This window comes from Tympanuchus pallidicinctus, unplaced genomic scaffold, assembly GCF_026119805.1.
Source record: "Tympanuchus pallidicinctus isolate F22 unplaced genomic scaffold, pur_lepc_1.0 scaffold8, whole genome shotgun sequence".
In the NCBI taxonomy this organism is placed as follows: domain Eukaryota; kingdom Metazoa; phylum Chordata; class Aves; order Galliformes; family Phasianidae; genus Tympanuchus; species Tympanuchus pallidicinctus.
In genome coordinates, this window is record NW_026294802.1 from 54,020,381 (window position 1) to 54,162,229 (window position 141,849).

Here is a 141,849-nt window from a genome sequence, read left to right on the forward strand (position 1 = left end):
CATTATGCACCAATTCTCTGATCTCAGTGCTTCACTAAAGCAGCTCCACAACAGAAGCCAAGGAACCCATTGAAAGAAAGTAAAGAGAAGAAATGTTTCTCTCCACCATGGTGTCCCAGATTGCTTCCTATGCACAGTACTACTTGAGAGTGAAAGCATCACAAAGAGAGGACTGAAGCTGCTTTTAAGCCACCTATCACAGATCTGTGACAGCAGGGACTTGTTGGTGGCACACCTGTGTCACTGCATCTCTGCAGCAGGAGAAGCGCTGTGCATGGATGTCTGCAGCTGACGTGGGATGGCTTTTGGCAGCCTCAGCTGGTGAAGTTCTGCTTTCTGCTGCAGCCTGCCTACATCAAGGGTCTGCTCTGTGCTTGTGGTTGTGCTTCTGTTTCTCTTAACACACACAGAGCCTGATCTGAACTGGAAAATTCTGAGCTGCTTATTTCCATTCTTACTGCTCTGGAGAGAAGTCAGGGAACGGGAGCTGAGCCCAGCAGGAGCCTGCCAAAGAGCTCTTCCAAGGTTCTGGATGTAACGTGAAGAAACAAGCTAAGATTCAACATTTTCAGCTATAAAGCAGTTGGCAAAGAATGGATGTTCTATTGATAGCTCAGTTCATTGGTACAGAGTGTTAGAGAAACGACACCGGTAACAGAGATCTCAGCATATTTGGGACTAATTAGTGGAAACAGAAAATGGAAACACATTTCTTTAACAATGTCTTCATTAATTCTCCTTAATGAGAGAAATGGAGGAAAGAGTGAAGGCCACAACTACACCATAACATTGCCAGTAGTTAACTCACGTTGTTAGTAAGATCACCTTCATCCTAAAGAGATGTTTAGAATATTATAGTGGGCAGAGGCAGAACAAGACAAAATCAGATGCATTTAAAGAAAAATGAAAGAGAAATAAAAAGATCTTTTTAACACAGGAGAAGCCTGAATGAAAGAGGGAAGTTGTAAATGGGAAAAAGCAGGCACAGAGAAAGATGGGTCTGTATTGTGCACAGACAGAAGCAAGCAGACAGTGCTTTAATGAATGAGCAGAGTCCTCTCATGAGGACAAGTATCTTGGCAGCTCTGCCAGCGATGGGACTCCAAAATCAGATCATCACAGAAAAGTTCCCAGCAGTGTCTTTGGTATTCGGCCAAGAAACCAAACCTTGAGACTCCTTGTTGAACATCTGCATCACAAACTGGGCACTGAAATCCCACAGCAAGTGAGCAGGGCACAAAGTGCTTAGGAAATGTCTCTGTGAATGAGACAGCAGCCCTGGCACAGTGAGGGCAGCTCTTCTGGTACAGCTGCAGCTCATGCCCAGCCTGTCAGCAGCACTAACATTCAAGCCTTACACTGCACGTTATGTTTCATCAGGTATAAACTGGCGTGGAGTAACATGAATCTGTGTGTGGGGGGAGTGAGATGCTTTAAAAACACTTCCTCTTTGAAAAGAGGTTTTCACTTTTTTTGTGACTCAGTAGTAGAAATACTACAACTGCAGATCTGGATATCAAATGTAAGGAGTACAGCTTCTCCAAAATAATCATAACAACGCTGATTTCCATTAGCTCTGTGGCCTCACTGTTTAACTTGCAAAGAACACATAATGGCCAGTGGAAAGAATGCACTGTTGAGGTTACAGTCGTAAAGCCAAGCGAGACAATGCAAGCCCACGTCAGGGCTCCCTTACATCGTGCTACATCCAAGCACTGAGCCTCTCTGCTTCTTTTGGAGAACTTTTTTGTGGCGCCAGCGGGGCTGCTGCCATTAAAAGACAACTGATTTTCCACTGTAAAGCCCAATTTTTGTCATTCAATATCTCTGCCGATTCAAAGTGCATCACGTATAACTTTCTGTTTGATTTATTTATAGCAGCAATTGGCATTTCAGTTGTCAGGTAGCAGATGAAGGAATCACAGCCTGAACCACAGGGACAGCCTGCACTTCATGCCTTCCAGCTACCGACACAGTTAAGCACCTGTGTGTAACTGATATTTCCTGGGACAGAAAGGAAAACAGCAATCCTTACTCAAGATTTCTCTGTGATTGTTTTCTAAACTTGAACGTTCTTTTTATGACAGTTGTGGCATTTAATGCAGTTCAGTATTTTCCAGGAACTCAGTTGCTGCTGGTCTGAGTTCCAAGTTCATTCAGAACTTGAAAAGCAACATTTAACACGAGGAATGGAATTCTGTAATGACCCAGCAACTGGCAAAACCAAACTCTTGGTTCCCAGGGGAATGAAAGAGCCAAACCCAGAAATTTCTGCTAATTAGAGGTGAAAACATTACTAAATACCTTAAAAATTGAAAGCATATGCAACTGCTATAAGGTGGTTTTTTACTGGAAAATAACTGGTGGCTGTGCCAAATTTCAGTGTGTTCTCATGTAAGAATTCAGCAGGAGATTAAGAACACATTTTTCTAGGAGACATGCAGAAATGTTAACGTTCACATGGGCTGTAAATAAGCCTCTGCAGGTAGGGTCAGAAGAAAGCTCAGAAGAAAGCTGCCAAATCGGCAGCCCTCAGAAAAAGGACTTTTTAAATTACAAAATGATTTTCACTCTTATGAAAAAATGTTCATGTGTTCTCTCATCTCTTCTGCTCACTTCTACACACATACTGTAAGTGGATCTGCTGACATGTGGAAACAACAGCTTGAGCTGAGTTTTGAAAAGACCTCTGAACTTGAAAGAAGCCTCACTGAGGATTAGATTCAATTATTTTACTGCTGTCTTTGTTTCTCCACCCTGAATAGAATCCCACCTGCAGGCTCAGAACGGAGCCTATATTGAACATTTCTATTGCTGTGCACAGATAGAAGCTAATTTCAGTGCGATGTCATGGCATTGCATTGCCCAAAGTGCATCTCAGTGGCTCACATAAGCAGTTTTCTCTTTCACCTGGTATTTAGCATGGTATGTTTAGCAGTCCACCAAGAAAGAAAGATGGCAGTCACTTACAGATACTCAACTTTTAAAAAGCAAGGCTTGTCACGTGCTGCAGGGACTTAGCATTAGTAAAACTGTGGGGTATTTCTCACTCAGAAGAGTTTTGGCAGAACTAATCTGGCTCAGTCTGCTTAGGCCTCGTGACGCATCAGGAAAGATCATATACATAAATCATTTCTGTGCTGCTAATACAGCAGTGTGGCACCATTTGGCTTCCTTCCTACATTAGTCACAGTAGTTTGGTGCAGCACAAAGCTTTCACGACCAGACCAAAGAAGTGCAAGTTTCACGTGTCACCATGCACACCAGGGAGGAATTTGATCTGTTCAAGCCATTTATTAGCTTGGATCAACTGGATAAATTCCTGGTCACAAAATGATTTCTTCACTTCATTGCAACATTCAGTTATCTAAAAATTAGTAAAATGCAAATAGAAATGAACAGAAAAATACTTCTTAAAAAGCAAAATAAATAAACTTAAAACTAACGGGCTTGCTTAGTGTTAACCCTTTGTTGTTGTTATCCCAGAATTCAACCAACTCAGTTCTCCCATATCTGCCAAGAGTATTCAAGAGAGGAAATCACACTAGAATGGCATCTGGCAAATCTTCTTATTCAGATTCTGATCTGGAAATGTATTAAAGGAGACTTAAATTACAATGACAAACCCCATTTCATTCACTTCGGTGGGTAGCGTGCATTGCTAGAAGCAACCTGCAATTCACTTCTAGAGACAAGTTTGACTGTCGTGTGCCATTGTGCCAATAAATGGATGTCAGAACAAGCCTGTGTGCCAGCAGCCCTTGTTGTCCTGCCAGAACCGACAGACCCAAGGCCAGTTGTCTCTCTTCTGAGAGAAGCAAGGGAGGCAATTTGGACTGAAGCAATGGTCCCTGGACAAGAGCATTAATGTGTAGACAGACTGGTAATCCCACAGAGGCCAGCCTGAGGATAAAATACAGAAATATAGTATTTGAATGCTTATTTCTCTGGAACCACTAAAGCTATAAGCCTATGATTCAGAGCCTGGAACATTTGGAGACTCGCACACCATGTACACAAACAACCAAGGAACAAAAAAACTGCACAATTCAGATTAAATGCCCTTTCTAATGTCCAGAATCCCCGGTAAGTATATAAGTACAGAATGTGTCTTGTAGTAATTCCCATTTTATAATACAGATGAGTCATCTAAACGGGGATTTTTCCAGGAATTTCTGTTCTTTTCTGAGATTAGTTGAGTACCTCGGGCCTATATGGCTAGAAATCACTAAGGTAAGCATGGCAGAATGTTCTAAACTCACCCCTATTCTACTTCCATTTTTCTCCTGTCTTACTGACTAGGAGATACAGAAGCCTGCCAACATAATTCACACGTGTCAAGCGGACAAAGATATACCCGTTTTATACAATGATATCATTGCACTTGAATCAAATCAACGAGTTCTACCTCAGCCACGGCAGCTGAGGCAGCATCTCTGTATTGAGAAACAAGAAATGTTTCCCAGAAGGTGTGTTGTTCTTGGAGATAATAGGGTTTCATAAAACACAGTTACCTTCACTACAATGTCATGCAGTTTGGAAGCTGGTTTACAGGTGGACTGCCCAGGCAACCTCACCCAAGACTTTAAGCATGTTTCACTTTGCAGTTTCAGTTTATGCCTAATCAATATTAGATACAGTGGTATCTTCTCATGCTTCTTAGAGAAGTACAGAAGATCCAAAAAAAGTACTCACAGAACCAACACTGAAATCAGCCATGACTGTCTTCTTTCCAGATATTGAACAGTCTGGATGGAGGGGATTCCTATGAGAGAGAAAACAGGGAATTTAAGGCTCTTGGACATGAGGCTTTTGGGTAGCCAGTCAATAAAAATGAACATGTGCAACTGCACTTTCTATCAAACTGTTTTGAGTTTTACTAGGAATCAACCTGGCCTGTGCCAGCAGCTGCGAGAGTGAAAATTGTCCCTTTATCTGCTACTTTCCTGGAGGCAAGGCAAAAGTTCTAGTGGTCAAATTCAGTTATCAAGTGCCAAAGCAACATTTGTTGTAAATGATTCAGTCTACTGTGCCTTAAAGTGCAAATGAATGGCACAAATATTTTTTTCAGACTTGTTTTATTTTTTAAACAAGAATTCGGAGCATAGAATTGAGTTCATGTCAAGAAAGTGCAATAGAACACCTACAGAAGTTCAGAAAAGAGTCCAAAAGGAAAAGCTAGGGAATAAAATAATTTATGTCATAGACAGTAAATGAACTGCCTCCTGTTCAGTACAAAATGTTTTAACTTGTAGCTTAAGCCCCGGTACCATTACCGTGTGCACATACTTGCCAGTGCCCAGGTTAGTGCAGGAGCATGGACATTGTCAGGCTGAATTCTGAATTTCCTTCTTTCTATGGTTTTAAATTAGACTAGATTCTCTCTAAAAGGCAGGAAGCAGCACCAGTGCACATTTCCTATTCCAGGTTCTCAAATACCACATGTCTTTCTGGGGAGAAATGAAGTAGCTCTGTTAAACTCCATAAAGCAAGTGAGCTGAGCAATCGGCCCCACTGCTGCCTGCAGCCACTCCGTGCTCAGAGCTCTGATCAGGAGAGGCTCTGCATCCCCTGCCCAGGCGTTGTCCCACAGTCCCAATTGTAATGCTGGCAAATCCAGAATGTGCCCAGCAATCCCAGAGATCACAGCTCCTGTCCCGTGGTGCATTTGTGGACAAAGATCTCTGCAGAGGTGAAAGTGGTTTTTCCTGCTGACACAAAATCAACTTCAGAGCTCTATACAGTAAAGTACATGTGTTCTTCATCCACTAGGAAATGAGTGGAGCATTTTCAGTAGTTGGACATTGAAACTTTTCTGTTACAGTTCTTTTTTTCAGGGAGTGAGGCAGTAAAGCACTAACGTTTATAGGACCTGCACAGAAACTGTGTTCTTGCACTCCCTCTACTGTTTCTATCACAGTGGCAAACTGGGAATGCTTCAAAAGCTGAGTGTATTCCTTTGTTTAAGATACATGGATGCCTAAATAAAAAGGGGAAATAAAAAGTGGAGTAATGTTTCCTAGCAAAAGGACTTTCAAAACTAAAGCAGCATGGTGAAAAACCTAAGGATAAACAGCTGTATCTACTTGGAAAACAAGATATTATGCATGATTCATGGGCATAGCTGGGCAGTCTTTAAATTAACACAGAGCTCTGCTTTGTTGTAAAATTCCACAGGAGTTTTACATATTACTGTAATAGAAACTATAGTGTTGTTACTTATTATCATAATTGTTCAAACAATTTTTTAACCAAGACTGCAGGGTTAATATCCAAAATTTGGTCTTCATAAAATAGAAGCTGTGAGAAATACAGTACAAGTTTTAAAATGCTCTTTTTTTCTCTACATACTAACAATATCAGGAAAAAAAACAAGCCATCACATACAAGAACATTCAAAGTTGGTTCTAATACCTCATGTAACAACTTCTCTGGAGAGGACTTACCAAACCAGGTGATGACTGAAATTCTTAGCTCAGCAGCAGCAAGGGGAACCCCTCGATCCAAGCTCTCTCAGAGTGAGATTCCCCTGTAACACATGCTGTACTTTTCATTGTAACAGCATGACTGGTTTCTTTTTAGCCTTAATTTAACACTGCCATTTTTCAGTCACTGGACTAACACAGTTTGCATTATTTTAAGGGGATTTTCTCGTATTACAGCAAAATAATTTGCAAGTAACTATCTTCAATTCTTCAGTGCAAGCAATTATAAGTTCATAACTGAAACATTGCAGCTATACTGAAGGTCATATTGACTGTTTTTCAGCATGATAAATTCAGTTTGTTTAGTTACAAAATGTGAAGTTTCTGCCTATTGAATATGAACTGTAGGTTTCCAAAATGGCTTCTTCCTGCTGCAGGGAGTGGGAGCTGTTTGTCTGAAATGCACTGCAGTGTTTCAATGCATTGTTAAGATAAATGGACTAGAACAATCTGTAATTTCTTAACTTAGTAAACCTTCAGCATTGTTTAATTTAAACATCTGTTACTCTGTCCAAATGTTGAATGAAAAATGTTAAGTGCCTGGATACAACCAAAGGTTAAAAAAAAAAGCAAGATTCTGTCATCTGCAGGTCTAAGAAACTGAAAATTAAAGCTTTAGCAAAATTATTTAATAAGCCATTTTATTTTTCCTTCTGTAGTGTGTGTGCTGAAGGCAGGGTTGTTTTTACAAGACTTCGGATTTCAGTGTTCTGAGGCATTTTTGCTACTGGCAAAAGACAGTCTTTTCCATGTTATTTTTACAATCATTCCTTTTCAGTTCATCTGACTTCAAATGTCTTTGAAGTCTTCTGCATTATTCTCCCATCCAAGCTCAAAAAACATACTTTGAAAATTACCAGGTAATAAAAAAATGGCTATGAAATACAAGCCAAGAGTTTTTTCCAAGGTAATAATCATGACAGTTAAGTTCTAGAATTACTAAACAACTGAGGATTTCTTAAATGAGATGTGATCTGTGTTTTTAATTTAAAAATTCTCCACGTAGATCAACAGCCACTGATGATGAGATCTTCAACAAAATCTTCCATTCTGTTTAAAAACTCCTGACAAAATGCACACGCTGTATTTGAAGGCCACCACTCAATCCAAGTGCTGGAGTCCAAAGGATACTGGAATCTTAAAAAAAAAAAAAAGAGGATCAATAATGCTCATATTTTAAAGTAAGATTTGGGGAGAAAACCGTCAGATAGAAAAAGAAATGCAATAAGAAATAGCTTGCTTTCTGTTCATAGCCCTATTTTAAATTTACACGGCTGAAAACACATTGGTTGACTGACTGCTGGTTGAACTGATGCTTAAAAAAACCACATCAGACACTATGTGAGATTTATGGCATACAGGAACTTGCCACCTGACAGCACAGCACATTCTGATGGAAGATTCTTACCTGAAACTGTAACCGACGTTTATCTTTAAGGCTTCTTTTCCCATGATCAAATATTGCATTCCAGGGCTCAGCTCAACATCAGTACAGGTCTTCTTTTTAACAAAGGTAATTTCGTTATTTTTTTGAGCAAAAGTCTGTCCTGAAGTAGAATTGAAAGATTGAGAAGTACATAAGAAGAATTTCTCATCACATTTGTATTAGGAAACACTAACGTGTCCTATGCCATGGGACAGTGAGCTATTTGCCACTTACTGCATAACAGGAAAATTTGCTGATGTAAACATGTTTCCTGCAAATTATTGCTAAATGAAATAGAATGGTAAATAAACCTTGTACAGATTAAATAATTTTCTATTAATTAAAACCATTTACCAATTGATTAAACTCAAACAAAAAATGGGTGAAAAACAGCAGGAATATGTCCATCTTGTTTTATCTCTTAAGAGATGATGAACTGATTACGGTTTAGGACTGTTAACAGCTATAATACAGAAAAACTTTCTAAAAACATCGTGCAAACATTGCCCTTCTTAGGACAAGAATGTTCAAAGTCTGTATTTGAGGCTAGGGTTTTTTACTCTCCTGAAATGAGTAGGTTTGACTCTTGATTTTTGTCATCTGCTTCAGCAGTATCCACCAAACAGCACTTGCTCTAAGCGAAATAGTTACATGCAGTAGAAATGGGACACTCACCTCTTTTATACAAATCCAGAATAGTTGCAGAATACTTTACAAAGTAACCTTCCTCACTGCGGGATAAGATGTTCACTTTGTAAACTGCAAAACAACACAAAACAAAGGTTTTTTATTCCTTTTTCCTGCAGTACGTTCTAAATGTCGTACAGATGCTCAGGCAGAAAATACAGCATCCCTTTGTGTTAAATTCTGATAAAATTATGATTGCAGCTGTACACTGTTTGGCTCTTATCTGATGATCCACAACTTCTCCTAACCCCTAAGTCACACAGAATCATCTAGATTGGAAAAGACCTTCAAGATCATTAATTCCAACCATCAACCTCACCCACCGAGTCCTATCACTAACCCGTGTCTCTCAGAGTCATGTCCATGTCTCTTAAATATCTTAAATTTTAGCAAAAGCATGAGAAATAAGTAATAACAATTCAAATATTACCATATGCAATATCATTCTGGCATGCAGCTTCTCTCCTGGTATCAGCAGTTATTGACTGGTCTAGTCTTTCTTGTACTTTGCTACACTCAGCTACATTGAGAGAGAAAATACAAACGGTTAAGGCAGTGTCATCAAGCATCCTCCCAAAAAACATCATGAGCTTCTACCTGATCCAGATAATCTGCTGTAACCGAGCAACACCGTAATGATGGCAGTGCATGGTGTAACAATAATATTTTGCTGTTGTTTATTTGTTTGGTTGTTTTTTTTAATGCAATTAAGGTGTATCTTTACAGGACAGAGGATTTTCCTTTGTGGTTTAAAATGATTTTGTCCAAAGCATTAAACTGCACTTTCACACCAAATGAAATAGAAGAACATCTTTTAAAAAGTTTACCTTCCATGCATCTGCATTCATCTCCTTCACACAACCTCACAAGTTTTTCATTTCCATATGGGTTATAAAATACAGTGCATCTTTTATCTACAAAATCCAAAAGGATACAATTAATAAATATAGAGAAACCAGGAAAATAGCACTGAAATTCTGTGAGTCGGAAATTACCTGTGCTTAAAATAACAAGGACGAGAAAGCTGTGGAAGAAGGGAAAAATGTAGCCTTCAAAAAAGGTATAAAGAGCTAAAAAGCACAAGGTTGGAGACATGGAATACATACCAGGTGCATGATACTCATATACAGTGAATGTGCCAGGATTTAGCATTCCAACATGGAAAAGCTGACTTATTCGGAACCCAACACAGAGGAACTGATCAGCTGGCACCTATTTGAAAGACACATGAATGAAGAAGCTGTGAAAAGGAAATATAGGAGTTAAAGTTGTTTTTGCAGTTATGATAGAGGTAACATACAGAGTCTATCTGCAGAATAACATGCCCATCTTTTATCTCATAATCAGCTACCAACTGGTCCACTCCACTTGCAAGCTGTAGGGAAGAAAAACAGAAAAAAAATTGATAAAGTTTTCTAGATGGCCTTGAAAATTTTTCAGTCAGTAGCTTTGATACAATTTTGAGACCTAAAAAGCTATTTTCCAATTGCCTCTTATGATGCTTATACTCTCACTTTTTTGCCTTTTTTTTTGTTTAAAGGAAACTTTCCTTTTACACATTGCATGAAGACAACGAAGAGTTACAACGCTAACTGTCTTTAAAGGGATACTTGTGTCCATTTCTAGCACCCCATTTAAATCCCATAACTCGGAGTGCCTTCATCTTGCAGGAAAGGTGGACTGATGCTGCAGTGGAGATTCATCTCACAGATTTCAGGCACCTAACAGGTGTGAACACTAAGAGAATCCTCTCTACACTTAGCAGATAAAACCCCTCCAGAGGTGGATTAACATCATCCTAACACAAATGGCAGCCAGTCTCTATTCACTTCTCTCTTTCCACTGATCACAGAGGGAGCCTGTATTACAAGCTTTAGTTAGATGTCTGGCTTCTGATCAGTTAAAGGAAGGTGATCTGAATCTACAGATTCTACACTTAGGTAGACTATTCTCATCAGCATTAGAAGTACTTTGCAGCAACGAAAATAGAATGAATATAATAGAATCTGCACTACTAGTTTGACAGAGAGAGAGATGAAGAACAGTAAGTATCACAGTTGTCAGAAAAATCTCCAGCAGAAGGAAGATGTTCTTTGATACTTACAGTAGATAAGTCTTCTCTATTTGCTTCCAATCCACTAACCAAACTTATGTCCATCACTGCATGAGCAGATCCTGATTGTGGCTCCCTTGTGCTGGGCCTGTACCTAAAATATATTAAAAGTAAAATTACTTAAACACAACTGAAACTAAAAATAATCTTCAGCGTGCCACCTCAGAAATCTCAAGGAAAATTCTATCAACGTTCATAACACCATCACAAAGAAATATATGCAGGATGAATCATTTCAGATTTATGAAAGTTCTCATACTTAAAGGAGTTTTTCTTAATACTTATTTTCCTGGAGCACTCAGATATCAATCAATGAAAACTATTTCCCAAAAGAATAATGACCTTTGTCTTGATTATTGCTTACACAAATGCATAGAGAAAAATGAAGAAAACAAGATCAGAAGACCAGATGTTATTATTAACAAGGGAGGATTAGCAGACAAATCATTTTAATCTCTCTTGGAATAAAAAAAAAAAAAAGAAAAAAAAAGATTTGAATATAAATGTCACTTAATGCAATATGAAAACAGTAACTAAGAAATAATATAAGAGCAGAAAGTCCTTATAACGTTCTTAGAGAAATTTCATTATGTATACATACAGCCACAATATATTTCCTTGCACAACTCAAATCCCCTAAGAGATGGGAATTACTCCTTTGCAAATAGGAGTGCAGAATGTTCAGCAATCCAGGATGTTTGGAACCAGCACTGAGTTTAAATGACACATTTAAAAACAAAACTTTGGCTCAATCACTGCAGAAATAATAGCAAACTACCCAACTAACCCCCACCAGCTGTACTTACTTTGCACAAGCCTCCAAGCGCCCAAGTGGCTCACCATCTTCCCCTCTGTAACCTTTTAAATCAACAAGAGTCAAAGAAGTGATTTGAAAACACTTCAGAAATAGCAACCCCAAATTCTTGTCAACTGTTCTCATAATTGAAAGAGAGTTTTAAAAACTGCTTTGGTAGCTGTCACACATTGTCCAGTCACAAACAAACAACACCAAAGTATTTTATAATGTGGGAAAAATGTCAGCTTTAATGCTTAATATGATTTATCATGTACTACGGTTGTTAAAAGTGCTTCACAGCAAAAGCTCAGAATGCATTTGCACACCCTGCTGTACAAGTCTCAGTACCTCGCAGAATTTACCACAAACCACTCTCCTATTATATTTCTGTCTTCTGCTAGAATTTCATATTTCTCAGTGCCTCAGTTGTAACAGCACTTCTACAAATGAGTAAAAATGCAACAACATAAACACACTAAAAATATTTCCATTCACAAAAAGACAATAGATTCAAAAAGGGCAAAAAAAGCTTCTAGCAATTTGTTTTCCAGTGGAAGAATTCATTAATATCATTCCTAATAAAAAGCACATTGACAAACAAAACAAACTTCCCCCACCTAAGCACTGACCCAATCAGCAATATTCAAAACCACATTAACTCTTTACCATCATCTCTCCGTGGAACAATCTTCAATTCAAAGTTACATGACTCTTCAGAGGTGCCCATGACATTATACACTGTCCTCACCTACAAACAAACAGATAGCACAGTACAGGAACAGCAAACAGTGCTCAAATATGGCATACAAATGCTAACATTGACACGACAGAGTTGGAGACAACTCTGAGACAACTCTGGCTTGGTGGTGTTTAGAAGACTAAAAGTACTGCATGAACAAGTCCTGACTGTTTTGTGAATGTAAATACTAGCCCACATGCTGTCCTACATCAGCTCAGTACAAAACGGCCAAAATGACATCCATCCCTTCAGTGTAAAAGTAAGGGCAACAAGAGGAATAGCTTATGAAAAGCTGCATGTTCTTTCTCAGCAGTCATGTTAACAAACAGGAGATACCAATAAGAAACTGGTTGCATGCTTACATTTATTGTAGCTGTGCCAGTGCTGCTGCCTGTGCTTATGTATATGTCATCATCCAAAGGTACCTAAGGGATTGGTGTTAAACATAAATAGTTTTAATAGTAAAGAAGATAACTGAAGCCAGATGAACTGCTTGTCTTTTCTACATTCAGATACAAATTAAGGCCACAAACAGCTTCTACAAAAAAAAAAAAAAAAAAAAAAACACCACCAAAAAACACAACAACACAACTTGAGAGGAACAAGCAGAGATGAGTTGCACAGTAAAAAAACCGAAATGATTAAATGTAGCAGATAAGCAAATTCCTTGAACACTTTCTATGTCATATTAATGCCAGTTTACCAATAGATTAAGCTAATTTGGTAGTGCTTTTAAAGTTCATAGAACTACTTAAATTAAACAGAATTCTGCTTTGGCTTTTCAGAAGAGATGCCATTCACTCACTGTCACGGTTCTTCCCACAAAATTATCTTCTGTCAGTTTAAATAGATGCAGGTCTCCATGATTTTTGTATGAAACCTTAACGCCCATGTCCAGATGAAGCCGTTTGACAAGAAGGGAATATTCAGTCAAGGCCTCAAGAGCATTAACAGTATCCTGTCAGCAAATGATTTTAAAGATTTACTTACAAAAATATAAAACTAAAAAAAATGGTTACAAAGCAATTCATTTTCTGCAACTTAAACAGGATGACACTTGCAGGTAACCATTACCTGCTGCAGAGCTCATGCAGCGTGGCAGCACACTCCAGATAGAGCTAAGCTATCTCACAGCTATTCTCACAGGCATAATCGTGCAACTTAAAGAAACAAATGCAAGCACTAAAGAAAAGACAAGCAAACAGTAAATAGCAAACACCTGTCATTTTCTCTCTGCAATTTGTTCTTTCTCCCTTATAATTTGAAAAGATCAGGAGCCTTGTATGAACTGGAATGTTCTACATAGTATGATCACTACAGGCTTCCTGGAGAGGTGGTTGATGGCCCGTATCTGTCAGTGTTCAAGAGGCATTCAGCACCTGAAGTTCTCTGGCAGCTGGACTCAAAGGTCTGTATGAGTCCTTTCCAACTGAACTATTCCACTCTATTCTAATACAGTTTTTGCATAGGAAACAAAACTGCAAACCCTCTTACATTGCATACCTCATTTTGGGGGGAAAAAAGAACAAACATGTCACAAAATGAAATATTCTGTTTTATAACTGGCTCTGATTTATGGTATGGTCTTCTGGTATGACTCCTTTCGTTCAGCTTATCTCAAGTCAGTGGAATCAGCTTGCAAATTTCTGTTTATAATGAACTTCACAAAAATATGTATTTCCAAGAGACAAAGAAAACCATGGCATGAGAGCTGTTCAATGCTTGTGCCATGTACAGGACACTGTCAAGCTGGGTCATCTAATGATAGCATCCTCTTAAGGTTTCTCAGATTTTGGCACTTGAGGAATGGGAACAAAGTATTTACAAGCTCACCTGAGTTGAGTAAAATCCTCCACTGTATCTTTGTTCTTCAGACAACCACTTGATGATCGGATTAGCATAGCTCTTGTCTCCTCTTAGCAAAGCAGTAAGCAATGCATACGCTGTAGTTTCAACCATTTGTGCAGTAACAGAACTGGGAGCATGCAGGTCTGGTGTTTTAAAACCATCTTTCCAAAAGCGATAGATAGGAGGGTCACCTACACAAGTACAGAAAAAGGTTTCAAGTTGTCTATGCAGCTCAAGAAGAAAAGGAGGCACCCTCCCTGCATATGTAAGAGATGAAGATAAATGACATTTATTCTAGAAGCTGATGATCAGAACAATCTACTTGGGGATCAAGCCTGATACACAGTTTGAGAGAATTTAATAAGCAATACCTATGACAGATGCTTCCCTCTTCAGAGCAGAGAACAACGATCTTGCAGCCTGATGATTCAAATCCACAAGAGCTAAAGCATATGAAATTATTGCCATCGTAAAGGAGCTTTGAGCAGCCTGTGTGTTTTTCAACAAATAATCTCCTGCCTTGTTTTTAGCATCATGGATTTTCTGAAAAAATAAACAGACTGCAGCTTACACGTATAAGACATTTGTATATGTGTGTATATGTGTATACTTTACATATACAATGCATATTTAGATACACCTATTACACACATCTATCAAGACAATATAGGATTGCCTAGTATCATCTATAATTTACCATAAAGTGATCTAGAATTTCATTGTTGTTCTTTAACCAATTTTGAAAGCAACTAAATCTTAACCTCTGTCACTGTAAAAAATCCTGCTGATTTCTTTAAACAAATGTTAAAGAAAATAGAGAAATCAGAATCCCAGAACGTGACTGCAGGCAGAAATAAAAATGTTATTTACCTGAGTAGGGCACATTTTAATTGATTTTTCAATTCCAATAACAGAAAATGCTGTGAGATACAAAGATTTTTCTTTAGCTTCTCTGGGTAATGTACCCTAGAAAATAAAATATCTGAATATAATTATATAGAAGTATCAGTTAATTTCAATAATTACAACTTTTTATGTTTTAAGAGAGGAAAGAAATAGGAATTCCTGTAGGAAATATCAATTTGATTTTACCTGAAAATATGTGGAGTCTTTTGTAGGTAAGAGCACATTAGTAAAAGAGACAAAAACATATTTATCCTCAAGCCAGGTCTATAATTTTGTAAAATCAAGCTACACATTTATTTTTTCGAAACATTAAGAATTGTCACACAGCTACTTTTAGTGGGAGGACAGGAAAACTTGTAATGTTGTGTTGTTCTTTAAATTAGTTACAAAGAGTTACTGGCAAAATTCTCCCAACTAGATTCCTGGTGAAATGCAGCCTGGAAAATCTTGCACTTTCTGTAACTTCAGTTCTTGCTCTGCACACACAGCAAACATGCAGTTTTCATACCTGTAGTTTCACTGGTTGATAATCTGAAAATTCACTGAATGAACCATCTGGCATTTGGCAGTTGTCAATGAACCACAGAAGTGTATTACAAACAGAAATTTGATCAAGATTTACATATTGATTCACTTGTCCAAGAATCCTTAAAGCAAAAGCTGTCAACCTGACAAAGAAATCGAATACATTATTTTTGTTTTCATTTGCAAATGCTCTCAAATTGCTCAATAATCTCAAATGAGATTAGACAGATTTGCATTGTTTATGATTTAGGTATGTAATGCACTCCCACAGTTCAAAGAGATATTGGAGATTAATTTTAAATTTGATAAGTGGGCCATAATTAGTGGTAAATAATGTTATAATAGGGATCAAATACCATACTTCAGGATACAAACTCACTATAATGCTACACATCCTATTTGCAAATATCACCCTTTAAAAATGAGCTATAGTATGAAAGCAAAGGACTGACTCAAACCTCTTCCATTCATGCAAATCCAAAGACTTCCAACTCACCATGTGCTAGCTTGCCCATTCTTCCACATGCTGTATGAGAAGTCAGAATTTCTGAATGATGAGATGCTTACAATTCCTAAGGGATATATTAGGCAGAAAGAAAGTTACAAAAAGAGACATTAAGGTTACATCTGCTCACTCAGATACACTACCTTTCTTATTCAGCAAAGTCCATGAAGATCTACAAATCTGAAGCAAGAAAAGTTATATTTTTCTACCTTCTTTCATCTTCCTCCTCATTTGAGTTCTTGAAGTTAAGGTTTCAGGACCCAGTACATGCCAGTTGTCTGATGCTTCCAAGTAGTGAAACACATAAAATATTGGGGCAATACTCATGAGCTCTGCCTCTGCACTGCCCTTCGGCAGACTCGTAAGAATACTGAGACCTTCAGGACTGAGGACTGTGGCAATTACTTCACCCAAAAGATGTCCTGTGGAAAGAATAATAAGAAAACTGACTTAAATGAATGATCAGGAAAGTGAATCCAAGGACAGAATCTGACTGACTTATAAGCAATCATTTTTTATTAAGTGATCTGCAAAGCCTTTTCTAGAAAGGTAAAAAAGCAAAAAACTAAGAATAAATGCAGGCAAATTTAAAGGGAGATTAAGTTTATGGAATAATAGTACACCAAAAGCTTCAATACAATTTACCTTTTACACTGACACTTCTATCAATTTTTGTTTTGGGGACCAGGTTTAGTGGAATTTTATAACGAAATTCTTGTCGTCTCTTGATTGAGCCTACAAAGGAAGATGCACATATAGCACAGCAAAATCTATATCAGTAGAGAATTAAGATAAAACAGTTGGATTTAATGTTTCAACTGTCTAAGATAGCAGCAAAAATAAATGACATGAAAAGTAGAAATATGCATGCATACAATATCATCTGTTGAAAAAGAACAGATGCAAACACTGTAATTGTACTTTTGTCTTTACTGTTAAGAGGAAATATCTTTGAGTTCATAAGTCAGCTGTGATCAAATGAGTACATTCCATCTTCAGTACTAACATACCTGTTGATCAGCTTTCAAGCACACAAAGAAAAAAGTATCATTACATCGTATTTTTAAAATACATAATGGTTTATTTCTAAAGAATGTATTTTTTCAAAGGCTAGATATTCAGAGCTGGATTTGTTAGCCAATGGGAGGACAAGACATCCTTGGACTCGTCCCACAAAGAATATGTCAGAACAGAGAAGTGCCAATCTTTTCATATCACAAAAAACTTGAGCATCGTAACTGCATGAATCCAGAAAATGAGAAAGTAAAGAAAATATGTACAGATGCATAGAATCAATTTTCATACCATAAACACCTTGTGGATCCAAAGTGACACCCGCATGAAGTTCTCTTTTAATGCCTTCTGGCTGTAAGCATTAGGAGGAAAGAAGCAGAGAACAGCAACACTGTTACACACAAATACATTAATTGCCTTCTGCATCCTTCTGTAGAGCTGAGTTCTACTTGACTGTTCCACAATGTATTGAAGTTAGTGATCTGTTTCCCAAAAGTATTTGAGAAGGTTTAACAAAAGATTTAAATGAAAGCTCAGGAAAGTGTAAGATCCCCCTCCAAAAAATATCTTTCAGTGAAATAGGATTAAGCATTTGAAAATCAGAACCAAGTAGCTTAGAATTTCACACTCCCCTCGCTTATGCAAATTGGATACACATGTATATTTCTGACAGTCTTCATGTGCAAGGTATAAAATGCACACACTCAAATACCCTGCTATGCATTTTTCCACTGTGTACACTTCAATTAATTCTATGATATCACATGGTATTTGGGAGTAAAATAACATCAACATAAAGCAATATTCATATATTGATTTCATATATTTTGTTCTTTTTGTAATCGAATCAATATGAAAATCAGAAATAATCATTTTTCTCTCACCTTTACACGCAATGTTTTAACCACAGTTTCACTGCTCCCAGTTGTCAGCAGTGTGAAGTTGATGGTGTGAAGCCCTAATTCCAAAGGAAGAATCCTGAACATAATTGGTGCTGAGGAACCAGCACCCAGATTCTTCAAATCACAATTGTGCATCCTTGATCCAGTAGTTGCAGAATCTCCAGAAGAACAGATTCCATCTCCAGCTGCTATTTTAACACAGAACTGAAACATTGAAAGATTTTAAATGTTCATCTTCACAACAGGAAACTACCAGAGAAATATTGAAGACACTGAACTATCATACCGAGCATTCTATTACTGTAATACTCTATTTCTGTCTACAGTGAACAAATATTACTGGTATTAATTGCAGAATAGCTGCTTTTTGCACTAGAGACACACTAACAAATGTTCCTTAGCAGTGTCTGGTGATTACAGACATCTTTACATACTTTTCAATAATCTTGCATCTCACTTTAAATGTACTTCATTAAAAGAAGCTCTTTTGCATCAAGTCCCTGGACAAAACAACCTGCTAGTTCTGGAGCACATTATTCCAAAAATCCCATCACTTACTTGATATCTTATCCCAACATTTGGAGTAGAAAGATTGTATTTTAACTTTTATGGGACAAATTTGCTACACAAATCCATGACAACATCATAGTCAGTGGAATGGCTGGAAATGAACTGATTAACTTATGTTACTGTTACATAGTGTAGCAGAGCATACTTAACTCTTCCTGAAGGACTACAGAAACCTGATCAAGAGATCTGTTTATAATAGGTACTCATAGAGGAAGTGCTTTTTTTTCAGTTTATTTGTTAATATTTCAATAAAATTCAGGAAGACAAATTACCTTAATTTCAGAAGCTCTGTGGTTATAAACAGATCCTTTTAATTCAATTTGTTCTCCTCGCACCACAGAATAAGGAACATGAATGCTGAGGAAGATGTCTTTCACAACTTGCACTTCCAGTGGTGCAGCAACACATATACCTAACAAAATGAAACACATAAAATCATGCTACTTGTCTTCCCTTCTGGTAAACCATTCTTGCCACCTTTACTGATGATTTATCATTTTTAAAAATACACCTTGAAATAGCCCTGTTTTTTTCCAAAGCTGTTGCTTCCTGTTCTTCACATATACTTTCTTTCACATACTCACTTTCAAGTGCATTTCTTTCATATGCTTGCTGACATCGTAGTCCTTTTGCTCCTTCTATTCATTCCCAAAACTAAAAGAAACTCTTCTGTTTAAACTACCATATCTAATGGAAAACCCATCTCTTTCTCTCCTCAGGTTCCCAAGATATTGATAGCAGGTCACAGCATAGGTGTGCTATGGAGGAGTCACTCATTATTTGTGATGTTTTAATATTCTTTCTTAATTCTTTATTATGGCCTCCATCAAATACAAGTCATTAGGCTGGACCTAATGACTTTCTCTTTCTCCTAACCTTTCTCTTGCACGGCCATTTTTACCCTCATAGCAGGAAATGAAGTAATTTCCTTTCCCTAAAATATGTATTTTTATGTTGTCTTTTCCTCTTTTATAACCAGAAAATGAACGTTTGAGAATATGCATGGGAACTAAACTGAGAGGTTTTACAAAATCCAGACTGAAAAATCACCTAATTCTTTGGCTACAACTGAATTGGGTTGCAATACCTACCTTTATCAGAAATGCCAACACCTTGAACCTCCCAGGTAGTCAGCGAATCAGGCAGAGTGACAGACAAAGTCTTTGACCTGTGTTTGGAAGTGTTTTTCTTTACAGTCAGCACATTCATACATTAACTATTTGCTAACACCAACAGCTGATCAACATAAAAACAGCAGGTGCACAGAAGAATTGCAGTAAGGCAAGATGAGAGCACTGGGAACTGAAAGTCTGGGTTTTGTTTGACTAAGCTTGTTTTTAGCTGACTTCATGGAAGCTGGTGTTTAGCAAGGTAAAAAGTGAACAGAAAAGGGACTCAATCTGGGTGCCAGACAGCACCTCCTGCATGTAGAACATGACAGGAAGAGTGTGCCTACACAATACTGCATCCTAGCACACATTGTGACTGTGTGTAAAGTTACACAGGTTATCTCAAGTTAGCATTTACTTTATAGAAAGTAACCTGATGGTGTTAGTAATTTCCTTGAGAAAAGAAGTACCGTGGAGAAACTTGATGAACTTCCCATAACCAGCTTTCAGGAAAATAGCTTCGAACTTCTGTCTCATCTAGTTCCAAGAGAGCCTCAAATTCTGTAGAAGATGAGTAAATCAAGTGAAAAATAAACAACCAAAAAATGCTTGACAAAGGCCTTCCACTAAAGGCATGAAAATAATTATATCTTCCTTTTGTGATACTGTATTCTATAAGCCTATTTGCCTCAGGTTAGTCCTGATACAAAAAAAAGTACCTGAATACCCAAATCAAGAGCCTGTTTATTCCAGTTCATCTATTTATACATATGGACAGCCATTCAGTATCTGGACAGATTAGCCTGTTAACAAGCAATTATAGGGAGAGAACAGGAGACAAGACATTTCACATTCCCACTGATCATTCCTGAGATGTTATCCATGGCTGTTTTAGGCCTAGGCAAAGGATTCCAAGTTCAGCATTCAAACTAACATTCTCTTCATATGATCAACACATTTTTGCTTGTTCTAAACATGGATGAATAGAATACAGCTCTCCAGCAGTCCTATCAGAACAAAGAACTGCTCTCTCATCCCTCTGTAGGGGTAACAAATCAAAGTCTATGGAGACTGGCACAATACCTTCTGAAAAAAGGAGGTAATCAGAGAGGGTGAACAGATTAACTAAATTGTCACCTCTACATTTATTCACACTCTAGTAGAGTCTAGAGTGTCTCTACACGTCCACACAAGAGTCAAAGCTCTTCTACTTACGTTTTCTTGCTAATATTAGGAGTTTATTAGGCTCTTCTTCCCGCAGTCTGTTTGCAAATTCACAGCAATTTACGAATGCTGAAATGCACTTTGGATGACTCTGAATTCGCCGGGCTCTGTCACTGCAAGTCTCACTTACTGGATATACTTTTACTCCATGCATACAGCATTTTCGAATTTCTAGATGTTTATATTTGGATGCTGAAATAGCAATAAAACAATTCCCTTCCTTAACATAAAGTTTTAATTTTCACATGCATTTTAATTAGCCACGCAACTCTTACTTCTAAAATTTGCTGAGTCTCTCTGGAGGTACAGATCTGAGGAAGAACACAAACATGTATTTTTTAAAATGCACTTAGTCACAATTCTGAATTAGAGGAGTTTTAGTACAGTAAGATTTAAAAGACAAAAGCTGTTCTATTGGCCTTGGTCACTGGCAGGAGGTGGCTGCTGTGTGTTTCCAAGATCTGCCTTTCCAGAAAATAAAAAAACCCAACCCTACACATATGCTACATTCTCAGTGTGTACCAAATTCTGCTGATTTCAAACCAAGCAGATGTTTAAGAGGCTTTATAAATGGGGTCCTATTAAATGCCATCTTCCATCTTTGTCAGTCTCTCCATTACATTACACAAATAACAGTAATTTAAACTATTACACAAACACTCATTTTCTTGATGCGTAATGGGCATGGCCCTTTTGTCAAAAAATATCTTTTAAAGAACTTTGTGAACACCTTCTTTAAGTACTCGCTCCTCAAAGTCAGACCGTTTGGTTCTTATAACTTCATTGCACTTTTCACCTGTTTAAAAAAAACAATCAAGTAAGTACAAAACACAGGACCTCTTTGATAATAACACAGACCACTTAGAAAGATACCCATAAAGTCACATTCCAGATTTGGGAGACATTTTAAATTTATTGCATTTTCTTAAAAATAAGTCAATTGCAATAACCAACCCACAAACCATAGTGCTTTTCTGCCTGAAAACTCCATTTTGTATTACATACATTCCTATGAAGTATTTTTTAAGTTCCAGTGTACTCTGAGTCTCAAGAGAATATTTCAGGAAAGAAAATCCATAATTTCACATTTAAAACCAGGGAATATACCTGCTTCATTCGAATCATCAGCATTTGCATTAGTTAAAAATGTAAGGCCAGCCATTCGGAACACATCAACATTGTTTTGTCCTCCTCCAGCACCACATCCAAGGTCACTCTTTTCCAATTTCAGCATTATCTGAGGAATAAATACATTAGCATCTAACTAAAATGTGGAACAGATTCTGCATTTCAAATGATAAATGAGAGAATTAGACATGCAGAAAGGCAACCTTAGTCTGGAAAATGTCTTCACAACACCCTGAAGCTTACCATTTAAAAAGATTGAACTAATTCAACCACCAGAACCAACACAGTCATGCTTCTGTGGCACACATCTGAGCTAATAAGTCATTAGAATCAAGGCAGAGGTGTATTTATAACAGTTCTGATACTCAATCTAGCTTGTTTAAAACTTTTAGAAATATTCTCCTATAAAACTCCCTTGTATTTTGTATCTGACTTTTCCAAGGTGTCAAAGAACTGCTGTACTGTACAACAGGAATGGAATTTTTTTCAGTGATATGTATGTTTTCTTAACATATACATGTATTGAAAACTCTACTAGGACTGAAAACCTCTATAATCCAATGAACATGATAGCAACTGCCATGACATTTTAAAAGTATGCCATAAAAAAATTAACCTGAAAAGATTATAGGAAGAAATAAAAAAGCAAATATAGACTTTGTGCCTCTTTGAGCACAGGGCTCTCAGACACCACAGCCTATTTTTGACCAAGTCCGAAGGTTTCTGATGAGACCTTTCAGATCTGGTTTCAAAATCACAATTTACTTTTACTGGAAATCAAGACATTGTAAATTAATTATTTTTATAATTCGGAACCGTCAGAATTAAACCCACAGATTTTATTCTGGATTTCTCTTCTATTTTTAGGCTTATTGAAGGCATAAAATGTAACAGTGATTTGAATAGGAACCTAAAACAAACAGCAATTTATCTTTCTTTTTTTGGCTGCTACTTAACTTTTTCCATTGCTCTCTTTCCTCTTCCTGTTACTCCATATATTGCCTTGTCAACAGATGACAAAGCAACATAGGAATGGAGTTGTGTTTTCATGCTAAGTGATACAACTTCTGCTGGCTTATGTGTCTCTTTGCTCGATAGCAACTTAATCTATAAACAAGAAACAAATGTCAGTAATCTTCAAAATACATTGTTGAAAATCAATGCATCCAAAAGTTGACATTTCAACACATCAAGGAAGTGTTAAAGAAGTTGTGTAACACCAAGTTAAAATCTGATCATAAAATGAATGCAAACCCACAAATTTCAGTGCCTATTTTACTACTCACGTCAAGACTACTCCCACACTTCTGTTCCACATTTAGCCAAACAGAATCAGCTACTAACTCAGCAGGTTCTTCTCCCACAATATAGTAAACAATAAGACGTGCTGAAGGAACCATTTCTTGAGTTATCTGTAAAGACAGATGCTCATATTCCAAATCTTTAATTCTCTTCTGAGTTCCGAAGCTGACTATCTTCCCTTTTGATGTGATCTGTAATAGAAAGATGATGGAGAACAAAAAAAGACAAATTTGAAGTTGAATGTCTCTCATGCATAATACTTATTTTCATTTAGGTATAATCCAGCTCACACAAAAATGCACTTAGCACTAGTGTGTCTAGTTCAAGGGAAGGCAGCTCTCCCTCGTTCCATAACAACAGCTGCTGTCTCTATGCATCTTTGTCTTCCTTTCCTTAAGGTGATTCAGCTCATGAAATAGCTCTTGAGATTAGCACTACTACTTCTTAATTCCAGCCTACGTCAGACAAGAATTCATAATAATTTACCACAGGTCTGGCATTTTTACAGAAGGCAGTATGCATAATCTGAACAGCTGTGTGAGCAGCATGCATCCTCTGGTGATGATAGATCCTGACTGTCGAAGTCCTTCACTTAGGATGATACATCCACTCACAATTCAATATTTCATGTGGAAACACCACTGACTTACCAAATAGCTGTAGTGATGTATGTTGTGAATGTATCGACTTCGTGGGTATATGTTAATACTTATGAAATCCCCTACATTCAGTACTTTGTGGTTTGAAGCCCAGTCGATATAAAGATAACTTTGACTTAATGATGAATAAACTCTTGCTTCATAGGTTTTGGTTGCTTGGTTTTCATCTGAAAGGTGTGGATCAGCAGTTCTTACCTGAAAAGATAATTAAAAGTCCACAAAATTTTGTAGCAGAGAAGGAAATAAGACCTGCGTGTCCTGACTTCTGAATAGTTAAAGTAGCAAGCTACGCTTCAGAAAATAAGCACAATATTAAAAGCATTTTGTAATATACTGTTCAGAGAGACTAATAAAATAAGCCATCTAAAGGCTTTCATGTCTTAATAAAAATATTTATAAACACAAAATCAAATAGAAATTGCAGTATAGAAGCACATACGTAAGTAGAACAGAAAATGTCAATAATACACCTCTCCATAACAAAAGCAGCACTCAGAGATTAGTTTGCATAATTCAGTTATTAAATAAAACATCTGAGTACTATGAAATAACTACGTGATTAACTGGGATGTTTTGCTTCAGAATTATTTCAAACACAATTAAATATAGAAGTAATGTTTTATTATAGCATTTAGGTTTCATAACTGACTATTGGGAACAACGTCTAAGTTTGTAAACTACCTGTTGAGAGCAAAATCTTACCACGTGCTGAACACTGGAAAAAACACACAATTTAACAGTCTAAGAAACAAATTAATGAAAGAACTTAACTCACTTGAAACTCCAGTAGGTTGCTATCTGGTGGGATGTTAACAACAAACAGAGCAGTTCCATCATTTATGCTTGTTTCTCTTCTCCCAGATTCTGAACCCTCTGAAATCAACTCTGTCTCATCCATCTGTTGACTAAAGGATTTTGCAGTGATAGTTAGAGGGATGTTTCCAACAAAGTGATCCACTGTATCCTTCACCTGCACCTGTTCATCAGAAAATATTTCTTTCAAGAATGACATTTTTCAAACAGAAAACAAGGGGTTAACCTTCTACAACAGCAAATTTAGAAAGTGTCAACAGGCAATGGAAATCAGAAGCATGTTGAGATCTACAGTAATATTCACAAAAAATAATAAGACTGTAACACGATGGGTTTTATGTTGTAATGAGCAGTAATACTTCCTTTAACCAACCTTAATGAAGAATGGAAGTCCAGGCTTTATGAAGAGTGGAGTAGCAATCAAACTCAGTGTGTAAGGAGACACAGCATATTTGACTCCAGAAAATTCCACTTCACCGCTGAGGCCACCTAACAAAATGTTATGCCTCTCTTAATAATTGCATCCTAGGGCCACTAATTTCAATTGAAACCAGTCAGAAAGCAACTCACCCAGAGACTCCGCTACTGATGCTGCAATGTATAAATATGACCCATCCAATTCTTCCAGGCTTTGAAATCCTAAAGAACTCACTGCTTTCTTACTGTTAAAATTGATCTCGGCAACTCCATTTCTAATCTTGAAATAAAATGAAAATTATTCATTTACAGTGAATAACTTAAAATAATAGATAGGAAAATTATACCTAAATTCTATTTTCAGCATGTTTCTGTTCACTATTTTCAAAGAAAATCAAAGGTGGACATTTTTAAAGAAGAAATCAACAAGAAATAATTCTAAGGAAGAAAGAATTCTAAGTGATTAAAGAATCAATTGCACATGTTCCAAAATCTGCATGCAAGCCAAACACAGATTTCTCTCTCCTTATTTAGAAAAGACAATGTCATTTCTTCAATGACTAAATCAAAAAGACCAAACTAAATGAGAAAGAGAGAAACAGTCTCTGATTGTGAATTGCTATTACTGCATTGGTCCTATGTTTGATTTCTTTTGTTCTGTAGTAGACAGCAAAAAAATGTACTTCACAGCAATTGCAACTCAAGTGAACAAATGAACCAGACTGCAGTTACACTGTTTGAGATGCTGCTTCTGACTTCTATTGCAAAGTATGTTTCTGTGTGGCTGGTGAAGGATTAGAAAGGAAAATTTGACACTGAATAGCTGCCAGTGCAAACTAAGAGTTGGGACACGTTCTTCCCAGCCTCAGTAGAATTGGATCAGTACTGAATTAAGCAGGTGAAGTCTACACAATTTAGGCTTCCTTTTTCTTACCTTAGTTACAAGCATTGCACGAGGCATCATTCTTTTTTCAGTTCCTTCAATTATTCCAAAACGTAGAAAAACATCAGCCTTTGCAAGTCTTTTATTATAAAAGTAGCTGAGAATAAAAACCAATACATACATGTTTTTAAGACTTCCATTCCAGTGACTGCAATAAAGCATGATTTTTAAGAAGAGCAATTTTTTAAGCAAGGAATGGAAAAGAAATGTCTACACTGAAAAATAATCACTTCCTAAGAATTTTTAAATGGTTCACTTAATTCTGTAGCAGAGCTCAAAGAATTGTAATGATATGATTTCTAGGGAAAGAGGAAGCTTCTCAACACAAGAAAATTGTTCTTGAAGTAAAGAAGAAAAATACACCTTTTAGAAATCAAAGGCAAATTTCCTTACCTAGCTTTCACAGCAATCCTGAAGTTCTCAAACTTATCAGAACTAATGAAGTTATTTTCTGGCTCTATGACAATGGAAAAGCTTGGCATAGCTGAAAAAAGGAGTAGAAAATAAAGGCACTTTGAGTGTTTTTAAACAATGACCAGAAGGTACTCAGAAAGATACCAATGCACACACTGACAGCTGTCAGCTTCTCCACAGTGCAATGCAAGTTATAAAGCCTAAAGTTATTGGTTTCTGCCCTCTCCACATTTCGTATCAATGCAACCATGCCAAAACTACCAGCACACAGAAGAATAACTGTTAATAGGGAAGTTGCATTCATACAATCTTGAGCTGATATTGCCACTTGGCACTATATTGCCTCCTATAGCTGTTCAAGTAAGCTGTGCTACCTTAAGCATTTGTGAGTTTCGTTACTCTATACTGCATGGCTGTCATATTTAAATGTCATGGAGAAGGCACATAAAAATGAAGATTCACATTTCAGGCATTCCTTACCATATTCTTTTACTTCAAACTTTGCAACAGCTGAAGTTATGAAATTCTTCTTGTACTTTGCTTCAATCTTCCAAATTCCATACCTACAAAAAATCAACAATCAGGCTGTATTTTTAAAATTAAAAAATAGATACTGAAAATGAAAGAATTGCTACTTAACAAGAACTCATGTTAACAACCACGTAGAAAAACTTGGCACTGACTTTTTGCATGTGTACAATGCTTTTTTGAGAAGATTCTACTATTTATTTGAAACACAGTAATTGACAAATATGCTCCAAAGGGTCACGCAGGCTTCTGCTAGGGTCCTTCTCTCTCCAACTACAGCACTGAAGCACAAATATAATTTACTTTAAATAACCTATAGGAAACCAGTTCCTGTAATCTTTTAGGTTAATAACAGCAAAATAAGAACTATTCCATCTACTATTAGCAGATACTCAGTTTCAAAGGGGATTCAAAATTATTTTGTGTATGGGTTCAGATTATTGCTGACTTCCCAATGAATAATAAATTGGTCAGAAAACATTCTTTCCAAGCTAGCATGCCTCTGCCAACTCAGTGTGTCTTCAGCACCCTCTCAAGACCAAAGGCAGAACTGTAAAGGCATGTATTTTGTGTGCTGCTCTTACTGGAAAAATGCTGGTTATTTGAATGTATGAAATGGCAGACAAAAATTCATGTGAAAGTCAACTAAAAAGGAGAATGCTTCGTCATAACTTCTCTGCCTACACCATTGTAACACATTATGTGAAATGTCACAAGTTACCCAGTTGCAAGTTACACACACTCTGTGTATCAGCAGAGAACACTCTGACAGCCTCTAAGAAAAGGCAGAATTATGCTAAAGGTTCTCAAAGAACATTAAATATATTTACTTGGGATTAGGAGGAATCTTGAAGTCAGGAAAAGAAACTATTCCAGTAAAGTCATTTTCTTCTATGATATCCACTTTTACACCATCTGGATCCTTGAAATCACAACAGAAGAGAATGAGCAGAAATCATTCTGAGCAAAAGGAAAAAATCTTAATTCAGTGACCTCAGAGGAAACCTGTGCATGACATCATGTTCTAGAAAGTTACTATAAGAACAATACCTATTTAGCTAAAAAATACAGTACAGGAGCTGCTGATAAGTTTTCTATCTTAAACGAAATAAACAATTGTATAAAAATCATGTTATCAAAATTCTCTCACAAACTGTCTCCCCAGATATTAAGGATAATTTGTGCTTTTTCTTTCCTCTGTTCTGTAACAGTTTTACATCACAAAACTGAAAAAAATCTAAGAGTGCAAAGTCCTCTTTAGATCTTCTAAAAGATACCTGTAAAAACATTTATCTAACAGTTTTCTTGTATGCCCATAGCACCAATTTCCTATGTAACTAGGATTCTTATTCTTGTGAGCTATGACATATTGAAATTAAATTCAGTTACAACATACCACAACAGTCAGGACAGTCTCTCGCCGAGCTGGCTGCAGTTCTCCATTCAGAGAGTAAACCCTGACTTTCACTGTAAGATTCATTATAACAGATCTCAAAGTCATACCACTGTTGATATTAAAACAAAATAAAACAACAACAACAACCCAACAAAACAAGCCCATCCAAAACTAAAACTTTTAACTTATTTCTTCATTAGAGTTGTTTATTAATAGAGTTATTTATAGAGTTTATCTGTATTAGAGGTTATTAGAGTTTTGTCTTTAGTACTTATGGAATGCGCTTGATCTTTGGTCAGCACGCTGCCCAGACAATATTTGTTTGTGCTAGCAATGAAAGATCCTGCACCAATACTTTTCCATATTTTATTTTCCATCACAGTCAAAATAGTTTTTACCATTGAAATCCTAGCATATCATTTCTGCAATAAAACCAAGGATTCATGCATCACTATTTCTACATAAACGTGTGTATTTTCAGTATGTTCTCAGGACAATTGAGAGGTGAGGACCCAGAGGAGAGGATATGGTGAGAAATTATTAATTTTTACCATATGATCAAATATTTCAAAGTATTATTCCACTGATTAAAAAATTAAACAGCAGCTGATGGCAATACAACAACTCTTGATCACATGAGATCATATGAGCCAAGAGTTTAAGGACATTTATATCTGAATTCCTTGGCAATCTGTAAATGGCTTATAAAATACAAATAATAATAGCAGCCAGGAGAAATTAGCATTATTTACCTGACTGATCTGGAGTATAGATTGGTTTGTCTGTGTGAATAAAAAGGAATCCATTCTCATAGGAAACAGGGATTTTTTTTAAACCGGTAAAATGCGGAGAAACAGCTTCCAAATACACATACTTGACTGAGTCCTCTGGGCCTGCTAGATCTGTTGGCTGAAGCTGGGAGAGAACAGTTAAAGAATATTATTATATTCTTCAGGTAGATTTTCTGCACTATTTCTTGTCAAGAAGTGGGATGGATTTGGATGAACAGGGAAGCAGAGTGAGAAGCAGCTCCTGGGAGGCGTCACCTCGAGTTACACCTCCCTGGTGATCACAGTTCAGCAAAAATCTGTTGTCAGCTTTCAGTAAAACCTGCTGAGCTTCCTGCTCCCTTGGCCTCGGGTCATCAAGGTTTATGGTTACATCTCAGTTTCTTTAGAGCTTATCAGTGCCAAACAAGATGAAACTTTGTTATATTTTGGTTTACTCTGAATGCTCAGATGAGGCATCTTGTCCGTACCAAGCACGTCTCCATTCCTTCCTCTTTATATTTTTAATGTTATTGAATCTGATAATGTTTCTGAAATAATTTGATTAAATTATTTAACTTTGATTTCATTCCTCTGCACTAACTTTATCCAATATAATTTCAATTTCAGACAAACTAAAATAAAAGAAAGTACACAAAGCAATTTGAGGAATGAGGGCCGTAGGCTTCCCCTCTCATTTTAAGCAACCGGTACAGTCTTTTCTTAAGACTTCCAACTAAATGCAACAATAAAAACATGCCAAGAAAAGTCAGAATTCCTTACTGTTACAGTTACAGAATTTTGGAAGTTGTTGTCTGGGTTTAAATAAATGTGGCCAGAAGAATAAGCAACAAGCTTATCTGGAAAGCTTCTTAAGGCAAGATTGACTGCAAATTCATTTTCATAGCCAAAAGCTTGAACTACAACTTTCTCAGATGTCCCAACTCGAAAGACTCTTGGTGCTGTAAGGACGTATCTGTATATGAAATGTAAAAAAAAAAAAAAATAAAAGGGTAATGGAGCTATACTTTCATGTTTCTTATTTTCATTTGCAATTCATTTACGCAGACACTGCCAAAACCAACCCAAACGAACCCTTAAAATGTTAATGCTCCAAACAGTACACTTGTATAGTTTTCCCACCAGCACAGCTCTTACTGGAATAAATGGGGCAATTTACAGTAAAGGCAAATGTGAGCAAACTTCTGTAGGATTACTCTAATTTCTTCAGTGCTTTATAAATTGAAGTATGCATTACTCCACAAACCAGGCTTTAATACATGAATACACAGTCTATCTCAAATATATATGAAGTGCTGCTGAACAATAAACATTCATCTTTTTCTGAAACACCGAGAGCACTATGATTGATTCTTTTCTTACACACCACTGTTAACAGAAGAACCAAAAGCACTGCTGAATACAGCCACAAAACAGACATTTAAATAAGAGCTTTCCTCCAACCTGCAGCATAATATCTGTCTTCAGGCACTACAGAGAATCCAGTGAGCACAGGCTTCACTTTTTTCCGTATTTATCTTGTCATCATGTTAAGAATTCATTGCAGGAAAGGAGTTGACTCTACGTCTTTTGCTGACAGCAAATAGAGCAATTAGAGATGCATCAGCCCTTTTTCTAGTGTTAGCATAAATCAGTGATCTTTGCTGTGAGAACATGTTTATTTGGATAGCCTCTGTTGTAGTGTCTCTACTGAAATTTTGCACCTATTCACCTAATACAGCTGACAGCAATCAAGTAACATTTCCAGTAAACACTGCATTTGTTTTACTTACGTTTTTTCTTGGCTAAAAGCTGTTCCAGAAAATACTAAAAGAAAAAAATATATTAAAATAGCCATAGTGCCTCAATCAGCACACCCACAATGCCAACAAGTCGGGATTAAACTGTGTTTCACTGCTGCTGCAGATGAACAAAAATACCACTGACAGTGGTGATACGTGCCACTCACCGTTAATAATTAACTGCAGGTCTTGCTTTTACTGAAATGTCATTGCCCTTCCAAATTCATTAACTCTCACAGAATTCTGACCAGCTAACGTCAGGATTTTTATTTTTTTTTAGTTTAGGATTTAAAATATTTAATATATACAGAGCAATTCTGTATCAACCCTAACATTCTCCCACTAGATAAGTGCCTAGAAATTCCTTTTCAGAGGTAGCAAAAAACAGCCTGATTCTGTTTGCTGTTCAGAAAAGCAATCTTTACTTAAACACAACCAATACGATTTTAAACTTTCTTCTGAAGAAAAATCATTTGAATTATATTGACCACACTACCCTGATATTTCTCAATCAGAAGCTTTCCTTTTTTTTTTTTTTTAATTTTTTTTTTTTCTTTCTTTTTTTTTAAATAACTTTTCACTTGCAAATGTCTCTTCGCTCCTGGTATTCCTGTAGCTGGCATTCCTTTTAACTACTGGTATTCCTGACTGACAACTTTCTGAGTACATACATTGCAATGTGAAAACATTAGGGGGTGGTATATCTACAACACCTACAGCCATAAAATGTATCTGCAAAAAAATAAAGGAAAACAAAAAAAACCCACCAAAATTCAAACTTTTGGTGTAAAGACTTTCCACACTTCATATGTAAGCATAGGACCTAAGGAAAAAAAAATTAACCTGAAACATTAAGTTGAAGTTGTGCAACTCAGCCCAAGCTTAAACAAACACTGGGTGAGCTCTTACGGGAAAGAATGGCACAAAGCTATTTCTGGTCAATATGAAAACAAAGCAGGAGGCAGCCAACGTGGGCTTCACAACTACCCAAAGTTATCAACAATAAGGAGGACATCACGGTATGGAATATAAGCCTATGAAATGTTAAGGTGGTGATTTCATTAAATCAATGGCTTCAGTTTCTATTGCTGATTAATGAACTAGGAGAATGCTTGTGAGAGTGGAAAGTAAAAAAAATAATAATAATAATAATAAATAATGCTGTAAGACTTTAAGTTCCAAAAACATTTTAAAATAGCATTTTTAAACCTGTGTTAGTTACAAACTCCGTGGTAGATTTTCCCACACTCCTCTTCAGGTTCGTTTCACAGTTCTGTTTCACAGCTGCACACACACCCTCAGCTCACACACAGGCCAGGACCGTCAGGAGACCTTTATTTAAGCACTTGCGTGAAAACGATGTGTTTTTAGCTGTTTCCCATTCATCGTGACCAGAGTATTGTAGATTCTATTCACGAGGCTCCACATCGAAGTCCATCTAAAGCAATTTTAGAGGCTAAAACGTGATACACGCATATGGCACATACAAAACAAAAGCACTATTAATAGCAAATACTTCGTTCTGTATGCAGTAAGCCAGGCTTTAATGAAAACAAAACACCTAAAGGTGAGCAGCGGGTAGGCGCTCAAATTCCCTCAGCGCGCGCTGACGCGGACACGGCGGCGGGAAAGCGCTGAGGGGCGGGGCCTCACAAATCCCCGCCCCCGATCCCGTTCACCCATCGCCGGCCAACAACCAAACAAAATGGCGGCTGCTGGGCTCCTCACGCCGGGCTCTTAAAGGAGCCGCGTCGCCTCGGGCCTGGCGGTCGGCGAAGGCGCCGGCTGTTCGAAGGAGGAAGGGAGGCGGTAGAGGTGGTAGAGGTGGGCCGCTGAAAGCCGGGGTCTTCGCACGGGGGTCACTAGGAGGCCACCTCGTCCTCCGACGCCGAGCGGGAAGCGGCGAAGCGGCAAAGCGGCGTTGCCATGTCAACCCAGGTAATCAGCACGAGGCCTGAGAGCGGCCGCTCTCGGCGGGAACCGCCTTCCCCTCAGCGAGCGCCACCGCCTCACCGTGGGCTGAGGGAGCGGTCCTGCCGCAAACGGGGCTGGGGGTAGCACCGCGGTCGCTCTCCCGTCAGTTGTGGGCGGGCTGTGGGCTGTGGGGCCCTCGGGCTGCCTGCGAGGTGCGCCCCGGGGTCGCGGCCACGGCCCGGTTGTACCCGTGCATGACTGCCGTCCTTTAACGGGGAGTTCTGGTGGGCTTTGCATCACTGGAGTGCAGTACTTTCCGAGAAATCCCATTAAAATACCTGACTGCTTTTCCTTAAAACACGAAGGCGTTTCCCGTAGGTGCTTTTCACTTGGTCTTACCATCTTCCATCTCCTCTGGCCCGGATGAGCAGTGTCCCCGCACAGTAAGACTGAACAGAGTGGCTTTTACTTCCGTTCTTTTCTTATTTATAAAGGTTCAGTGAAACAATCTATTTAAATGACAGAAATCAGCTTTCTGTAGTATGAGTGCTTATACATTGTGTCTAAGTTCCCACAATAGCATATGCTTCTGAAAGGATGTTTGAGAGTGTGCTTTCTGCACGAGAGTGTACTTTTCCTGGTGAAACTCCGTCCCTGGGAGATGGTCGCTATGAGGAAGGACTCAGAGCAGAGCGTGGCTCTTTCTGTGCTTGTCCCTGGGGAAACCACATTCTTCTTTGGTGGAAGCTTCTACTGACGGTTCTCTGGAACTCCCACACAGCCACAGGACAGCTTGTTGGTAGGAAAGGAAACACTGGGTCAGTGCTAGACTTCTTTTTAATTTTATTTTTTTCTCTTTTACTTGTAGCTGCTTTTTTAGCTGCAGTTTGGTGATTTCTAGCCTTAGTAAAAGCAGTTGGGATCCTAATTGTCTCCTGTTCTCTACCAGTTATGTTACTCTGAGCTGAGTGTCTCCAGGCGCTGTAAGCCATAAATTGCAATACAGGTACCCAGATGAAGGTTGTGCTTTGGGATAGCAGAAGTAAACAGCTATGGCATTCCTCTAGATATGTGTTAGCCCCTGAAGAATGGAAGCTGTCACCCACTGGAGAACTAGTTTGAATGTGTTTTTTGGCAGCCTATTATTGCTAGAAATATTTCTTATCCTAAAAAGACAACTTTTCAAATATCACCTCTGCGTTGTCTCAAACTGTCAACAAGCACCTAAAATTCTTAAACAACGTACTTCTGTTGGCAAGCAAACACTAAGAGTTCAGCTGATGCAGGTAATTATTTCTTTCCTTACAGATACTGATCCAATGATATTCTATATTTTTGGCAATGAAGAAAAGCTACTTAAAAAAAGAACTATGTGGAAAATCACAGATGTCAGCTTTTCGGACACCTACTCCAATGTCTTCTGTTGGTTCAGGCACCAGATCATCATCTCCCCTAAGCCAACAGGCTTCTCCACCTGCTCGCAAAAGTAGGGCATGGCAGAATCAACAGCTTGATACTACAGCAAATGTAGAAGCTGCTTTTGAATCTAAGTTTTATGAAGGTAAAAGTATGCACTAAAACCACAAAAAGCCCATGTTCTGTGAACTTTGTGATAATGGTTTAAAGATAAATGATTTGTTGGAAAGAAACATGAGAATTTGCTTTGCTGTTTTGATGCTCAAATGTGTAAACAAAAATAATAGTGGATCTGTATAGGAAAACAAGATTTTCACTCCTTGAAGTCTGCTCCAGGGGGAGAAGAACACTGAAGATGGGCAATATGTACTGTGTCATTTTTGGGAGAATACACCCTCTTACTGTAACATGTCATTTCCTGTAAAAGCTTCTGGTGTGCTGTTTCTTCTCATGTGGGGGAGAATAATTTTCAGTGCTTTTCCTGTATTCAGTGTGAGGTACAAGATGAATATAACAGTCACCAGTTCTTTTACCGCTGAAGGTAGTTTCTCTGTTTAATTTCAGATGAAAATGGTGTCAGTCCAGGTGTTCGGTACATTACAGAACCCCTTATAAAAAGTCTGTCAAAACAGGAAAATTTGGCATATATAAGCTCACTGAATCTTTCTTCACCAAAGGATGGGGACAAGAAATTCAAGGTAAGTTACTGAACGTAACTGGTAATAAAACAAAGTGTGTATATACGTGTGTGTATATAGCATATTCAAATAAAGATGTGTTTGTAAGTGGATATAAATAGTTATGCTCTGTTGGCCTCCTACTATAACCAGCTTCTGTCAAAATAAAAATGATAGAATGTCAGTGGAGACTTCTGTGCAAAAGAAGGTACCATGAACCAATTACAATGAAGTTTAGAGCATTAATTTTTTAGGGTTTGAATTGTGGTGGTATTTTTTTTTTTTTATAGCAAATTCCCTTTAATATAAGTGAAACTGATTCAGTGCAAACTTAAAATCTAGTTTTCTTTCTCCAGTATTACAGAACATTGAATTTAAGACTTTTTGAATTCAACAATGAAAATGATTAATGTTAGAATAATGCACTTTTTTAATGAATGTGTTTGTTAAAAATATAAATCTGCCTCATTTAAAGAAAAAGCTAAAGCTGCAGTTCTAAGGGGTGAATCTTCTGTTCTTCAGTACATAGAAAATTTGGAAAGATGCTCTAAACTAGAGAGACTGAATCTAAGTAACAATCAAATAGAGAAGATTGAAAAGCTGGATAAGCTGTTGAAGTTGCGTGAACTCAATTTGTCTTACAACAAGATCAGGTAAGCAGAGATGCTGCTTAAAGCTTTGAAAACTCCAGATATGACAGAGCTGACACTGTTATTGTTTGAGTGGGAGCTGAGAAGTATGGACAGCTAAATAGCATTTCCCATCAGTTACATGTCAAGACTATAAAGCTTCAGTGAACTCTTCATTGCATAGAAGCTTGTGGCTTTTAATATCTTCAAAACGTATCTGAAGGAGTTTTGAGAAGTGCTGTATTTTCTGTTATCGAAAGTTGAAGAGAAATGGTTGAAGCAATAGTAAAATTTTGTTTCCTTTACTATCTTTAGTTACTAAGTTTGATCTTTACATGGGATCAACTTTGTAGAGAAGCTGCAGTGTTGGTTGAGAAATTAACAGTAGGAAGTAAACAAGCATTTCTACACATTTACATTCATACAACTTCCTCATTTAACAGGAATTGAAAAGGTCAGAGTAGTTTTTAGCTATTGCTGCATGTTTTCAGACTTTCATTGTAGACAACTGGTTTTTACTTCAAGAAGATTAAGGCAACGAGCATTTTCTACCCCACTTTATGATACTCATCTCTTTAGATTAGTGCCCAGGGAAACTTCAACCCAGCATTTTCCTCACCAAGCAGTTCAGTATTTTAATGAATATACTTAAAAAGTAGTTCTTTACAGCATCAGTTTAAGTTGATTCTTGCTTTTATATGGAAAAAATGTTTATTTTGGTTCAGCTGTGTCACGTAAATGTGCAACTACATTTGGAGGATAAGAAGAGCAAAATGGTATATTAAAATGGCATAATCACTTATGTAAATAAGTTTTTAGTGGAGAGGTGTAAAAATGAGACTTTGGTCACTGTAATAGAACATTGCTGTAAAATTGTTGGGTTTATTTGTTCATAGCCTTACCATAATATGTGAAAGCAAGATATTCTAATTTCATTTGAACTGTGAATCCATTGTTCATTACAATGTTTGTTACAGTGCTGTTGTTTGCTGTTTCTTGAATGGTAATTAGTTGAAATAGATTTTCCATATCTTAACCATAATGCCTCAATTGCACCGTGAATTTTTATATGCTTCACAATGAGTTTTGTGTTCTTATTTTCAGTAAGATTGAGGGCATGGAACATTTACGTAACCTACAAAAGATGAACCTTGCAGGGAACGAGATTGAGCACATTCCTGTGTGGGTAGGGAAGAAACTGAGATCCCTGCGCATCCTTAACTTGAAACAGAATAAAGTATCATCAGTAAGTGATCACACTTAAGGAACAGTCTTTTAATGAACTGGTAAATTTATGTTGTTTGACCTACTCTGAATCACTCAGTGTCTCTTAGTACAGTTGTTGTGAGCCTACCAAAGCTGGTTCTGAAGGATAAACTCTCCAGTTGTTCCAGTTATTTCAAGTGTAAACATGCTTTGTTTTTCAAAATCTTACAGCTTCCTGAAGAAGTGGGAAAAGTTTGCAGATGTGATGCCTTTTTCATGTGGTGGTGTCCCTTATGATAAGTTGATTTCATGTTTTGGGAGACCTGCAGATAATATACTTGTTTTTGTATTTAGGGCATGACTAAATTTACTTCTGTGGTCCAGGTTAATTTCCATGTTCTATATAAACAGAATGTCTATGAAATTAAGTCAGTAGTACAGTTTCTGAAATAGCCATCGTATTTAAGAAGAAAGATAAACCAGCTTTGAGTACTTTCTTCAGTTAATAAAATCTCCTTTCTTATGAACCAGTCTGGAGGAATGGAAGGAATGGAAGTTGGGTGTATCCACAGGCTCTGTGATCTTGGATTTCCCAAAGTCAATCTTGATGAAATTTGCTCTTTTTTTTTTAATGGTAGAAACAGGTTGATTTTTAGGCAGTTGTTTTAGTCTTGCTATGGCTCTACCTTGTAATATCTTATACAGTCAAATTCAGTGATGTGTGGGTTAGTTGTTGTTGGAGGATGTCTAATCACTGTACCATTTGCCTTTCATTTAGCTTCATGAAGTAGCTAAACTGAAGCCTCTACAAGATCTGACTGCTCTGTTCCTTGCTGGTAATCCAGTTGCCAGCCTGCCTCACTACCGCCTGTACATCATATTCCACTTGCGAGCACTGGAAAACTTGGATGGACAGCCAGTGACAAACCGTGACAGACAGGAAGCTCTACAGAGGTTTGATTTAGGTAATAATGTTGTATTAGAACTACAGTAAGTGACACCAAATGAATTTAGCTGGAAAAGAGTTCTATTTGAATGGGTTTTTTTACTTTGTTTTTCAGAAGAGATAGAAAAATTAGAGAGGGAGTTGGAGAACGCAATACAAGAGATGGAGAACCTTAAACTTAACCAGTCTAAAGTACTTGAGCAGCTTCACCATCAAGATGAGGTCAACAAATCGTTAAAAGAAAAAACCTTGCAGCAGAAGCAAAGCTGTGAAGATCTACAAAGGGATGTGGATACCAAAAATGAACTGGTAAGATAATCATTTATTTGGAACAGTTTTGTTATCAGAAACAGATGCCAGTGGGAGAACTCAAATGGCTGTAGGATTATGCTAAGAATTAAGACGAGTATTTTGGAAGACGTAAGTTAAGGCACTAAAGAGTGTTCTCAATATTCCTTCTGTGGAAAAAGTAAGTATACTGAACCAGCAATCAGTACCAGTCTCACAATTTATAGTTTATAGAAACTTTCTGTCTGTAGTAATAGGCTTTTTTACTTGATAAAAGATTAAACTGCTCTAAATTATCTGTGTACTGAATCTCCTTTGTTCAGAACTTTAAATGCTGCTGTATTGAGGGGGGGAAAAGGTTCACTATTTTTATAGTAACAAGCTATGCATAGAAGTTCTACTCTAGTAATGCTTCTTTTTCCAGGCCAAGTGTATTCGTTTTCTTGTATTTTCTTTACATCATCCTAAAACTTGCATCTGACAGTTGTCTTTCATTGGTAGCTATAAAAACTCCTGTTGACTGGAGAACACTCAGTTGCGAATGACTTTCTGGGAGTGCAGCGTTTGGCTTTTAATCTTTCTTGTTAGCCTTGTCCTCTCGTTTTATCCTTCAGATTCTCTACTGCTAATATTTATGTAGCTCTTTCTTGTGTTGAACATGCTTACTACCCAGCGGCCTATTCCTAAAAGGCAGTTTTCAGTATAGTGAGATTTGGCAGCAGATGTTTTGCAGCGTAGCCCCCTCTTATCCTCTGGATGACAAACTCTGCTTGCTTCTCTCTCCCTGTAGCTGTGCACTGGTTTGTCACAGTCCCTTTCCGCAGAGCCTTTATTCCTCACTGAAGGTAGCCCGCTGTGCTCCTGGGCTGCATGCTTATTTTGATTTCGAGGCTTTCTTTGCATGTTTAATAAAGTAGAAATGTTGTATAGAGGTCTGGTGAGACTGTATTCACTGTGTGGTTTTTTGGTTGTTGTTTTGTTTTTGCATGACATGTTTCTTTAAAATCTTTCTTTAAGCCTTCTCTCCTTTATTCCAGTCTTACCTATTTCTTTTTCTCCAGTAGTTTTGCTTTCCACTGTCTATTGGAGTATTACTGCATGTTCTCCCTCAGGTATTCAGCACAGAAAGTTGATTTAAAAGGGAATCACATGATAGACCTCTTTAAAAAAAATAAAAATAAAAATAAAAAATTCCTAACTAGCCCAAAGTTAAACTAAAATGAAATGCTTAGGCTTTATACACGTGACAATGGAGATAATACTTCTTTTTTTTTTATACAGCTTAAGACTGTTAGAAATAAGATCTCATTTCTCATTAATAACAGGAAATATATTCAGTATAGATTTTGCTAAAGGTCTGTACCCAAATTACTCCTTGGAGTAGAGACATTTTCTTTCAAACCTCTCATGCTTGTAAACTTAAGAGACCTTTCATGTGATCATTTGTGTTGTACTGTGGAATTTGTCTGCTCTTAGTTGTCATGTTGCACCTTGTAATGAAGTGGCACTTTGTGATATCCTCGACCCAAAATACACCATCTTTCTTCTAATGTGAAATTTGTTTTGAAATCAGTGTTCTGAATTGAATGGTGTGTGATAACAATGAGAATTCAGTGAATGCATCTTCCTTTGCTTACTGATTCATTAGCTAAAGCAGAAAACAATGGAGCTGACACGAGCTTGCCAGAAGCAATATGAGTTGGAGCAGGAACTGGCATTTTATAAGATTGATGCAAAATTTGAGCCATTAAACTATTTTCCATCAGAGGTAATAATTTTAAAATTATGGATCTTTTTGATTTCTTTTTCTGTTTCTTTTCAGTTGCTTGGAAAATACCAAACTTCCATAGTTTTTCTTTTGTTCTAACAGACAGAGGTCTACAAGGAGTTCTAAAATACAAAAATCTCATTCTAAAATCATGGGTTACATGATTTGATCTAAAGTGAATCCTGAGTGACCTTTAACTTGCTGAAAATTAGTACATGTACGTTTTAGCTGAACAGTCAGTGAACAATCATTTCACTCTTATTAATGATTAAGTAAATGATCGCTTTCATTTCTGGCTTAATTTTGGAGGCCTCTCAGTCTGAAAAACTGTACAAGCCAGAATGATCTTCAGTTAAACAACATCTTAGAATTTCTCCCTTTTTCCCCCTTTTCCCCACCTAATTAATGAAGCTAACCTCTGTGATACTTGCAAAATTAAAATGATTGGTGAGAGAGTCTGCACAAGAAACAAAGCCCACTGAAACATAGCTAAAAAAATTCATCATTCACGATTAGTGAAGTTGAAATATTTAACTGTAACAGTGTAATGGACTGAGTATGGTCTATGTTACTTCTACATCTAAAATATCAAGAAAAAGTTCTCCAAAAGTTAAATACCCTCTTGCATTATTGACCACTGGCAACAAACTGAGCACATCCCAAATACAAATGTATCTGCTAATAGTCTGTTCATTTCTAATGGCACTGTGAGAGTGTTTAAATGCATTTTGTGAGCTGACAGCAACCCTGTTTCTGAGGCAGATGAGTAGCTGACATAACAGCTGTATTGCTTTAACACTGCAGGATGTTGAGCTTGACAGCGTACCTGGTGAAAGCCCATACATTGGTAAGGCCAGGTACAAAAGAAACATGTTTATAACAGAAGGCTACATTGCTAGTAAAGCTCAGCAAATGGGAACTGGAAAAATGCAATTAGACGAAAATGATCTGTGTATGAAATCACAGCTGGAACCTCAGTTTCAAACTCTAGATGAGCAATTGGAGAGTAAAGAAAAAAAGATTCATTCAGGTAAGCTTTTTTTTTTTTTTAATATTAAAAAAAGTACATGTAGCAGTACTTATTCTACTGTTGGAACTGTTGACATGTATTTGACAAGAGAATGGCAACAGTGTGTCAAAGGCTGTAACTGCTGTTGCTTCTCAACCCTGTAATTGATGATATGGTGGGGTCAAAAGTGTTTCATACTGAATTATCTTAAAATAATAGCAAAAAATCTTGTAATAATTACAGTTGATGATATAAAAGAATGCCAGGGGAGTCTCCCATCTGATCTGTCAGTTGGTGTCATTCACATTAAAAACTGGATTTACTCTGTGAGTAATGGAGATTAGCTTTGATTATCACCACTTAAAGAAAACGCATTCTGATTTTGCTGATTAGTGAAAAATGAGTCAGTGTTGTATGGCACATTAAAACATACATGTGGCTTTTTTTTTTCTGCAGCACAGAGGAGATTAGAAGAGCTGCAAAATGCAATAGGAAAAGCAGAGCAACAAGTTTTGGAAGTAACAGGGGAACTGCAACAACTGGAGGGTGTTCTGGCTCAGAAAAAAGTACGCAAAGGAGTTACTATGTGGATAGGAGGGAAAAGTGTCTGAAACATTTTTTCTCTCCCCATCCTTTTTTAAGGGGCCATTGTACATATGTGCAATGAAGAACCAAATAATTGGATCATATTCAGACAACCTGTTGGGCTAAGCTGGTTTAATAGCTTCTTGATCAGCTTCTTGTTTCCAGTATAACTGTTTCAGCCAACCTCCTGCTGCCATCCCCAGGTCTCACAGGCCAACAGGGAGGATTTGGAGCAGCAGCTGAGTAAGAAGATACAAATACTGCATCAGCTACGAGAGGAAGCCTTAGCACTGGAGAAACAAATGGAGAATCAGAAAAGAGAAATAGGGAAGAAGCAGAAAGAGCTTGAAGACTTGAAGAGTTCTCTTGCTGCTGTAAATTCTAAAGATCCAAGACATGTGAGTAAAACCAAAATCTTCAGTTTTCATTTGCTATCTATATTCACAGACTGAGAAATGTAGTTAAGTGGATTATACATTATTTAGCTACTTAGCAATGTCTGTGGCAGTTAGGAGAACTTGCTTCAGCTGTTACTCAGAATACATACAACTCCTCAAACCTAAAACCAAGTAATTGTACAACAACTGAGCAACCATTTTCAGTGCACGTCACACATGGAAGCTGCTCACACTTTAAGAACTGGGTCTTTATGATTTGTACAGACGTGCTGTGAGCCTTGGAAGCAGAAGTTTTCTGCTTTCAGTAAAACCTTTTCTAATTCTGAAAAGATCTCTAATAGCACTTTGGTAGGGACTAATAACCTCCTGTGCTGCCCGCGTCCTCCTGCTGTTCCTGGAAGGCTGCTCTGTGTCTTGGAGGCCACTTGTTGCAGTTAGGGAGCAAAGCTGGCACCAGGCATTGCCCTAGCTTGACAGCCACCTTCTTTTGTGCTGCACAGAAGCAAAACTAATGATATCTGAGCTACTTACTGTGTTCAGCAACAGCAAATGTTTACACAACTACGAAATTGAAATGTTTTTTTCTTTATAAATACCGTGTTTTTCGTTTTTTAAAACAACACACTTTTTAAAACAGGGAGTTTTTCAGGCCGGCTTCACACCCTGACGCACACAAAGTCAAAACGGCTTTCAGCTCCGTTCCCGTTTCGAGCCGAGCCGCGCGGCCACTTTCAAAAAATGCGTTAAGGCCGGCAGGGCTGGGCGCGCTCGGCACGGAGCCCAGGCCCGGCCCGGCCCCTCTCGCCGCCGCCGCCGCGCTCCGAATCACGGCGCAGGAAGCCCGGCCCGGCCAATCGCCGCGCTGGTGCAGGAGGGCCGCTCCCGGCTCCCCGCTCCCTCCCGGTTCCCCTCGGTCCCCCGCTACCTCCTGCTGTTGGGGTGGCCGAGGAGCGGGAGGCGATGCCGGGTATCGTGCTGGAGGCGGCGGGGCGATCGGACTGACTTTAGAGCGGGGGTGGGGCGGCCCTGCACGTGATCCCGAAGGAAGAGGAGACAAAGGCAAAGCTGTAAGTGTTTGTTGTTTTTAAACAGGGCTCCTGTGACATCCAGCAGCTCCGGCAAAATGACTCAGCAGCAGCAGCACCTCGGCTTGCTTTCTGCTTGTTGAAATTTCACTTCTGAGAGCTGAAGGGTAGTTTGTTATTAACAGGTGGCAAGTTGAATTGTGCTGATGGAAGGGTTAAAAGTAGCTTTCAGTGCATTAAAATAGAGAAATCTACTTTTTTTTCCCTTAAACAATTACTTTGTTATAGGAGGAACTTTACAAGCAAAAATTTTGAGAATGCACGCTTCTGTTAGCTTGATTTCTTTTTCAAGAAGAAAGAAGAAAAGTGCTGTTTTTTATGACAGTATAAATGATGTACTTTCCTGAATTCTATGGTATTTAAACTGCTTGTAATTTTGTCTGATGGGAAGCATGTAGCACCATATTGCATTGATAACATGGTTTTGTACACAGCTGAAATGATGGGTTAAGTTCATACAAAATACATGTGCAGTCCTGATGAAATCAGTGTGAACTATGGAATCGCTGTGGAACAGGGGCATTTCTCAGAAATACAGAAGTGGTTCAGCTTGAAGTAGAGCTTGGCTATTAAGTTTGACTGACTTGCTGCATGTTCATGGTATTTTCCTTTGGGTGGTGACCTGACACGTTGTGCTGGGAAGGCAATGCACGATGATAGGATAAGGCTTCTGGGGGAAATCATGTTTGTTCTTGACTGAAAGAGGAAATAGTACCGCAGGAAGAAAGGTAATTATTACAAATACTGATTTATAAGCTCACACCTTATACAACATGCCTTAGCAAGGGGGCAGGACTACCTAATGCTGCTGCTTGCCTATCTGGGATTCTTTTTGAAGTAGCAAAGAGGAAAACAATCAGAACCAAGCTCCACAAGATGGGTTGCACTGGTCACTTCTATGAGTATCAGTGAGATACTGCAGAACTGAGCTAAAATGTGAGCTGACTTTTTCAAATCTGTGCTGACATAGTTCTGCTTGGCCTTTCCAACTGTCATTTACAGGCTCACATGAGAGCTCAAAAAGCAAGTAAAGAACAGCAGATTGAGGTGATGAACAAACAGTATAAACAGCTCGAGATTCGCCTGGATGAAATGCTTTCTAGGATTGCTAAGGAAACTGAGGAAATCAAGGACTTGGAGCAGCAGCTCACTGATGGTAATTTTTTGTTCATGTTTTAAAGTGTTTTTGTATCTAGAATAATGTAATTGAGCTGATAAAAATGCTGAGGTACCAAGGCCCTTGATCAAGTGTGAGCTGAGTGGTTGTTTTCTGAACACATTCTTGTCATCTGCAATTTAGTTGTTACATCAGGAGGAATTATTCTGCTTTTAATTGAACAAGTGAAGTACTGATATTTCAATACCCTTAGGGAGCTGCTTTTTCATTTAGACTTGAGATAATGTCAAAATATGCTAATTTCAGAAACATTAAAGCAGTTTCTTATCTAGTTCTTGAGCTAGCTGAGATTCACTTGGATCGTTGTAGCCTTCACGGAAGTGTCTTCTGTGAGTCACTTTCTTCCTCTGTATTTTAAACTGATTTAAGTGAGGTACTTCATTAATGTTAATATGTATTTATTCACTATGCACCTCGTCTGAGAGTTGATGCCCCAGAAAAGCATATGATTTTTAAAGATGATTTAGGCAGAAAAGTAGCAAGTGCCATCATAGAAGGAAGTATGTGTGTATGGAGGGAGGTATTTAAAGAACTGCAGGTTCTGCTCAACTTTTCCAGTAGTCAGGAATAGGAATGTTGAAAATCCTAGCCTTTAAAACACAGCACAAGCACGTCCTGCTTGAGTTCGAGTTGCTTGTTTTCATTGTGTGTTCACCTATTTAGTTGAAGATTAGTAGTGGCAGTTCTGCATGTTTTGTAAGTAAACATGGTTTCTTCAATACCTTCAATTCACTTTGCATTTCTGCAGGTCAAATAGCAACAAATGAAGCACTGAAAAGGGATTTAGAAAGCATTATAATTGGATTACAGGAATACCTGGAAGGCGTTAAGCATCAAGCAAAACAGGCCAATGATGAATGTAAGGAGTTGCAGAAGGATAAAGAATCTTTGCTTCAGAGATTGGCAGATCTAGAGGATGAAAGAAATAGCTTGAAAATAGTTACGATGGATGCCGAAAATATGAGAAAGGTAAGATTTAATGCTGTGTTTCTTCCCAAATTGAGATACCTAAGGATTAACTTAAAATTAAGCGAGCAATCAAACTTGGGAATGGCAGAACAGCTCTCTGGACAAAATTACTTTCTGACATGGTAACATCTATCAGATGTGTTCATGCGCAGTAGGAGAGGCATCGGGCCTTCAAAATGTATCATCCAGTTCCTTAAGAGGCTGTCTTGTATCCTCGAGTCTTCTGTAAATGTTACTACCTTAGACTAATGCATGTTGCTTTAGGCTGCACCTTTGGAACTTGTGCAGACTTCAGGTGAGGTCTGAACACAGCACCAGTGACTTGGCCTGCATTTGTAATAATGCTACCTGTCTTGTTTGAAATATTTGGAGGTTAGGTTTAGCATCTCTGTTTTGATATACCAGCTATCAAGTTAATAGTGAACTGAAGACTGGGGGAAGAGTGGCAACGTAATCTAAGAAATCCTGTTTCTCCTGTGTACGTATTTCTGAACGAATGTAAAACTCCAGGAAATAGCAATGCTTGAAGGCCTGCTTCAAGAGCAGCAAGAAATAAATGAATCGCTCAGAGGAGGCCAAGGGGAGCTCAGTGCCTACGAGGCTGAACTGGAAGCCCAGCTGAGAGACAGAGACACCGAAACCAATCGGCAAAAGGAAGAATTGGAAAGACTGAAACAGCTCAGCCAGGTGAGAACACAGCTGTAATGTTACCAAAGTGGCAATCAGCCTGGGCTGGCAGCATACCTTGCCATCTGCCTGTGCAGTGATTTGCAAGGAATTGTTCTTCTAGGGATGTCCCAGAACAGAGGGAAGTATCACTTCATTAGGATGTGTAACCTTGCACTGCAGCAAGACAGAAGAATTTGTGGCCTCTTTGTAGAGGCCTTTGTATGTTTGTGAGTATAGCAGATGAAAACAACGTTGGCCTTTGCTGTTGTTTCAAGTAGAAATCTGGCTTCCTACCTTTTTTGTTTGTTTTCCTATATTCTAGCTTTTTGCTGGGTAAGAACAATGTGTGCTTTAAGTTACACATTCCTATTTTATCTTAACCTGCTGTTGGGGATCCTCTCTTGGATTCAGATGCAGTGATATGCAGTGACTGGCATCTTGGCTCAGTTTCCATTAATCAGAAATGAACGTGGTGTTGGTGGGGTGGTTTTTTTGGCTTTGTTTTTTTTGTTGTTGTTGTTGCTGATTTTTCAGTTTTCTTTGAATGACTTATTCCACCATCAGGAATATGTAATGATGCATAACAAAGTGCTTTTGGCCCCAGCCCCTCCAGGTCTTTTGGGTGTAGTGTTTCAGGCAAAACTTGGAAATTCTCTGTAGAACTCTGATAAAATGTAAATCTGTTGGTTTCCCAGTGAGAAAGACACGTTTGTGCCAGGTCTAGATTGAACATCATCATTGTGACTGGTGCTGCAAATGCTAAAGAAATACTAGCTGTTGTATGTTGATGGGCTACCTTGGCATGCTTGTTTTCTTAGGGGATGTTGTTGTTATTCTCTAAAGAAATACAGCTGTTTGCACATTTGGGTGATGAGGTGGGATTATTAATCTGAAGGTTGTTTGCGTTTATAGATGGAACTGTCAGCCCTGCAAGCTGAACTTGAGAAGGAAAGGCAAGCATTAGAGAATGCTCTGAGCAAAGCACAATTAGCAGAAGAGAAGGAACAAGAAAATTATAAGCTGCTTTCTCAGTTCAAACAACTGCAGGTGAAGTACTTGTTGCCATAGCAAGTTCCTGATAAGCAGTGTGCTTTTTCACTGCCAGTGGGGGAAAGTGGGAAGAATTTTTGTTCTGAAGTTCAGTGGTGCCTGGCAAATTTCTCGTCTGGAGACCCTGCACCACAGATTTTTATTTGACTCTTTTGGATATTTACATTGACCTTTGAAATAATGTCAGGGCTGCTCTCCTATATTGCAGTGGGATTGATAAATTGTGTAAATCTTAATTTCCCACAAGCCTCATTCAGTACAGTGTCAGTAAGAGAACAATTTGTGTGCAACTGGGGGCGGGGGGGAAGCCTGACTTGATTGCATCAGTTTTTCTCATTGTGGCAAGTCTGGGTTCAGTCCTTTGCATTCACCAAATCCCTTTGCCCCATCTCATGCACCTCAGAGGGTAAAATGGCCACCAGCTTATGAAAGATCCTCACCAGATATTAGAACTATAATTTTTGCCTCAGCTTGCCAATGTGCAGAGCAGACTTCAAGTCTTGGTCCTGTTGGTCAAGCGTGGATTCTTGGTCTGGTGTCTGTGACAGAGGTGGCACAACTGCAAACGCTGTAGCATATGGATATTGTGATTTCACTGTGCTTTGCTTATATAAACACAATAGTTTCATTAAGGAAAATGTAAGATCATTCTGAATTGTTGTTGGAATATTTTTAAAAACATGTAAATGTATTTATCTATTAGGGAGACAACAATCTCCTGAAACAACAGCTTAAAGATCTTCAGAATCAGCTAAGCCATGCAGTGGGTAACTTGATGCACCCTGAGGAAGTCCTGGCTCGTATAAATGAGCTCAAGCAAAAGCTTCGGACAGGAGCAGGAGAGATTAAGTGAGTAAAACAGAAACAGTTTTAGATTTATGCACATGTTCTTGCTCCATAGATGAGAGCAACGAGGTACATCTGCTGCATCCTTTGTATTGTGATGTGGGACAGTTCAAACGTGACCTTTAGCACCTTCCTTGTGTTTGAGAGAACATTGCCTGAGCTCAGGCACCTCTATTGCTGAGGGTTGTATTACACATTCCTCTCGGGTTTCACTACTAGAAATAAAGAATTTTTCTTTTCTTCCTCTGTCCCCAGCTTCAAAAAATGGAAATAAAGACAGAGCAGAGAAACACTGGCACTGTAACCTATTCAGCACTGCACCTGAATTAATTTCCATTGAATGTTTTAAACTAGCACTTCTGAACTGGGCTGTGTTGCCTTTATGCCTAGTATTGTGATTTGAAGTTACTGTGTTCCGTAATGGAGCTTTCTCTTTCAGATGTCACAATTCAACTGATGTTTTGGGGAAAAGCCTTGCAAATCTGCAGAAAGAGTTCAATAGCATCCTTGCTGATACACAGAGGGAAAAAGAGAAAGCATGGGAAAGACAGAGGCAATTGCAAGAGGAAATGGTATCTCAGCAGGAAAAGCTGGAAGATATACAGGAGAAATATAGACAGGCATGTATCAAAGCTGTGAAAGCAAGACTGAGACTGTTTCAGCTTTGTCTACAATATGCATGTTGCAGCTGAAGGATCGAGGTTTATGACAAATGTAGATTTGTTTCCCTCCATCTTTCAAATAAGTGTAATTTTATAAGAGCAGATAAATTGCTCATGGTTGCTTGCCAGGAGCAAGTTCAACAACTCAAGTTGGCGTAGGGCACTGTTGATTGTGATTAGAATAGCTTTGCTATTCTTCAGGTATAAGATGTACTACTAGTGGTGCGTTCAAAAAGTTGGTCTGAAAATCATTAAAATAGGGTGGGTTTTAATTGAAACTTTGTTTTGGTTGCTCATTCTTGCATGCTTCATGTACAGGTGAAATCTGAAAACAGGCAGAATAAGAACAAGGTCCATCAGTTAGAGAATGAAATTCAACTTTTACGTGAAAAAATAAGGAGTATGGAAGAAATCCAGGGCCTGGCTGATCAACAGCTCCAAGAGGCAGATGAAGAAAAAGAGGCTATTCTTGCTCAACTAGAAGACCTGGAGAAAAGGGTAGGAATAGACATGAGTGTGTGCTCTGTGTTGGGCTGCTCAGGAAAAGAGTATCTAAAGAACTCGTGAATTATTTTGCTTCTTAAGATGAAGCTCAAATGCAAGAAGGAACACAAAGGTGAAATACAGCCCTTTTCTTAAGTGCAACTGGACACCTTGATTCTTGTACTACTGTGATAGTTCTGTGTACACAATACCACATGGGATGTGTGGAAAGGCCTTTATTCTGTGCTGCTTTTCTTTTAAAATTACTGTGAAACCTGTTGCTTTCCTGGTTTCAGAAAAAAATAGAAGATGCCAGGGCACAAATGCAATTTGCTGATCTGGATAAAGAGCTGAAGGAGTTGAAGAGAGCAATCATCACTTCAGATAAACTGGCGGCTGCTGAGCTGTGCATTGCTAAAAACCAGCTGCAGGCTCTTCATGGGACTGTTCTCAAAATTAATCAGGAACGAGCTGAGGTAAATCAACGTTGGTAATTAATTGTTAGTTATAATTAAGCAGTGCTTTCTAATGCCATAATAATCAAGATCGTCTTTGTTGCTTTCAAATTCAGCTTCAAGTCTTTGTTTTTAATTATCCTGCCAGATGAGCTGTTGCGTTAGTCAGCCTCATCTTGAAATATTATAAATCAGTGTCTGACTTAACTTGGATTAACAGGCTGCCTTGCTGCAAGTTAGAAGGTGGGAGAGAGGTAGGTTTTATCTTCTGTAGCAATTGAAAGTTGATCAATTAACAATATATTATGTAAGACTAAAAAGCAAAAGAAAATACAGAATTTACTTCATAAATTTAAACTTTTAAAAATTGATTTTTTTGGCTTCATATGAACACGTGTTGAAATTTACTCTGCAGAAAGGCTGTAAGGTTAAAGGAGAAATAGTTTATGCAGACTGCTGTTTTTGTCATTTTCTTGAATTCCAACACAGACAAGCAGTGATGTCTCCTGTTACTCTGCAATTCATAAAGCTTTGTGAGACACCTGCAAGCCTGTGAGATGTTCTTGTAAACTAAACTTAAGGTAAAGTGTCAATTTCAGGAATTTGAGGAAGCTGAAGAGTTCTGTGTTGAGGCAGCTCGTGCAACTCGGGATCTTGCCCGAGCAGAAGCAGAAATAGAATTGTTACAACAGCTTCTGAAACAGAAGGAAGAACAAGTAAGTTGAAGCAATGTTTCCTCTGTTATATGAGGAGGGTGAACTATGTGGAGAGCAGTTCATTGGTTTCTGAAATGGCTGTGTTTACTTGCCTGCTGTGGCCTTTTTCTTCAAGTTTTCCCAAGTCACTGTTCTTCCCTGCCCTACACCTCCCTCCGTGGTTTGAATCTGAAGAAAGCCTGTTTGTTTGCATGTCTTCATGTGGCTGCACGTGTAAATCTCAGTCATGTGAGGAGATGGAAGAACAGTTCTGTTGCATCAACGTGGTACAAATGTTTTGCTGAGTGAGCATTTCTGTAGGAAAATGTACGATTGTTTGAAAATGTTCTACTGTAATTTATATTGAAATGCTTTGCTTTGATTTAAACTTAAAACAGCTTCAACACGAAATGGGGAAAGCTGGTGAGAAGACTGCAGTGAGCTCTCAGAAGTTAGAAATTGATGAACTGAATGACACAGTGGAGCAACAGAAAGCAGAAATTGAGCGTTTAAGATGGTTGCTGGATGACACTGGGGCAGGTAATCTCTTATCTCTGTCTCCTGCAGGTAGGGAAGCAAGCTGTTCTGCAGCAGTGCATATTCCTCACTAATGTGAGAAGCTTTTAGAGCTCTGGGATTTTGTTCTAGGAGAACAAACAGGAAACCATTCTGTGCAGTTCTTAGACTAGGATACGTTCAGTATTATTAGTTATTTGTCTGATGCTTATAAAACTGTGTGATTAATTATCAGGTAACAAGGATGAAATTGACAACTTGCAAGATGAAATTGCAGCACTCAGAAGTGCACTCTCATGCCAGAATGGTTACGTCACCAGTATAGCAGATCCTGTAAAAAGAAGAGGATACTGGTATTATGTGCCACCATCACAGGTCAGAAATTCAAATCCTGTTATGTAGAGAGGCATTTCTTATGGGGAAATTCCTTATATATGAGTTTGAGTAATACTGTTATATTTGGTTCTCTCCTTAAAGCAGCAAAATGCTTAAAAATGAGAGAAGGCAGGGTGTGTAGAGCCTGGAAAAAATCAATGCTTTAGAAAGTCTACAATTATTAAATTATTAAATTCCTTTATTTGTTATTTCTAGAATAAAGTATCTTATAGGAACAAATCCTTTTTCTTTTTTTCCTTAGGCCTCAACTCCTGCCTCTCACAGCACAAAAGACTCTGGCGTTGGTTTACGGTGCCCTGGCACATCCCCACCCAGAAAAGGGTGTAGTCAGGTCAGGAAGGAAGACTTACCCAGATCAAGAGGGTGCTGGGTTTATTCACCAGTCAGAAACAGGTGGTGCAAAACAAATCTTAATAAAGGTGAGTCTCGTGGTCTCACAGTGTGCAGGAGTGTAATGAATGTGGGTGTGCTTAGAGTTCCTAGCCAGTATTTCTGATACGTATTAGTGGATATTTAATATTAATTTCTGGTGAACTTGTTCAACAGTGCTGAAAGTAAATGTTTGTATTGTAATTCAAGAAATCTTTCTGTTAAAACTTATTAAAAAAAACAAAACAAACAAACAAACAAAAAAACCCACCTTTTTGCTGTGTTTAAAGCTGGAAGAGCAGAAGAAGACTGCGAAGGAAACGTGGAAGCTCATGCTCACAAAGAGCTGCCCTTCGTCCCACCGCCTGGTGCAGCCATCTATACTCTTCTCCCAGCTGGTGCTCCTCCACCCCAAGGAGCTGTGGCTTCCAGCCCTCCTCCTGCAGCTGCAGATGGAGGCTCCATTGCTCCTGGCTCTGTTCCCTATGGCCCGCCTCCTGTGGGAGCCCAGGTTGTTTATGGCCTTCTTCCTCCAAACTTTACTGTCCCGCTCGTTCCTTTTGGAGGTCTTCACTGCAATATTCCCAAGCATCACGACTTGGTAAGACACAGGGTGGCAGGGTTGTGAACAGATTAAGAGCATCCTGTAATGTCTGCTTTTTCAAAGGAAAGAAGAAAAAGAAATCTCACTTCTACAGATTAAAATTTAAGAACAAAGCAGTCTTGTGGCAAGACTGTAAATCTCAGGGAGCTTGCTGATAAGAATGCCCTGTCTCCAGTGTTAGTGGTCTGGTCGCTGCTATCTGTAACTGCTTATGTGTTTTGGAGCACTGAAATAGAAAAACAGGACAATCAGTCTTAATTTTGCTGTCCTGTGTAGGAGAGTGAAGTCTCAAGGTTAGAAGACACTGTGCGTCATTTGAGGTCTCGGAAATCCAGAGATAAATGGTCAGAGGCAGCTGGGCACAAATGCAAGAGCGAAATGGAAGAATTACGTCAGAACATGGAAGATCTTCTGCGTGAGAGAGAAGAGCTGGAGCGCGAAGTGGCAGAGCTGCACAGAGCAGCTCAAACACGTAACAAGCGCAAGTAAGAATAGCACACTGCTTCTGGTCAAGCAGTGGAAATGGCCAAAACTTTTTCCAGTGACAGCAGATTTGGACACGTTTATAACTAACATTCTTGTTGATCTGTTACATGTTTGACACGAACTGCGGGACGCTGCTGAGCCTCTGATGTTTTGTAGCTTAATTCGTTGTTTTTCTTCTTGGGCTTGCAGGGACTTTGTTGAAGGCTGCACTGAAAACTTAATGGCAGAACTACAGTTAGAAAAATCTCTTAAACACCATGAAGATATTGCAGAAGAAATTGAGTGTATAGAGAAGACTCTTCTCAAACGCCGAGCGGAGCTTAGAGAGGCAGACAGGCTTCTCACAGAAGCTGAAATGGAACTTGAGAGCACACGGGGAAAGGCGAGTAAAGCCTGTAACAAAGTGCAGAAGGATTTCTGTGTTATGTTGGTTGTTTTAGGCAGAAGGTGTTTACTTTTATTTTTGTCTAAGCAGTTTATTTTTACATGGATAACATGCAGCCTTTAAAAATGCTTCTGTTTGAAAATTAGCCCTGGGATAACCTGTGCTAAAAGAAACTGTTTTGGTCCTTGTCAAAGGGGAGGAAGCTTTTCTCTTCTGGGGCAAGAGAATAATATTCAAGTAAGGTGGAGGTCATTTTTGGACAGCTGACTTGTAGGTTATAGGTGTTGAAAGGGTAAGGAGGGTTGTGTCATCTCAATGATGTTCAATTTTTGCTCTAGACTAAAGACACCATTCAAAAGTACAACCGTGCCAAACAGCATTTGCTCCATACTGAAACAGAAGCAGAGGAGCTAGAGCGAAGGGCTCAGGAAATGGCTACTGAACTTGTGAAAGCAGATCAGCAATTAAGGTACCCTGTTGTTGTGAATTAGCATCAGATGGGGAAGAGGGGAACAAGACTGTTTCAAATATCAGGGGACTGCTTTTGGAGTGGGGAGCTGTTAAAACGTAAAAATGTAAGGGCATAAATGCTTTTGTAGATCATTGCAGGCAGATACACAGGATTTAGAACAGCGTAAGAAGGAACAGGAAGGTGTTTTGAAGGAGATCAACAAAGTGGTGTCTGCAAGAGACTCTGAGTTCCAGTCGTTAAACCAGAAAATAGAAATGCTGACTGGAAGGTAAATCTACTTTAAGTTTACCTTAAACTGATGTAAACTGATGTCCTTCTCTAATAAGTGTGCCCAGTGTACTCAGCTGTGCATGTCCCTGCTCACTGCAGAGGAGTTGGACTGGATGACCTTTAAGGGTCTCTTCCAACTCTAAGGATTCTATGTATTTTTGTTTCTTCTGAACCATGCCTTTTGTCTTCTCTGTCAGCCTTCAGAAGCTTCAAGGAGATATTCAAGTTGCAGAAGGTAACGAAGAGCATCACCTCCAAATGCTCAGAGAAGCAGAGAACGTTCTTCAGGTCAAGAAAACAGAACTGGAAAGACTGAAAAATCAGGTGAGGTGCATCTGGTCAACTCGGGAGTATCAGTTTCATTGTTGTCACAGGGGACTGTGAAGTGTCTTTGGCTCCAACCTGCCTTATATGAATAAGTTCTAATTCTTAATTCTGTGATTTATTTTTTTTGTCACTGTTGGTTATTGGAATTACTGTTTGGGGATTTTTTTTGGTGAGGGGGATATTTTCTGTTTTGGGGTTTGTGTTTAGTTTGACCCCAATCCTGTCTGCATTTCTGGGTGATAAATGTTAGTGCAGAGTTCTCTGTGTTCTTAAGCTTCTTATTCTCAAGTGCAATAAGTACCTCTGGGGTCCAGGGCTGCACTGTGCAGATCAAAGCTTAATTGTCAGTGCTGGCCCTTCCACAGCAGTCCAGCAAATGGAGCTCATTGCTCTGATGGGATTCTCCTGCGATTTGCAACTCGAGTAAATCTGTAACTGGTAACAGGATTGCATTGATTTATTTCTTGTACGTGTGTGGCCATAAAGCTGTAAGTGTTCAGATGTGGTGGTGCTGAACCTCTGTGTCGTAGGTTACTGCTCAGCAACAAGAGCTGCTGTTTGTGGAGCAGCAGCTCAGGCAAAGGAAGGAGCAGCTCCATGCCCTTCAGGACTGTATTTCTCAAAAGAAAGGTGACCTCAAGGAAGCTCTTCGAGACGGGGAGACTGAAGCAAAGGAGAAACAGCGCCAAATAAAAGTAACTTTTCCAAATTAGCTTTCAGTTAATTACATCTGTGGAGAACAGCAAAAGAAACAAAAACATCACAATACTTCAACAAAAATGGTTTTGCTTTCTATGTCCTCCCCAAATCTGAAAAACAGAACAAGCGAGCTTATGACTATGTGTCTCATGGGTTGGACAAGGTGCACAAATAAGAAAGAGAACTTTTCTAGTTTCTGGGTAATACAGAATTGGTTCCTGGGGAACAAAAGCACATGAAATAAGTCTCCAAAGGCAGCTTCTAAAGCAGATCAGTCTGATCAGCGTGCTTAAAATGCAACAGCACTGATGTAAGTCAGCTGTCTGTCTCCATTCCTGTGTTCATGTTTGCTTGCTCAGAAAGGAATCCGTGCTTCTTTGTGAAAGGAAGACGGGCTAGAGCCATGCACCCAGCACTGAAGTAAAAGGATCAAGATTAACAACATTGTTTTTGTTGTTTTCTTCCTCTGGTGATGCTTTTTCTGGCTCTCTGCTGTAAGGCTTCCTGTTCGCTTGCCTGATGCTGTGGATCAAAGCCTCCATGGAAATTAGTACTTTAAATTGCCTACAAGCAAGGCTTTCCCCTAAGTGTTACATATTTTTTTTGTTTCTTTCCACCATTAACTATATTCTAGACAGTTTAATTCTGGAGTTTATAGTTGACAGTAAAAATGTTACATTTTAATAAATATTTTTAAATTATTAAAGGAAAAATAAATGGCAAATAATGACATTCATTTTAACACTGTTATTTCCAAAGGAAATAAGGCTTCTTCTGGAAGATCTTTATGCTGAGAGGAGAGAACTGGGTGTCCAGATTGAAGAGAAGAGAGCACAGCTTTCAGTCATAAGGAAGGATATTGGAAAAGAGGAAGAAAATCTTCAAATAATACTTGGACAAATCAACAAGCATAAGATAGGTAGATATTATTTTGTGCAGACTGAAAATAAATACGCTCTAAGATTCCAGTTGTGCATCTGTGCCATTATATTTTCTGCAGTCTCTTTAAATACTGTGAATGGCTGCAGAGAAAGCTTTCCTAGTTAGAGACTCAGACTCCAACGCAGAGCTGACTGGTTGCCCTCTGCTGGAGTTGAGGCAGTGCTTTGTGTTGCTTTGCTCTTGGGATTTGAGTTTCTCACTTCAGTGAGGAAAAACAAATCTCCCATGGGGACTAAAGCTTCTGTGCTAGTGCTGTGTGATGGAGCTGGCTGCTTGTGGCACAGCCACGGAAGGCACCTGGAGTGGAGGAGGAACAGAGGATCGCCCTTCAGGCAGTTGTGTCCTCTCAGATGGTGGGAAGTGTAACCAGCAGCAGCCTGCAAACCTCTGAAAAAAACTGACTTCATTGTCTGCCAGTCAGATGCTTGTCCTGCAGTAACAGCTCAGCAAAAAGGGGAAGAGGAGACACAGGAGCCTGCAACTTTCTAGTAGAGGAACGTGGTTAGGTGTAACGAGTGGTGTGTCTGACACGCCAAGTGAAGATGAGTGTGCTGCCCAGGGGTTGCATCGATGTGTTTCATCTGCCCCGCTCCCCTCTTCCAATGTCTTTTTAGAGAACAGAATGCAGTTAATGTGCTTTGCAATAAGCCTTGATTTCTTTCATCATATTAGAACTGAAACACGTTCTGGAAATGTTGGAGATTGAAAATAATGAACTTCAGGGTTTGAAGCTACAACACGATCAGAAGGTCAATGAACTGGAGAAGACTCAAGTTGCAGTTCTAGAAGTAAGTATTTAATTTAGAAAGAAGAGAGATGCACGTTCTGTGATTCTGTTAGGGTCTGGGCAACGTTCTCTGTACTCCTAAGTTGGAGCAGTGTAGCCTGCAAGTGATCTGTGGATGAAAGGTTTTAATCTGCTGCAGGTAAAAACGTTCACTCAATCTTTTTCACCACGTGTGTTGCTCACAATTTTTCTTTGCCAGGAGAAGCTAAAATTGGAGAATATTCAGAGATTATTCCAGTGTCAGCAAGGGGAAGTGGATTGGCAGCAACAACAGCTTCAGAAGGACCGTCAGGAAAGTGAACACCTGGTTTCTCAGATGCGCGCTCTGCAAAGTAATATTGAGTCTCTGAATAAAGAGAAGCAAAAGCTTGAAGAGGACTGTCAGAGTTTGGAAAGGAAGCTGTCCCAAACCAGAAGGTGGGAGCGGGAGACATTGTCTGCAGATGTGATCAGTGATGAAAAATGTCCCGAATTATAACTTACCGTAATTAGAAACACAGCTGTAGCTCTGATACTACAGAACTCATTTCTTACTCTGTGGAGGCTTTGATTTAGGCATGTCTACAGTATGTCTGTAGCAGAATTAGAGAAAATATGCAGCACTGAATGCAGCAGTATTTCTCATGGCAGTGCAGTGAGAAATGTTATGAAAAGCAAAATGTTCAGCCTTGGAATGAGACAGCTGTTGTTCGTCTGGCTGCTGGGCAGCATCTCCCTGAGCTGAGAACAAACTGCTGAGTGCAGCTGCTTTGGGTGCATGATGGACCTCCAACAAACCACCAGCATGCCTTCACATTTTGCAGAGACCTGAGTGCTGCTGAAGGTGGCATCGGAGCCGCATCATCCAAGGTAGAGAGAATGGAACTGGAGATTGAAAGCCTGCAGCAGGAGGCAGATGTACTGAATGAACAGAAAAAGTCACTGCGTGGAGAGATGGCTGCTGTACAAAAAGATCTTCAAGGTAAAGATGAAACTGCAGTTTCTAAGCTGTAGCGTAGTTTAAACTACATCTTTTAATGTAATTTCTTTTACGTAACAGCTGTGATGTTGTCAGCATGCTCAAATGCCTACCAGCAGAAAGTACTTAATGTAAGATGGAAACTTTTCTGTTTATTCATTCACAAGAAATTTTAGCTGCAAAGTTATTTCATTGATCGCTGATTGTATGGGAACTGTTGAGTGCCAGACTGAAGCACTGAGCACCTGGGGAAAGGCCAGGTCAGCCCTGGGAGCACAGGTGGAGGAAGGGGTGTCCTGGGCTGACCCAGAGGCTGCCCCTCTGTTAGGCCTAATTTAAGGGCTGACTGCTGCTGGGGAAGGATCTTTCTGGAGATCCCTCCTTGGTGAAGCTTTCTCTGCAAACATCTTCTGATGTGGGTGAGCAATCTTCTTCCCTTCCTTTATAGCACCTTTCTATTGTGCCAGTCCTGTCACCACATCTCTGTAAGCTTTTCCCATTGTATTGATCTGTTCCACTGCTACACTGATTGAAAATATCTTTCACCAACTGTTTTTCTAGAAAAAAAGAACGAACTGGAGATGCTGAAAGGAGAATTAAGTGAGTCCAGGCAGCAGCTTCAGCTGGCAGAACAGGTTGGTTTGGGTCAAATACAGGAGGTTGTGATGCAGTGAGTAAACTGATGGCAGAAACAAGGGGCAGCTTTTATCACATTGCCATCCATCGCCCATTTCTCCATTCAGCACACTGTCTCAAATGCAGAGCTAATAAACAATGGCTGGTTGGCTTCTTTGTTCTTGCTGGGTTTGGAGTGATCAGGACTACAGTAGGCACCTCAGCAGAGAATTTGTTTTCCTCTTCTGACTGGGAAGGGGGGCAGCAGCTGTCATGTTGATCCTAGTCAGGTTGTCATTGCCAAAAGCACCCGATGGGACGTCGGAGAGCATCCTTAGGTGGGGTTTGGTGGTGGGGTGAGGTGGTGGTCAGTGCTGAGTGTTGTCACTCATTTTATGTCCTTGCTTACGTGCACCTTCTAGTGCTTCATCTGGTGATTACTGTTCTGTTAATTCACTTGAGCTGGGTTAGGAAGGAGACAGCCTGCAGTGTGGGTAGGGACGATGAGTTAGTTTCACGTGGAAGCCTTTTTAGTCAGAGCCTGTTACTTTTACCAGCTAGTTATGTTGATTAATCTTCTGTTCTGTCTTTAGAATTTGAAAGAGAATACAAAGCACCAGGAAGAGCTGCTGAAAGAGCAGGCAACCCTAAAAGAAGATATTCTAAAATGTGTAAGGAAATGTAAGGATTGCCAAGAGAGACAGAAAAAGAGAGAGAACCATTTGCAGCAGCTCCAGAAAGAGATTGAAGAGAAAGAAACAATACTGGCCAAACAAGAAGCGGTAAATAACCTGAGACTTACTGAGCTTTGGCCTGGCCTCTGAAATAATGCAGGTGGAAAAGCTTTGGCTGCAGGTTTACAAATAACATTTAGAGACAGAAAGTGCGACTTCATGAGGAGTAGCAGTAAGAGAAGCTTCAGCATCCTGTTGTGCCTGACTGAAATCCAGCCTCCCAGCAAAGGACTCTTCCTTCTTGGTGGGATCTTTGTGTGCAGAGCTGTGTGCGAGAAGGGCTGATGTAGTGGAGGCACAGTGCAGTGCTGTGTGCCTGCTGCTGGGTTGGGTGAGGACAGGGGCTGGCAGAGGCAGTTCTCTATAACTTCTCGTTTGTCAGCTGACAAACAGGAGCAGCTGGATACAGCTTGGAGAACTCCTTCATAGTGTGTGTGCTGGGGGAGACAAGCGACCGGTGGGGGTATCTGAAATAACGTGGATTTCAAATAAAACTGACCAAAACAAAATGCATCTCTGTTCCAGAACTCAAAAACTAAGCAGCAGGAGATCCAGAACTCTTATTTTGAAGTTTATTTCTGGTATCTCAAAGCTTATTTTGAGTGGTTTACTATTTTAGCTACTTCTTGCTCTTGTACCGCACTTCTGTGCGAGACCATCAATTAATTGTTTGTGGAAATTACCTTATTTGGCTTCAATAAAGCACTAGGCAAAAGAAAAACTGAGGGAAATTAAGGAGGGAAAATGACCAACCCTTCTGTTTGGACCGAGTACCAGACCGTATTTCTTCTTTCAGATTGCTGCTGCTTTAACTTCTGCATGTTGTTTGGTGATGGTATTTGTTCTTACTGAGTTGCCACGAGTGAAACTGTACCGATTTAAAGTTGTGTTTGTTTTTGGCAGATCCTTTATAAGCTCAAGCAAAATTCAGAACACGAAGGGAAAAAACTGGAAGAAAATACTGCTAAACTCAAAGAACAGAAACAACTTCTGGAAAAGGAACTCAGGGATCAGCGAGAGAAACTGGAAGAGGCAGTAGCAAAAGTGAGGCTGACAGAAGAAAACAACAGGAAGCTGGAAAAAGAAGCATCTCAACTTGCAGCGCTTGAAGAAACTGTCAGAAAAAGCAGTAAGATCTGTCACACAAGTTTATCATTGCAGTGTGTGGGTGCTAAGTCTAGTGAAACCAACCAATAGTTCTGTTAATCTTGCTTGAATTTTAATTCAGCACTTTATTTGACTCTTGATCCTTAAATTCGTTTGCTTGGAGAGCTGAAATTCTGAAGGCAGCTTTGTCCCCTCTCACCTGGTGCCAATGTTTATCTAAACGTCACTCAGCAGAGTGGTTTGAAAATATCTGATGTCTGAAACATGCCAAGGTATTTACATTTCTGCTAATCAGTGTCAGTTTAAATATTGTTTACAGAACGTCAGGTATCAGAAAAAGAACTACAGGTACAACAGAAAAATAGAGAAATTCAGTCTCTCCAAAAAGAATTGAAAGTCTCCAAGTCTGAGGTGAACCATCTGCAGGGGCAGCTAGCAGCAGAAAGGAAAAGAGCTGAAGAACGAATCTGCAGTCTGAAGGAAGCAATGAAAATGCAGAGGACACAGTTTGAAAGAGAACTGCATGTAAGTCCTGACTGGAGGAAGGGGGAGCGTTAGAGGCTTTTGGATATTTTGTAAACAGCAAAATGATAGAATACCCCTCTTATTGCTGAGGAGCAAAAGTTGTGTGTTAACTTTGAGATGGATTTTGAAGCAGCCAAACTCTGATATTTCCAGGCTGTGCTGCAGAGTACCTTGGGTTACTCTTATTAATGCTGTTCCTGCATTTTAACTTGAAGAAATTGTCTCTCATAGGCTCTCGATTCATTTTCTCAAGTGGGTGCTCACAGAAAGGCAATCTTTTCTGCATTTTCCTAGGAACAAAAGCATGCAAATAACTGCCTGCAGAGTGATATAGCAGCTGCTGAACAAGTGGCACAGAGCAACCATGAGCGAAGCAAGCACCTGATGAAAGAGCTTGGCCAGATCCAGCAGAACTACGTGGATCTCCAAAATCAGGTATAATTGAGTACCCAAATAAAGGCTGTCTGGGGAAAAGCAGCGTCTTCCAGACCGGTGCCTCGTAGGCAAATAAAGTGAATTTCATAATTAGGGCTGCATCTGTTCAGAGAGCTCACAATTTGTGATTTCAGTGGTCAAAATGTAAATGTTTCAGAAAGATTTGTTGGGTTACATGGGAAATTCCTCTGGGTTGATGTGTTTGTGGTATCTCAGCAAAGTAGTGAGACTATTTTATGTTGCAGGTTAAGACTCAAGAAGACCTGGAAAAGAGACAAAGGGAAATAGAGGACACAGCAACATTGCTTAAATCAGAGGTTGAAGACAGTATTAAAACAAGGTTTAAATCTTCAAGCCCATCTCCTCCAGAACTGCTGGAAGATTTGGAAGCGTTTTCTGCAGTAAATAGAAGCATGCAGTGTGAATCTGATGATTTAGAGGAGATGTTTTCGTTTGCTGATGCTGACAAAAGATTGTTCTCACTGGAAAGGAAGTTGGATTTTTCTCAGATCTTCATAATGGTAAAAAGCTCTCAGGCAGTGGCTGCTGCTCACACTGCTGCTGAGCGTGTCCGTGTCGTCGTGCTCAGCTGCTGGATGTGTTGTGTTGCCAACAGGATGAACAGTGGCGTGGAGAGGCTCTCCGAGAGAAACTGCAGCATCACGAGGATCGGCTGAAGGTGGCCCATCTCTTACCTTTGCACAGATCTGTCTGCAGGTCCCTTCCAAAAAGAGTCTGAATAAAATGGGTGTGTGGGAGATCCTTGTCCAGCTGTCACAGTCACCCCGTATATAATGGCCAGCACCAGATTATCTTTGGGTGCTGTTAGGTGGGAATAGTAGAAAACAGGCAGCAGTGACACATTCTATGAAGAGGAACAATGTTAAATAATTAGAGTTGGCTTTTGGAGTATGCCAGCATCATCCCATCGCTTATAACTGTTGTATGTTAGTCACAAAAGAATCAGCAGTTCACAGGCACTTGTGGCCGTTTAAAGAGGGGATGAGGGCACAGTTCAGTTAGAGCATATCTGTTCCTTTCCAGCAGTTCATGATGAGGTGCCACAGAAACACAACTTGTTTCTGACTTAAGGAGGTGAACTGTTCAGTAGTCAGTTGAATTGCAAACCCGTTGCCAGCTGCTTGTGATTTGGGAGATTTTAATAGCATGTCCTTTATGGCGTGGCCTCAGACTTCTTGAATGTAGTCTTGAAAATTACCCTGACTGGATACAAACAGAATTAACCATTTGTTCAGGCTCAGCTCTGGCACTGCATGTCCAAGCAAGTGGATGTATTGATCAGAGGAAAGCAACAAACACAAGGCACCCTTCACAGCCTGAAGCGACAGGTTGACGCGCTGGATGACCTGGTCAGCAGCACTTCCTCAGACTCGCTGTTCCTAGCTGAAAGTTCATCAGGTCTGCTGTCTCTTCGTGATGCTCTGAATGTAACAAAAACACAGGTAATCCTCTAGTGCAATGATTCTGGTAACTTTAAGGATTTTTAGCTCGCTCGTAGTCTGTTACGGCTGTGTGCCTTGCAGCTGGAGGCACTGCAGGGTTTCTGAAGGTGGGACGATCCTTCTGTACTTCTTTGCCAGCAGCAACTTGTGTGAGGCAGGCAGGCTTTCTTGTAAGATTAGATTTCATCCATTTTTTCCTTCATGACCTTTGCTCTGAGACAACGACTCATTACTCAGACTTCTGCTTTTTTCTAGGCTGCCCTGACAGGACACACACACTTCCCCAGCAGCTCAGCAGCCGTTCCAGCAGTGGCACAGAGGTGGCATTCCTGCTCATGAGAAATTCCTCAGTGAAGTGCCAGAGGTAAGAGATCACTCCAGCTGAGTTGGAGTGACCAAGGGAAGAGGTGGGCCCAGCGCTGCTCCCAGACCATTGCTGTGGGACAAATGAAAGCATTCCTGTGCTTGGTGTCCAGTCAGTCAGTGCTGTTTTGGCTCTTAGATGTGTATTTTCAGACAGATTGCTTGTAAACTTCCAAATGATGCATAGAAATCACAGCTGTGACTGACAGAGCTGCTTCTCTCCATAATCTTAAAGTAAAACACTGCATGTATTAAAGTCAGGTAGGTGACACTCAGAACTCAGTTCCACCTAGTTACATGGGGCCTGTTAATTAATATTCAAAAATTAATACTGCAAGAGCTATCACTCATCAGTGCTCAGCAGAGAGAAGCATCACCCCCACCTACAGCTCTCGGGTCGATGCTGCATGCCTGGAACAAGTGAGGGCTGTGCCCCAGGCAGAGCAGGTCACACCGTGCCAGCTTCTCTCCTTCATGTGCAGTCACTCCTGTCCCTCTCTTTTAGACAGCAGCTGATCTGCATGTGCTCTTGTGCTCCCTCAGGCTGTGCCATCTTCCACTCCTGAAGCCTTCTACCTCACTGCTCTACAAGCCTTTTTAAAAAGGTATTTACCAGCAATAACAGCTCAGTACTGTGAAGTTTCTGTATGTCTGTAAGGGAGTTTTCTGTATATATGTTATTCCAAAAAATAAGGATTTAGGAGTGTCTACAACTACTGTTCCCATTGAAATGGGGATATTTCTCAGTTTACCTTTTGAGTTGTCACATTTTCAAATGCATGAATGTTAAATAAAACTATTTTTGAATACTTTCTTACAAGAAGTTTGTGACTACAGCTTACCTTCATCCTTGTTTCTTCTCCCCAAGTATAGTTTCTAATATGCATCCTGTAACACCTTAATGGTGGCAGTAGGAGCAGCTCCAAGCACCTCTGTGCTCCTGCACACCTGAGGGGACACAGTGACTTTCCAGAGCTTCTCCCCCTTTTACTGGAGGCAGATTTCAGTGCTTTTCCACCTTGCCCTCTCATCTACATGGTCATCATCACCTGCCCTCTGGCAGCAATATTCACGCCCCCCACTTTCCCCAGGCCTGTTACAGCCCTAGGAAGGCTTTAGGGAAGTAGAAAAGCAAAAGCAGCCTATCGCTTTTTACCCCTAAGGCTCCTCTTAAAAGTTAACAAAAGCAGTTAAAGTACAACTGCCTCCCTTAGAAGGGAATCTTGTGTAACTTCTCTCTTCTAACAGCTTTCCCCAGCACCCAAAGCAGAAGTGCCCACACAGCAGCGTTTGCAAGGCAGTGCACTGGGGCAGGTAGAAAATAGCCCAGGAAGGCAGGAGTGAAGAACTGCAGCCGTAAGGCACAGCACGAGTACAGAAGGGCAGAGCAAGAAACACAAGGCACTGCAGTTTATCTAGATACAGGTACTTTATTTACAAATATTTAGATTAATAGCATTGTTACATCAAATGAGGAGTACAGCAGTCCAAACAAATCCTTTCTGTGACAGAAACAATAAGGCCTACTGTAACTTTTTCTGGGAATACAGGTATTGCACCTCAACAAGCTGTAGTCATTAGAACATTTACTTCCACACTTCATGGCAGCAGCAGGTCCTGGTCCCTGGGCAAACCCCGCTGTGGTGCAACCTTGGTTTAAGCAGGACGCATCAGCTGTAGAGCTCAAACACCATCTACTAGAGAGTACTAGTTAAAAAAAACTAACCAGACAAAACAAAGGGACAGCGCACAAACAAGTTACCCAAATCCTATTGTCTGCACATTCCAGTTTTTTTTGGCTTTTATTTAACATTGACTGTACAATACTCTGGTACCACTGCTGACTTACATGTCCGAACAGTTTATAGTTTTAGTGTCTAGAAAAGGAATTTAAGACTACTTTGTATTTTCAACACTGCAGTAAGACTAGAAGTTGGACACCTGATGGTGGTTAAACACTTACCCTTTCCTTTTTGAAACTGCACTCAGCGTATTCTTACATGAAGCTACACGGGACATACAGTGCTGCACAGTGACACGTTCTAGTCCTGACAACACAGTAAATCCCACTCAGTTGTCGTGTACACGCGTGGGTTTTGCTGTCTCCCCTTTACACAAGTAGCACATTGCTACACAGGAGGGTGGCACTCTTCAAGAAGAAACCTGCCCCAGAAGCAGCCCTCAGCTGTAGTGTTAAAATACAACAGTAGCTACAACTCCCTAGAGAGCACAAGTTGTTCTGACTGTCCAGTTCGGTATCTGACCATTCAAAAGTTAAAGGTATAAAAGCATAAGATGTGCAAGAGAACCGGCCTTGGTACACAAAGCAAGGCAGGTCGTGAAGCCCAATAATGCGAAATGCTTACAGAAGAAAAAAGCAGGTTAGCACACTGCTGATTGCACAGAACAGGATTAATAACATGGCATAGATATACCACAGTGCAAAGATGAAGGACAGATTCCACTAGTGTTAATTTCGGCACTGGGGTTGGAGTTCCCCAGCACAATGTCCACTGTCAACACCAAGGCGTGAAGCTGCTGGTAGTGAACTGCAGTTACACCATGTCTGTACTGATGGGCAGCGTGGTCACATACAGGTCATACTGTACAACTGATATTTTCTTATATACTGTTCTAATGCCAGTAATCATTTTCTTCATTAAAATCATATACACAGGATGTATTTCACTGTTAGCTCAGTTCCTTCAAATTTTATACATATTTACGTTCTGTTAGCAAATGGATAAAAGTGGCAAAAAATGATGTAAAGCTATGAGCACAAGAGTGAATGTTTGCTTCCCTGTGCAAGGTGTGCACTCCTGCGCCACCCCCTGCCCCCAACATGCACACATGGGGAATTCTTCCAACAAAGCACATTGGTACGGAGCCCCTTTCTACCATCAGAAGTCATTTCACAGCAAAAAAAGAAAAACAAAACCAAAAACTTATCCTTTACTATGGACAGCTCTACACAGTTAAGAGGTGGGGAAGAAAGGCTGAAGAACCATAAAATTAAACCGTACGAGACAAAGCCCTGCAAAAGTGTAAAATCATGAGTCCAGCATCAGTGCTCAGTTTAAATTATGTATCTGTGACACTATCACAAGGACAATCAAGGAAAAAAAACTTCTAGATTCACCATGCAGGAGAGGTTTTATTACTCTACTTGCCTTTGATAACCTGATTACATCTAAAGTTGTTTAGCAGTTTAGTACTGAGTTAAACTTGTTTCAGTTTTAATTAAACCCAATAAGATGTACAGAAGACAGGGAAGCAATCAAAAGCACTGCTCCCAACAGACAGAGGTGAAAGGTCAGAAATGAAGCCATGAAAGAGGTCACTAGCAGCCACAGCCTTCTCTCTGGGGCTGGGGTTCGCTGGTTAGCCGCCCCCCCTGCGGAGCTGATGGTTTGTGCTGTACACCCGACTCTGCAGCATTCAGATCCAGGCTTCCATCTTGGATATTCTGGTAGATTTTCTTGGCAGCCTCCAGGAATGCATCCTCAACATTCTCTCCACTACAAGAAGAGCAGCAGGAGTTACTTAGGTTACACTTCAGCAAAGCAACACAGGCGGTACAGGCAGTTGGCTGGATGTCCTCACTGCTTCTGTCTCAAGCAACAGAACTCACAGTACTTAAAAGCAGACAGGCCGTGAGGTCTAACAGTAACTCAGTCTCTAGCAGTTAGAGCCATTAGGAGGAGCCCTGAACACCACTCTGTACCTGAACACTGAGTGTCAGCAATAAGCTGAGGCACGGAGCTGTACGTCCAGAACAGCTCTGAAAGGTCAAAAGACAGCGGAGCGTTTGTTAGTCCAAACCACTTTGTTAGGAAGCTCTGTTAGAACAGGTGCCAGCTGGAACATCCTGCATCATGGAGATCCGCTCCCTTGCATTCTGTCAGGCTCTCCAACCATCAGAGCCCACAAGAGCACCGCGTGGTGCCTCCTTTGTGAGATGGAGAGCTGGAAAGGCCTGAGGGAAGTCACGGCTTCTTGGACCCCCATTAGCCACACGCTCATCCATCTGAGGCTGAAACAAGCTCTAGCTAAAACAAACTGATTTTTTTTTGCTTGTAAAACAGCGCTACACTTGAACCTTGTGGCTGTATTCACCCATAACCAATATATTCTTTTTAAACATAACATCTGACACATTACTCTGGGAAGAAGTAACTTACGTTTTTGCACTTGCTTCAAGGAACAATAAACCTGTTTAGAAACAGAAATTTAACTGTCAGTCAATGCATAATATGCCTAACAGAGTCCCAAATAGTCACGTTATGGCATTCAGTTCTGTGCAAAAGGCTACTTTAGTACTCCACGATATTTTATGACAAAGCTGGGGCATCATCAGTACACAAGCTGACTTCCAAAGCTAAGCAGATGGAGTTACACTGAGGCACCACAGGAGTTTGCACATATAACAACATAACTTTGTAAGCTGTTCACTTTAATGTCACTATCACATAGGAAACAATGGCTCAAGAGGAAAAAGAAAAACACACCATTTTCTTCAGCAAATTGTTTGGCTTCTTCATATGTGACATCTCTCTGTGCTTCCAGATCTGCTTTATTTCCTATGAGGATTATCACCTAGGGCAGAAGAGAGAAAATTAGCCTGAGAAAAAGCTCATTAGCTTCATCACTACTACCCTCTTTACTACAAAAGATGAAAAATAAAAAGGAAACGTGAAATAGCATAACTGCAGAACTCATGTATGCTCAGGGCAGTGCTGCTCCAGCAGTACCCCTCTATGGTCAGAACAGCTGCTGCCTTCAACTCTTTCAGCCTTCTCATGAGATGAGGTCCTAGAAAGCAGCAGCCCTACTGCTCACTCCTGAAATTGGACATCTCGCGTTCGGTCGCCTGCTGACCCAACCAGAATCTTTATACAAGTCCTCTTTCACTGCAGCAGGGAGTCTTCCCAAAAGCTTGGTTCTAAAGCATTTCAGAGTCATTCACGAGAAGACTGAAGGACAACAGGTTTGTTGCTTAGCCAGAAAGATGCAGAACAGCCCTCCTTCCTACTCCTCCAAAAAGCAGGACAGCTTCTGCTCAGGATTCAGTTTATGCCCAATTCACCTCGTTACCACAAGGCACTGAGCAGTAGGAACAGAAGTTAAGCTCTTTTCAGAGGTTACCATAATTTTGGTCTCCAACAGTTGGAAAAAGGCCCCCAAGAAGTAAAGCACAGTAAGATGTCTGAAAGAAGCCATTGTTCTCCTGCACAGAAACCTGCATTTCTGCACCAACTGCAGTAAGGGAAGAGCTTCTGATCTGCTGGAGAGCGAGGGCATTGGGAACAAAGTAGCTGAGAAACAGAGGCAGCCCCTTCTAAAGAGCACTGCTATCACTGCAGACGCTTGGCCTAAGCCTTCCATCTCTTGCTTTCAAGCTCAATAGAGTCCAACTTACAGTATTTGGATTGGTGAGATTCCTTGCATCTGTCAGCCAGCTGCTTAAGTGATTATACGTACTTCTTCTGCAAAGAATCAAGCGAGTACAGGTTTTAGCCACAGTATTTTTTAACTAAGTGCCATCAGCATAGTTAGCATCCATTAAGCACATTCACACATCATACCTGTTCCTCTCCCAGTTCAAGAAATAGGAAGCAGCAGCATCTTGTTTGGACATATACCAAGACTTCAACAAACCCACTTTCAAAGCACAGAGCAACACAAACAAGGTGGAAGGACAGAGACCAACTCACTGGTGTCACTGTCTCCACAAGGACAATGTTCACGTTGTGTTATATAGAACAATTAAAGGATTTCCTGTCAGATACTGTTAGAGAGCTGGGTACAGCAGTACAGCTCTGTACAGAACCTTGGCAACAAACAGCACATCACATCATTTGCTTTGTAGTTAAGCAAACAGGTGATGCATTTATGTGTACAAAAGATAAGTGCACAAAGAACATCAAGAACAGCCATGGAAGATGCGGGAGGAGATACAGGAAGGCAGAAGTATTTCATGTTGCACATCTGATTAATTGTTCTCCCAGCAGCATCTTTAATTTTCATTTGCAAATGGAGAACAGAACAGCTTCTGCGCCATCTCCTTTCATCGGAGAAGTCTCACTTCTGAGCCTCTTCATGGGCTACTCCTCCAATCCTCTCACATACATCAAACACACTTGCACAGCCCATTGCAATAGAAGCAATATTCTGTTCTGTGCCTACTCACAATATTTTCACTAGGTAAGCAGCAGCATTCACTGCCTCCCTCATCACTAGCAAGTGAGCAGCTCGTGTACTGCAGGCAAGTTCTAAGAGTAAAGCCAATTTTCCAGCCAACTTCAACACAGGCAGCCAAGACCTGGAATTGCAGCATCCTTTGGTTTGTCACCAGTGGCATTTTCCAGAAGCACTCAGTTCCCTACGTTTCATTTTCAGCTCTTAAGCACTTCAAGTGTTCAGGAAAAGAAGGGTGGTAACCTTCACACAGCGTGACATCGAGTCTTCTGGTGAAGGCAAGGGGACAGAGCAGCACAGAAAGGGCTGCAGACCCAAAGAGCTTCAGAGAACACAGTGACGACAGCCAGCCAGCAGCACCTTACCTGGTAATGTCATAGACCATGAGAGCTCCTGCTGCTCCTCTGTAATAGCTTCGTGTGACAGCCCTGAATCTCTCTTGTCCTGCTGTATCCCAGATCTGTAGTTTAATTTTTTGGCCGCTAACTTCAATTATTCTTGTGCCAAATTCAACACCGATTGTGTGGGGACAGTCCGCCATAACTGTCATGAAAAATAAGAGGGGAGATCAGATCTCTGCAGTGCTGTGTCCCTGCCACAGAGATCTCACTACCATCGCCTTCCTGACATCTTGAGCACATCTTCCTTCTAAGGCCTTTTTACAGCTACAGTAACTGAACTGTGTCACTTAATGAATTACCTCCTGAACTGCTGCTTGAAGAATAAAAGGATTCTTCATCTTCCCCAGGGCATTTATAACTGACTCCGTGCATATCAGAAAGTGTTCAGTCAGCTGATCTCAGCCCTGCCCTCGCAGAAATTAACTATTTTAACACAGTAGGATAAAGAAACTTTAAGGAATTACCAAGACGGGGTTAAAAGCCTGAAACAGTTGAGAAACGAATATTCAAGTGGGTTCAGACTGAGCAAAGTCTGTGACCATCCATGAAAAGTCAATTTCATGAACAGTTTTCATACAGCAAATCAAACACTAAAAGGCTTCTGATTATTACAATAAATCCATCTTAAGGTGCTCATCTTTACGAGCAGTGAAGAAAATAGAGAAAGGTTGAATGCCACCTTTATTCAAGAGTCCCATAGCAGAGACGTTTGATAAATCAGCTTGTCTGACTGCAGCCCTTCTGCTCAGCACACCATAAGAACAAGTCACTGCCTGTTCATAAATGGAACCGTGTGCAAAGTAGCACTGAAACAAGTGAGTTATCTGGGGTTTGGATTCAAAGCAGCAGTTAAAAATTCACGTCCTACACAAAACAGGAACATTCAGTCTGCAGCGTGCACACAGCTATTGCACGCCCAGGAGTGCAAGATAAAGACCAACTTTGTAGCAACAAGTAACTACAGACGTGTCCATTGAGCACCAGCTACATGGGAAGTCACAGGAGTTCATAGCAGCCACTGCAAACTCCAGACAATGCAGATTAGTAGGAAGAGCTGAAGCTAATTCTTAATTAGCTAGGATAGCATACATGAAGGAATATTACAGTTGAGACGGAATGCTGAAAGCCTTGAACACCATCACGCGGGAGCAGTCCTAGTGCCATGAGTCACAGCAGCTACAGAGAATGGCAATGCTTAAATCTGCAGCCTATGAACAGTGAATCCCCCACCCCTTTAAAGTACTTAATTTTTAAAACTCCAGCTGTGTTTAAGCCATACCAATATTAAATACATGCAAACTTTAGACAATGTATCTCACTATTTCATACCACAGTTCCCTGGAAAAGCTGTAGAAATGCATACATTCTTCCCACTCTCAGACAGAACTGACATCATTCCTGCTATTACTACATCGGCATTTTGCGTCTGTAATTGCAAATGTCAAAAGAAAAGCCTGACCAAGCACAGTACAAACCTACCCACGTTAAGATATACATCAAGCTCACCTATGACAGAAGCAGAAAGGCAGGAAAGAGAGATGAAGTGCACCAGTTTCAATGAACATTGTGTTGAAATACTCACATTTCTTTTCCGTGAATTGGTGAAGCAAACAGGACTTTCCTACACCCATGTCCCCTGTTACAGAAAGAGCAGTTAAGGCAGACACCAAATCCTCACAACAAGCACATTCTGTCATCCCACACCACGCAGGGTCAGGCGCCGTTCCCTTCTCAGGTCTAACATGCAACTTCCTGCACCTGGCTGCGGCCTTCAAGATTTACCAGCATTACAGCCACGCTGTAATTTGGGTTACAGGTACAGAGCTGCAAGCAAGGGCGGAGCAGAAATACACAAATGATGATAACTGCATTACTGACTTCACGTTTGTGTTTCACAAGGTCAAAATAAGCTGACCTGCAAGAAACTGAAGCACACCACACTGAGCGCTCGCCCCCTGCTGCATTACTTGCCATTTTGAGTCCGTCTGAAACACGGAGCAGCAACCAGCCTCATCCCCAGCCCTCCTGGCAGCCGTCACAGCAGCACACAAAGCATTTGCTTTCATCTCTACCAGCTGCCAAAGCTTTAGGGCAAACATGGTGATCTATGAGGGACTGAAGTGGGATGAGGAACTGCTCAGAGCTAATGCTATTCCATAAGAACCCTGCAGAAATCACAGCAGTTTGGAGGCACGCTGCTACGCAGACATTGGCAGTACTTACCAATAATGATGTACTTAAAGATGTAGGAGTAGTTGTAAGGTGCAGTTGCCATTGTGGCACTGAAATACAAACAAAAAGAAAGCAGAACATATCAGAACTGCTGCTTATTTGAACTGAACCCATTTCAGCCATCTGAGCCCCACACAAGCCAAGAAAAAATGAACTTCTCTCCTCCTCTCCCTTCCCCAACCATCTTCTCATTCACAGTTGAAGTGTTTTTTGCACTTCCCAGCATTCAGCAGAACTCCCAGCCCATTTGCTCTGAACTCCCATCAGCAAGAATCTGAGCAGAAAAACGTTGTTAGTACTGACACCCATTCAGCGTCATCAAGAAAACTTAAGCTATCAAGGGCTCCAGCAGGTTCTTGGTTTAAATGGTCACCGAGCAGACCAGCACTCAGTAGCCCCATAGCTGATGGGAGCTGAAAATAAGAAAGTTATCTGAAGTTTAATAAAACCAGTGGTTTGGAATGATGATCACACACTTTGGGGACTTGCAACAGAAACACAAAAAGCAGCAGTTTGCACTTAACAGTTCAAATGACTTGATACAGCACAGGAACGCTGCAGCAGCATTAAGTGCAGCCTGGACTTCTGCACATCCACATCAGTGGAGGAGCCCAAGTCAGAGAGGAGGCGCTCAGCAGATCAGTCATCACACCCGTGCCTCTGCCAGCAGAGCAGAATCACCCCAAAGCTTAGCAACCCTTTGGTTTCTTTGTTTCAAACAGCACAGCTCACTGATCTTGTAAGATTTACTCGCTTACCTTTGCTCTACAAAGGATTTAAGTGATAGTGTTAGAATTTGTTTGGGATAAATACTTTCAACATTGCAGTTTTCCTACATGTAGGAGGAATTAAAAGTGGCCTCAGCTGTGTAAACTACTTATCACTACCATACCACATAAGCAGGATTACAAGTCTACACTGCTCAGATTTATTATTTTTGTCATCCAGGAGCAAAATGACTGCTTTTGTCCCAGACTTTAATTTAACCAAGATGTAAGTGCCCTCATTTAAGCAAATAGGAAGTTTCTATTAGGAATTCAGCATTTCCTTTCCTGCTCCTGCGTGGCAGATAGCCAGCCATGAGCAACACAGCACTCTTAATAGACAACATGGCCTCAGCCTAGGAAGGTAACTCCATGCAGCCACATGTCATCCGCATGACAAACCACAGCAGCAAAGAAATGAAAACAAGGAAACTTATGAGCCTGAACCTTTTTGAAAAGCAAATGTTTCCTCAGCCAACATTAATGCATAGCTGTGAATTGTTGTCTTAAGGTGACTGACTACAAACCTCACTCCCAGGACACAAGCTGACAGCCACCGCTTCACACAGCAGAGCTTTAAAGCAAACACTCATATCTAGACCTTGGAGGAGAACAGTTCCAAGGGGAAGGTGAGAAACATTTACCACGGGCCAGCTGTGGATCTGCACCTTTCCATCATGCTTTCCTCCAGATACAGGAGTTCCTTCTAGCCCAAGCAGTAAGCAAAGTACCTCCATTAAGTCCTATACAGATACACACAGTGTTTCATCAATCCAACTTTAATGCAATATAGTAAACAAAGCTTTTTTTTTTTTTTTTTTTTTTTTTCATTCTTGCCCATGTTGGCAAAAAACAAGATTCCAGACTAGGTGCTGCGTGGTTCCAAGAACTGTCCTTTCCATAAGGTGATTTACATCAAGTTCTTCCACAGCTGCAGAGGAAATGGCACACGGCTGCCCCACACCGCCGTCACCCCAGGCCCCACTCTGGCACAGCTGCTCACTGCTTTCCAGCACTGCAGCACAGCTCACGCTCCTGGTTTCAGATGTGCCGCCCCAACCTGCTATCCAACAAGCCAACAACTTCAGCCCATGTTTCCTACAAGTGATCAGCTCCACAGCTACAGTGCCAGCTCCAGTACACCCGCTGGTTGTTTCCAAAACTGGCAAAGACAGACAAATAACTACATTTGAGATTTGAATGCACAGGACTTACTGCAGAAGTATACTTCAGAACATCCAAACACATCTTCCCGTCCCTCCTCTCCACCAGCCCCAGTTACACCTCCTGACCCAATGCACTACTTCTACCATTCATGCTGCAGTTCATCTGATGGCAGACAAGGCTAAAGCAGAGTATTATGAGGTATAGAAGAGAATTAAAAAGAACCTGAATAGGCCAACTTATATTTACAAATCCTTTGGGAAGAAAGCAGAAATGCAACATACCCCCCCCTTCCTCCCTCCCCCCCCCCCCCCCCCCCCAAAAAAAAAACCACACATCCTACATCCACAACATGAAGCTGAAGAGGCAGCACCAATACACAGCCTGCACAGCAGCCCCGCGCTCTGTTAAGGGCATCTGTCAGCCCACATGGGTTTTCTGAAGGGAAAAGGGAGCCACCCACACAGCTGTGAGATCTGTCCTGAGGAAACCCCGCTGCCCATCTCTCTTCTCCCAACACTAAGGACTAAGGACTGCTACAAGCACTCAGAAATACTCGATGTTAGTGCTTCTGAACACCTCACCTTCCAGTACTGAAGTACACAAGGAAGAGGTTGCACTGCCTAAGCTCTGAAGGAGCACTGCTGGAAGGTGAGGAAGCCTTTTTATTAAAAGCACAGACAGACTGGGAGCCCAGTGCAGGCTGTGTCATAAAATCTGGAAAGTCTTTACTGCTAAATATACAGCTCTGTCTTCTTGACACCATTTTTACTTGCTGAGCTATGCTAACTCTCATTGCACTCCTTACTTAAAGAGGTCTGCAACTGCACTATTCCGATATGAAAGAAACTGTCACTGCTTTGTAACATATGCATCAAAATCAGTTCCCACTTCAAAGCAAGAGTTAGAAAACCACATCCTGCACTTGGTAACAAAGTCTGTTAAGAAATGGGTTGGAAGAGCTAACTACTTCAAGCCATGTCTCACTGTCACAACACCACCCTCGCTCTCAGTGCGATAGCACAGAGCTCACTGTGCAGCCAGAGCCAGCGAACCCCTTCCCCAGCTCAAAGAAAGAGGATGTTGGTAAAAATGCTGAGAAATGCACTGATCTGATGAGCCCAGACCTCTCAAGCCTGACACAGCTGCTGGAGAGGTTCTGACAGCGTATGGCAGATGTTTATTGAAAGCTCAAGGAGACACAGAGTCCAGCTTTAAGCAGTTCCTTGAGTTAAGCAGATACAGAAAGAAAAGCAATGCATCAGTGCAAAGCCTGTTCCAAGGGTCTGCTACAGACAATTCTGAAACATCCCAAATTACATCTTGGCATTACATTGACATCTCAGCTTTTTGTTTTACCCTAATATAGATAAATCACACAGCCAAAATGAACACTTTAAAGGAGATGATGTCCTTACTGTCTGTAACTCTAGGATTAAACTATTAACAGCATATTAACCTCCTTAGCAGAACAGAACCTTGCTAGTAATGACATTCCCAACTTTTCACAACTTCGTACCATTCCTTCATTTCACTAAATGGACAGACAGAACAACCCCTGCTGTAAGACAACCAAGCTCTAAAAATAAAGCTGGATCAGAAATGCTCTGCAACGTACAGGAAGACAAAAATCATGACAACACAGAAGACACTGAGAATTCAGCCTTCAGAAACCTCCAAGCTCAGCATTCACTACAGACAAAGGCAGGAAGTCCAGACAGAACTCAGTAACCACAAAAATACCAGCTCCGCTACTGCAGAGGTTCACGTGCTGTCAATAGAAAATGGTGTTTTACACCTCTTCACAGCCCTCTGCTCCCTCTCCCAACATAGGGGTTCAGTTTTCCTCCTTGGTGAGCCAGAGTGGTGGCAGAAGGAACTGCAGGACTGAAGAAGTCACATCCAAGCCTGCATAACTTACCTTCAGCCACAGCTGCATTATACAACAAGCCAAAGTTAACCAGCCATACATTTACTGGTAACAGAAAGCAGAAGTAGTTCTGTTTGGGAGCGTGGTCTGCCTGCCATCTTTCTTCCAGGAAAATCTGCCAGCTCAGAACAACTCCAGCTCCCTTTGCCGAGGTAATGCTTCCCCAGAGCTTAGAGCATTATTTCAGGATGGCAGTTAGCCAGAGGATCATGCTTCACTGTACACAGATCTTTGCTAGCTTCAAAACCTGTACAATTAATTTCTGTGTCACAATTAGGATGGGAATTTTTACCACATGTTTCACTGTCATCCATTTTCCATACATCGTCTCCACTTCCGTATTACAAGAGAAGGCAACCTTAACAAGATATTGGTGACATTGCCATTTCTTCCTCTACACAAGAGGCACCGTGCCACTATTTTCACATCTCTCCAATGCCCTGTTTCAAACACCAGCCTCTACCTGTATAAACTGAGATAAGGCAGTTTGCTCTTATTACAAGTTTTATAGCAGTGCACCTAGAACTGTTCATATCATATGCCCCAGCAGCTCCTCCTAGCCCAGCTCAGGGATGCAGCCCATTAGGCATCCTATGGGCGTTGTTTGCACAGAGAATCTGCACAGCTTTATGCTAAGTAAGAAAGTGCATGTTATTAGGAGGGACTGGAACCTGTCATCACTGCATGTGCTGAATACCATTACCTGGTCAGCCCACACAGAGATGATACCTCTTAAAAAACACACCACTGCAGCCAGACAGCCACTTCAGTTAGTCTGGAGCCAGAGATGTGTGTATTTTATCTAGCCAGCCAGGTGGTCTGGGGTATTCCTCAGAGATGTACTTCAGCAGAGAAACCTCAGAGGTCAAGCTCAGTCCTACCTCTACAGAAGGGAATACCACCACATCACTTTCAGAAACTGCAACTCTGTAAGAGCTATTAGTACTTTCACTTGTGGGGGGAAAAAAAGATTAGTTACAAGTGGAATTGTATGCAATCAGTAATTATTATTTAGAATAAGTTCTAAATCCTCACATAAAATGAATGGGTTGCTACGCTCTTTCCCATCACATAACCTTCCTTCTCTGCATACTTTCTTAAGCATCAATTTGCACTGAACACCAAAAAGAGAACAATAGGGGAGGGAGGACAGGAAGGAGAGAAATCCAGGGAGATAATTGTTTCAACTGATATTATTCCTCTGATGAAGACTTTTGTCAAACACACAAAGCAGGGCAGTGTAACTCAGATCCTCCTTTAGTGGGCTGCTGGAAGCACAGTCTGTAATTGCAGCACTTGTGGTCTTCTGTAAAGTCATATGACACTGGATGGCAGTAACAGTTTTATCATCAATTAATACACTCAAGGTAAACTCCCATCAGTCAGCTGTCTATAGCAAGCTACAGGTACCACTAAATTCCACTGATGTTGTATTATCTTCATGTTGTATTATCTTCATGCACCAAGGACATTCAGATGTTCCTAAATGTATGAACATCTCAGCCCTCATAAACAGAATGGCCTAACAGCCACCATCGATCCCCCTCAGTTATTATTTTTGGTATGTTTGTCTGTAAAAAGCCCTATGTATAAGACTGATCCCAGAGGAGTGCCCTTAGCAACCTGCTAGCAGCTTGTGCTTTCATAACATCATTTCTTGCTGCCCAGTTCCTTACTCATTCCTCAGTTCTTCTGGACTCATCCTCTCCAGTGCTCCTGATTGGGCTTCGCTAAAGCATCTGATAAAGCACAAGACACTAGATCTGGCTGAAGTGGTCTTCAATCAGAGCTACCAGGCAAGCCTTTCATGATCAGCTTTTGAAGATCATTCTGCAGCTCCTCATTTCCCACATTCTCTCTAGAAATGCACTAGAATTCCCAGCTATTCTCTCTAGAAATGCACAAGGCCAGCAAGCTGCTGGGCTGAGACTGGTGAGCTTGCAGCTGAGCAGGACCTTCTTTCAGCTGCTTTTGAAGGAACACATTTGTTCTGTTGTTTCACATGTGTTTAATGATCACATTAAATACACTTACTAGGCCTCAGTCCGAGTCAGGATTCTGGAAGAACCCACAATCCAAGCACTCTTGATTTAAAATAAAGGGAACGTATCACGCCACCACCACTTTCTGATTTGCCTCAACAGCTGTCCAGCTGCACACACTGTGGTGGTGAAACCCTTCAACAAGTTCACTCCACCAAGCTCTGCCATCTTGTTTCCTAAGCTTCCTGCATTTAGGTGCAGACCTCACTTCTGTATGCACACAGCTTTGCTTACCCCTTTCTCCTCTTTCTATAAGAGACTCCCACCTGCACCACACACCTACATTGGAGGCAGCGGAGCGAAGTTCCGGAGATCTCAGATGAGCTTAGGGTCAGTATATACAAAAACCAGAAGATACTGTCAGCATCATATATCAGAGCAACATGCAACTGTTGAGAGTCATTACCTTGGGGAGGAGGGGGGAAACAGCCTCAGAAAAACACTGAGGTCCACCTCCTTTGTTCCACAAACATACAGCAAAGAGAAACAATCGTGAGTTCCATTTGATGCACATGAGCGAGCAAGCAGCTTCAGAAGTTCAATTTACATTCTGAATCCCAGCACCGCCTGTATAACAGGTTTGTTTTCAAACTGCTGTCCTTCAAAATACCTACTTTTTTTTTTTTTTTTTTTTTTTTTTTACAATTCTTAAAAGAGAAAAAAAAAAAAAAAAAAAGCTTCTTCCTCTTCTTCCTTCAACTCAGATTTATGACTTCTTCAAATCCCTACAGGAAACTACTAAATTCCTTGTTAAGTCATCTTAGGCTACATGATAATTATTTTCTAAGCCCCTCAGGACTGGGATTTCCTTCCCATTCGCAAGCAATGCCCAAGCACAGGCAGCCCCCAGCCGTAACCACGACAGAAAGATCCCAAGGCACACATCCCACACCACAACTCAGAGTAACCACGAGCGCTACATTTCTGACATTCGAGGTTCAAAGTGATTTAGGATCTGGGCAATCTCAGCCTCCTGCACAGATGCGTCCTTCCTTCTACACCTGCAACCACAGCAACACAGCACTCAAAAGAGTTCTCATCAAGGAGCTCCTGAGCAACGCAGCCACGAGAAACCCCAACACAGACACATTTTTCTTGGCGTTACCGCAAGGACAAAGCAGCATAATTTCAATTCCAGTCAAAGCTATGTAATGCAAATAGGTGAAAGCAAGTAACCGCCGCTTTGGCAGCAGCAGCTTTGACAAAAGGAAGCCGAGCACAGAACGCTTCCACCGCCTCCTCAAATAGGAAGCGGCATAGATTCACTCCACCCGCACCCCGAAAGTTGTTTTTCTACCAAAGTTCACGACAACAGCGCGGGCCGGGATGAGAACAAGTAGAGATAACACCGCAAACCAGCCCCATTGTGTAACAGCACACGGCAGCACACTGCAGCAGTCCCCGAACCCGCACACACCCTCGCACACCGACGTGCTCCAGCGATGGCGGTGCACAGGAGGGAGGCGGCCGGCAGCGCACAGCGGCCCAGCCCCTCTCCCGGCTGCGGCCCGCCCGCCTCACCGCCCCGCGGCCCTCCGCCCCGCGCCGCCCGGCCGAACGGCGGCCCGCAGCGCCCTGATCGGCGGCGCCCCGAGCAGCGCCGCCCGGGTAGAACCGCAGGGGGAGGACGCGGAGCCGGGCAGGGCCGCGCTGCCGCCCAGCAGTACCGCGGGGCCCGGTGCTCCGCGCCGCCCGTCCCCGGCTCCTCCTTACCTGGGCTCGGGAAACGCGTCGCCGTGCGGCGTGGCTCTGCAGCCCGGTCGCCCTGTGGGCACTGGAGCGCTCTGCTCGCGCTGGGCAGCGGCCGGGCCGGGTCCCCACCTCGCTCCGGCGCTCCCTCAGGCTGTGCTCCGCTGGCTCCACTGCGCCCCCATCACCCCCCTTATCCAAGATGGCGGCGCCCCTCGCACGGGGTTTCCCCTCCCACTCTCGACGGGCTGCGGGGCTGCACAAAGGTGGGCGCGAGAGGCCGCCACGGAGCCAATCGCGGGAAAAGCCCCGCCTCCCGCCGGCGTCGCGGGGCGGGAAGGGAAGGGCGCGAGGCGGCCGCGCGCACGCACGCAGGTCTCGCCCTGCGCCTGGCGCGCGCCGAGGGGTGGGCGGGAACGCGGTGGGCGGGGCGGGGCAGCCGCGTCTCCTCAGGCGGTGTTATCGCCTCCTCAGGTGGGCGCGGAGCGCGAGTGCTCTGGATTCTGAGCAATAGGGGAAAAACACGCCGGGTACGGAACGCTGAGCGTGAGATCTGAGCCCACGAGGCTGTGGCGACAGGGCGACGTCTCGCTCTGCACAGGCCGAGTGGGTGTGGCGGGAATGAGGGGGCGCTGAGGTGAATCTCATCCCCACTGGGAGCAGGGAATGGCGCTGCCCTGTGCCACCGCCCCGCCTCAGAGCCCAGCGCCACAGCCAACAACCACTCGCAGTCAATTCTCAATTTCTGCTTTTAGATAACACGGCAGTGCCATATTCCATCACGTTTACCTGGCTGCGTAACGGCCCGTGGGACAGGAACACCCGAGGTGCTGTGTGAACCTCACAGCATGTGGGATTAAATAAAGATTAAATCTGTGGATGAGGGATGAAATAGGCAATAAAAATACCATTGGGGCAGATTCTATTTATCTCCAATTCCATAAACTTCTTCAGATTCTAACAGAGAAATCACAGGGGTCTTTAATATTAAATAGCTTTGGATATTCCAAATTAAGACCAGTAGTGTTCCAGGCGGATTGCCTGCTCTTCTCTACCTGGTATTTCCTACAGCAAACTCTAAGTGATCGCTTTCCATGAATCCCATTCCCTAAGGGTACCCAGCCCCTGCTGTGGATCCATGGGATGCTCAGCTCCGCATCAGCCGGGCTGCAGGCTGTCACCACGATGGAAAACACACAGAAAAAACAACTAATGCTGTGGTTTTGGTGGTGTTTTTTTCTCAAATCCACACTTAAAATACATAATAGTCAAAACAATAAATGTATCAGTAGGAAGATATAAAATCTATCAGCAATATGCTACAGATGTATTATTACTGCCAGTTCACCTTTTTCCACAGCTGTTCGTGTCAGGGTCTTGCCTTTTAAATAGGTAACACTGTGCTACAGAAGTGTTCAAAGTTTAGCAGTACCATATATGGAGTGATTTCTATGAGAAAAATAGGTCAAAACAAGTCAGTAAGAATGATTTCCACAAGAGGGAGCCTTTAAACACAAAATGATCTGACTATTTTGACCCAGTTACAGCCTACTTTTCTGTCTCTAAAAAGCCACGCTGTCTTTACGCACTTGGCATTCCCCCAGATATTACCAACACGGAATAGAAAGTTTTTACATAAAAGATGATTTTCAAAGGTCTTAAAATTATGAATTGTTAAAACGCCACACAAACATCTGCTGATTATGCCTTTATTTAATGCTCAGCCTTGGTAGTGTAGCTGTACGATGTGAGCTTTTGTGTCTCTATGCGATGCTCTCTGTGCTGCCCAGGAAGGAGCGCAGCCTGCAGAGGCCGTGAGGAGCTGTTTGGCTGCATATCTTCTTTCCCAACCACAATTCCGAGCAGTCCTGGCCATTTCACTGCACGCTGAGCTGTCACTGAACGCTCCTGGCCTCCATTGGGCCTGAGCGATGCCACCGCCCGGATCGGAGCTGCTCCCCTAACGCAGGACAAGCACAGGACAAGCGCTGCTCCCTCCTGTGGCCACAGACATCTTCAGGATTACTCAGCAGCTCTCCAGACCGCTTTAATCTGAGGGCCAGGTTGAGGAGGACGTACTTTAATCCTGAACACAGTGAAAAGTAGCTTTAGAATATATGAGTAATGATTGTTATTTCTTATTTGCAACAAACAAAGTTGGAAGCCATTCTCTGACTACAACCGAGATGATCTTTTTCATTTGAAAATCAATTTTTTGTGACATATTTCATCCAACTGTCAGCATCTGTCAGGTGAGCTAAAAGGCAATGCAGATTTGCCTTGAAGGGTCTGGTTTTGAATCATTTTGTATATTTTTATCAAATCTTCGTGTAAAGTTTAAAGGACACCAAAGATGGCAGCAAGGCAGAAGACTGGATGACGGCATCTTTACTTCTTTGGTTCTCGTGTTCTTGTGAGTGCATGAAAGCTTGCAGCAGTTAACAGCAGTTATTGAGAAAAGGCTGACTGCAGCTTATTCCTTCTGAACATCTGAGCAGAACCTAACAACAGTAATTAAATCCCACTAAATTGGTAACAATACCAAACTGCTGGAGATGAAATACCGCGCATCGTCCCACCCTTCTTTGTGGATTTCTGCTGGGTCAATGCAGCCTGCTCTTGGAATTCATTTCTACGTGTCTCTTTCTGAAGTCTCTGTCAAAAAAGAACAGCACCCAGATTTCCTGCTCACAAAAGTACTGCCTTTGAATTTATTTTTTTTTTTTAACTGCAAATCCCAGGGAAAAACAAAGCCTCAGAGTTAACACAGCTGATAGAAGGTTTGCGCGTTCTGCTCCTCTCAGAGCAGTGTACAAACTACATCCAGTGACATGTGGGGACCAGTGGGTAATGAACAATGCAGAGCATGCTCCCACTTTGGTGGGACAGCTGCTTTAAATAGGTATACACTGCTGCATCTCTGACAATGGGTCGCTTGATGCTCAACTAGATGCTCATAAATAAATCAGGAAAAAAAAAGGAAAAAAATCTACAATCAAGATCTTTCAACGCAGCACCTCACAGTTATTGCAAGAAAACTTATGAAAGAAGTTATACATAAAGCACAATTGAAGGAAAAAACCCACTGCTGGCATTTATATGATGACATGAAAGCAGCAATTCACAATGGTTAGGAAAATCTAAGCCACCCAGCAGCAGTAACAGCAGATTGGGAGAATCACAAAGGGAGCCAATGAAAGAGCAGCTGAAGTAATGTATGTTTGCTTAGATGTGGTTCCTCTGCCTTTTTTGTTCCCCCAGCTTCTTTTTGTGGCTGTGTTCAAGTTTCTGTAGGCAATTACAGAAAGCAGAAACATGGGATATTTCAGGAACTGTTTTGAAATGCCGCACTTCTGCGTGAGAGTGGGTCATGTAGTGCTGGGCTGCTCTGAAATGACTAATTGCTCTCTGATTGGATTTTAAGATGCCAGCTTCTTCTTTCATCTCTTCCCATTTCAGCTTTGTGGTGTCTGTAGAAATGTCTGTGGTCTTTTTGTTGATCAAATTTCTTTATCTTTTTTTTTAGTTCCTTAATCTCCTGGAAAATAGACAGACCTGAACCATTTGCATGTACGCAACCTCAAACCTTCGCATTAAACTTGATAACGGTATGAGAATGTCTGTGACAACAGCAGTAGTTCTGCTGTAAGCAGATGCAAATCAGTCGATCCTCCCTTATGGCAGCCAAGGCAGTGAATTGAGTCCAGGCTGGAAGCAAACCCCATGCCCACTTTACCAGCAGTGCCATTCCAGCATGGCTCTCAGCACTGCAGAAGGCAATGGCTGCAGCTGACAGCGCGGTGCCCAGTGTGGCTCCTTTCATCCCAACTACAGACAAAGCTGAGCAGCACTGGTTTCTCTGACTTATCTGGGAGACCACACTTAAACGCAGACACACTTCTTTAGCTTAACACTGTGCTGTGTTTGAGCCTTTTTGAGAGCAAGCAGTCTGTGCCTTGGCACAACCCCACATCATCACAGCAATAGAGCTGTACCAGCAGCACCCTCTCACAGATGCAGCAGCTCCCCAGATCATCCAGATGGTGACATGATGACACAGTTACCCTCCACAAATCAAGCGCCATGCAGAGCTTCCCATGGGCCTAAAGCAACGACAGGAGCTAGCAGCAGGCAGCTTCACGTAGCTGCGCTCACTTTGCCTTGTCTCCATTGTCTCCCAGCAGCTGTCGGTGCAGAACGAACCCTTCCAGCACCGCTGCCGTGCTGCCGGGCGCTGCGGGGCCGGGATGAAGGGCCGCGCTGTTCGGCGGGCTCAATGGCGCCTTGTTACCGCGGGTGTGAGCGGGGCACGGGGCGGCCGGCCTGCGGGGGCGCACGGCGCGGGACGTGGGAGCGCCTGGCCTCCTTGGCTGGTGACCGCGCCTCAGAGCCGTGCTGCCCTCGCCTCGTGCTGGAACACGAGGAACTGCTCGCCGTGTGACACGGAACGAAGGAGCGGCCCTTCCCTCCGCCACACGGCCTGGGGACGGCCCGGACGTGCTGCAGCAGGCCGAGCTGAGCGAGGTAAGCGAGGAACAAAATGGTGGCCAAGGGGCTGGGCTGGGCGCGGATGGGGAGCGGGGGGAATCACGTCTGCTCTCGGGCTTGTCCCGGTCCCGCCGCCGCAGGGCAGGGCTGAGCCGAGCCGAGCCTAGCCGTGCCACCGGGCCATGGCCGGGGCGGTGCCGGGCTGGGGCGGGGCGCGCTCTGTGCCCGCCCCCGGGGCTGCCCGGCTGTGCCCAGCGCCGCGCCCCGCAGCTGCGTCCCTCCCGCCCCGAGCGCCAGCAGCAGGTAGGGCCGGCAGCGCGGCGGGGACGGCTCGGAACCCTCCGGCCCGGGGTGCGGGGCGGCTCCTGGGGCGGCGGGGCCGGGGGGGCGGTGGCGGCTCCGAGCTTGGGGCTGCCGGGGGGAGGTGGAGAGGGGCGTGGGCGAGCGGCGGTGGTTCGCGTCCGTTCGAGGCTCGGCGTGGGTCGCACGGCTGCTCCCGAGCCGGTGTCTCTATGTAACGCCGCTCCGCGGAGTGTGACTCGGTGTTACGCCGCGCCCTGAGAGCGGCACGCCGTTAGCGCAGCCCGGGGCGGAACGCCGGCCGCCTGCTGAGCATCTGCGCCCTGTGTTGAGCGCTTCTGTGCCCGGGGAAAGGGTGTTTGAACAGAAATTCCACGAATGTAGATACTTAAAGTTATTTGAAATGTTTCCTAGGAAAAGTGTTTAAAAAAAAAAGTTATGGGGATGACTTGTTTCAAGGAGGCCTCATTAGTAAGTAGATCCTCATTGAATAAAACTGCTTTGAATGTTATTTGCTTTTGGATGTGAAAAAAATTTGACTTTGCTAACAAGGATGACTCTAGCATCAATTTCTCCTAAGTCTCCTTTTTTTCTTACTGATCATTGCAATTCTTTCAGTTTTCCACTACCAACTTTGCATGATGCAAATTTCTCAGTGAAAAAAACATTTCCTTTGCTGAATTTATGGCATGGCTCAGCTTAGGGTACTTCTGCACTGGAGCAGAACGTGATTCTCAAGTACCTCTCATCCTCTAGGTTTCCCCAGCTCCCCTGCAGTGTGCTGTGTAACATCTGCCCAGCAAATGAATTGTTATCCAAGTACTCAGGATCAGGTCTTGGCTATTGCAGACGGTTTCCCTCATCTTGTCCATGAGGTAGTTTATTCCACACTCCGTACTACGCAGTGCAGAGAGCTCCAACTTTAACCCATAGCAGGAAGAAGCAGAACCCAGCACTGCTTGATGTCCGCTCTGTGGGCTGGCTGCGCCGTGCCATTCTGCAAGGTGTGCCTGCATTCTGTGCATTGTACTTTGCTGTTCTTCTCCAGCACAGATAGTGGGAATGCTGTCCTCTGCACTGATGCTCCAGTCCTGGGAGTCAGTATTCATTTATCTATGCCATCAGTGGGCCCCACCACAGAGCTTTCTTGCTGGAGCAGCGTGGAGCACTAAAATTCAACACAATAGGGTGGGAATTGAAGTTACGCCTTGTAGGTGTGCGTGGATGGTGGACTTCTTAAATGCTGTGTTTAAATACGTGGGGGGATTTTCCAGTGGTTGCCTGAGAGTTCAGATACTGATGTGTTTTGTTGAGAACTGGGCACATGCAGTAGGTGGAGGAATGTCTCCTGCCCTCAGAAGAATGGACGCTTTCTTCAGCTTGATGAAATCCTAATACTAGAGGGAAAATACACGGAAACTGAATCTGCAAACAATCTTTGGCTACTTTTGAATGTCTGAAGTGTGACAAAGCAAAAATGCTACTGTTAGTTTCAACTTTGATTTTACAGGCACAAATCCAACCTGTCTGTGAATTTGCTCCTTTCATCACCAAAGCAGGGATGTGAGATAGCATTCCACAGTTTGGTTTCATGGTTCTGATAACGTTACTGAGCTCCAGCTGAGGGGCTGGCAGCCTGGCTCGTTCCATTACTGGGCTGTTTTTGTGGATACTGTATGTATTTTTGTGATACAGCCTCAGCCAAATCTCCTGAGTTAGCATTGCTGCCAACAGTGTCACTGTGGGGAGATGCTGCTTCAGGGGAGAAGAGAAGGTAAGAGCCTTCCTAGGGCGCACAGAGCAGCAATTAGCTGTTTTCAAAGACCTGTGCTGAGTCAATGTTTCCCCAGGTTCACATAAAGTAACTTTTTGTATGCTGGGTGCTGTACAGTGTGCTGGTGGGAATGAAACCATTCTTAAAATAGCCCTCTGACTTATTTGGTGCTCAGGATTTGTATCTGCTTTTAGCTTGCTTTAGGAATGCAAGCTTTGCAGCTTAATTCCAGACTCAGTACTGCTACTGATGTATTACTCATGTTTGTGAAAGAAGATGTTGGATAGGAATCTGGAGCTCCACAAACCATCTATTTCCCCCTTCTGCTTTGAAAACCTAACAGAAGGAATATTTTAGTGGTTGGTTTTTCTTCTTCTTTTTTATCTTTATTTTAAATATGAGCTGAAGTGATGAAGTTGCAGATTGATTGCAGTTAAACAGAACATGGTTAAACATATGAAGTAGCTTGCTCACAATGAGTAACTACTGTATGGAGGGAAGCAGCTGTTCTTGTTTACTGTTCACTTTCACAGCACTTAGGAATTGCTGTATGAATAATCTATTTCAGAATACGTCTCTGCCTGATCACTTTCTGTACCTCTGTCATGTAGTTTATTCTGCTTCTCAGCATTAGTTAAAGTTCTCATTTTGTCAGTTTCATCAATTAATCATCATTTGATCACTTCAGATGCTCAGAAGACTAAAGGAATTTGAAAGAAATGCTCTGGATGATTAATTCTGTTCCATAGAAGGAAAAGTGATGTCAGGGTTCTCAGCTACAGGCTGCATGCTGGAGCTGTTTTGCCAGTATCAGGCAATCTCCCTAGGTGGGGGTAGTGCACAGCTACGGAGCCTGCCGTGTTCAGTTCATCTGCAAAGTATGTTTCTGCGGGAGGCGATGTGAGGAGGCAGTGCAGTGTGATACAGCCCTCGGGGCAGGAGCACAGTTGTTTCACCGGCTTGTCGGTGTCTCAGCAGTGACAAGAGCTTGCAGCAGATGTTTAGGCAAAGGAGAGAACTGAGTTTGTATGACAGATTTCCTTAGGTCTATCATTGTGGCTTTTGGCACAGAGAACTGTCATGATCGGGGATTTTCAGAACTGAAGGTTGCATTCAGATGATCATGTTTAGGAGTCAATAGTCATCCCATCCCCTGTGAATTTCTCATATCTTTTTGTAGTTCTGTTTCCTGAGCAATAATTTCAATTTTGTGCCTGCAGAGAAGCACTTTTTTTTTTCCTTTAAAACTGCTACATAGCAATTAAGTTGTACTGTCCACATAGAAATAATGCCTTAATGCAAATGCAAAAAATCATAGTTTCTTTTTTTATGATTATTATTACTGCCTTTGTCATTTTCATGCCCAAGATTAATTCCAGAGTTGGATTTTCTTCAGAGCCCAGTCTATCAAGAATCTGTCTCGTAGGAACAACTGTGGGGATCTACCAGGAAGAGCACTGTTACCACAGGAATAAGTCACAGCTCATTATCTCCAGCCCCATATCCAAACAGGAGTAACTGCAATACTGCTGAGCCATGAGGCAGACTACAAAACCTTTGCAGGTTTATGTTGCTGAAGAACTGTCTTCCCATGATTTTGGCTTTCAGTAAGAACAGAAGTAAGTGAACTGGTGGTAGAAGTGTCTGAGCAGACTGCATGCACACAGGTCTGGAATCCATGGTGTGTGTGTGGTTGTTTCCCAAGAAGTCCGGGATGTTGGCAGATTTCCCATATTTACATTGCATCCTGCAGTCTGCTGGTTTGTACAGCAAAAGTACCCTGATTGCCAAAGTGGGTTCATCGTGCCTTTTATGCCTCTTTGGCGGTGGGTGTTGTGTGATTGGCTTTTTTGTACCTGTGCCAGTCTGCCCACACCCTCCAGGTACGGCTGTGCTGCCAGTTCTTGCCCGATCACAGCAGTGGATGCTTTCTTGCAGCATCACGAGTCCATCAGCGTGCAGACACTCAGCGTATGCAGTCTGCTGATCCGGATGTGTATCTGGGGTGCTGGCAGAGAGCTGGTTTGGTGGTATGGCTCTGATACATCCTGTCATAGGTGGATTCAGATAGGCAGTGTTCATAGCTGTCAGCTTCCAGTTCTTCACAGCTGCTCAGTGAAGGAAAGCGTGAGCAGAAAAACCAGGAAAGGAAGTAGGAGGCTGTCACAGTAAGGGCTTGAACGAGTGGCAGGGTTTATCCCTGATTATCCACTGATGATGCATCTGCAAGGTTAGAGCTTGGGCACTTGTGGAGCTGAACAGAGCTGTGGCAGCTTTTCCTTGGGGTGCTGTCAGTGCTTGGCTCAGGAGAGCTGCATGAGGTGACACAAAGACACCAGACTGGGACAGCCAGGCTGCACCAGGGCTGCTCCACCGGGTGCTGCAGTAATTTGCTGTGGTGCTCTGTGTGGTTCCATCATACTTCCCTTTGGATCATTATTTTATTATTATTATTATTTTAGTTTTTCTGTTTATTTTTTCCCCTCTTTGAGGTGAACTGAGGTGTAGATAGTAACTGCATTCTCAGTCAGGATATTCAAACCAATTTGCCAAGGTTTTTTGATCAAAGTTTGGGATATGATGGTGACTGGATAGAGGGAGTAGTTGGTTTGGACTTAGATTTTTTGTGTGTTCTTACTTTTACCCATTTCAGAGTGTTCTTTTCTCACTACAGGCTGTGGTTTTGGTCCTTTCCCTCTTCTTCTCTTTTGCCCCTTATCCATTTCCCAGTAAGAATCTGGAACTGCGCTCAGCTGGTGTCCCAGCACAACTGGGAGAGGGAGAAACAGCCATGTGTCTGTGCTAGAAACAAGTCAGGCAGTGGGATGCTGTCCAAAAACAAAGTTTAAACATATGTTATTTACTGAATGTTTCCACATGCAGTAAAAATAAAGCTACAATTCAAAACAGTGCCTTTAAAACACTGGAGGAAATGAATCATCCCAGAATCTCTCGGGTTGGATGGGGCTGCCGTGCTGAGAGCTGTCTCCATCAGGGCTTTCCCTACTTCCAGGCTGCCTGCCTTGAGAGCACTTGTGGTTCCTCAGCCATGAAAGCCTGAATCTCATTAAAAAGAAAATTTAAAAACACTGTTAATCACCAAAGGAAGACCAACACTTTCCAATGAGGAAGAAGGGAGTTTTTGACATGGCTGTCAGCAGCATTGCCTTCTCATGGCTGCCGGCCTGGTGCTCACAAGGGCTGTGGCAGCACTGGGACAAAAAGGCCTTTGAGAGAAGTTATCTCTTTCAGACAGTGTGACCACATCTGCATGTATTCAGAGAACTGACAGAGGAACTGCAATAGCTCTTATGTCGGTTTACTCGGAAAGGGATGTTGGGGAGGAAAACCGCTGCCTCTGCAATGGGACGGCCCTGTCTTGGATGTCCCAAGAGGAGGAGGAGGATGGTGGGGAAGTGCTGGGCTGCTTGTGCAGGGCTGCAGAAGCTCCTGGCCATAGCAGTAACTCTGTCTCTTGTGTCCACCAGGGCTGGCACCACTAACCTGCAGCATCTATATGGCTCAGGCACGTCTGATGTTCTGATCGATGCCCCTGAATTTGAAGAAGCTTTTTGATTTTGAATGTGTCTGTGAGGTGAGGTAACTGCTGCTAGCTCAGGATGCTGCCCATCTGCGCAGCGCTCCTGTGCAGTGCCCCAGGCTCTGCTGCAGCACCATGAGGCCAGGCCTGGGGTGGGCTGCTCAGCCATGCTGCATCTGTGGGGCAGACAGGGTTTCCTCTGTGTTCTTTTTAAGCACAACTGTTTTGTACTCAGCCCCAGTATTTGCACAGTCTTCTCCTGTCCTTGCTGTAGGTGTAGCAGTGGCTTGTTGTAAGCCCTCTCACCTAAGTCACCCGTGCCTGCAGCTTCACATGGAGCACTTCATGCTTCCCTTCTGGACTCCTTTTAGGTTGTCTCTTCTGGTTTCCATTCCATCTTCTCCAGTAATAATGTATTAGTCTGTGCTTCCTTGGGTTAATGATAATGAATTGAGCAGACTTTTGTGCTACTGAGGAATGCACTGGCTAGCTCACACGGGGAGAACGGTTTGCATCAAGTTGCAGCTCATTTCCCCTCCGCGCAGCCAGGACGTGGTGGCTGGAGGGACAACATCTGTGTCATTTCCCCACAGCTGACCACAAGCACATCCTCACTGCCTCCATGAGCGTGCTTTGGCTGTCACCACCAGATCTGTCTATGGGACTTGATAGGGAGTTGTAACCATATTTTAATGTACTGGGTTATGTCTTTTGGATTATATAATGCTCCTTTCAGACATGTTTTGGGCACTGAACAGTGATTTGTGTCCAACTACAATTCGCAATTCATTTTTGTTTGAAACTGTAGGGGAGCTGCTGGTAGTTTCCACAGATCCATACTTATCTTTGCTGTGTGTGTAAGTGCATGATTCAGCTCTCACGTATGCTAAGGTAGGGCTTTTAAACAGTTGATTGTATCAGCAGATTTTCTCTGGGTGTGTTTCGATCAGATGGGAGACCTGTATATTCTCCAAGAGTTTCTCCCATGTAAGTAATATTCCTCCTGATTTCTATCATGCACCTGAGAAGAAACTCAGGCTTTTGTGTTTTTCCGTGCGCCAGGTTTTCAGCCTCTGAGACTGAACCTCCTGTTTTCTCTGAGCAGATCGTATTCAAAAGGTGGAGAGACCAGAATAGAGCTGACATGACTCATAATGCAAACAAACAGCTGGAAAAAGGGAACAATACACAAATCATCTGGGTGTTCTAGTTTGCAAAAGTGGTTTAGTAGGAATTTTAACTTTTAAATGCAAAAACCTACTTGCCAGTTGTACAGATAATGCTGTACTTTGTGTCCTGGACTGTTGATGTGAATTCCTGTTGGAATCCAATGTGTATTTTAAATGAAGGAGGAAGCTGTTAAAGGAACAATGCCAGTTTGACCTTTCAGGATGTGTGAATGGCTGCATCTGTTCAGATGTAACTGCTAGGAGTACTGCTGCCTCTCCTATAGGGGACTGAAATAGTTTGTGGATCTGCCATGGTTAGAGTAGGAGGAGGCTCTTCCATGCCATCTTTTCTATTCCCACAGAAGCCTTGTTTACTAGCTTCTTTGGGAGGTGGGATGAAAGGGGTTGTTCTTAGTACTATCTGTATATGACCTTAAGGCTGTCAGGAGACTGAAAACTGAACTCATCTCTCATTTTAGATATTTTGCAATGCCTGTCACCTTGGCAACAAAGCTGAAGTCCCGTCAGATTTGTTTTCAGTGACTTACTGAAAAGTTAGTCACATTATATACTATTTTGTCAAGAAGCAATAAAGAAAAGTATTCTCTTGTTCAATATGTACCATAATCAGTACACCGTGCTGAACTGTCTTCCCTTCTCTGTTAAATGCAACACCGTGTCTTGAATTTCTTATTGTCAGAACTTGAATGTTTCTGTAATATTCAATCTGACAATCTTTGTAAATTCATCAGAGTTTTTACAGATTTGCAAAGGATCAGAGAAAAGAAATGGTTGTGTGGGTAGTCGGGAAGTGTAGATTATCTTCAAAGTGTAGGAACAGCTAAACCTGAGATAATAATTTGATATTTGATCTGTTCAGTGACATTATCTCAGACTGTGGAGTACGCAGCTCTTGCTCTGGCAGTGTTCTGTCACACGTACAACCTGCAACCTGCGGATTCTGTTGGGATTGATCATGCCAGTAATACTTTGCTCCTTACAAAATGCCAGGACCCTCTGTTCTTTTGTTGCAGCAGAAACGCAGTGATTTACTTCACCTCTCTGATACGGGTGGTGTAGAAAGAGACAAGGGAGCCCTTCTGTTCCTGAGGAGACATGTTATTTCTGTGGAGCAATCTGTCTCTGGGCAACTGTTGACCACTAAGTAGAGGAAAAGAAAGGATTGCCTGGGTGGAAATGCAACTGTTTGCCTCCAACGTCCAGTGAAGATTGAGGCACAAGAGCCATTTTTGAAGCACGATTGCTGTGTGGTTGCAGACTTCTGCTCAGATTTACTGTTCTCCCCATACTTTAGAAGTGTACTTGGCAGTTATTTTGGTGCCCCGTATTATCATCAAAATGAAAAATAGTGCCTTTGCCATCTAAAAATGCAGAAATTGCTCCAGAATCACGCAGCAGGTGTTTTAGATGCTCAGTGGTGCAATGTTATGTTGGCTGCAGACCTTCCTTTGTGGGCCTTGTTTGTACAACACGTTTAGACAAATTAACTGAACCTATCGTGAACTAGGAGTGCAGCTGTAAATGAGAACAACCATTTGGTGGTCTGACCCACATTTAACTCAGCTGAGCTTCCCTGAGCAGCCCTGTGTGGGTAAGTCCTTTTCCTGTTGCTGGGTATACATGTGGGAATGGCTGCAATTTCTCTGTAGCTCAAACAAACAAAAAGTTACTCTGAAAGAAAGTGTGTGTGTGTTTTTCTCTTGTAAGTTACTGGCAGAATGAGCTATGGAAGAGTGTTTGCTCTGAAGGTAAGCCTGAGTTCTCCCTGGACAAACAAAGCCAAACACCCTCAGGAGTGCTATTTCTGTTAAAGCAGGGTGCTGATAACATAGCAGTTAGATCTCTGAGTCTCTGCTTCATGTAAATACTTGGAATGTCTCTTTCCTTTGCAGCACGTACTGCTGAAGCTATTTAAACAAACCTTTGCACTTCTTTTGTCACCCACTGTTCTACCAGCAATTTTCCATCTATCTATGTATATATGTATTTGCAGTTGCTCATATTCAGTGAAAATACTGGGAAAAAAAAGCCTCCAGGAGCTTCACTGAATGGCTTAAAAATTTACATGCTGTTCACTGCCTTAGAAACATTGAAGTACGCAGCTTTGTGAGGAAAGCCCTGCGTGCCAGTATTTGCTTTGTCATGCAGAGGAGCTGCCTACTAAGTACTTAAGCACGTTCCTGTGCATTTAATCTTGCTTTAGTAAATTTTTACTTTAAAAATCCCCTTTAAGAAGCATTACCATTACTACCTTGCACATTTTGTGGTCTGAAATACCCTGGCAATACCGGAAGTCAGAGAATGTTTTGTTTGAGTGTGTGCATTCCTTCAGATCGGGTAAGCTGCTCTGGATGTTTGAGGTTGAGTAGGAATCAGGCTGGAGCTCACGAAGTGTTGTCTCCTCTTTTTGATTCTGTGAGACTGGATGATACTGTGTCCCAGAAGGATATTTTAGGCAACATTATATAGCTGAGAGGGCTGTAGGTATGAAGATCTGACAGTAGATTTGATTTGGATGGACTAGTCATTAATTGTTCCCACTAATTGGCACTGCCATGTGATGAGATGGAAGGAATAAGAGATTCTAGAGTCTGTCTTCACAGGTATGCCTTGCAGTGAAACAGGATGTTCCTTTCTGTGCAATGCTGGGCTGGGTCTGAGCGTGGCAGAATGGGGCTCCTTGTCAGGAGCAAACTCGGAGGAGAGTGAAAACAAATGGTGCAAGTGCTGATAGCACAACTTACAGGAGCACAGGGCCTCTCTGGGACGGAGGAGTGGGAGCACAGCCACAGGGATGAGTGTGAGGAACATAAATGGGAGTATTTGGAGGGGAGGCACAGGAAAAAATATTCTCTTATAAATAGAAGTAAGCAAAGAAGAATACTGAGTCCCAGGTGGAGGTGGTGGAAGCACAGCTTGACAGTGCTGTAATGGAGAAGATGCACACCAGGACGTTTGCTGGGCAGAGAAACAAGACGGTCTCCCTGTTTTTTTGGCCTTTCTGTTGAAACAGGTATTTCCCAGCCTTGGGAAAATCATTTATAACTGTACTGAAGAAGCAGACTCCAGATTCTGCCACTGGTCTGTGAGATACACACAGACTTTTGCACAAATTCAGCTTCCACAACACACCAAGTCCATGTGCTGTGTGCGGTAAATCAGGATGCTATCTCTGTAATTATTTCTGTAGAAATATTTGTCTCTGTGATATAGAAATACTAGAAATACTAGTCTCTGTGATAAGGCATTCTCAGACAGACCTGGCACGGTTGTGTTAACTGCACATCTGGACACCATAATGAATTGTGTTCCAGTTTGCTCAGAGCATTGGATTTTTCTTAAGTTCTTGTTTTTATTGCTGTGCAGCCAAGTGTCATTTAGATGATCCATCTGCACTGAAATCCCATATTTCAAGCCCTTTCCTTGTTTTCCTTAAGTAACTTCTCTTTGCATAAGATGCTGACCCTGAGCAGCACTTTCTATGACTAAGCTGGACAGTTTTATTAACATCAGCCTGAGGTTTGCTTTCTTTCCCGTGTCTCCAACAAGACATCCTTTTGGGTACGGTCCTGGCAACCTTATCTGGCATTTACCAGCAATAACACATCCAGAGCACAGCTTTCTGCGGCTTGACTCAACAATGCAACATTAGCACAGCAGTAATAAGCTGTACCAGCTGCTGGCGCGTGTTAATGTTGCACTTACTGTTTTCTGACATGCTTCAGATGAATCCTTACCAAAGATTATTACAACACACAATTTATTTACCACCACTCTCGTTCCTCTGCAGCTAATTGACAACACAAGCTTGGATTCGGGACAGGACTTAATAAAATGCCATGTTAATTAATGGACCAAATCTAGGTGTTTGTTTCCTTCCACTTCTCACCTTCTCCCTTCTCCCCCCAGCCCTGAAAAAAAAAAAAAAGTCTAGGGGATTTGAGCTTACCCTGAAATGGGATGCTAGCAGTGAACATTATCCTAGGTCTCTTTGCGTTCCGTCTGTTAAGTTTGGCAGTGTCTCACTGTACAGACTTTTATTAATAAAAAGTCCAAAGTATTTTTCCATTTGGAAGGGACTCATCTCTTTCTAATGTTGTGCAATCCAGTCGTCCTGGTTTGGGTGTGCTGCAGCTGCAGAAGCCATTCACAGCTGGTTTTCCCGGAGCATCAGAGCTGTCCCAGGACACAGTTAGGCTTCCAAAATTTTGTCACCAGATTCAGACCCTTTGACACTCTGAAGTTCCTTCATGGAAATCAGAAATGTCAGCAGGATTAAGGCATTGTTTTCATTATCTATTTCAGTTTGAGAACTTGCACTGAAATTTTCAGAAGCGCATTAACTAAAGCAGTGCTTGCCAACTTGACATTTAAAAACAAAATGCATTAGCTTGGACAAGAGAGAAACTGTTCTAGGAAGAGAGAGAAAGAGTCCTCATGGAGAGAGGAGAAGGCACATGCACTGTGGGGTCTGATCTTTCCATACGGGAGTCTTGTGGATGCAGCCAGGTGGAGCGTTTGGCTTCCTGTTGAAGCACCTGCTGAAAACTTGAGAAAGCATGAACACTGTCAGTAATTCTTCTCAGGGTGCATTAAAATCACCAGCAATATGACCACACGTAGGCACTGGGTATGTTCCTCCTGGTGTACCTGTTTGACCTCCCAGGATGTGCGTGGCACACATGCAGCATGTCTGCAGCAGTCTGCAGCCGCCGGCAGCGTGTGGCAGTGCCGGACCTCAGCCATGGCTGCTCCACCTCCAGCAGCAGCTGCACCAGCTGGAGGAGTGTGGGGCTGCTCTGCACCTGGGCTGAAAGTGGAGTGTGAGCCTTCCTGTGCAGCCTGTGTGCTGCGGGCACCTGGGAGGTGTGATGGGCTGATGGAAGGATGAGCTCTTGGCTGCCTCTGTGATGGCGATCCATCAACGTGCCTGTTGCGATTCCGTTGGCCCGAATGGGACTGATGGCTGCTGTGTTTCTGTCACAGGGCTCTTACTACACCCTTGGTGGTATTTGGTTGTGGAATTACTGAATTAGTGTTGCTCTCTCACCTGCCAGCCCGCTAATGCCCTTTTGCTAACACTAGAGCTGAAGTGCACTTGTCTATCTCAAACTCCTCTGGCTTGTGTTACTCTGATGGAGGTTTGTGCAACATTGAATTCAGGTGCGAGGCTCATGATGAATTTTGCTTCCTGCTCCTCTGACAAGTTCAGAGAGATGAAGGTGTATTCCCTCCATCCTCAGGTTGTTGGGATGTGCACCATTAGTGCTCCTCTGTTCTGACATCTTCCAAACCTCTTTCTCTGCAGCCCTTGCCATCTGGAGCAGGTTTGCTGTTCGTTCCTCTGCGTCTCATCAACTTTCTATTTAGGTGCAGTCATCAGCAGACAAAATATTGCCTTTGTTGTTGATGTCTTTTAATTTCTTCCTATCCCCTTGGCCTTATGACTGGATATTTGGCTTGTTTTGAACACATTTGCTCTGTCATTTGTAATGGATAGCATATTGTCTTGAGCTATTGCTGGCCGGGATGAAGTATCTGTAAGAGGCTGTAGGAGTCTGAGGCTCCCTGAGGAGTGTGTGCACAAACAAGTTCCGCCCCTGCATTGCTGAGGGGGTGGGCGTGTTTGTCCCTGATAAAAGATGCCTGCTGCAGCGCTCTTCGATATCGGCGGGAGGAGAAGGAGGGAGCTGGGACTCCCTGCAGCTTCTGCAGGAGGAGGGAGAAGCCCATCTGCTGTTAGAAATGGGAAAACAGGGCTTTGGTTATATTTTTCTTACCGTTTTTTGCACAATGGCTCTGAAGCTGAACTGTGTGAGCTCCATGTCTGTTGCAGGGCTTGGCTATGTTGTTACAGCAGCTGTGGTGCTTTCAGCTGTGGTAAGTGACCAGCACCACAATTAAACATGGGCAAACTTTTACTCTTCAATTACTTGTAAGAGTCACCCTGTTTTCTAACTTCGTAAGGAGTTTGTGCAATTTTATAGTGGGATTTGGGGAGGAATGAAGTCTGGTTGACTGCAATCAGAGCAGTCAAAACTCACTGTTTTCCATCTTTATCTGTTTGATATCAGCTTAGGAATCACTTTGGTAACCTGCAGTTTTGCTCTCCAGTTTGTAACATTCTTTGTTTCTGCCTTGGAAGCTGAGCAGGTGACTCCTGTGTCGTACTCATACTCCTGTCCATCAGCTGCTGTGAACTCTTTTCTTTACCGATTTATTGGATGCTTCTAATATAACATTTTAATTTTTTCTTTCCTGTTGTCTGCTATCACTTACAGGCATGCTATAATATACAGACAAACGTCTTTTGCCAATACTACAAAAATGTTCTGTTTACTTTCAGTGTTACCAAAGTGAATTATTTTCATGTGTAGCTAAATGAAACTGTTCATTATGTTTTTGTAAAATAATGGATTGTATGTTGTAAATAGACTGCATTTGTGTGACAGTACATGTGTTAAAGCAGAATTGCAACATCCCTAGGACAGGATTTTATGGATAGCACTTTAATTCCTAAAATAGAGCAGTGGCACAGAAATACTGAAGTAATGTCTCTTGATTATCAGTAGGAGAATTTAAGAATATAAGGAACTTTTTAATTATCTCTTTGATATTCACAATATTTTCCAGTGAGAGCTGGGTCAGATTACACAACAATGATAATAATATCTGGATAATACACAATATGTAAATAATGATTAGTAATTGTGCAAGCTGTACAACATATAGTTAAAAGTGATATGTCCATTTCCTGCAATAATTAGCAAGGAAACTTGTATTTCACTTCTGCGTCATATTGATAAGCTATAAATTGCTTGGAAAATACGTAAAGTAAAATCAAGAAATTAGGGAAAAAAAGAACCCCAAAACAACGCTAGACAAAAGAGAGCCTGCAAAGGGATGAGGCATGGAGTAGAGTTGTTTGGAATGTAGAAGTAACAATCATCAATTGAGACAGATTTCGTTTATTTATTCTCAAAATTCAATGCAGGAGAAAAGAAAGGAAACTCCGCTTGTTGCTTGGGACAATAGCTAAGAGATCAGAAGCAAAGTCATTTAAACAAGGGTTTCCTTGTACTGTGTGGATTGAATAACATCCTCTGTCCTGCCCGTAGCCTGTCAGCATGGTGGAGCACGCTGAGTTTTCGAAGGCTGGGAAGGAGCCTGGCCTTCAGATTTGGAGGATTGAGAAATTTGATTTGGTACCAGTGCCAAAAAATCTGTACGGCGACTTCTTCACAGGAGATTCTTATCTGGTGCTGAACACCATCAAACAGCGCAGTGGGAACCTCCAGTACGACTTGCACTTCTGGTTAGGTAAGGCTGTGGGAGTGCCCCTGCTGAAGTGAATTCTGTTCCCCTCGCTACTCTGACACTCTCCAGTGAGTGTTACCCAAGGAAATAAGGAACAGAACTTTGGGCATCCTGGGAATGCAGTTTTGGTGCAGATATTGCTACTCGCCTTAAGTATTTGGAATAGTTTCTGCAATAGAGAGTACAGCCACCTCTGTACCTGGAAATAGAACTGTGGTATCAAAATAATGGCTTTTCTGATCGAGGTGATGTGATTCCTGGTTCTCCAGAGTAAGTTGTCAGGCCCACAGAAAAGACAGGAACTCAGATGAAGGAGTCTGCTGAAATCTTTTCTATTTCAAGGGATAGAGGTCAGTTCAGACCTCCAAACTGGCCTTCTGCAATAAACATCACTGAGTGACATGGCAAGGCTTTCTCCACATTCTATAAAACTCACTGGCAATATCATAGTTAAATCTGTGTAGGATGGTGGTTTGCCCTGTTTGTCATCTGTCAATAGCTTTTCTACACTAAAGAGATTCTGAGAGGCAAACTGCTGAGGAACTGGTGCCCTGCTAGTCTCTACAGCCTTAATGAGCTGATGATGTCTTCCTGCAGATTCATCTGCTTGTGAATTTGGTCCATGAGAAGCTTCCTTCCAGGGCAGGGTGAAATAGCAAAGGGAAAATGTATGATGCTCAGCAAAGCCACAGCTGTGAAGCAGTGGGGCTGCAGCAGTTATGGTGGTATTGTAACCCTTACAGAAAAATAACTTTTTCTTATGCTGTGCAGGGTCATTATTAGAAAATATTGCAAACTGCTACTCTGCAGATCCATGTGGAAGCTGAACTTCCAGGAATTTCCTTTCTCCCTTGTGCTTATGCTGAGGCAGAAGCCTTGCATTCTCTCCGCATTTTTGCCTTTTCATTTCTTAGGAGATGAAAGCTCTCAAGATGAGCGAGGGGCAGCTGCCATATTCACTGTTCAGATGGATGACTACCTTCAGGGGAAGGCTGTTCAGCACCGTGAAGTGCAAGGCCATGAATCCTCAACATTCCTGGGGTATTTCAAGTCTGGCATCAAGTACAAGGTAGGTTATGGCTGGATCTTGATCCTGCCAGTCTGAATCAAATCTGCAAGAAATGAAGTCCTGCCCACTTCTCAGAAAAATAAGAGTTGCCCTTTTGCCAGTTGTTTAAAAAGCATTCTCAACCAGATGTTTTCAATGAGGTGGAACTGACAGGGTGGAGAACAGCAGATCCCAGTGGGAGAGCTTTGGCTCAATTAATAATGCACAAGGAAAGCCCCAGGAAATTTCAGGGATTGGGATTTTGTTTTTCTTTGGAAGACAGAGGGAAAAAAACAGTCTCAAGATGTCTGGAATGAGTTTAAGAGCAATCCAAGTGAATGGGAAACGCCTACACAGTAGGCTTAATTTCTCCCAGTTACTTAACTGAGGTTGGCCTTGCCTGTCTCTTTTTCTGTGCTCAGTCCAACTCCTTACCATCCATAATGTTGGGGGAAAGCAGATGAATAGTAGTACTGTATTTTCTTGTAATAGAAGTAGAAACATACAGTCTAGAATTGCTATCCTTAGTCAGGACTATGGTAGTAGAAGGAAAGGGATATCAGGTCAAATGCTTGCCAAGTACTTGTATTTCCTTGTGTTCAACTCTCTTAATCTTTCTGTTTTGCTTATTTCCTGCTCATTTGTTACTATTTTCTATTCATTCAAATTTGGTAGTACTTTTTTGGACAATACATTGTAGGGGTAGGGAATCCTAGGGCTGGGATAATTTTTGGTAGGCAGGAAGTGCAATATACATGGAAATACACCCTTCACTCCACCAACCAAAATCCCCTGAGAATGTCAGCTGATCTCATGTTTCTAGCAGTGTCCCACAGACAACAGAGGAATGGATAGCTGGGATGCATCGCTGGATAGATGGACATACAGAAGTCCAGCCTGCACATATTAGCTCCCTCTGCAACTTTCTGATGACCCTCTGTCCTGGGACAAATAAAAACTTCTCGTGTATAGCAAATCAATGTATTTTTTTCTTCCCTTTTAATTTTTGTCTTAGGCTGGTGGCGTGGCTTCTGGCTTCAGGCATGTGGTTCCCAATGAAGTAACTGTGCAGAGGCTTCTCCAGGTCAAGGGCAGGAGAACAGTCCGAGCAACAGAGGTCCCTGTGACCTGGGAGAGCTTCAACACGGGGGATTGTTTCATCCTTGACCTTGGCAGTGTAAGTACCGCATGAAAGATGAGTTATCAGACTTTCGGAGGCAGGAAAATTCTGATTAATTAATTTATTTTTTTCCTTCATGCTGTGTTCACTTATCTCAGGTGTTCAGCATTCTGAAACATCACGTAGCTGATTCTGTAACATCTTTCAGTCCTGGACATGCTGCTCCAGAAAACGTCATGTTAGGGTCTGACAAATGGCAGCTGCGTAACTTCTCTTTCTCCCCAGAACATCTACCAGTGGTGTGGCTCCAACAGCAACCGTCAGGAGCGTCTGAAGGCCACCGTGCTAGCCAAGGGGATTCGGGACAACGAGAGGAACGGTCGCGCCAAAGTCTTTGTTTCAGAGGAAGGAGCAGAGCGGGAGGAAATGCTTCAGGTTGTTCACTTCATCCGTTTCTCTATGCTGGAATGGGAAGGGCAGTATGTGAAAGAACAGATGCAATGGATAGGTAGGCTCAGTTCTGTTTGTGTGTACACAGGAAGTGCCAGCGGTAGAAACACTCACTGTTGGGACAGCAGATATTTTTGCTGATTTTGATCTAGAAGTTTCTTCTCCTTGTTCCTTGTGGCTGGAGCATCTGCGAACAGAGATTTTTTTGGATTGGCTAGTAATATTTTCTTTCCTCTCTCTCTCTCAGGTCCTAGGACCAAAGCCCAGTTTGCCACAAGGAGCTTCGGATGATACTAAAACTGATACAGCCAATAGAAAGCTCGCTAAGCTCTACAAGGTAACAAGAAACAGATGGACCCTCACGATTGTAGAGAGTGAAGTAATCTTTCCACAATTAGATGGAGCTGGAATAGCGTAGAAGAGCTGATCTGATCTGACTCAGAGTCTTTTAGGAACCTTTTTAAATTTAAGCATATGAACCTCGGTTGCTTACACTGCATACCCACGTGCTTTTTACTGTCTTTATCAGAGACCAGAGTCAGCAGTGGGGATTCAGCTGGAGCTTTTCAGGAATTTATGAGAGAAAGGCAGAGTGTGAAATGAGTGGGGAGAACGCTGTTAAAAACATGAGAAGAATGGACTAGAAACTGGCTTTATCTCTTCCAGTATGCAGTGAGCATGATGAAGTAATGATTTGGAAGGTAATGCTTACCATCAGTTAGTATGAGTGCAGAAGACTGTTCAAGACTGTCTGGGAGGAATTCTTCTCTGCAGTTGTCTCCACTAATGACTTGGTGAATATCTGCCCAGATGGTTTGTAATGTAGACCTTTCGTTATTAGGAGGTACGAGGACTCAGACCTTTAAACACTCTCAACACACGGAGGCCTACTCACAGTTACCAAGACAGCCCAATTCAGTTCTGAGATGCAGTTATTTTGCTTTAGAAGAATTTTGATGGCTGCTTTTGCATCCAGTACGTTTAGCAGTTTGGACTAGTCTTTGATTCTAGTGATTTCTGCTTTGTTAGACATATCTGAAATCTTCCGATTAAGTGCTAGATTCTGTCCTACCATTGCTGTGTCAGAGGTTCCGTGTTTGAATGATAATAGTGCCTGAAGCAGCCATTGCATTCAGGTTGATTTCCCTTCCACTCCATGAGTTTTGGATTACTGCCATGAAGCTGAAGGCAAACAGACAGTGCCTTATCTAATCTCTGCACTGTTACCACAGGTCTCGAATGGGGCTGGGAACATGGCAGTTTCCCTTGTGGCAGATGAGAACCCCTTCTCCCAGGCAGCACTGAACACAGAAGACTGCTTCATTCTGGACCATGGCACAGATGGAAAGATCTTTGTTTGGAAAGGTACTGTAGAGATGCAGGTGAAGCTGGTTATGTATGCATAGGATTTTCATCCTGATTCCTGTTTCTTTTGAGCCAGGTAGGAGAGTGTTCACTTGATGGAGGTGGTGCTTTTCAGGGCATTAGATAATGCTATCAGATAGCATTAACAATCCTGGGAAAGCAAAATGGCAGGTGCTGAGATACTGGGTTTTGGTTAAATGAAGGTTTCTGGGAACCAGAAAGAAAAAATGAATTAACATCGTAAGCAAAAAGGAAATTGTTCTCTCAATCATCCTAGAAAAGCACAAAAGAAATAAAAATTTCATTTAGTACTCAGCACCATCTTCTAGCTGGAATTCTGTGCCCTTCAGCTGTTGCAAAAGGTTGAATTGCTATGGGCCGTTTTTCTCTGGGTAGATAAAACTTGTTAAAAGTTGCTATCTTTCCTGTCTCTTTTCATTAAAGGCAGGAGTGCCAATTCTGATGAGAGAAAGGCAGCCCTGAAAACAGCTACTGATTTCATTGATAAGATGGGTTATCCGAAACATACCCAGGTAAGGATGTGCAGCCCACCCAGATGCCACTGTGAATAGTTCTCTACCACATAGGCACTGACTCCAGAGCACAGCTCACGTGAAGTGTATCAGTCTTTCAGGTAGCTGCTGTTTGGGTGGACATGCTCTTCAGCAGAGAGACCCTGCAGTCTATCTCCAAGGCTAAAATGGCCACTGTCCTTAAAATGGCATTTACTGCTTTTCAACTAGCATGGAACATGTAACTAGCATGTAACTGGCTCTTCTGTTTCAGGTCCAAGTCCTCCCTGAGAGTGGTGAAACACCCTTGTTTAAGCAATTCTTCAAGAACTGGAGGGACAAGGACCAGACAGAAGGACTGGGAGAGGCTTACATTTCTGGTCATGTTGCCAAAATCGAGAAAGTACCTTTTGATGCTGCCACTCTACACACCTCCAGGGCCATGGCTGCCCAGCACGGCATGGAGGATGATGGCTCTGGCAAGAAACAGGTAAGCTGGGTCAGAATCCTTTTGAAGAGTTTCCAGAATTGTCTTTACTACTTGATGCCTTGCTGTAAGAACAGATGGAGCTTGAGACTCATCAACACTGCACTTTCATAAATGCTGGGGTAATCTTTAACATGTAAGATACCAGGAAGGTCTTGAGAGCCCTACAACCACGTGGTGTAGATGAGCTGTTGTTTTCACTCCCAGATTGCCCTGGGGTCAATGCTTCACCCAACACCATTGACCCAGACTTCTTTCTCATTCCTCCTTGTCCTATTATTCTAGCTCTTGCCATCATGCATGTCATGAACGGTTGTCCCAGAACACCTATCTGACACATCTGGATGTTTGTGTTTGTGCATAGAAGCAATGGTCAAGGTGGGCTTGAAAGAGCTGAGCCAAGAGTCCCAGCCAGCCTTGTACTTTTCCAGAATCTCCAGTAAACTAAAATCTCTGTTCTTCATAACTGAGAGAAATCAAAATCATCATGTCATGTACAAAATGGGCATCAGTGCTGGCAGTGCTGGTAGTCTGACATTCCTCCTGTGTTTCTCACCATTCGGAAGGCCTGATCAAGACTGGGAGTTCACAATTGGATAAACTGAACGTTCCTTGCTTCCAGGCCTGGCTGCAGGCTGTGGAAATCTGTGGTGGATGGGAATGGCAGACTTTTAATGGCTTTCCCCAGCAGGTGGGGCTGCAGGACTGCGAGTTTTGGGAAGCTGGATGAAGAAAACAGCTCCGTCTCTGCTGAGGAACATCTGCTTACTTGTATTTCACTAAGAAAATTTCTGGTCCTCTCCCTTTGTGCTCTTTTCTAGATTTGGAGAATAGAAGGCTCAGAGAAAGTGCCAGTGAATCCTGCGACATACGGCCAGTTCTATGGAGGGGATAGCTATATTATCTTGTACGACTACCAGCATGCTGGAAAGCAGGGGCAGATCATTTACACTTGGTGAGAAAGACTGGGCCTTTGTAGAAGCTGTGAAGTCTACTTCTTTGAGAATGGGTCACTGCTGGTTCCCATTTATGGAGGATCCTCAGGGAATATGATTTCACCTATGATAGTATTCCCTCCCAGAGCATTACTAGAGGTCTGGAAAGTTTTGAAGTTTGAATGGAAGGAATTACTGTGATAGCAAACAAATGAAAAAAGATGCTTGCTTGCTTGTTTGTTTGTTTGCATTTCTAGCAGTACTTAATCCTTTGGATCAAGCTCTGGACTTCTTGCAGTTTCTACATCTGAGACCACTGTAACTAACTTTTCTTACTTTGACACTTTGACTGGTGGATTGGGACTGTTACATTTCCCAGGCCATGCCTTTAAGGAGGAGCTTTTTAATGGTCTCCCAGTCATGTTCTTGCTCCTCAGCAAGCAGAGAGGGCACAGGCAAGCTGTGTAACTAAAACCAAAAGGAGTGCAGTCTGTATAAGTACTGCACATATAGTTCATGCTAGCCATGTGAACAGGCATGTTTTTAAGATGGCTGCTGAAAGGATCTTTGGAGATAGGCATGGAGATACTAAAGAATGTCTGCTTATTATCTAGAAAACATCCATATTTCCCTCTGAAATCAATCAGTCTTACAATCTAAGACAGTGAACTTCTTTTTCATGCTGAATGAAGTGCTTTGACATTTTTCTTACATCTTGATCTCTGTAAGGTGCATGTTGGGGAGCAGGCTAAAAATGGAACTCAAATTTTGCCTTCTCTTTCAGGCAGGGTGCTCATTCTACTCAAGATGAAATTGCGACTTCGGCATTCCTCACAGTGCAACTGGATGAGGAGCTGGGAGGCAGCCCTGTGCAGGTGAAAAAACAACCAACAAACAAAAACAAATTAAAAAAAAAAAGCCAACACAAAAACGGACTGAAAATAAATAGGATATAATTGGTTTTCTCATACCTTGCAAGTGGCAGTGAGCCATTTGCTTTCTAGTGTTAATAATTCTCAGAAATTAACAACCTGTATTTCATACAAATTAATGCAACATGTTGGCAGCCAGCAGAATTTGCTCGGAAAAGCAGAAAACGCCCTGTGTATATTTAATTACATTTTTTGCTGCTGGATTGGTGAAGACTGCAAACTCTGAGTTCTGTAAGAAGATTCCAGCCAGAAAATGGCAGCCAAATCCATTTCCAACATACCTTACGCTTCTCTTCATCAGTGCCTTAAAACTGACAGCAGGTTATCTTTTTCTCTAGAAACGAGTAGTGCAAGGAAAAGAGCCACCTCATCTGATGAGCATGTTTGGCGGGAAGCCTTTGATTGTTTACAAGGGTGGAACATCTCGGGAAGGAGGCCAGACCACACCGGCACAAACACGGCTGTTCCAGGTCCGGTCCAGCACCTCGGGAGCTACCAGAGCTGTAGAGGTATGTGGAGAGAGAGCCAGCTGCTGTGTGGGGCACATGAACTGCAGTGGGGACGCAACCTCTTCGAGAAGAATGAAGGCCAGATTGAGCTTTCTGATGTAAACTGTAACAAACTTTTAAACCTGCAGGAACTGTTTAAAGATGTCTCTTTTCTGGTGAATAAGTGGTGATAATCATTATGTTCATTTTGGTTTATAAATATAATCTCAAACAGGTTAAACCATTCTGTCTTAAGTCCGCAGTAGATGTTACACCCTGCATAAAACAATGGTTGCCAAATACTGTTTGGTGCTGGATACTGTGACTTGTTCTAAGCTTGTGTGACCACACTCCTACCAGTGGAAGACTGCAAGTGCTGAAGACTCTGAATAAAAATAGAGCCTGTGCCAGCATACAGGCTGAGAGCCGTTTCTATTTGAAAGAAAATACACACATACAAATAAACATTATGCTAATGAGTCAGCAGCAGCAGGATGGTGCTCTGATGGTTTCCTCAGCAAGTTCTTATATCTCCTGACAGAACCATAAAGACTGGCAAAATGACAGCCCCAAGCATCTGAGCAGAAAGTTGTGCTTATTTGTAGGTTGTATTCAGAAACACACGTTTGTTTACTCTTCTTGTACGGCTAAGCCTCACTCATTACCCAGACATAGGCAAATATACAACATATACTGTAACCCTACATGCTTACAAGGAATATCTTGTTTGAAGTTTGTTTAAGAATAGATACTAACTTTTATTTTGAAATTACAGGCTCTACATAGAGGATGATTGCACCTCACATGTGCAACTTTCTCTTTTTTTCAGCTGGATCCTGCTGCCAGTCAGCTGAACTCCAATGATGCTTTTGTCCTGAAAACTCCCTCTGCTGCTTACCTCTGGGTTGGCCGTGGCTCCAACAGTGCAGAGCTGTCAGGAGCACAAGAGCTGCTGAAGGTTCTGGGAGCTCGTCCAGTACAGGTTTCTGAGGGTAGAGAGCCAGGTGAGGGACATACATGAAGTCTGATGTCATTTCTGTGTAGCTGCACTTTCTCAATAATTATTTCCTGGATATTTTCTTTTTGTCTCTCAGAGAAAGGAAATGTCAATGTGACAGAGGAGGCTTCTCCAACCTAGTGTCTTCATAATGTTTAACAGCACACCCGCACTTGTAGACCTCTAGAACTTTCTGACTTAGAGAGAAGAATGCTTAAAGTCCTACCCAACCATACTGCTTTCCAGCAATAGCTGGGGCAACAGCGTGTCTATTTCTTTATCAGATAACTTCTGGACGGCCTTGGGTGGGAAAGCTCCGTACCGTACCTCTCCTCGGCTGAAGGACAAGAAGATGGATGCTCACCCCCCTCGTCTTTTTGCGTGCTCCAACAAGAGTGGACGCTTCACTGTGAGTGTCTGGAAAGATTGTCAATTAATTCAGCATTCACCTGACAAAGCTGAGAGAAATTTAGTCTGAGTATGCCCTGAGTCAACTAATGAGCTGTTACACCCAATTTTCCTTTGTGGCGCTGCCTCCAGAGGGGAAAGTATTAGCACCAGTTATCTTTTTCTGCAGAGACAGCAGCTACCTCTATAGCAACTTCCTATAGCAACCAGCATTCCGATTCCTAAGATTTTAACTCATGAATCTTTCAAGCTGCAAGAGGGAGCCATAGAAGCCTTGTGCATGAATGAAAGGGCTGACAAGAGGTGAAACGAGCCCTGGTGAACTGCATTTCCCTCATTAAGGTAAAGTGACGCTTGCAGAATGTCGTCATATTTTGATTTTATGTTTTTCAGATTGAAGAAGTCCCTGGAGACCTGACTCAGGATGACCTTGCTACAGATGATGTTATGATCCTTGACACATGGGATCAGGTATGTCATGTTCACCTGCTAAGGAGAGAAGCAAAGAATATACACCATGTGGCTCTAGATTGAGAGATCCAAATTAAAATCACTGGCAGAATTATTAAAATTGTAGAGTGTTTTTGCTTTGAAGCCTGAGAACAAAACACCTCACCTGTGACACTGAAGAGAACTTACGCCCAGAACCTGTGCTAGTTGCTGTGCATGACTCAGCCAAAAGTGAACTTAGAGATGAATTCTGTGTCTGTTTTATGTAAAGATGTTCAAACATCAGTTATTTTTTTCTGTTGTTAAGCTCGTGTACAGCTTGTTCTCGTAATTAGAATTTACAGCAGATAAACTGCAGCCAAATGCTTCCTGTCATCTGCCAGAAACTTTATTCAGGTGGGTCAGTGATCCAGGCACACCAGGAGGAATATGTTTCTGTTCAGTGTTGTACTCAGTTCAGTCCTTATCTTCTCTTTCATAGGCACGTTAGCTGTTGCTGAAACAATTCATGTGATTTATTTTTTTTAATCTATAGGTGTTTGTATGGATTGGAAAAGATGCCCAGGAGGAAGAAAAGACTGAGGCTTTGAAATCTGGTAATGACATTTTTCCTTCTGAAATAAATGTTTCTTATTTTCCCACCATCTGATTCTAAGTCAGACAATTTAATATACTGGCGAATGTATCTTAATCATAACATTCAATGTTGTGATCAAAATGATCACACAGATTGAGAAGAGAGGCTCCCAAAGGATTCCAAAGAAAGGTCTGGTGTTTAGACACTGTGCTCAGGCCCTAACAGTAGAAAAGTATCCCTTTGTGGGGAGTACAGACTGTCCTTATATTGGAGCATTTTATAACCCTAATGTGTGTTTTCTACCTAAAAATGCCAGTCTTCTAACAGGTCTAGATAAAACCACAGAGTAAAAGCTTATTTGTTTTAATGAAAAATCTGAAATTGTATCTCTGGCATCCATCTGCTGCTCCCTAAGATTTGTACCTTATGAGATTTTCTTCTACTTGTGCCTTTACAGCTAAACGATACATTGAAACTGATCCAGCCAGCCGTGATAAGAGAACTCCAGTCACACTCGTTAAGCAAGGCCTGGAGCCTCCAACCTTCTCTGGCTGGTTCCTGGGCTGGGATGATGACTACTGGTCTGTCGATCCTCTGCAGAGAGCAATGGCAGATGTGGATGTCTAAGTAACAGGTTTTTCCTCTTTTTAATAGAGCAAGTTTAGTTCCTTCAGTGCCTTCAAGAGCTGCTTCCTCCTGCTGGATGGATGCTAGCATGGCAATGATGTTAATAGCCAATTAGCTGTGCAATAAGTACCAAAACCAATCACAATACTGCTCTACTCCTTGCTTTGATTGTATTTAATGTGGTAAAGCTTGTTTGGAATAGGAGAAGAATGGGTGAGCTTTGTTACTAAGATGAAAACGTTAAACAGAACCTGTAGATCCCACCTTTGAACTTACTTGAAACAAATACACACCTTAAGAAAACGAAACCTTCTCTGTGCTGTTCTTTTGTGAGAGCGTTAAATGTTTACAGAAAGGATTTTGTGGTGGCTTGGGATGTTTTGTTTTCCTCTCCATAGAGCTGCTAGCATAAGCTCTCTGTTTAATACTCTGGTAAATTCACTGTATTCTCTTTTAGAAAGTCAAGCAATAGTAAATAGTGTTTTTAACTCAGGATCAGAGGAGGAAGCATTGCTGATTTTAACAAGAATTCATAGGGGTGACCAGTACATAGCAGCAGTTACAGATGCACTCATCTTCCCCAAGGATTAATGGCAAGCTGTGCCATAGCTTTGTTTCCTACTGCAACTGTGTGCACACAGTGATGCTAATTAGTACTTCCTCGTTAATCATGTTTACACCCCAACAAAAGCTTAGCTCTGCTTGTGTTAACTAAAATACTGTCCAACATCTACAGATTGGTGTATTGATTTTATAATGCAGAGGTAATAATAGCTGTAAATACAGAACTGACCCTACCCAGAAAGGTGATAAAATAACCAACCTTGTGCTGGCCAGTATCAGAACAAGGACACTGCACTCACTGATCCGGGCTTTTGTTTTCATTCCCATCTCCCAGTAATTAAGGACTAGATGCCAAACAGGGTAACAGTAGTAGCCTAAAGAACCTCCCTCTCATGCAAACTTTTAATTCTGCTCCCTTTTTAATCTTTAATAACATTCACTAAACAGGTGCAAAAGATGAATAGAGTTTATCAGACTTGTTCCTCAGGACTACATGTGCTGAAGATTGCGCCTTTGGTATTAAGTGTAAACCTCTGCATCACAACTGATGGCACAAGTGTGTTCAGAAGCAGCACTGACACGTGAATCATTAATTTGTTAGGTATATAAACAGTACAAAACCTCCTGCTAAACACCCCCCACTAATTACAGTTAGGGAAGCATTTACTGGGCCTGGATAAAATGCAGTGTTTCAAGCATGTTTAAAATTAGAACAAGAAAGGAAGTCTATTTACAAACAGGAATTGGGGTTTATGGCTTTTTTTTTCCTTTTAATTGTTTTTTGAGAAGATGTACAGATAAAAGCAAACCCAATGACTTTTCAGTGCTTTAAGAGCCGTAAATCTACATGGGCATAGCAAGAAGCAGCATATTGTACCATTAACAACAGCAAGCCTGTATAATTCCTGTGTGGCAGAACAGAGGTGGAAAGTTTCATTTCAGTAACATTGGCTAATCATTTTTCCTCATGAACAGGGAACTGTTACAGAAAGTAGGAGCCTGCTTTTCAGAAGTACTCAATGTTCTCACTCCTACATCAGCTTCCATTGTTTCTCCTGGTCTAAACTAGAGAACAAATGCATACAGCCATCAGATGACTTCATCACATGCAGGTACTCTAAAAGAACACAGGTAGGGCTGCTCCACTTCCCTTACAGGACCACAGACTCTTTTAATAAAAGGAATAATTTTATATACTTTCTGAAAAGGCGAGGTTACAGATAATTGGTTTCTCATCTGGTACTGCTCCTAATCTGGATCAATTTTCAATTTCAAGTATTTTGATTGTCTGTGTTCACAAATATTACATCTATATCTTACCACACATTCAGTATAATCAAACCAAAAATGTTCCTCAGCATTTCCACTTGGCTCATGTTGCCTTAAGCTATAGCATGCAAGCAATTTGGTGCTGCAGGTGTTTACTGGTAGCAAAAGAAAAAAACCACCTTTCCCCCTCCCACTGCAGCTAGCGTTTTGCAGCTAAGATGCCCTGCATCATGTCGATGGGCAACGGAAAGATGATGGTGGAGTTCTTTTCTGCAGCAATGGTGTTCAGAGTCTGCAAGTAACGAAGCTGAAGAGCAGCAGGGGACTCTGTGATAACCATAGATGCCTCTTTCAGGGCCCTGGAAGCATTCATTTCACCCTCAGCTGCAATTACCTGGAAAAGCAAAATGAGAAATGGAAATCTGATGCAATAATAAGCTAGAATTATGTCAGATAACTTCAGCCTTATCTCATATGGCAAAGATGCTGCTTATGGTTTTCATCAAGTGCCCTCTCCTACTGCCTTTTCTCACTGGTTCTGCCTTTCTCACTTAGATATAAGGAACTCTGGTTTCCCTTCAAGGTTCTTTATGCCTGTTTTCTATTCAGTATCAGGATGCTGGTGTATAAAAACTGGCACTGAAAGTCTTGAAATACAACAGGTGAATTCATTCAAATTTTCCAAAAAGTTTCTGCTTTTGTACTTCTTTCAGCACTGCCTCCTAAAAGCAGAAGGTATTCCTACATATCTGAAAAGAGCTTGACAGACGAATGACTTTTCTCCCTGGGAAAACACCTTTTTATTCTTCATTCTTTTTAAATGTTTGCTCATTAGGGACAAAGTTGTAGTCATGCATTTTTATTTACAAGCAGAGCTTTTCTGCATTGGCAAAATATATTCTGAGCATTTCTAAATATTCCTTTAAACACCAAAATAAATAATAAAATCAGGGAGTAATTAAACTTCAGAAAATAATCTAAAACCTAATGCTTGAATCACCAAAGATCTTCTCCTGCAGTTCAGCTGAAGGGTGACAACACAAAGTTTTACAGCTGTTTCATTTCTCCCATGAAGAAACAAAACAATGCAAAGAACTTCCCATAAATCAGGGCTGGTCAGAAAAAAAGCTGGAAGGAAGTTTGGCTCCTAAGTGACTGCAGTCTGCAGCTAATAACCTCAAAGTTGTTCTGTTCATGATTTGTTCTCATAGTAGAAACTTGGGATTCCACATTTTCAAATGAAATCTCAACTGCATAGTTCAGTGGCTGGACCCAAATCCACAAAAAATCCTACCCTGCCTTCCTATTTGCCACAACCCAATATAGAAAAGAATCTTCATCCTCCAAACCACCGCATGAAGTTCTTCATGAAGGGAAAAAGCAAACACAAAGTCCACGCACTGATGCCATTACCTTAGCTCTCGCCTCCCGTGCAGCTTCAGCTTCTGCAGCCATTGCTCTCTGCAGCTGTATGGGTAGTTTCACATCCTTGATCTCCACACGTTCCACCTTAATGCCCCAGTTATCTGTTGCATCATCAAGTGCAGCCTATGTAAAGCAGGACAGTTAATTGCAGCCATATATTTGGCTGCAAGCAAGTATCCAAATTTGAAGAAAGGCTATCAAGCCAACGAATTACCATAGAATTTTTGCACTTCCTATTTAATGGCTTTTAGTACTTTGGTATGCTGTGATGATCATAAAAGCACAGCTGTTGTAAGCAAAGACTTAAAGCTTGATCAGTATATGAAATGAATTCTGTGGTGTCATTTCCTTGAGCAGCAGCACATTGACGTAACGATGCAGAATACGCCTCCTCGCACAAATCCCCCTTCCTTACTTACAACAGCCCCCCTTGTCTATTATTGTTTTACTCGCTGTTTTTTATTAGACTGAGTACCATTCCAACAGCCCTTGGCAGGGTTTTGCCTAAAGCTCCAAATCAAAACTTGGCTTGCCACTTGTAAAATTAAGTCCTGGCCTCCGATTTATCAGCAGGATCAGCGCACAACTGATTGTTCAATGCACTGCCTCATGCTTGCACGTTGCTCATACCTGCATGTTGTGTGCAATCTCCTCACGATCAGAGAGAATCTCAGAAAGGTTTTTGGTCCCCAGAACATTCCTCAAAGTTGTCTGTGCTAAAAGACGTGTGGCTGAGTCAGCATTTGTGATATTTGCCACAGCAAGGGTAGCGTTCTGAACTCTGTAGTAAACCACTCCATCGACATTAACCGTCACAGAGTCCTTGGTCAAGATCTAGAAAGCAATGGGAGAAACATACAATAATTGCATATAACTAAACACATATTTGTTTATATAATGATAATTACGTACTTGTTTTACTGGACTAGTGCCTAGTTTTTCCCCAGGAAAAGCAACTGTCATGACAGCCATGTTTTATACTTGCGTGCTGCATATCAACACGTCTACATAAGGATGCACAAACCTTTCAGCCTCACTGTCAAGCTAAGATTAAATACAATAACAGAATGCTCCTCAGTGAACAATCAGTTCCACTAGCTTTGCCATGGTGTTATTTCTAATTCACTTCTTTGCACTCACAGAGGGATTTGCAGTTCATAGGTGACAAAAAAGTATTCAGAAATAATTTACATCAAAATACATATGATTTCAGCTGGGAAACTTTAGTCTTCAGTGAGGCTTACAATATCACATGTATGACAGCAGCAGATTGACTGTACAGAACACGAGAGCTGTACATAGAGAAGGACCAAGCCAACAGGAAAGACTCCAAAGACACTAGCAGTGCAGGGGTAAGTATATGAGACCAGTCCATTCAAAATATGTTAAAGTACCCTAGTTCAGAATACAAACTGGAAATATAAATGAGAGGGACTTATTTTGTGTTTCTGTACAGGGAAAAAAGGGTAGTAGTAAGTATCATAGCAAATATAGGACACAAGTGATTTTCACTTGTGTTTAACTTCAGTCACAAGACCATTGAGTTAGCAAGACAGCTGTGCAGGTGTGTCAGTTTATAAAGCAAGGGCAAAGCAGGCAAGCTATTCAGAAAGCAGGTGAGGAAAGAAGTATTTCAGCTGCACTTTCTAACAAACATCACAGACGGTTTCCCACATCCCAAGTGTGGATGTAGCTGAAGGCACTTCTCAAACACTGATTGTTCCATAGGAACCTTGGAATGGCCAATGCTTGAGACTTTAGCACAGCACTGGCTGTGTTAAATTAATTGACTGAATTGCAAAAACTTTGTAATTAAAGGATGTCAGTGTATAACGAAGCCCAGAGAAACAAAGGGCCCGTGAGATATTTTAGATAATGCTAACTATATTTGGCTACTAACAAAATTGCTTTTGTCTGCCTGAAGGCAATACATATCAGCTGCTTGACTGTCAGCCCTACTTCTGCATCTCACAGAAAGAGGGCTCTTGTTATCTGGCAGTTCATTGTCCTTCCCCAAAGTTCGATCGAATGCCACCTTGTGTTTCTGAAGGACGTCTCTGTCCTTCCGTCCTGGACAAACTGCACAGGAAATCAAACTGGCAAACATCCTCATAGCGAGATGCAAGTGATTTACTCTACCTGTCCATTGAACAAAAGGTGTACTTGCAAAGATAAGGACAGATATTCTTGATGGTTTAAAAGAGTGTACATCAGAAAGCTATCATTAATATTAATTATGTTTTAAATTTTAGTTATAAGGAGAGTGAAACAATGCTCATGACCATGCAAAGATGGTCTAATGCTGTGTTAGAAGATGAGTATTGTGTTACCTGACAAGAGAGTGGTACGTGTGAGATCTACCTACTTTCTGCTCCCAGTCTACTTATTTTAGTGGGCTTTTTGTAATAGCCTCAAGAAAGAATGAATAGCATGCACAGAAGTCCTGCTCTACAAATAAAAACATGTTTCTGCTTCTTCCTATTAGAAACAAGCATAATTTAATCGAGTCAAAAGAAAAAAATGTAGGACTTCACTAATAGCACATCAGCAGCTGCAACCACATTGTGCCTGCCATTGATTAGATTTCTACCAATTACCCTTCAGAGCATGCTATGACAGCTGCCATCTGTCTAAATCTACAACTAATGACGAGCAATAAACTGACTGGCAAACATGACAGAAAACAGGAGCACCAGGCAGGTTGCTTCAAATATCTGTCTTGAAAAATACACCAGATACACAGCAGACACAGTTAATATCAGCGCCATAGCATTGCTCATTTTAACATTTGTAGAAGGCTCATTTTGTCTTCTGCTGTCTGTTGGCATCACTTAGTTCAGTTAGATGGACTGTTGAGAGATTCTGCTAAGAAATTAAGATGTTCAGGTAAAATGGGACAAGAAATTAAATACATTTTTGTACTTTAGAACCTCCAAACTGAAAGATATCAGATGACATGAGGCACAGGATGTCCTCGTATGTTCCTGTACATAGTAGGACACAAAGCCTTCATATGAGAGTAGACCACCGAATTTCTAGTATTAGCATGTGGTGATGCTTTTGTGCCATTATTTTAGCTACTTCATACATCCAGATCAGCTGGCATAGAAAAGATCACTGATTCTTCTGGAAATCTTTTGAATTTCACAGAAACAACTGAAGGATGTTGCGTGTGCTCTGGCAGCCCTGAACCCAGACCTCTCCCATTCTAGCTTTTAGGCACTACTAAGTTGTCTTATTTGATCTTTAAAGGATAGCATTATTGGTTATCTTGCAGGGATCTCATTTTACTGACCAATCTCACTAAAAACTATATATTCTTCACAGTATGCTTCACAGGTACGAATAGAAGCAGTAAGTCTACATTAAAATTACATGCTACCCGATTCTGAGAGTGGGAAAGGAAAAATAAAGTGGAAAAATCTGCAAATACTTTAGCAGATACAAAGGCAAGTGCAAGCTCACCTCTTGGGGTGGAATATCAAAAGAGATGGTCCTCATATCAACTTTGATGAAGCTGTCTGTGCAGGGCAGGACAAAAAAGAGACCTGTAGAAAAACATCCATCCAAGAAGATGTGAGAATGGATCATTAGAATAGATGGCAGTAGCTGTGGAAATAAGCCTCAATCCAACCACTGTAGCTGCACAGCTCTTTGTACTGAGCTCAGCAGTGTGTTTCCCCGTGGCTTTCATGCTGGAAAAAGATTTGAAGAAAAGTATGCTGAGAAGCCTCGATTTATTCAGCTCTAAGGAGATCTAGGAAAGGCACACAGACAATTGGTTTACTACCTTCTCCCTCTGAATAACATACCTTGTCAACAGAAGTGACAAAATTACAGAGAAACCCCAGTCTATCATCTGTAGGCAGTGATCATTTTGCCAGCAACTCAATTAGAACAGAAATTAAGACTGCTCTCCAGGACGTACCTGGTCCCTTTGCTCCTCCCTTTAAGATGCGCCCAAGTCTGAAGATGATGGCTCTCTCGTATTCCTTCACAATCTGCAACAAATAGCTGAACGTCAGCCGCGGGTTTCCGGAGGCATATCATGGACTACCAACTAGACTCAACACAGTCTAAAGCCTCATTCCTAATATGCATTACATTTTACTTCTCTATTGGTTGCTTTTGAGTATTTTAGACTAAACTTTATTCTTAAAAAGCAAACAGCAAAAGGAACAGTAAGAAAAACATTCCAGAAGAAATATTCTTCAGACTACAGCACTGTCTGTCAACAGCAGAAGCAACACTGCGGGGCAAGACCAAGCAGGGACTGAAAGCTGCCAGCAGGAATATCCTGGCAACAAGAAAACACAGCATAGTGGGAGAGACACAGCAGAGATTTTCCACCTGTAGTTCTGATGGGGTGAATTAATAAAAACAAAGCAGGAGTTGTATCTGCATTGCTGGAAGCTGGAAACATCGAGCTCAAAGTGATCACAAATGGCACATTCTCTGTGAATCTGTCATGTATGCAAACATGTACCTACATATTTTCATGTTGATATTTACATATACAGAGATCTCCTTAAAAATTCATTTTGTTTTTAAAGAAATCAATCCTTAGAATTATTCCAATATTCCAAACTAGCTCATATACCAACAATGACTGGGCAGACATTGTGAAGGTGTCAGTGCAAAAATTCCTTTCTGATTTGAAGATCAACAAAGTGAAATGTTGGGGTTTGCCGCAGTCCAGGAGAAAATGGGCTTCTTTGTTCTTAAAATGAATAATGTAATACTGAACTGGGAAGCACTGCATCACCTAAAGCTCTAATCCAACTTAGCAGTGAAAAGTTTTACCTTTATGCACATCCAGATTGATACAGGAAATGTAAGAACGGTGAAGAAGAAAGAAAATATCACCAGGATCCATCCACACACCCCAAGACCGGTGTCAGCACTGCCTGAAAGAAAAGAGCAGAAACGTTCTGATTTCCAAAATAAAGAGCACCTGTCCAGGAGAACACAGCAGTGGGATTTTTCTTTTGCATAAGCCGCTGTTCCTGTTACTCCTCCGGCCAAACTCAGCGGGTTCAGATCAAGTCAAATTAAGAGCCCGGTTCTGCTTTCTTCTGCACTATCCCTAAGTTGCACAAGATGGCTGAGGGCAGGATGTGGTTCACAGCACTGGTACAGAACAAAGCACGCACATCTCTGCCACCCCCTTAGCTAACAGGTACAAACACAGACTCTCAAATCCTCCTTCTTCCCCAGGCCCTCTAGCACAGTTATCGGTAGGCAGCAACAGAAATCCTGTTCCTTCACTGAGGACAGAAGTCAGAACCACGCTTGCTTCAAAAGGAGTGGGATGGAAATACCCCAAAGACCTGCTGGCAACAGGACACTGAAAATTTGATTTGTGTTCCAATTGTCAGAGATGCAGATCTGAGAAAAGTACAACAAAAGTGGCGAAGTATAAGAAATAAGTTTCCAAATCTCCACTCAACAATTATTCTAAGTAGAACTGATTTCATTATAAAACAAAACATTGATTCTGAAAGACAGTCATTAATTTTAACAACTGTGGGCACACACGTTGTGTCAGGTGTCCACGACTGCATGCAGCATTAGCAACAAATGCACTGATAGAGGGGGAAGCGAAACAGATGAGTCATTAGAAATGAGTAATTTGGAAAGCAAATAACTATGCTTTATGAACTGAGATCCACAGTATATTTGACTAAAGTAAAAGTCATTGATAGAACTAGGAACCGGAATCAAAGTTTCCATTCCTTGTTTACACAGTTGGCTAAAATCTGTGCCACAGAGCTGCTGCAGTAACACTGAATACAGAGGTGCTGGAGAATAACTTCTGTCCATGAGGCAGCAGGAACTTGACAGTTACTCAAAACTTCCAAAGGCCATCAGCATCTTCTCTGTTAGCTCACAAGCCACTGCCACAACCCTCAGTGAGGCACCTAACATCACGTGCCCTTTTCAAGTGCCTCTATGGAAAGTTACCTACACATACTGCCCACAGTTTACAAGTGACTTCCAGGTATTCTGCAAAAGTCAAGGAAAGGTGTTATGTGTGTGATATGTGCTGGCATTCAGCATTAAGCAACGCCGCTGAACAAAGAGCAAATACCTCCCATTTTGCAACAGGGTATTAGCTAACAAACACTGAAAGAAAGACACTACAGCAGAGACAACGCCTGGAAACTACAATAATGAAAGGAAACGACAATCAGCGATGGTTTACTGTTAATCTTAGGGATAATTTATACTAAGAAGAAAATACTAATGATAAAAACAATTCATTTGTACTGTTCTATCATGGTCACGGAAAGCTCAGCTTACACCAGAAGAAGCCCAACCCCATCACCCTGACACTCCTGTGAACTTGTAGCCATTTTTCAGCTCACAGTCCCTCTACATTCTCCATGTGAGCTCTCTCTTGCTTGATTTTCTAAACTATTCTATACCCCCATAGCTTCAGTTCAAACACTCCTCACTTCCTGCACACTAGCAACAGCCATGCTCTTTTATTATCAATATATCCAAAACTCACACTTGGAATTCAATCAATCTTATTTTTGGGCAGTCTGCAAGAAATCACGCGCATCTTTCAGGAAATAAACCCCAAGGAGAAAGAAAATTAAAACCATTTTAATCAAATTAGCCTCGGACCCCCTTGAAGCTGATGGGAAGAATTCCTGCTGCTTTAGCAAGGAGTAACGCCTTGGCTCATCAAGCAGGATGACAATTCATGCCAGGAGGTGAAAGGGGCAGCTCTCCCATGAGTGCTCCTGGCGTGGCACAGCCTTCATGGGAGAAGTATTTTCTTCCACAAAGCCTACGCAACGTGAACAAATACACAGCGGTGAGGCAGCAAGAACGCAAACAAGTGCCAGGCACAGCGATGGGAAAGGCTCTTCCCATCTTCCCTATTCTTGAGCACACAGAAGCCCAGCAGATCAGAGCACAACACCATAGGCATTAAGTGCATGCAAGGCTCTGTACCACTACCCCTATCACATAGGAGTCTGCATGCTGCTACCTGAAATGCAGGACAGCGTGAGAACGACTGTGCGGGTTATTGTATGACAGTTATTCAACTGATCAGCAAACAGTGACTAACGCTTTTTTTTTGTTTTGTTTGTTTCAGAGCATCTCAAAGCATTTCCTGGGGGAAACAGCTAAAAACGGTTTTGCCTAATTAATCAGAGTTACATCCAAAGCCTACCGAGTCCATAGATACTTCACCGCGACAACTCTGTTTTGGCCTCCGAAACAACGCACGGAAGAACCAGCAGCACATGAGGGGAAAGGGCTGCAGGGCACGGCGGGATCAGAGCAACCCGTCAGATATTAATAACAAGCACAGAATGGAACGCAGCTCGTGCCCAAGGATACCAGAGCCATGCGTGTCCCATCGGGGCCCACACGGACCCGCAGTTATTTATACCACAACTCGGATTACCGGCCGCAGCCGTTGCGGATGGTGGTCTTAGAACTCACTTCCTTCTCGGGTTGCAGCGGGCGCGGAAAGCTCCGGCTGCGTTATTTCAGGGCATCCCTCGCCACCGCCCGAGCCGGGGAAACCACCGCCGCCTCCTCCCGTCCCGCTACAAAAAAAAAACCTCAGCAGGGAAAACGAGCGCCCCGCAACAACTCCTGCCCGCGGACAGCATGGGGAATTCGCTCCGGGATCTGCAGGACCGGGGCTGCAGGCAGCGATGCGGTGCCGCCGTGCCCGCGGGGCGAACTTTGGAATAGAAAGCAGCAAACTTCGCTGAGCGACCGATCAGCGATACTGAAAGCAATCGGTATAAAGCCAAAGCGAAACTGAAAACCGGAGGGTCTCTCCGGGCACCGACAACCAACTCGGGGACCGGACCGCGGACCGCCCCGCTCCCGTCCCGTTACCGTGCAGCCGCTGCTGCGCCTTCGCCGCTTCCCCCGCCTCGCAGTCCGCCATGGCCGCTCCTCGTGCCCTCTGCCCGCCCCGCCCCGCCAGCCCTCGGATCTCAGCCCTCGAGGGTGGGGCCGCGCGGCTGGCGCGTGCGGGGCGGACCGTTGTTGGGCCGCGCGCCGTTACCTCAGCGGTACGGGCGGGAAGGGCTGAGGGGGAGGAGATAACGGCCCGGTGACCCCGCCGTGCCGTGCGGTGCGGTGCGGTGCGGTGCGGTGCCGTCCCGTCCCCGTGAGCCGATGGCTCCGCGTGGCCTCACGGTGCGGAGTGGCTTCCAAAGAGATCCTTTTCACCGCTCCGTTTGAGCGGTAATGCCTTGGGGCGTTCTGTGTTCCTGCTAAAGTGAGGGCAGAATTACAGCAAAAAAACCCAAACAAACAAACACCAAACAACCCAAAACAACCCCTAACTTTGAGAAATCCGCCCATAAAACAACGTGGGAGGTTGCACTGTGCTGTAACAGCACGTCGTCCTCCTGAAAGCAAAACCGGACACACGAGAAGCGCACGGCGAGCAGTCGGACACGGAGCTGCTCCAGCAGGGAACGGTGCGGCACAGGGGTGTGCATGCAGCTCCAGGTGGGCACGGAGCACGAGCAGGGAAATGGAACTGCTGCGATGTGCTGTTAGAGCACAGTGCGGGGGAAAGGAGATCCCGTGCCTTTTTTTCTCTTTGCTGAGCGTAGGTCTTCTGGCAAGCAGAGTGCTGAGAACGTCTCCGTGATGAGGGACGAAGGATGTGCTTGAAATGGGAGGAATGTGTTCTGTGCAACCACTGAGCAAAGGAGCTGTGGAGATCTGCTGCCATCAGTGCCCACTTTGGTACTGGAAAGCCTAAGCCAGTGCCAGTAATGAGGTAAGGTAATTTCAATACAAATTGAGCGTTGCTGAATGTATCATAACTGATTTACATTTAAATCGTGGGTCCGTTCCAACTCGCACCGTCTTTTTATTCTGTGGTTCTGTGATCATTTCAGTGCCTGTAAATTTGCCTTATCTCTAAACCAAAAAGTCCACAACCAAAACCTTGTATTCCACACAGAGCTGGTGTCACTTACAGCTCAGATAGCAACTTTTCACACTCGCATACAAACGTTCGTGACCCTTTGCTCGAGGAGGAGAGAGCCTTCTCTATCAGATGCCCATTCCGCAACCTTCTGCCGCTTCATGACGTTTGCCAACAAGGTTGGAGAGGTGCTGGAAGGTTGGAGGTCGCGGTGCTGCTGTGCGGTTTGTTGCTGCCATCTGCTGAGCCGTGAGCGCTCGTACAGCTCCGGAGCTCGGATGGGCGAGAGGGGCTGCGGGGACTCAGAGGGGAGAGATCAAGGTGAGAAAATGCAACACTTATATAAGGGTTATAACCTTATAACGCAGCTTATGGCAGCATTGGAAAGTCTTCTCATTGAGTTTTTTTTTTGTTTCAATAAACATGAATGAAAGGATTTGATTTTTGGCTCGCCAGAGGACAACCGCGGGCTTGAAAATGGATTTGTTAATCCTTAACAGCACGTGTGGAGCGGTGTGAGCCCCTGTGCTCACGCCATCCTGCAGGGGAGCAGCTGCAGCTGCTGTGGTTGCTCACCTGTGTGTGTCCGTACGCGATTTCTGCCCTCTGAAAAATCTGAGAGCGGAGCGCACAGCGACCACGAGGTGTCAGCCGGGTCCCAAGCACGGCTCTGCCCGTGGCAGCCTCGGAAACGGTGTTTTTAAGGTACAGATTCGTGTCATCCCGGTCCTTCTGATAATAAAGTTGTAGTCTGCGGTGACTATCGGGGGCTGTTCCTTTAAATGCTGTTTCTGACCACCCAGACATGCTGGATCTGAGATGCTGTGCTCACAAATCCTCTCCGAGCTGCAGGTGCTGTGCAGAGCTCCGCCTGGCAGTTCTGCCGTACCCGAGCTCCCAAGAGCCGTGCGTTGGCTGCGTCCCACACTGAGCACGTGGAGCACGTTGGTAACGAGGAGCATTGCTGTGCTTTGTCACTGCTGTTTCTTTTCCCCCAGTCAGCAATAGGTTCTGAGGGACTCTCACAGACTTTTCCCATTGCTGTTCACCATTCATCTTTAGGGGTGAACTTAACTCCACATAAGTTAGGACGCTTACTATCTTCTTATCTGCATGTGTGCTTAAATATTCTGTTGACTTTTGAGCTGGAGTCATAGCTCTGGAGAACCATCACTTTGCATCACATGAGGAATTGCAATGTTTGCACACACCTTGGTTTTCTCCTGAAGAACATTGGTTCATCTCAGTGCCTCCCAAAGCAGCTACAGCTGAACAAAAGCAGACTCAGCCAACGCTTCCCACGTCCTACAAATCTGCACTTCATTTAGGAGCCCCTTTCTGCACCATGGGATTCTTTCTTTGCAGTGGAAACAGAGCATGTATCTTTTGGAGTCAAGAACCCCAAAATAGAAGCGTGTTAAATTCAGTTATTTTAAACAGAATCATTTCTCCCACAGTAAAGGGTGCATTGTTTATAATATCTTTGAGGCTGGGAGGTTAATTGTTAGGAGGTTGTTTACATTTACGGATATACATAGCAGCCCAGCCAGCAGGACTCATCCCCAGGGATCCCTGCACTGCATTATTATTATTATTATTATTATTATTATTATTATTATTATTATTATTATTATTTTATTTTCTGGAGTATTTCTTGTGGCTCGGAGCAGAGGACTGGTGTGCCCTTGGTGAGGCACTGAGCTGCCCCTCTGTCAGCAGGAAAAATAAAAGAAGGAAAGAAAGAAAAAGCGCTGTAATGTTGTGTTAGCAACATTTAACAAAATCCAGCTCTGTATTTTAGGGCTGTGCTGAGTGAATATATTCTAAGCTAAAGCGAGTAAGAGACACTGGAATTTCCCAGTGCTCTCCAATAAGTTTCCTGAGAACCCTTCTTCTATTCCCTCTGCCGTTCCGTATGCTAGTCGTGTGTGCAGAAGGTTTTGCTTGTCATTTCTGGGCTTACCCAGAATTCAGCTGGCTGCTTTTTGATTCCTCAGAATAATGATTTCTTTGCTTCTGTAGATTTGGTGAAGGAGAAAATTTGTGTTTAACAAAACAGAAAAAGCCTCGGGTGATAGAGAAAAAAAAGGAAAGCAGCAGGACAAGTGGAAGCCATCGAGGTGCCCTTAAAGCAGCAGAGCAATGGCACACGAGGCTTCCAGGAGCCCGGCCTCAGAAGTGCCCCATAGGCCGTCACTGAGTTGAACTCATGTACTGATTTTACATCTCTTTCAAAAGCAGCAACGTTATTTAAAAAAAAAATGCGATAATGCTTTTATACGTAAGAAATTTGTATTGGAACGTCTGTGGAATGGCCCTGAGCTGCTGAATTCATCAGCGCCTGGCATGGTTTCCCATAGGCGGGGTTCTCATGAGGCCTGAGTGCCCATAGCAAACTTTGATGTGAAACTGGGATGTGATCAACACCCAGAGATGTCAGCAGAGGGCAGAACCTGTTGGTTTTCCTGGTGCTCCCCATTCCCCAGCAGCTGCTGTTCTTGAGTTTGTCTGTTTCATTCAGTGATGCGAATCTGTGCCTCACATCCACTCTGCAGTTAGAAATAGTTACACAGGTTGCCATGAATAAAAGCTTATCTTGCCAGGACGGGGATGACACAGTTCTGATACTGTGGTTAGACTTTGAGGAGCATTAATTCCAACGTGTCAGCCTGTGTGGGTGAAGTGCTGGCCCTTATTCCTGTCCTGTGCTCCTTTCCCACCGTAGGGATGCACTGCCATGACTGAGCGCAGTGCTGACACGGCCCAGCTGTGTCTGTCTGTCCTTCCTTCACTTAAAGCAAGCTCAAAGGACTACGAGAGAGTTGAATAGCAGAAGAACTAATTGGTGTTTTTGAAAATGTAACATTAAGTAAAGCTCAAAGTTTATGAACAGGTTTGATAGAGAACTAAAAGACCCATGATGTGTTTCTATGGAAACTACAGCTTAAGGTTTTTATCTGATGAGATTCTAAAAGGAGAACAATCTGTCTCTTTTCTGATTTCAGTAGACAGAGAATAAATACAGCCAAATCAATTGCTAAGTGGTCTTTGAAAAGATAGCTAATGAAGTGCTTCAGGATGAAAACTGCTGCAAAAATGGAAGGTGACACTTCTGTCTTAATCACTGCCACTAATTATGAGATTTTCAGGACAGATTGCTGGTGAGAAGCTGCAGCTCAGCAGTCAAAATATTTGTGCATGTTTCCATGCAGCTGCTGTCCCTGCTTTGTTTATTTATGTATTTGCGCTCCGTCTGATGACGAGAGCTTCTGTCACACAGCGCTGTGCTCACGGACGGTCCTGGGCCGCTTGTGGGAATCTGCTGTGTGCTCCTCTGCCCTCCTCCAGTGCTGACCCCACATCCTGCTTCCAGCACCCAACGTGGCCCTGGGCTGCCTGGGAGCTGCTTGCCCTGAGTGTGCTGTGCTGGGCCGGGCTGAGCGCTGCTGCTGTGTGCTGTGCGATGGCTGGGCTGCACCATTGGCTCGTTGTAACACACGTGCAGTGTGCTGGTCAGAAGTGAAAGCTGGGATTCACGAAGCCATTGTGCTATTCCTGTCCATGCTTTCATGCACTTTGATGTCACTTGCTTGATCTGCACAGATTGCTCCCAGCCTTACGATTCGTGGCGCACATTCTATTCATCCTCACTTTCCTCCAGATCTTTCAGTATTTGATGGCAGAGACTCACGTCACCAAGCCTTCACCCAGAGCCAGAGCACCTTGTGCCAGCTGTGATGAGTTCCTCCCCACTTCCCCAGGCCACACAATTAACTTCATTTTGAAAAGAACATATGGCCGTGTTTAGAACTGGCAGAGGCTGAGATGTTTCCACTTCTGATTCTCTTCTAATTTTGACGGTCACAGCAAATGAAATAACATATGTACTTGTGTCTTCATTCTGATGAAGAAAAATACCAAACTGAGGTTATCTGAATACTAATATACACAGCCTCTGTTCTCTGACACAAAAGAAATCATACCCTTCTGCATGGTGATGGCTTCTTACAAAGCAACAGATGGCTCCAGCAGGCAAGAACAAAAGCCCTGGGACTTGGCTCTTACCTTCAGTGTGTGCTGCTCCTTCTGCACGTATTGTAAACTCTGAGTACTGCTAAGGTGTCTGTAGAGATTAGATGAGTGGAATAAATAACTTTGGAATACAGTGTAGGTAGGCACAAAATACGCTCTTTTACTGCATCGTATTAACTGTGAATAAATAATCAAACAACCTGGCCCCAAATGTAAGGGAAAGCCTTTTAAAAAAGTGTTAATGAGCGTACAGCGTTCTTCAATCTCACAAGAGAAAACAACGTGTTGTACAAAAAGGCCAACAACCAAGAAGCCTTTGCTATAAGCAAATGGAATACTTGGAGTTTTAGAGGAACCCTCCTCGAGATTTGAAGACTGTTACCAGCCTGGCATTATGTGGATAGCTTTGGAAGGGACTTTGAATGCCTTTACGGCTCTGATTTGTCATGCATTGCATTTACTGAGATAATTGCAGCCACCAGCATGCTCGCACTTCAGCTCAGGGGCTGCTCAGCCCTGGGGATGAGTGCAGATTCTCTCCTGGGCTGGTGCTGTATGCAAAACCATAGGAAGAGGCTGCCAGGCTGTCAGACTTCTCTTTTTTCCCCCTCCTCGGAGGTCTCAGAGGTGCCTGTGTTCTCTCTCCTCTCTCTTTGGCTCTTTATCTGCTATTGAACCACATCTCACCTTTGTGCTATTTTCCTGTGGGTGATACATGCAGTACTGTATCACTGCTACATGGGAAATGATGCACAGTTTGCTGCTGCAGCTACCAGGCAACCCCAGAGTGCTGCATTTCTTATGGTGACACAACTTCCAGATGTTGCAACTGAAATGTTCATGCTTTCAGTGGTCTGACTTCCTGCTTTAATGAGTAGAATACACTGCGTGTTTGGGGCTGTAGAACAAACGAAAATAATGGATGAAGTGGACTTTAGATAATTGTAGTGATAGTGGCAGTGGTTTAGTGGGGTAACAAAACCTAACAGAAACAGTCTGGTGCCAACTGCATCCTATGGCAGCCTGTATGGCCGCCTTGTCTGCACACTGCTGCTCCCTGTGAGCCCCTGGTAGCTGCGTTCAAATCCATTTATTTTTCCTCCTGGTCAGGATTTCTTAGCTTGCCATCTAAAATACAGAGCAGATCATTTTTAACTGAAAGATCTAAAAGCTACCGAGACCATGGAAGTGGGAAATGGAGGTGGCAATATGTCAGATTTCTAATTACTTGGATCTTACTGATGTGCCTGGTGTTCTTGTTGTGTTTCCATGCCCCATATCTAGGGAATGGACGTTTGTTCACATGTCTTTTCGTACTGCAGCTGAACGTGGATTTCCCCCCAAGCCTGCCATCTATTTCCTAAATGACTGTTTTTGTTCATGGAGACAATTTGCAAAGAACTGTAGGTCTTGTTCTGTGTTAAGCTGCTGGGAAAACCCCCTCTGACTTTGGTTAGAATGGATTCAGCACTGACAATGGCTGAAGTCCCACTGCTTGCCTGTCCTTTCATCTGGGGACTGTGGCTTTTAATGGGTTGCAAGCTTTCTCAGCGGAAACTGTCTTCCATTTGGAAGGGATTTATGTTCCCATTTCTTGTTGCATACATTTCTTATTTGACTTTTTCATGTTGGTTAAAAATATGCTGCAACTCTGTCCACAGAGATGCCTGTTATGCCGAAGTAATTAGAGTTGTGCCACAGTTTCCACTATAAACTGCATTTCTGGAGGTTTTATTACTTGGCTTTGGTAGTTCCTTCTTGTAAACACGACGTACACTCAGGCACAAATTGTTTCAAAATGTGTTTTAAATGTCCATTTCCACTTTTTTGGAGCCATAAAAGAAATGAGGAGAGACCGGAGCAATCAGCTGATTCTGGTCTCCATAAATTGCAGGGAAAGGTGCAGTGGTGCAGCTCACAGCCAACGAGCCCCACTGCTAATGGGGCCATTCAGCCTGGGGTTTGTTCTGCTGTCATTGCAGAGAAGCATAATGAGAGATGTTTCTGATGGCTTTTGTGTCTCTTCTGGCAATGTGCACCCTGGGATGTACTTTAACCCACATTTTTCTGTCTCCCAGCAGCCTCAGAATCTGCATGTATCTTCCAGTTCCAATTTGATAACTGATGTTCTTTGCTTTGCTGATAGCAGTGATGCATAATCAAATTTTCAGGCTGATGTCAGCAACCTGCAGGAAATTTAATGATCCTCACTTGGGGTTACATCTACCAAATTCTAGACAGTATAGTGCTTACAAGCAACGTGTTCCTGCTGCTGTGAGCAGCTCTCTGTGCTCTGGACTTTTGTGCTGAGAGCTGCTCTCCCCAGCTCTGGATACCTGGGAGTGCTGATGCCTCTGTGCAGGTTTGTGCCCACAGCCCCAAATTCTATAGTTTACAGCCTCCTTAATTTGAAGGTCTGCCATCCCTTTGTACTTGTGCTGTTTCTGATGTACTTGGTGATTCAAGACGGGAGCAACAATCAATTAGAGCTTGTCAGAAACTGGAGGGGTAACTGTTTGCATAGACCAGATCACTGAAATGATGCAGTAGAAAACATCTGTTAAAATGCAGTGCTTTCAGATGGGTCCTTTCCACACTCCAGGTCCTGACAACCCATGAGCAAGTGTGCTGGCACAGGGAGAGGAGGGAGAGCCCTGCCATGGAAGCTGCTCTGCAATGAAGAACTCGAGCTGATGGCACCTGCAGCAATGGTAAGCCCTCACTGTGCTCTGAAGGTAGCACAGGCCTGCACTGGAATTTCCATATTGCTGTAGAACAAAAGGCATTATTTGTTGTGGTCCATGGGAATTGCTTCTTCGGGCTCTTGTGAAGCACAGTCTATCAATTCTCCTCTGATAGATTCTTTTTATTGTAGTCAGTACTACCAGGAAGGGACACAAACCGCCATCTCTATTTTAATTACTCAAATTTCCTTTCCTGAAGGGTAATTATCAACTTCAGATAAGAAGAAAATCTAAATGCAGGCACCTCAAAGTAGAACCGTATGAATAATGCAATTCGCATTCAAACTGAAGTATGTCCAAAAACACCAACTTCTTCTTTATGGTTTGATAGAAATACACATTGCCTGGTTTTGGTTGTCTGATACTAAATGGAGCGTTTCTCTGTTTTTTTCTTTATTCTAAAATCTTATACAGTGTACTGGAATTTAGACTACAGACATTATTTAATGTGTAGGTGAAAAGAAGTTTCATCTGGAAAGGAAGTTCTTCTCCCCTGCGTTCCCATTCTGTGGGCAGTTTGGTTGTCCCAGCACAGACCTGTGAGTCAGCAGAGAAATTCCCCTTTCTTTTCACTGCACAACCTGTATGGGAACGATGTGGGGAGGGAGCATGGGAAAAACATGGAGAAAGAAAAGGGAGAGATTCATTGCTTGCATACTCTTCAGTGGTCTTTCTCTTACAAAAAGGAACTTCTGTTATCCACAAGAGGGAGTTTAAGCTTTTGCTATGGAGAAGCTTAAGGTCGTTCTAAGGTGTGCTCCCAAGAGTTGGTGCCAAAACCGATTTCTTCAGATATCCCTGTCAGCAGAGCTTAATGCATTGGTGCCTGTTAGCAGGAATCATAAGCTGAGGGGTTGCAGGTGTCTGCATTTCTGTTGTGTATGAACCACAGGGTCGTTTCAGAAAAGCTGTTTGCTGTGTTCCGTCGCATAGCATCTCTCAAGGCTCTCTTGTCACATATTAGCTGTCACTGCTAAGCTGCACATTAAGGAAGTGCTTTATGAGAGGTACTTTTGGTGCTGGAGTGCTGGTCCACAAAGGCTAAGACAGAAGGCTGACAGCGGAGGGAGACTGCACACACCATCTGTTGCTCAGGTGTGTTTTTCATCCTCTGAGCAGAGGGAATTCATCTGGAGGCTCTGCTTCGCTGCAGGGAGGTACAGGGATGGGTGGCAGACGGGTCCTGGCCTTGCACTGATGGCCTGAGCAAAGGAAGCTGATGGATGCTGGAAGGCCGGGCTGCGGGGTGGCTGGGGATGCTCTCACATCTCCCTGTGTCACCGCAGCCATTCTTACTACTGTGTGCTTCCAGAGCTCCTTGAGCTTGGGAAGGCAAACAGGGTGGACTTTGGAAGTTACTGTGTGTGACTGCACATGTAAACAGGGATGCTATTCTCCTCGCTGAAATTATCTTTACAGACAGCAACACAGCGTGGTTACATCATAACAGCTGTCCTCTCCAGTTCTGAGCTGCAAATTGTTAAAAATAAAGAAAATAAAGAGCTTTGAAGTTCATTGGATTTGAAAGAAGCTTTCCTTAGGGCTAAAGAGAGACATGAAGGAAGAAGTCTTGTCTGTACAGGACATCACTGGAGCACTAGATCCAAACAGGGGCTTCCATTAGTAAAAGCTAGCTGCTTTTATGCCATTGTGAGTCTGCACTGCTATGAAAAACCTTCTGGCTGAATTATACACTCACTTATGTTTAAGCAGAAAATCCATTAGAGGCATAGAGGCCACGGAATAGATCTTAATTTCAGATCAGATAAAAGGAAACCAAGGCTGATAAACCAGGAATTTGTGGCAAAACTAAAAAACTAAATTAGGGGAATCAAATTGCAGAATTCAAAGATATGAGGAATGATTTAAAGGCCAAAGGAAGGCTGCCATGAAAACACTGTATTTCTGATGGCGTGGTAGAGGTGACCCAGGTACTGTTCTGCATTTACTAGTTTAAATTATCAGCTAGATTATTGCCATGTAACAAGTATGATTTGGGGAAAACAGTGCAGCGATTGGTTCTGATCTGCAGAGGCTGTTCTGCCCTCTATCCCAGACAGAAAGCAGTGCTCTCCTGGCCTTCCTACCCCAGTAGCAGCCCCTATGTGGGCCTTTCCCAGCCTGCTCCCAGCAGAGCTCCCACATCACCAAGGAGGATTTCTGCACCACAAACACCTGTCTGCTGTTATGGAAGGTCTCCACACCAAACGCTGCCACTGCCACACGGAGACAAAAGCAGCCACCTTCAGACAAATGCCCTGAAACAACTCTCTGGATTTGGAGAATGGCTACTACAGATCAGATGCACGCTCCTTGAGATCAAAGCCGTACTCCTCGGGGCTGAAGAATGAGGCTAAGTGCTGTTGCACAGGGTGACTCTGAGCACTGCAACAGTTTGTATGAGACTCTGCTCTTTGGAAAGGAATTGGGCCCTCTGAAGAGCAGCATGCATCACATACACACTGATTGTGGGCAAGCTGAAAGGGTCTGCACCACCTGGGACCCGTGCTTCTGTCATGTGCTCAGTTTCAACAGAGTTATAACGTTGATTTGTACCTTTCAGTATTTTGATAAGGGAAAATAATTTCCCATGTTTGTTGGTTTGCACACACCAAGAAAAATAAATATTTCTAAACAAATGGAAGAATTCTCATTTTGAAATGAGGCATCAGTGAGCTTAGAATCAGAACTGGCACGGATCCTGTGGTAAATCAGTTTATCTGATTTGTCCAAAGCATTCAGCAGCCCTGCAGTCAGTGTAAGTCAACATCTTCCCTCTTTGTTGAAGAGAATGCTCAGATCCATTAGTTAATCCAAGCTGAATAAACTCTGTGGTGGTTTCCTGCCAAATACTATAGAAGGGAATATTGAATTGTTCTTTGGAAATGCCCCTAGGATCTGTCTCGTCAATTCAGTATTTGTTACTGAGATGCAGATCTGCTCCTGTGTCCTTATGAACCATCAGGAGCTGGGGCTTATTGCATGTGATGAAGTACGAACGTGAGCCTTGTGCTTCCTCACATTATGAAGATTAGTTAGTGTGGTGAATCCAGTGCTTATAAACTGCAGAGCTCTGCAGCCTCTTGAGATTCAGTCTGTTGGGGATGGGTTGCTTGCGTACAAGTTCAGTTCTGTGCATGTTCTCTTTGCACTGCTCACATCTAGCACGTATTCCTGGTAGTTACTGAGAGGGGAAGTGATGGAGAAAGTGTTACAGAATGATGTTGGTGGATGAGCCGTGATAAAACTGTGCTCCAATGACATGCAGCAAGCAAACGCTTGCTTTGCTTCGGCAGTCATCTCTGGCAAGAGAGGCATAACAAGACCTGCCCTCTTCTGGAGAGACCTCCTGTTGCTGCAGATCAGAGGATTTCATTGCCATTTGAGTTATTAATGACATTGTCACACTGCCTCATCCTTGTGTCACTTGGAAACTGCACAGTGCTTTCGTCAGGGAAAGGTGAGCATGTGAGAAATTGTGCAGGTGAAAAGAGAGCATCACTGACCATGCTGGAGCTTCAGAGAGCTGCAGTGTTAAGCAGTGAAGCAGCGCTTCTGTATGGTTTGATACATGGGTCCCAGCATCTGCTGTGAATGTCAGAAAACAGATCAGCCTATCCATTTTTTGTAGCTACTTACAACATAGTGAATGGCTAGAAGATGGGCCAAAAGCATTTCAGAATGTGCATGAGGGCAAATCTTGGCAGTGGCTGTTACACTGAGGCTGTCAAAATGATCAAGCAAGAGCAGATTGACACTGCAAAAGGCACCAGAGAAAAAGCAAGCATAGTGAATGCAGCAGAGTGCACCTCCAACTCCTGCAGCCTCTGCTGTGCCATGAACCACGAGAGGTGAACGTTCACCAATGTCTCACGTAACCTGCAGAGCAAATCTGTCTTTGCTACGTGCTTAGTGTGCATGCTCTGCTCACTCTGGATAATCAGTACATCAGAGCACAGGAATCTTCCTCCAAAGCAAAACATGAGCACAATAAATGATAGGTTGTCTTTATATGGTAGTAATGTAGTGGCATTGGCACATATGGACTCAGAGCTATTCAACTGTTGAGCAGTGGCTGTACAACACGTACATCATTCGTAAGCACTGCTGTAACCAGATTTTACAGATACCATTTCTCTGTGTTTAATTTATGCTGAGTGTATTCAGAGAGTGAAAGATGATCCAGGGAATCCTTCCTGCCCTCAGAATAGCAATGCCTTTCCTTTGCAGCTTGCTTCCTTCCCTTTGTCCTGCTCTGAAACTTCATGCTCTTTCTATAACTGTATGCTATCTTTATATAACCAAGGTAATATTTCACTAGCGTTTCAACGGACAATGATGCTGTCAAGGACTATGTGCTGCTTCCCACATTACATTGCTAAGCAACATACAATACAGCAGCATGATACCCTGCTGTTGGTAAGAAGTCAAGCTCCAACATTCAGTCAAATTATTCTGATCTGCTTTTCCGTCACACACGAAGCAACTTCTTTTGGCACACAGTTGAAGGTTTGTATTAATAGTAACAAACACATACAAAAGTTGGACTTTTTAAATTCACTGGAGTTAAATACACATACATAAGTATTTTTTTCCTACTCAACCCCAGACAAGTTGCCCTCTTTGCTATTTTCCCAATTGTGTGGCTTTCGCTTACTTTGAGACGACTTGCTTATATAAAACTATTGATTGAGTGAAGTGCTTCAGCTTTGAATCAAGCTTGTTTGCTCATCAGCTTAAAATCACACGTGCTCAAATCCCTTGTTACACACAGGTCCGCTTGAGAGCAGACACGGATGTCAAATTCATGCTTGTTGGCAACCCTTCTATTTCATAACCTCGGCCTGAAATATGAATCTAATGGTTGATGAGGTAAAATCTCAGATTTCTCATTTATTCCAAGCAGATTCATTTAAAGCCAAGTTAATTAGGAACTGGAAAAAATCTAATCTGTAATCACGTTTATAAATTCACATGGGACGTTTCATCGTGGAGATCAGTTTTGCCAGCTGATATCATCTCTGACAAAACATCCGTATTTCAGTCCAATTCTTGTTTATAATTGGAAGTAATTAAACAGCATGATCACTCAGCATCTCAGCTCCTTTTCTGAAGGATAACATCCTTCTAAAATATTTCAGTAGATCCTGAAAGCAGAATTCTCTTACTTACAAATTCATTGAGGCCTTTCTGATTAGCTGCTTCCCACTGGCTTTTTGAATGCATTCATACCAGTTGTGCTGACTGTGCCTCAGTTTGCAAAACGTTCATGTTGTTGCTACCAAGGATGATTTCAGCATTTTGCTATTAGCCACTGATGGGGTTCCAAGTAGCCACTGCACTACTTGTTTTGTAACTTAAGGATTTGGAGCATGAGGTTGAAATGTGTTATTTTCAATAAGGCAGCCATGAACTGCGTAACACTCAGCGAGTCAGCATGGGCAGAATGCAGAGCAGCAGCTCCCTGAGCGTCCTCAGCAGTCAGTGCTAGGAGCAGCTGGGCTGCTCCCATGCAAGGGGGGATTCTGGTCCTCCCAGAAGCTGCTTCTCAAGAGGAAGTTTGTTCAGCACCGGGATGGGCTTCCCTGGCAGGGCGTGCACTCTGCTGTTTTAGTACTGCTCATCTAATAGCCAGGCTGTTATCCACACCTCCTTTTTCTATCTTGTGTATGCCAGCATGCTGAATGGTTCTGGGAGCGAGTGAAGGCCCAACTCTGGACATCTCTCTTCTCCATCAGTCTCTATTCCCATGTCTTAATTTAAAAATGGGCACGTTTTTTGGATTATCAGTATCTCTAGAAAGATGGCTAGTTCTGCAGATGGCATATGGAAGAAACTGTGGGCTCTGAGGATGGTAATAATGTGTATGGGGTTGGGACCGAGCAGCTTAGCGTGAGAAAAGTGCTCTTGGTTTGAACAAGAGCAGAGTAAACAGATTGGCTGATAATGCCAGACAATTTCTGTTTAAATTAGCAGGTGGTGAGGGAAAGGAATGTAAAAGGAATGAGGGAAATAAAGCAGATAATGCCGAATGGTGAACAAGAACAAAATGTTGCCAAGGCATCATGAGAGAAGAACTGATGGAGAAAGTGAAATGAAATTGTTGCTTCATCAAGGAGAGAGCAGAACTCGATCCTCTGCCTGCAGAGCCTGCAGTGCACTCTGCAGTCCAGCCCAGGTCCTCCTCCAACACACCGAGTACTGAGAGCATCACAGGGTGACGGTTCTGATGATGACAGAGACCTGCAGCAGAAGAGAAGTCTGACAGAGGACATTGCAGCCTGTGCAGACTGACAGGCATTGCCTGCAATCAGGCACAGCTAGCTTCATCTGACACTAAAATTATTCCATCAAGTGATGGGAACTGATTATAGAAATTTATAATATCTCCTAGTGAGAATAAGATGGCAAATCAGGACACTGCTAGATCAGATAAAGTAGGCTGCCAAAAAAAAAAAAAAAAGAAGGGAAAACATTAAGATCTTCTAATCATTCCAATAGTTTCAGTTACTCGAATAAAGCTGGAATAGAGACTTTTCTATGGAGTCTGAAGGTGATAATATTGCACAGGGAGAGGAGTATGGCACAGGAGTGTATGTCTGTCTGAGGAAGATGCTGTAACTGTCAGTAGGATCAGCAGCTGAATATTAATGCACTCAAGACTGCAGTAGGTCAGACTTGATAATTCCAGGTTTTAGCCTATGTGCAATTGATGGGATCAGAGAGAAATGGGCTTATTTGCTTTGGGTGTGGACAGGACGTGTGAAACCTTGGAAAGGGGAAAAGTGAAGGAGCATAATGCACAGCTGACTTCTGTTAGTGAGTTAGTTCCTCAAAGTCAGCGAATGGCACAATGCTGCCCATTATGTACTATGAAATATCTTTCTTCTTTCCTGTAAAGTTTGATTAGTGTGGAAAGGTACTACGTTCATAAACTAAGATAAGCATATTCTGCAGATAAGTCAAAGGATAACCCATACAGAATGGACTGATAGGAGGAGCACTGTGGGGGTCAGGAGAGGAAAGGAGTTCAGGAGATTGGAATGCAGGTGATTGATTAGTCAGGATTTTTTATTCATCAGTGTTATGGAAGGCAGGTTTGAACCTTGCACTCGCATACCAAGAACATTTGCTCTCTGCCTTTTCACCTTACCCTTCCTCTTCCCATTGATTTCAGTGAATTTTCTAATTTTCTGTGAGTCTGCAGTGAGATTTGCAGTGTGTACTTCATAGCCACAGCAATATCTCAATAACTCCATGGAAACCTCGGGTTAAAAAAACAGTTTATCTCTGTCAGATGGTTAGATCTATTTCTGAAGTCTTGGCTGGGGCAAACCTAATTGAGTAGGAACAGAGACTGTATTCTCATACTTCTATTCTGCCTAGAGCAAGAAAGTGTACTGAACAAGTGAATGTGAAATCAGAAGTTTGGGAACAACAAAGAGGAAGAATGACAGTAATATTTCAAAGAAGAGACATTATAGATCTATTTTATCAGAAACAGATTAGAGACATGAGGAAAGAATAAGATGCCATTTATCTTGTGTTCCTCTTTTCAAATGACACAGCAACAAAACAATTGCTTCACAATCTTTGCTTATTGTTATGTGGATTTCACATAAAGCAAAAGACCATATGGAGTCATTCATTCTAAAAAGCTATGAAGGCAGAGAGGCTGCGGCGATCTGGAAGGACAGCAATTAGCTGAATGCCTAAGCAAAAAGGGAGACAGCAAGGAGCAGGCAGGAAACAATGAGGAAATGAAGGAGCAGGCTCTGAGCGAGCAGCCTGGCAGCCTTGGAGGATCCAGAATACAAGCTCTCAGAGCAGTGGTTTCCTTTTGGGGGCTTCAACACTGTCTGGACTGGTTTTTTCTTTCTTTTTTCTAAGTAGCGTGTGCTAATTAGCAAACAGAAATAAATATGAATTTTTGATACTCTTTCTGTGCTGTAGCTATGCATGTGTGAGGACAACCTGCTGGCCTGTGGAAACCAAGATTTCACAGGGGGAGACCTGGATGTGGGTTTTCTCTCCCATTTACAGCCAGTATGAAACGAGCTTCCATCTGGACAGGTCCATTTCTTTACAGAAAGTAAGGCCTTGTTCATGCCACTTACCCTGCTTGCATCCATTTGGGATCACATAAATTGAAGATCCTCAGGTGCAGCCGAACCTTGCACTTGTTTTTTCTGACCTTTCTTATTTCTGTGGAATTTTACAAACCTAGAAGAAGGGCTGATTTCCTCAAGGCCCCAGGTAACCTCATCCAGCCCAGAGGAAGAGTCACAGCCCTGCTGCCACGGCATCCCAGCACAGCAGCAGATCAGCTCACTTCTGGAAGAGAGAAGAAAAGGTGGTTTTCATATGTAAAAAGAGATGTGTACATGGTGCTCAACCAGGGCTGTTTTTGCAGCAGATGTTGTCAAGGATACATGAATTGTTTTGGACAGGATGTTATTTTAGCCTGAATCTTCACAGAAAACTCCGATAAAACTTTTGTATCCATTCAAGAAACAGCTCTTGATTTCCATTTTGCTGTTTGACAAAATGCCCTTCAGAAGCGATAGTCATTACAAGTTTTATTTGATAAAAAGGAATTAGGTGTAACTTTTCAACATCTGGTCAACCTGGTAAGATTCTTACCCGAGGTTTGGATCCCCCTGGGATTCTGGTCAGCATCCAGGTGCTTTTGGGTAATTACATCCAGGTTTTTATTAATGATATATCATTACAGCAGTTGCCACTGTGTTACATTTACATAACTGAATAGCAAAGAACAGCCCATTCTTTAAGGCAGTCCATTGATTAAGGAAATGTACATTCATTACTTGTGCATCCTGGATGCAAAGGAAGCAGTTGCAGAGTTTTACAACAGAGCTGAGAAAACAGCAAATGCTTCTTGTTCCTGTTTCTAGGAGACAGCTGCAGAAACATAACAAGGAATCTGCAAAGTCAGCCAGGGTGGAAACTCAGCAGACAGCTCGGTGAGCAGTGCACAGAGCCCTCCGTGTTGCAGACCTTTGGTTATTTTTGCCTAGGAGTCACTTCAGTTTTATTTTCCTCCATTAAACTGCCAGTAGGAGTTTACTGAAGACACACTTGCATCAGTTTGAAGCGCATAGTAGCAAGAAGTAATGTTATCTTCTAGTTACTCTTCTTTTGACTACATTCAGTGATTGTTGGCGTATCTCGTGGCAGAACATTTAAGCTGTACTCCTTTCGTAGCCATCACTGTGTTATCTAGAACCAGCAGCTCTAAAGCATTTTGCTTGGTTTACTCCTTAGCAGTTTTTGTTGCTGATGACAAGATTCAGTGATTTGTAGCCAAGATTTGGGTGGAAGAACAAAGCTGCTCTTCTCAGAAACTGAAGAAATTTATGATAAAGCCCCTGAGGTCAAACATGCTTCAGTGAGTTGCATCTTTTGGGCACATGTCAGACACTGATCTGCTCTTATCCCAGAGAACATCCTTATAAACCAAACCTCCAAACAGTTCACAAAACCACACAGCGCTGAAGGGAATGATTCCACAGCCACAACTTCTTGCACTGGGAATGCCTTTCACAGTCTCTCTATCCAGCACAGGACTTGCAGCCTTTCGTGCTCCGTTTAGCTGCTCTACCTTCTGTTTTTGCCTGTGGTGAGGCTTTGTTTAGTTCTGGGTGAAGAGCTGCCACCTTAGATGTGTCGTTACAGCATCACTTTCTTGAGAAATTGAAGACAGAGTTCTGCTGATTTAACAGGATACATTCTGCCTCCTCAAATAAAGGATCCTTAGAGGATGTCTGTCCTATTCCTCCAGTTTATATGATGTATATTCCAAAAAAGCACTCAGCTGAGAAAAAAAGGCTTCCATATGGCTCTGGACAGCTCGGCAGACAGCTCTCTCTTTTGAAAGTTCTTCAGTGGTAAGTTTAAAATGGGTCATAGTCCTGACAAGCCTTGTGCTAGCAAGAGCATTTGCTAGCTAGAATTGGCAACTGGAGCTGCCTTGCTGCTGGGGCTTCCAGAAGATCTCAGTTGCATTCAGATTTGTTAAATTAAATGGTTGAATTGCTATCAGTTTCTGAGGCAGGGGGATTCGGGATGCATCATTTTTCAATTTGTCCTGGTGTCACATTCAAGCACATTTACAACAGACACAGTTCAAGCAGAGAAGCAGCACAATAGGGCTTTGGCATGAACTTTTGGAGTATAATCATCCCTGCCTTTGCTGTCCAGGGCAAGATAAGCTGATCTCAATGTGAGCAGACCCAGCCATGAACAGTGACTTTGAAAACTTGCCAGGTAAAGCCAAAGAAACAGCGAGGCTGGTTAGTTGGTATGAATTGTTATTCAGCCCTCACAAAAGAAGAGGCTTTGACAACACCCCCGGTAACCTTGGCAGACGGTTTTGTTAAGCAGGTCTGTGCTTCACTAGCTTTTCAACTTGCATGCATTCATTGCTCCCTCCTACATATGAATTTATGTTTCAAAGAAGGACTGTGTGGTGGCAGGCAGCTGTGGCATCATGCTGATCCTTTACACTGGCTAACAACGGCTGCCTCAAACAGCAGGCAGAATAATGCAGCACTCTTCCGTTTCTCAGGAGGAAAGCACTGAAAGTCTTCTCATTTCTTTTTCTAGATGAGCAGTCTTAAATGTTTCCTCTTTATTTTAAATGATGGAGATCTTTCAGCCTCCAGCTTGTCCTCTCGTGGTGTGACTGCTGAGGTGACGTGCTGAGAAGGGATCCACAGGAATTGGTTTTGCACAGATATTAGCAACTAATATCTGTTAGCAAAACCTGCTCCAAAAGGACTTATGGAATGTATCCTTTCCCTGGAGACAAATTCAAGATCCCCACATTTCTACTGCTTCCAGCTTAGACTTTATAGCTTAATCCAGAAATGTTAACGTGGGTCATGAAGGATAACAAACAGCTCAAATACCGATCCATGTAGCTGATAAGAGAGAGGAACTGATCTGCCCAGATCTTTACAGGAAGTTAGTAGCAAATTAAAGGTAAATTCTATCTTTCTCATTTACGATTTCATGCAGGGGTGTGAATTATATACTGTATAGCTTCATTTTCTCATCTCATCTGTAGCCATCTAGCGGAATGTAGAGATGCTCAGATTAGATAGAATGGAATACATTTCATTTCCACTTCCTTCCAACCATTTCAAAATTCCTTCCTTGAGGAGTCAGTTTTCCCCATCTCTAAATTATGTGTTCTACTTCAGCTCATAGGTATTCTGGAGAACACGCTAGCTAGACTTCTCTTTCCACACTCATTAGTTCTGTGTGCTTGGCTCATTTCCTGGTATTTGGTCTAGCATAGCCTCTGACCATTCAGGCCATTTGTCTGAAAATCATTTCCCTCTTCACTTCTGCAATTTTCCGTTCAGTGCCTGAGCAATTAAAATCCCCAGAGATCAAAGCCCTGGTCTTCCAACTGTCCCTTTCCCTTCAAAATCATTGCATGAGCTGCTTCCCCGACTGCATGAGCTGTGCTCACACAAAGACACATCACAATTGCTCAGTTGTTAGGAACAGTGAATACTGCCCTAGCCAAAATATTGTCATCGTTCTGACTGGCACGTTAAAGATGAATTTTTACTAGATCTTTAACTGCAAATGCACAAATAATTTTGATGGCACTAAAATCAAATCAGGTCTCAAAATACCATTGTTGAGTTCTAAGTAAGTATTATTTTTCACTGTTTTTATTTTGATTTCTTGGCCTTGGCTGCTCTATTAGACTCTTTGGGTTATTTTTGACTCACCACAAGAAGGATTTCAGAGGTATTAAATGATCTATGGAAAGTACATTATCTAACTACAGCATCCATTTCATGGGAAAATACACTTTCTTTATGTAACTCGTGTCAATTCACACGTTCATTACAGTACCAGGTGTTGCTGTATAGTGGTGACTGTGGGTCTTCCAGCCTCTGGAGTTCATCTCCTGTGAGCTGGGTTGGCTGTTGATGAGTCACTCTGTGCACATGTTGATGTACCTCCGGATTTGGAGTATGGGATGGCAGATGAGACCTGACCAGGACTGCTCATCTCCTCTGAGTGCCTCCCATGCCTGCTGTGGTCAGCTCTGCTTAAGTCACGCTGCAGGGATGTAGTTCATGTCAGTCAAGAGTAAGAACCCTTTTTTCCCATCATATACTAAATCCTAGACTGTATATATGACCCAAAGCAGGTGGAGGACTGTTAGGAGGCAGAGTGCCATGTTCCTGTAGTCTCAAAGTAGGTGGTTTTGTGGGGAAGGTGGAAACGGAGGTTTTTTGTTTTGTCAGTGAGGGGGAGAAGTAGAGAAGTTGTAAAGAACATAGGGAGCGTAGGGTGCTAGGAGAGAGAATACAGGGTTTGCAGCACTGTAATTTAGACCAAGGCAGAGATCTCAGAACGTTATTTAATAGGGGCTATATACTGTGCAATACTTAAAACAAATAGACGGAAATTAGTTTTTCTTCTATTAATACGGCAGAATTCTCAGGAACAGTCCTGAAGTGTTTTTGTAAGGTACAATTACAGTAGAGTCATATCAACCTGCTAGGTTAATTTCTCCATACAGAACAGCATGTTTTTCTCCCTTCAGCCAGCCATTCATCTGTCCGCCTACAGCCTGTAGCACCAGGCAGGAAGAGTTAGCTCTAAAGCACAAGTTACACGACTGCACAGAGTGAGCAAGGGAGGCAGAAGCATTACCCAGGGGCACCACAGCAGCAAGCCCTGCACTCTGTTATCTGCCTTTGATTCCTGTGTCATCAGCCATGACAAACCCGAAACACATTAAATCTGCACAGAGTGATCCTTGCTTTGGATTTAAACAAAAGAATTCTTAACAAACAGAATGGTCTTTATGTCTTTGCTGGTATGAAGGAAAGAGTTTGAATCACAAGTTCAAGGTAAAATTGCCCCTGAGAGTCTGGGTTGTCAATTCTCCAGAATTGTTCCAGGGTTGTTGTAATGGCAATATAACTTCACCTTTTACAGACATCGTGCTTTACAGAGACATCTTGTTTTATGGCTGCACACTGATATCTTCTTCAGTTATTTTGTGGAGATGGCTTTGGAGAAAATAAGATTTTGTGTTCCTGAGCTAGGTGATGGGATAGGTCCTCAGTCCTTGCACTGTATCATTTACCCAAACTCAAAGTGCTTAAAGCTGGAACTTTTAGCTGTATTACTGCGAGATCAGACATATTTCAATACCTATATTATAGAAAATTGAGGCACGTAAAAGAGTTCAGAATTAGCTGAAGTCTCGGTGGCAGACCCAAGGGCAATGTAAAGGTGACCTGACTCCTGAGACTGTGGTCGAAGCACCAACTAATATTGACTGTTGAGAGTCTGCAGCTCCAGAACCTGGTGTGATTTGCCATATGATTCTGGCAAAGGCAGTATTTGTCCCCTAGCTCAGAAAAACAACTTAGCAGCAGCTCCTAGCTTGGCAAAGGAGGTGAATGCAGGATGAGGTGTCCAGCAGAAGGCTGCCGCTGCAGCAAGTTCCAGCTGCTCAGTGCAGTCACCCATTTGCCCCCCTGGTGGGCAGTGGCTGCTCTATTCATTCTGCAAACAGCCTCTTTCCTTTCCAAGACAGCCCTGGGGACACAAGGGAATGGCAGAGTTTATTATAAACCGAGTAAAGAAACAGACTATTGCTGGAGGAGATCCAGGGTTATAAAAGATTGAGGGGGGGAGGAAGGGGAGGAGGGAACAGGACATAATTTGCATTGGTGTGCGAGGGGGTGGGTACTGGTGGCTTCAGCAAGGCATTCCCCAAACCCTCAAGACCTTTGCTGGCTTTGGTGTGACTTTCTGCAGTGCGTACTGCGCTGTGTCAAAGCCCACTTACTTTTTATTGTATCAATCATTCTCTTTATGCAGCAACACGAATCAGAGAACGCTTGCAGGTCCTGTTCTGAATGAGCTCTGCTCTCTGCCAGCTCAGCCTAGTTACATTGCTGTAACTATTCTGGGGGATGGGAGAAAAAGGTTGCTGCTACTTTAAATATAATGCATTAAGAGGATGCTGGAAAAAGGCCTGCATGCTGTAATACCCAGCCATCTAGTTGGAAAAGCAGCCAGATGTAATACAAAAGAAGAAACACAGCCTCTTATGGATGCAGCACTAATTCATAAATCAGGTGAATCAGCTTAGGCAACTGCTGTGTTTTTATGCCTCTGCTGCATGGAGAACTGCATGTTGGATGCTTTTATTTGAAGTAATGGAACCAGATAATCCCTTGGACCAGGAAAACTCCAATGGTAAGAAGTAGAAAACATAGAGAGGAGAAAAAAAAGGATAGTGAAAGAGCGTCTGAGTTGCACATCCTCCTTAAGGACAGGGCTAGGCATGTGTTTTTACTGGCTTCTGCATGGATCAGTAGAAATGAATGTGGTAATGTGCTTCACATTATCTTAAAAATCACTCTGTTTACAAGGTTTGGAGATAGACATCGTGGACTGATAGATACAGGCTATTGCAAGGAGCAGGGATCTGGCAGAACTGGTGCTTTCCTCATTAACCTATCTCCTGGGAAGCTTTTGCAGAGTGGAGAGTAACCTATGCTTTCTACATTATTCAGTCTGGGGGTCTTTTTGCCAGTGGGAAAGGAATGTAACTTCATGCTGTATGTGCTGTCAAACGTAGCATTTGGAAGCAGCTTCTTTATCTGCGGAAAGCTTTCCTAAAGGCAGTTGCAGTGAGTAATTTACTTAGAAGGATATATTTAGCTGTGGACCACATCAACTCACCCTGGAATTAAAATCTGTGGTTAAAACTGCAGCTATTCCCTGGGTTTATAGCATTCCACATGCTGATGTTCTGCTATCTGGTCTATTAGAATGCATATAAAAGGCATAAATTGTTTGCAATTGGGAATCTTTTTTTCTCTGTGAATAGAATGGATTGACTGCATTGAGGACAAGAAATTGTTTACATTTTGGTGAACAATTTATATAATGAATTAGAATATATTGATTTTTCAGCTCTTTAATATGTGTTTAGTGCTATATTACATGCAGTTTGAAATCCACCAAGTGTTTTACTTTCTATGTACGTATGG

At 42.2% G+C, this 141,849-nt stretch overlaps 5 protein-coding genes across 11 annotated transcripts; 2 read left to right on the forward strand and 3 right to left on the reverse strand.

The window, feature by feature from the left end:
- Positions 1-7,109: 7,109 nt before the first annotated feature.
- On the reverse strand, positions 7,110-31,158 carry C5 (complement C5). Of its 2 annotated transcripts, XM_052669619.1 has the most exons (41): positions 31,010-31,157; positions 30,000-30,192; positions 29,202-29,364; positions 28,450-28,520; positions 27,884-27,975; positions 27,006-27,088; positions 26,505-26,595; positions 26,103-26,208; positions 25,322-25,448; positions 25,125-25,240; positions 24,714-24,914; positions 23,930-24,133; positions 23,264-23,470; positions 22,935-23,084; positions 21,957-22,086; positions 21,580-21,645; positions 20,841-21,041; positions 20,096-20,186; positions 19,608-19,684; positions 18,789-18,928; positions 17,929-18,150; positions 17,336-17,396; positions 16,676-16,765; positions 16,240-16,452; positions 16,022-16,097; positions 15,509-15,668; positions 14,965-15,060; positions 14,466-14,637; positions 14,080-14,285; positions 13,052-13,204; positions 12,609-12,671; positions 12,174-12,255; positions 11,518-11,569; positions 10,703-10,805; positions 9,899-9,973; positions 9,705-9,810; positions 9,426-9,512; positions 9,029-9,118; positions 8,587-8,670; positions 7,894-8,032; positions 7,110-7,622 (listed from the first exon to the last, which is right to left on the reverse strand). In XM_052669619.1, the coding sequence occupies exons 1-41, from the start codon at positions 31,072-31,074 to the stop codon at positions 7,493-7,495; spliced, it is 5,034 nt and encodes a 1,677-aa protein (XP_052525579.1). In that variant the 5' UTR covers positions 31,075-31,157; the 3' UTR covers positions 7,110-7,492. The 2 variants fall into 2 exon arrangements, with proteins under 2 accessions (XP_052525579.1, XP_052525580.1); XM_052669620.1 differs by lacking the exon at positions 7,110-7,622 and having other exon boundaries at positions 7,900-8,027; positions 31,010-31,158.
- Positions 31,159-32,703: 1,545 nt separating this feature from the next.
- On the forward strand, positions 32,704-63,221 carry CNTRL (centriolin). Of its 4 annotated transcripts, XM_052669614.1 has the most exons (44): positions 32,707-32,956; positions 34,241-34,493; positions 34,913-35,046; positions 35,548-35,678; positions 36,759-36,900; positions 37,639-37,825; positions 37,922-38,115; positions 39,743-39,862; positions 40,667-40,892; positions 41,328-41,437; positions 41,660-41,854; positions 43,942-44,095; positions 44,865-45,085; positions 45,596-45,772; positions 46,667-46,801; positions 47,508-47,653; positions 48,090-48,270; positions 48,631-48,810; positions 49,092-49,271; positions 49,850-49,966; positions 50,344-50,485; positions 50,697-50,836; positions 51,099-51,276; positions 51,517-51,827; positions 52,107-52,315; positions 52,506-52,698; positions 53,040-53,170; positions 53,301-53,441; positions 53,641-53,767; positions 54,301-54,465; positions 55,229-55,388; positions 56,084-56,199; positions 56,398-56,615; positions 57,002-57,159; positions 57,718-57,791; positions 58,365-58,553; positions 59,409-59,634; positions 59,932-60,137; positions 60,432-60,572; positions 60,818-61,093; positions 61,189-61,251; positions 61,829-62,035; positions 62,291-62,399; positions 62,904-63,221. In XM_052669614.1, exons 2-43 carry the CDS (start codon positions 34,274-34,276, stop codon positions 62,372-62,374), a joined length of 7,005 nt encoding a protein of 2,334 aa, XP_052525574.1. In that variant the 5' UTR covers positions 32,707-32,956; positions 34,241-34,273; the 3' UTR covers positions 62,375-62,399; positions 62,904-63,221. The 4 variants fall into 4 exon arrangements, with proteins under 4 accessions (XP_052525576.1, XP_052525575.1, XP_052525574.1 ...); XM_052669615.1 differs by lacking the exons at positions 62,291-62,399; positions 62,904-63,221 and having other exon boundaries at positions 32,706-32,956; positions 61,189-61,320; positions 61,829-61,940; XM_052669616.1 differs by lacking the exons at positions 60,432-60,572; positions 60,818-61,093; positions 61,189-61,251; ... (1 more) ...; positions 62,291-62,399; positions 62,904-63,221 and having other exon boundaries at positions 32,704-32,956; positions 59,914-60,138.
- Positions 63,222-63,808: 587 nt separating this feature from the next.
- On the reverse strand, positions 63,809-79,030 carry RAB14 (RAB14, member RAS oncogene family). Its single transcript, XM_052669626.1, has 8 exons — positions 78,843-79,030; positions 71,221-71,279; positions 70,580-70,633; positions 68,962-69,139; positions 67,818-67,884; positions 66,907-66,994; positions 66,580-66,610; positions 63,809-65,916 (listed from the first exon to the last, which is right to left on the reverse strand). The coding sequence occupies exons 2-8, from the start codon at positions 71,270-71,272 to the stop codon at positions 65,739-65,741; spliced, it is 648 nt and encodes a 215-aa protein (XP_052525586.1). The 5' UTR covers positions 71,273-71,279; positions 78,843-79,030; the 3' UTR covers positions 63,809-65,738.
- Positions 79,031-83,199: 4,169 nt separating this feature from the next.
- On the forward strand, positions 83,200-108,132 carry GSN (gelsolin). Of its 3 annotated transcripts, XM_052668014.1 has the most exons (18): positions 83,200-83,609; positions 84,021-84,077; positions 97,230-97,431; positions 98,343-98,497; positions 99,492-99,653; positions 99,882-100,031; positions 100,294-100,383; positions 101,279-101,411; positions 101,856-101,944; positions 102,198-102,413; positions 103,232-103,365; positions 104,130-104,220; positions 104,616-104,786; positions 105,595-105,769; positions 106,047-106,171; positions 106,564-106,641; positions 107,156-107,216; positions 107,655-108,132. In XM_052668014.1, exons 2-18 carry the CDS (start codon positions 84,045-84,047, stop codon positions 107,822-107,824), a joined length of 2,235 nt encoding a protein of 744 aa, XP_052523974.1. In that variant the 5' UTR covers positions 83,200-83,609; positions 84,021-84,044; the 3' UTR covers positions 107,825-108,132. The 3 variants fall into 3 exon arrangements, with proteins under 3 accessions (XP_052523974.1, XP_052523972.1, XP_052523971.1); XM_052668012.1 differs by lacking the exon at positions 84,021-84,077 and having other exon boundaries at positions 83,524-83,609; XM_052668011.1 differs by lacking the exons at positions 83,200-83,609; positions 84,021-84,077 and adding an exon at positions 95,758-95,991.
- Positions 108,133-109,131: 999 nt separating this feature from the next.
- Positions 109,132-119,085, reverse strand: STOM (stomatin). The gene is made up of 7 exons (XM_052668015.1): positions 118,955-119,085; positions 115,886-115,989; positions 115,011-115,083; positions 114,548-114,630; positions 111,713-111,916; positions 111,071-111,205; positions 109,132-110,051 (listed from the first exon to the last, which is right to left on the reverse strand). The coding sequence occupies exons 1-7, from the start codon at positions 119,004-119,006 to the stop codon at positions 109,857-109,859; spliced, it is 846 nt and encodes a 281-aa protein (XP_052523975.1). The 5' UTR covers positions 119,007-119,085; the 3' UTR covers positions 109,132-109,856.
- Between the last annotated feature and the right edge of the window lie 22,764 nt (positions 119,086-141,849).

Bases quoted from the DNA above. Each gene is read 5' to 3' on its own strand.
- C5 (XM_052669619.1), bottom strand. From the start codon at position 31,074: ATGGCTATTTTAATATATTTTTTTCTTTTAGTATTTTCTGGAACAGCT. The intron at 25,241-25,321 runs GTGAGTTGCTTT...ACATTTTGTTAG, and splicing joins ATCAGTAGCGGAGTCTCTGG to GTGGCCTCAGCGGTGAAGTG. The intron at 9,811-9,898 runs GTATGTTACCTC...TCTTTCAAATAG, and splicing joins TTATTCTGCAGATAGACTCT to GTGCCAGCTGATCAGTTCCT.
- CNTRL (XM_052669614.1), top strand. From the start codon at position 34,274: ATGAAGAAAAGCTACTTAAAAAAAGAACTATGTGGAAAATCACAGATG. The intron at 39,863-40,666 runs GTAATAATTTTA...TTAACACTGCAG, and splicing joins TAAACTATTTTCCATCAGAG to GATGTTGAGCTTGACAGCGT. The intron at 58,554-59,408 runs GTAAATAACCTG...TGTTTTTGGCAG, and splicing joins TACTGGCCAAACAAGAAGCG to ATCCTTTATAAGCTCAAGCA.
- RAB14 (XM_052669626.1), bottom strand. From the start codon at position 71,272: ATGGCAACTGCACCTTACAACTACTCCTACATCTTTAAGTACATCATT. The intron at 67,885-68,961 runs GTAAGGTGCTGC...GATTCTTTGCAG, and splicing joins ATGGTCTATGACATTACCAG to AAGAAGTACGTATAATCACT. The intron at 66,611-66,906 runs GTGTGTTTTTCT...GTTTCTAAACAG, and splicing joins ACAATTTGCTGAAGAAAATG to GTTTATTGTTCCTTGAAGCA.
- GSN (XM_052668011.1), top strand. From the start codon at position 95,857: ATGGGAAAACAGGGCTTTGGTTATATTTTTCTTACCGTTTTTTGCACA. The intron at 99,654-99,881 runs GTAAGTACCGCA...CTTTCTCCCCAG, and splicing joins TCATCCTTGACCTTGGCAGT to AACATCTACCAGTGGTGTGG. The intron at 103,366-104,129 runs GTGAGAAAGACT...CTTCTCTTTCAG, and splicing joins GGGCAGATCATTTACACTTG to GCAGGGTGCTCATTCTACTC.
- STOM (XM_052668015.1), bottom strand. From the start codon at position 119,006: ATGGCGGACTGCGAGGCGGGGGAAGCGGCGAAGGCGCAGCAGCGGCTG. The intron at 114,631-115,010 runs GTACGTCCTGGA...GTTTTTCTACAG, and splicing joins GGGAGGAGCAAAGGGACCAG to GTCTCTTTTTTGTCCTGCCC. The intron at 111,917-114,547 runs GTGAGCTTGCAC...ATTGCTTTCTAG, and splicing joins TTGATATTCCACCCCAAGAG to ATCTTGACCAAGGACTCTGT.